Below are 144179 nucleotides of genomic sequence, written 5' to 3'. Positions count from 1 at the left end.
TCATATTGAAAATGTCTCATAACATGCTCATTCCAGAGCTGCAGAAAGTATATGCATTCTCTTTATATCAACAGCCAGTGTTTAACCCTGCTGGACTCTCTTTAAATTGCATGTGATTGATTTGTTGGTAAGCTTGGGGTTTACGCCACAAAATGGGCTTCAGAATACCTTTTAGTGGAATTTGACAGTCTCTTTTTCAAATTGGAGTGACTGAGGCTAAGAAGAACAAAGGCTTTTTATGCAGCTCATATATTAGGCCAACTTGGAGATCTAATTACAAAGCAAAGGAAACAGTTTTTGCTGTTCCCAGAGTACAAATGTCTTCTTTCCAATTGCCACATGTTCAAGCTGACATCAATTCCTGTAAAAATACAATGATGTGTAGTGAAAGGGGAGGTGTCTGCTGCTTAAATTCTGCATTGCTTCAGGGAAGCAGCAGGGTGAGGTTTTGCATGAGTCCAGGAGAACTGTGAGGGTCCCGAGCTGTTAACAGGACAGAGCTGCATCAAAGGCAGGGGTGGGTGCAGCCCACGGCTGCCAGCCCTGGTGGCCTGGCCCCATCTCCTTGGGGGGAGCTGAAAGAATGGGAAGAAATCGGGAGGGAGCTCTGAGAAGGGTGTGGAGAAAGAAACTGGGTTGGAAGTAGAAGAAAAGAAGGCAGCACTTTAATGGGGAGCTGCATGGATTAAATGGATGGGTTGTCTGACCAAGTGTTTGCCTGTTTATTCTTGGCCCATTCTTAGGTACCTAGTTGAAACAGACTTTATTTCAGTATTTCCAATTTCTTTCTGCAATTAAGACATTCCTTAATAAACTCATGTTACTGCAAATGAAATATTTTGTGTGCTTGGCTTTTGGGGTCTAAGTAAAGAAAAGCAGAAAGTTGTAAAGATGGTGTTACTGCCTTTTCTATTTAATTGGCTGGATGTCCTAGCCTATAGGGCTGTCCTGCATCCGAGAGGGTGCTCCTGTTATCTGTCCTTAGCTTATTTAAGGGGAAGAGCACAGTTTTTTCATGCTAGAAAGTGGAAGACTCCCAAGTGGCAGGTCTGTTGAGCATGCGAGTGTAGAGGAATTCCTGGCTGGTTATGGTGACCACCTTAACCACAGGGAGGTACGTGTTTGAAACCTGGGGAGAAGGGTGTTAAATCCTCATCTCTTACCTTGTGTGTTTGTTTTCTTCTGAACATGCTGCATACAATGTAAAAGGGAGCAAAACACTGCTATGTTTGTGGAGGTATGTGTTTTAAATGTCCTACAGGAAGCAAGGAAATCAGAGTAAAGTTCAGTTGTTACTATCAAAATATCTTACAGAATTTATCAGGGATGAAAACAATGGGATCTGAACAGTTGCAAAGCGTAAGCACAGAAAGGTGTGTGTAGTTTCTTGAACAAATTCCCAGCACGCTGTAGCAGGATTTTATTCATTTCTTTTAAATTCTACTTGGTGAAAACATCTTATAGAGCCCTTAGGCCTCTGTTATTTTTCAATTTCACTAAAATAGGATCTGAAAAATAAGGAATTGAACCAGGGTAGAAATAGAACTGTGTTTGGGGGAACTGAGCTCTTGAATGCTAGGAAAGATAACGTATTTTATCTTTGAGAAGGCTGACAGAGTGATTTCCCTGCATGCAGCCCTTCTCAGGACAGAGCTGGCCGCAGGTCAGAAAGCAGGCGAGCGGTTAGCTTCCTCCCTGCCAGCCTGAGATGGAGGGGCACCCAGGACAGTGGGTTATCCAGGCCCCTTCACAGCTACAACCACAACATAAACACTCAGCCCCTGAAAGAAAATGTTATCTTGCCTGGAATTTCACTCCTCCATTTTTTTCATCTTTCCAAGCCCTTAGAACAGACCTTATATCAACCCCCTGCTATACGCTTTTGCCACAGCAGCCTAGGGAAATCTGTTGCGTTGTTACTCCCTCTGTCTCGCTGCCCTCTAAATGCTTCTCCCATCTTCCCCTGCCCTCCGCCTCCCAGGCTGCTCGGGGCAGCCCTGGCAAGACCCGTTAGGGGAGGCTGGCAAAGCAACCACTACAAAGGGCGCTCTGTGCAACCCCCTCCAACGCCCCATCACAGAGCACAGCGCAGTGCCCGCAGGGCAGGAACTGCTGCAGCTGCTCTGCAGAGCCCTGACAAGGTCAGCTCCTAGCAGGGGCCATCTCTTCTTCAGTGGCACTCTTTTTTCCTTTCTCTGTTTCTAGCATTTCCTTCTGTTGCCATTATCTGACACCTTCGCTTCCACCTCTCATACCACACGCCAGAAAATGAATTTGTGTGCAGTCCTCATTCATTTGTCTTCTTCTGGGCAATACAATTCCCCCTTAGATTCTCTGAAAATCTGCATCAGGGTTTGGCTGCCTCTGAAACACCTTTCTATTCTTTCCTTCTTCCTCTCTATCCTCTGAGAGCCTGTTTAAAAGATACATACATGTCTTCCATCTTTTTGAATTAAGTGTAAGGCACAGTTTGGCTTGTACTTAATCCAGAATTTATTGAATCATTCACTGGACCCTTTGTTTTTGAAAATTGCTTTTGTATTGAAAACAGACAAAGAAAAAAGGAGGAGGGGATCTGAGGGGATTCCAGAAAAGCAAAATCTCTCTCTGGTAGCTGTAGGTCTCCATCAGGGTGTTAACAGCTCATTGCAGAGGTTTTGCAGGACACCCAAGGCCAGCAACCAGACTGGGGACTGTAGAGGTCATAACAGGAGGGGTGTGTGATGGGCAGAGGAGCAGGCAGAGAGAGGGTGGGCAGCAGTTAAGAGACCACCACTGACATAAGAATGTTATTTTGTCACTTATTCTGGTCAGGGGTTTGCATATTATCTTTGAAAATGCTGTAGCAAAGCTCTGCTCGCTATGCATACCACAGCCCATGGAGCATAACAAAAAGGTTAAAGGAAGAAGTGGGGTACTAGGCTACCCAGCTTTTTCCGCATCCCCACTAATAAAACTCCAGATTTCAGATTAGTAGGTGTTACCTGTTAGTATAAAGTATGATTATTCTAATATAAATATATGTTTGCACTTTCGTAGCTGAAATAAGGCTCAGAGGTTGGTGTGCTGTTGTAACTCGTTTTTTTTTTTTTTTTAGCTTAGTACAGCCAAAGATGCATAGATGCAAGGTCGAAATTGAAAATGTGTTGTGAAATGGAATTCAGTTGTTGGAAGGACTTGCAGCAAACAGCCTGGTTTAGTCTCATCTGCTATACAAAACCATCAGTTGAATAATATTCTTGCAAGTAAAATATCTACATAATGTTTGGGTGACCCTGAGAGAGGACAAGCCTTTTGAACAGTCAGATGGAAATTACAGAAAGTGTGGGGGGGTGAAAAAAAGTGTTTCAGACTGAAATTTTTCACATGCCCTTATTTAAACATTTAGAAAGAACATTTAAAACAATTGTACAGTTTTAGCTAGGCCCCCATAGTGGAGAAACACCTTTTGTTATAACGGCAGTCAAACAAGGTAGTGGGACTTAACCACTTGTCAGGAAGCAACCTTCATCATCAGAACGTGTTTTGAACATACCTATATTGTGTGTATGTGTTATTTCCAGGCTGTAAAGAAAAATCTAAATGAGTTTGTTGCTTAATCAATTATGAAGGGTGTAACTGAAGTGATGTTTTTGGGGCCAGCTAACAAACACCCACGTGGCAACTTCTATCTATACCCTGATCAGGCATGTTCTGCCTAGTATGGGGAGGAGCAACCTTGCTACAAGTTTTAAGGCTCTGTTTCGGGGCCAATATTTGTAACTTGATCCATCTTTTAACAGCTCCATACAATTCCAATGAAAAAAGTGGTGCAAAAATGGTTAACGCAGAGCCCACTGCCTCATCCTTAACTGGTGTTTACAACCAGGTGTACAAGTGAATGCTCTGCTTCCCCTAACAGTGCTGCCTTCCTCTAACCTGGCTCGACTGAGGGTGCGAAGCACAGAGCCAGGTTTTGCCTCTTCCAAAGCTATGGCAGCTGTGCCTCAGCGGCCTCCGCGGGGCCCAGCGGCTGTAGGAGGCCACCAGCTGTAGGAGGCCGTCGCGCCAGCTGTCTCTGTGTGGCTGATGGCATCCTGCAGCATTTGAGGTGCCCCCATGGAAAACCCTTCAGTGGGTGGGTTGGCAGAGATGCGTGTGTTACACGTGATCTGTCAAAGCCTAGCCTAGCATTTATTAATTATTTTTTTTAGAAGTTGTCAAAAAAAAAAAAAAAAAAAAAAAACACACACATTTTTCCACCACTTGTGCTACTTCCAATAGAATTAAATTTGACTGAGTTGACTTTGCTGGCTCTGTTTTGGGCTTTATCTACACGGTGACTTGTACCCTTTTGTTAAACCTTTAGACAACCTCTGCTAAACTCCCCTGTAGCTGTGCCCACTGTGCAGTAATGTGTTGGTGAGGAGTATGACCATGGATGGTTACAGTAGGGCTCTGTTGAGCTTTTTTGTTTTTTTTTTTCTGTGCATACTTTGGCTTAATTCACAGTGGATCTCTTAGAAATTTTAATTTCCACTGAATAGGAGGCATTCTTTCGAGGTCTTTCACTGTGTTAAAATTGTTTTTGCTTTTATATTTTGTTTAGCTTCTGCCATTGACACTAAACAATATTTTGACTTCAAAGAATCAGTTGTTCCCATCTAACCACTGGCTGCAAGCTGAGGGAAAATGTGCAAATGTTGATTTCAGCCATGTCTGATAAAATCATTTAGCCATAATCCCTAATGACAAAGCCGATAAATGATGGGTACACATTTTAGAATCTATTGTGAAGAGGGGGAACTGTTTTTTTTTCTTTTCACCTTCTATTTGCTTTTAACCTCAAAAACATTTATCATAGAAAAAGAATTCTCCAAAGACTCTGAAAATAGCAAACCCGCATCAGCAGAATATTTTGCAAGTTAGATGGCACAAGCACACACAGTATTCCAGAAGTTGTACTCAGAGAGGAAGAACATCTGCAGGCACTTCTTGGAAATGAGGGCATTAATCTCAGGAGCAGAAAAGGAGGAAACATTGGAGGAGACACCTAACCATGAGTCATTACACCATTTGTTTTAATTAACACAGTGAGACAATGGACTGATTATCTCAGTAACATTGGGTCACGTTATACCCAACAGCATGTGTGCAGGAGAAATTAGCCTCTCATGAACCGGTCTATACACCCTTCTTAAAGAGCAGCTGAGTCATCAGTCATGAAAGGAATAAATCTTGAAGAGGCAAAATGGTGAATTGATCAGAGCAACGGAGGAAGAACTCAGGGCTCTCTTGTCCAACCCCTGGCTTTAGAATGACTCACTGGGCAGCCCTGGGCAAGATGTTTAACCTTCATATGCCCCTATTTCCTCAAAATGAGACAAATTACACTATCTGTCTCACAAGAAGGGCTGTCTTTTGACTGTTTCATTATTGAACAGCCTCTCTCAGCCATTGTTGGATGTGGTTCTCAATGTTCCTTTGAGAATCCAAAATTTCCAACTTATAGCTGCAAAACTGAGAGAGGTTAGGTGACTGCCCTGAGGTGCAAAGACGGGCGATGGAAAGAAGGCACAAATGACGCATGAAAATGGGAGAGGGGAGGGAGTACTAAAAAGAGGGTGGTAATGAGAGTTTGACTGTTAGGTTTTGTTTTTTTTTTTTCCTATTTTTGCAGTGATAGATGTAAAGGATATTAAAAGTGTTCTGCATGAGAACAAATGTTTCTTTTAATTAATGAGCCATTGATGTTGCAATACAATAATTAATGTTGTTGACTTGTGATTCTTATAAATAACTTCTTTCTTTCCAATTCCTGTCCTCCGTTTTCTAGAAACTGTGTGAGAAGGGATTTATGAGTGTTACTGTTTTTCTATTTAGTGGAGATTGATTTTTCTTGACAGAGGAGATTGAAAAGGAGAATTGTCCTTACTTCTTGAGCTGAAAAGTGAGATGCTGCTTCTCTGGCTTGCTCAAATTCTGTACTGCTAGGAAAAAATAAGTAAATGCATTTCAGCTGAGGCCAACGTTGCTTTGGGAAAGGATTTTTTATGAAAAAGATTTACAGATGACAGAAAAAAAAATGTCTTTGTTTTAGTACTTAATAAAGGTGGGGCAGATGTTTGCAGTGTTGTTTCTCTGGTGTGGATTTTTGTTTGTTTTACAGATTCTGGTTTATCTTGTCCTTCTCTATCTTCCTTCCGACCACTTTGAACTGTTTACCTTCAGGGGCTGGCATAACCTTGCAGACTGGCTCAAGTTACATCAGATTGGAAGAAGTGTTTTAAATTACAAGTCGGTTACTGGTGTTGGTGTCAAAATGATTTATCCACAGAAGGTTTTATTTGCTTGCCAGATGTATGGTGCAGTTGGAGTTGCTGACAGGGAGTTACAACATGGTAGAAAGAAGCGGGTCAGCTCTCTTGAAGTCCAGCACTACCAACATGCCAGGAGAAAGGAAGATAAGCACAAATGGAAATGCTGGAAGGCTGATGCATCCTCACACTTTATATTGCACTGTTTTTTAAATCTTGTTTTATGTGCAGGTTACCAAGAACAGATTTAAGGGCAACGATTTGCTGTTGGCTTTCATGCTATCTTTGTGCTTCTTGGATCATTTTACTTCTCTGTCAGTGGGCAATGGTGACTGCCCCTCAGGCTCTGTTACACCCTCTTACTGTCTACTCATAATGCCTTGCCTCAGCTCTGACATGTGAATTTCTCCTCTTTCCCTGTATGGTCCAGAATGTCTCCTCTTCCTCAGGAGACTCTCCAGAAACCCTCTGTGTTTGCCTGAGTACGTGACCTTTGTCCCCACAAGATGACAGCATGTCCATTAAGATGCCACCATCTAGAATCTGGGACTATCTTTGCAGGGAGATGAAATTTCGGATGTATGCAAGTACAGACCAGTCAGAAACAGCCATCCAGTTACATTTTCAGACCACGTATCCTGTTATGGGATCTTACATCAGCCCCAGATCTTGGTCTGCTTGTGTATTTTATTTCCTAATAATGTTCATATCTCCTTTGTGTCTTCCCTGAGTTCACCCCCTTCCTCTGTATTGCTTTCCTTACACCTGAGGGCTTTTCCTTTACGTAGGAGTAATTGTTATTTAGGCTGTGGCAAGCTAAGAGTAAAGCATCTGATTTTCCACAAGCAGCTTGGAGTGAGGCATCAATGACACGTTTACAAGGATAGTCCAGGCAGACCTCACTTGCCCTTGTGCTTCAGGAAAGTCTGGCTCCTCAAATCCTCATCAGCAGAGAGGCAGGGCATGGTAACATGTGCTCTATGTCCTGTTAAAACGGCTCTTGAATGTCTGGCCTGCTCAGACTATGAGTAAGGGAACTGCCTCAACCCATTGGGATATGATCTAGTTCAAATATAAGGCAAGATTTTCAAGCAGGGTTTGCTACATGTGTGATGCAAGGTTGGTAATGAACTTGCATTTCCTATTTCTGTGGTATATCCACAAAATTCTGGTCAAATACATGAAAGGGAAAAAAAGTGGTCTGTCATTTTATTTATTACAGAAATGGTAAAGTTGGCATATGCTGACATTAATGATAAAATCCATTATGTTTTACACATACCAATGAATATCCAAAGGAAGGTTTTGGATCAATCTCACAAATTTAGACTGGTTTTTAGAGTATCTCCTACTTTGTCCTGTGTAAGGAACACAAATTATTTGGTTATAGATGGATACTATTAATGACATGGAGCTGCACCTTGCTCCAAAAAAACACTCCCTTGCCAAAAATAAACTTAGGTAAGGAGACAAAGTAAAACAGACAGTGTTAGTAAAGACTGGCTGCAAGGGAGTAAGTGAAACACACTGCTGCATCCCCATGTGGGCTTCCATATGTGCTCACACGCTTCCTTTGTGGCTTAGTTTGGTTAATCCTTGGATACCACAAACTTTCTTTTCCTCCTGGGAAGGGGGAGATTTAATTCCCTGCTGCACAAAACCAAGGCGGCTTTCCGAATGAAATAGAGATGTTAGCAGGTAATCCAAGGGAATGGATCACAAAATGCTCCAATTTCCTGGATGGTTGCCTGAAATGAAGGAGCCCTTTATTCGGTGCTATTTTTAAAAGAAACAAGGCAGTTCTAGGCTGTCTGCATTTTCCAGCCTATGTCGAAGGGGTTTCTCTGTGTGGTCAGTCCCTGAATAGGGTGCCTTGCCTACACAAATAGGTAATGAGCTTCCAAGCTTAGGCATAACCCTGAGTTTCACTTTTGATAGCAATGTGACCAAAAAGTATGAGGCAGGTAGTGTATGCATGGAAGGTAATGAATTCCTATGAGGCAGTAATGTCTTTAACAGGAAACTGTTTCAGGAGGGGGCAGGACTGCTGCAGATAGTTGATAGCTTTTGCAGGGATTAGTGTTGTTAAAGCAAACACCTCGTAGTGTGTGTTTCTTGGAAAAGCAACTTGAGACTTGAAGTTGTGCATTGTGTATGAATTAATTATTGGGAGGGGGAGGTTGCCCAACATCCAGATGTGGCAAAGGGTAGGAAAACCTGAGCGTATTTGCAGGGAATGCCATTGTAGCAAAAAGCCAGCATGGCAAGGCAAGGCTAAAGAATAGCCCTCTGGTTCCTGAAGCAACTACTCTGGAAAGCAGGTAGTAATGAAATGGTTGTCTCTCTGACTGCACTTGGTAGCTCTTCTTAGGTTATTTAAACCTAAGCACAGCAGGCAGGAAAAGGCAAATGGGGAGTTGCTTCTTGGTCTTAACTTTTTCACCAAACATAGTTGTGAACCAAACTGGAGACCAGACAACTAAACAGTTTCACCAATGGTTATGAGGAAGTAGTAGTATCTCTACAGTTAATTATCCCCTGAGCTTTCTAGGAAAAACAAACAGAAAACTTCCAGTTGAGCAACACTTAAGGATTTAGGGGGTTATCAGGAAATATGCCTGTCTGCTCAGAGAGCAAGTAAGGTACAGTCAAGGGCTGCTTCCCTCGATGGCTGCCCTTGCACACTGAGGTTGGTGGCTGTTTTCTGATTGCAAGTGATCAGCTAAAGAGATGACAGTGCCAAAGATCACACAAGTTACTGTCTTCCCTGCTCTCCAAGTTCATCCAAACCCAAACCCAGAGCTGCAGCCCGTTCTGCTGAAACCAATTGGTCCGTGCCACATTGCCCACTGCATGGCTTCTCCCCCTGAGTTAACAGTGCAGTGGGGAAATAGATTGCGTTTCCATCTTCTCCTCCCAAGTCTTCAAGAAGTACCTGTCATGGCCTTTTGAGAAAGGTAGCAGAGCCTCTAGAAAGATGCTAAGTTTGTGGCTCTCCCAGGTAAGGCTCTGTGAGTGTGCTTCACAGCTGGACAAAAAAAAAGAAATGCTTTTGATTGTCACTGCAGGCTTTTATTTAAAAGAAGTAGAAGAAAAACAGCAGCATTAGCAATGAGTGAGATGTGGGAAGAGATAATGCTCTACCATCTGTCAGGTTATTTTGCAACTTGGTATGCTACAGCAGTGAATCTTCTAGATAAGTCATCTGTTAGAGGCAGCTAGGTAGGGTTTAGCAGTTACTGTTGTGATAAGGATCAAAACCTACAACATGAAGCTTCTCCAGTAGCAGCTGTGCCTACAAGTGTTTGCTGCCAGAAGTATTAATGGTAGAGAGCTTTGCTTTGCTGAATTCTCCATGCTTGCTGTTTATCTGGTGAAGCCCAAAGGGTAAATAGGGATCTGTTTATGTTTTAAGTAGTTTGTTTTGCAGCTGATGATTCTGCAATGAAGCATCCGTTTCTCCTACTGAAGCGCAAGCAAGTACGGTCTAAATTTGTTTGTGTATAAATAAATGTTTGGATAGTGGACTTTCCTGGGGAGACACTCTAAGCCAAGGGAGTGATAAAATATTGTGCTTTCAAGTCGTCTTGATAATGGGGATAAGAAAATGAAACAAATCTGATTGTATCCTGTGTCAGAGCTTGTAGTTCTTTTAGACATTTAGATTGATTTTGCAGTTGAGTGCACAATGAGGCTCTTACTAGACATCTTTTCATACCTCCTATTGAAGAAAGGTGATGATTAGCATGAAATTGGACATTGAGTACTTGCCTCAGGGCAAGACACTGTAGAAATGTCTTTTGTTTGTTGTTAACTCTTTCATTTGGAGGGGGTGTAATAAAATCTATTTCAAAAATACTGTAATCCATTTTATATGCTTACTCCTTGACAAATAAAGCTTGGCTCTTTTAAAGATAATAAACGAAAATAAAACTGAAATTATAATAAAAAGTTTGACAGTCTTCAAATGTGAAGCTTACAACAATCGTTGGCCTCCTGTGCAGGCTGTGCAGTCTGATCTGCAGTGTTGGTGTTACCTCTGCCCTTTATGCAGACATGGAGTGAAGACCTGGGAGCTGTAATTAGCCCAGCTCCTCTGGGTGCTCTAAGCAGAGGACGGGGAAAATGCACAGTGTGTTAGCTGGCAACAGGAGGTATGCGAAATGGGTATAGCTTTGACCATAAGTGAGATTGATTTGGTTTAAATATTTTGCAGCAATGTTGCTCCATTTGGTTATTGAAATTTCCCATGTGTAACTTGCAGTTTGTAGATTTTGACTTTCTGTATGATGTACTCAGTGCTCATGTAGTTGATGCTAAAGGTGAGGACTTCTCAAAACCTGGGCTCATAAGTACGTGCACGGAAACTGAGAACTCACACGGCCATGACCGAGTGCTTGTCCCTTTATTATTTCTACCTGATTTCCTACTGAAGTATGTATTATGCAACTGTATGCTGCATGTGCCAATTTCCCCTTCCAACTCTAGCAAGTTCTGTGCTGGTTTAAGTCCTAGTAAAACTTGATTTCACACTCCTGTCTGCAGCTCCAGAGCATCATTGCTGCACCAGAGAAACAGTGGCTGGGTCATTTCTCAGGTTATGTGCAGCTCCTGGCCAGCCAGCTGACCAAACAAATGGCTTTGGGTTAGGCAGAGCTCGTGCAGTTTATTGTGCAGCTAGAGGAGCAGGCAAAAGGTATTAGCGAGAGCTGGCGATATTGAAATAGTAAGGAATAGGAGGAGATTTGGGGTGTGCTATTGGTGACCATGTATCTGAGAGAAGTAAATGGATTGACACTGTGGACCAAGGAGCAAGTTCACAAAGGTGTTTTAGTATAACTTGAAAACCAGTCAAGCATGAGGCTTGATTACTCCAGAAATCTCCAGATTCCAGTATCTGGTTCTTTATTCTTACAAAGCTCTTTTCAAAACAGAGCAAACAACACTGAAATCATAAGAACAACAATGCTTTTATTAGTCTTCCTATGTGAAAATGGCCACGGTTGTTCTTCATCCTTCTGAAAATGGATTTTCCAAGTGGTTTGCCTTGCTTGACAGTCCCTTCCTACAGGCAGCAACGTCTTCAAAAATTCCTCTTCAGTCACTACTGATGGTGTTTGTAGGAAGTGTCAGTGCTTGGTTTCTCAGTCAAGCTGTGAGGAGTTCTCCACTAATGAGCTGTGTGCACAGCTTCATGCAGACACTCATTTTACTAACAGAAAGTGGCTGAGTAGATGATTGGGAATTTTTGAAAATACCAGTGCCAGTAAATTTCCAAAGCTGTTTCCGGAAGTGGACTGGTTTTGATTAAATTTATCTGGAAGAGTTCTGTCTCTCTAACTGGAATCACTGGTTCAAGTCAGGGGAAGGGAACTGTCTCAGGCTGGCCAGCTGCTAGCAGGGGGTGAAGCTGAATTCAAATCATTTTCTTCTTGCAAGGAGCTTTGTAGCAAGTCATACAATCCAATTTAGGAGGGTAAGCAGGTCATCAAAATCTGTATTCAATTACTTACAGAAAAGTGGTGCAGTTCTGATAAGAAAGGCTTTTTCTACCGTGCTGATTAAGATGTTTTCCTGAGATGTGACACTCAGCAGTAACTTGAACCTAGTTTCATACAGTTCCTGAGAGTACACTGGGCACTTGTTCCTTAGATATTTCTTGGATTCTATATTTCATTTTTTTGAATAGAATAAAAATGTTTTGATTTTATCCTGCTGTTGCATGAGAACCCCCCCCCTTGAAATGTGTGGGGTTTTTTTTGTTTTGTTTTGTTTTGTTTTTGTTTTTGTTTTTAATAAAGTGATTTTTTTTTTTTTTTAATCTAGTTACTCATGTTACCTGCCGGATTGCAAGATCTTATACTTCATTTTCATCTGTATCAGCTTGAAAGTTGATGGCACCCAAGTTACCCTCACTGCAATGGTTATTCAGAAGGTTTAATTGTCAGAGAGATTTGTGTCCTAACTGCAATAAGCATCTCTCCTATGTAGATGCAGCACTGACTTGTTTTAGCCCTGATGCTGTCATGTGTTAAGCATCTTTGTGTTGGTCTGCCTTTAGGTTTCAGTAGAACTCTGAGAAATTTGCCGTGACGTATTTTGCCACTGCAAATCATACAAAAAGTATGCCTGATATGGAAAAATGGGCCAAAGCCATGCTCTTCATTGCTAGAAATGAGCAGAATGTTTCAAAGAATAACGTTGGACTGATTTGTGATTTTTTATGTATTTTGCAGGATGTTCTTGAATGTTGCAACAGTATTTTTGGATTTATCACCATTATTAAGAAATAAGAAACATTTAAGTATGTCACAGAAAGGAATTCAAAAATGAGAGAATTGATAGGAAATGGATGTATTTATTACAGCAAGTCCCTCAGAGCTGTCTGTATTTTCTGCTCAGAATTTTCTCAGAATTTTACTTTGAGAATAGAAGTGTAAAAAACAAAAAGCAAGTGATCGAGGAAGAAAAGAGCTGTAAGGAGTCAAAAGTCCAGAAGGAGGAGAATTCTTCTAAAAGTCCAAAAACATCAGGTCTGAAACACAACCTGGGGAGAAATATGCCTTATTTTGAGCTTAGTAGCACTTGGATCCTGTTAAAATTGAGGTGGGATGTGCTTACCTTACAGCAGAAAAGTTGTGTGTACCTAGCTGACAAACAGTAGAAGCGAGGGTGAACTTTTTTACTTTTGTAACAAAGAGCATTTTGTTTAGGAGAAGAGGGCACAGAGCATCCCTGCACTTTCATTTTTCTGTAAAAACAAATTTGGAGAAGGATTAGTAACCACATGGGACAACATGAGGAAAGAAATAGCAATGATTAAATTAAAAAAAAAAAAAAAAGTTTCAGAATTGTTCCTTTCCCACTAAAATTAGCTCATTATTTAGTCACCATAAATGTAAATGGACCATGGACTCTTGAACTGTAACAGCACTGAATAAGAAAAAGATGAGTTCTGCTTTTCTGACTTTAAATGGAGCCATTGTACAGGCATGAACTGACAGCAGACAGACATCAGGCACTTGAGAGGCTAGACTGCAAGTCAGGGTAGAAGCAGCTAGCAGCTTTTGCTTAGTGCTTACAAAAGTGACTTTGATAACTAGCCCTTATAAAGTAAAACTTTACTGGAAGTCATTTTTTTTCTGTTGGTTTTTATTTTTAATTTTTGTGAGAACAGCAATCTGGCTTAATGCGTGTACTGCTGAACCACTTGGGCTCAGAGATTAATTCATGAGTGATAAGGATCACTTTGCCGTTCTGTTTCCTGAAACGCATGTTTTCCTACACGGCTTCACTCCATTTCCTGCAGTGGTCTGTTCTGCCTAATTACACCGGGTGTCGCAGTATCAGCAGGTGGTACGTGCTGCAAAGAGCTGTGCTATCCATTTTTCCAACCAGAAGTTCCCTCTAAGCGTCACTAAGCTTTCCATAAGGCCTGTTTTGCAATTTGTTCTGTTTTTTTTTTTTTTTTTTTTTTTTTTTCCCAGAGCTATTTTTGCTCCAGAATACGCTTTTCTTTCTTTCAGCCTTTTACATCAACTGTTATCAAAGTTTGCAGGAAACTTAATTAGCTTTCCCCATCCCTCAAGAAGTGTGGTTGAGTTCTGTTATACAATTTGCACATTCTTCTTATTTACAACAAATTACTTGGTATAGTGCTGAAGGCAGTATTATATGCCTCAGTTAAATGTTTACAATACATCTTGCTTGCATCTTTGAGCAACCTTGCAGCTATGTGTGCCCCACTGGCAGCAGGGCCAGCACTGCTGCAGTAGGAACCATAGCAGGCTCTGAGTAAGGCAGAATTGCTACATGAAACGTAACGCTGCTTTCATTGAGCAACAAAGATTGGTGGCAGCACAAGGGAAAGTGCCCAATCTAGTTGTTACTCAATTTTTTTCTTCTAAATGAAAGCAAGCATAATCTGTGCATTTAAAAAAAAAAAAAAAAAAAAAAAAAAAAAAAAAAAGAATTAAATAGGATTTGTGGTTGGTGAATGCAGGGCTGGTTTGAGTAACGTAATCACTTCAAAACCAAGAATCACTCTTTGAATTTAGGACAATTACATCTTTTTTTTCTATGGGCGTTTTTTTTTTTTGTGTGTGTGTTCTTAGCATACTTCTTGTATGCTAGGGCAAAACAAAAGGAAGACAAAATCCATCAAACAATTTGCTTCTAAATTAAAAAAGATTCCTTTTTCCTGATAAGCAAGGTATTTAATTTTCTGCATTTGATGTTTGTATGGCATGTAAAAGGAAACTGCAGAACAGTGTTATTAATTTACAAATTAATTGACATGCTCAGAAATAAACCTCATAGAAAAATCCAGCTTGCATATTGATAGGCCAGGTTTTATTGTTCCTTTTCTTATTCCTGAGGAGGCACCCAGACTAAAAGCCTAAAAGAAATTCACTATTCTTTTGCAATTTGAGAAGCAACATAAAAGAAGATGCTTTTTGATAGGATAACTTTTCTGATCCTGTTTAACTTCTCTGAATGGTATCAAGGACACACTTTTCATGCTTACATTCTCATGTGAAATAAGAATTAAATATTCCTAATGGACAGATGTTTCATAGAATTTTGTTATTATTAAAAGTAGGGTTATTCCTCTACTCTTACAACACACCTTATTGTGCAGTCCTGAGAAAGCTGACTTTGTACATCCAAGATAAGTTGATCACAGAATCACAGAATCACAGAATTTTCTAGGTTGGAAGAGACCTCAAGGTCATCGAGTCCAACCTCCAACCTAACGCTAACAGCCCTCCACTAAACCATATCCCTAAGCTCTACATCTAAGCGTCTTTTGAAGACTTCCAGGGATGGTGACTCCACCACTTCCCTGGGCAGCCTGTTCCAATGCCTCACAACCCTTTCTGTAAAGAAGTTCTTCCTAACATCTAGCCTAAAACTCCCCTGGCTCAACTTAAGCCCATTCCCCCTCGTCCTGTCACCAGGCACGTGGGAGAACAGGCCAACCCCCACCTCTCTACAGCCTCCTTTAAGGTATCTGTAAAGAGCAATAAGGTCACCCCTGAGCCTCCTCTTCTCCAGGCTGAACAAGCCCAGCTCCCTCAGCCGCTCCTCGTAGGACTTGTTCTCCAGGCCCCTCACCAGCTTCGTCGCCCTTCTCTGCACCCGCTCAAGCACCTCGATGTCCTTCTTGTAGCGAGGGGCCCAAAACTGAACACAGTACTCGAGGTGCGGCCTCACCAGAGCTGAGTACAGGGGGACGATCACCTCCCTAGCCCTGCTGGTCACGCTGTTCCTAATACAAGCCAGGATGCCGTTGGCCTTCTTGGCCACCTGAGCACACTGCTGGCTCATATTCAGCCGACTGTCCACCATCACTCCCAGGTCCTTCTCTGCCTGGCAGCTTTCCAACCATTCCTCTCCCAGCCTGTAGCTCTGCTTGGGGTTATTGCGCCCCAGGTGCAGGACCCGGCACTTGGCCTTGTTAAACTTCATGCAGTTGACCTCAGCCCATCGGTGCAGCCTATCCAGATCCTCCTGCAGAGCTTTCCTACCCTCAAGCAGATCGACACACGCACCTAACTTGGTGTCATCTGCGAACTTACTGAGGGTGCACTCGATGCCCTCGTCCAGATCATCGATGAAGATATTAAAGAGGACCGGCCCCAGCACCGAGCCCTGGGGGACGCCACTAGTGACTGGCCTCCAACTGGACTTGGCTCCATTCACCACGACTCTTTGGGCCCGGCTATCCAGCCAGTTTCTAACCCAACGAAGCGTGCGCCAGTCCAAGCCAAGAGCAGCCAGTTTCTTGAGGAGAATCTTACACTTCCAGGTGTAGGGAAGGAGAGGGAGATGAGTCTTGGGTACAGCTAGGGGCCTCGAGTGCTCTGCTCTCCCTCCAAGCTATTTCATCTGCTTCACAGGCACTGCAGTTATCCCTCTGGCTCCCACCCACCCAACTGCTGACTTGCCCTGATTCACCCCAAACCTCTGAAACTGAAATTTGCTACTCAAGTTACCAGTGGCTAAACTGCTGCTATCTTGTTCATCCCTGACAACACTCTGAAGTTGGCAGCTCTTTCATGGTGAAGCTGCAGTAACTTCACGCTGTAGATGTTCCCTTCCCTAGCTCCTGGTCCGAATTCAGCAGCTGAACTTGGAGCCTGCCTCAGTCTGCTGGGGAATAAACTTCAGGTGAAAGTGTTCCTCTTCTACCCAGTAGCTCTATAGCAAATTCCCCTTCTGCCTGGCTCATGTGCTTCTCTAGCAGCTCTGGTGTGAATTGCTCTTCTATTCCAAATGCTCCACTTGACATGGAATCTGGTACAAATATGGGAACAGCTTCCTGTCCTTGCTCCAAGAAATATTTAGCTAGTGACACAAAGCAGAGCAAGTTCGTAATGAGAAGCTGAGAGATAGCCAACAAGTAATTAGTGACTTCTGTGGGAGCTCTGACTCAAGGGTTTCCATCCTTGCTCCATATCTGACAAAGATGTGTGTTGTCCATACGTTTCCTTTGGCTGACAACTTTGGGTTGAAAAGCATCACACTACCTGTTGTCTTCTGGGTTTTGTGTGAGATGGGATTCACCTGTGTTAGTACCTGTCTAGGAGACCATCCTGGATATGAGCATCTTCTTCCAGTTCAGAATTAAACACTGGATTGTCTTCAGGCTCCGTCTCTCTCCTCGTCAGTTTTAATATCTGACTCATGATCTGCTCTTCTGCATACGGGCTTCTTCCTGCAAAGCGTTGTGAGGCCTCTCTTGTGAGACACCTCATAAGGTTTTGTGACTGTGATAATTAATGAAGTGTTTACATTTCTCAATAATCCCAAATGGACTGGGCATAGGATCGAGAACCTGTCCTTATTTACCTTGTACTTTGAAGACCTTTATGTTTAATGTGAATGTTCTCACTTCAGTTGTATCTAGAGACATGAACAGATTAGGGGGTAAATGAAGTGTTGATATAAATGAAGCTGAAAAAGTATAAATGGGGTGGAAATTGAATTTAAAGTGATATTTTTCAGCTAGCTGAGAAGTTTGTCTGCTTTTTTTTCTTTTCTTTTTTTTTTTTTTCCTCTGAAATCAAAGTGTAGATCTCATTGTGTCTTATGCTCTCAAAGCAGTATCACCTAATGCTGAAAACATTTTACTTTGTGACACCCCTGTAAGGTAGGGTTGCTACAGCAGTTTTCCAGATGAGAAAGGGTGGCATGGAGTGCATCAGGTGAAATGGCAAAGGATTTCTGGTGGTGGTGGTGGAATGTTGAATATGCATCTCTGTACTTTAATCTCTGAACTATTCGTTATTTTAGGAGTGAAGCCTCTATGTAAGGGGGAAGAGCAATAAATGAAGGCAAAGCAAAGCTACATCTTATGCTCTTGATCATTCTCAACTAACATTTTCCACTGTTGGCATAGTCTTCTCCTTTAAGTATTTCATAGATTTTTTTGTGCTATAATATCATTATCAGTTGGGATATCACTCAACTAATGGCAAAGTGTGCTCAACAACAAAGATGTAATGGAAGCTGACATTTAGATTCCATCCACTTCTACACTTGTAAAAGGGTGGGGAAGGTTTTCCCTAGGTCTTCAGATGTGTTTCGTTACAATGAAGTGAGGTGTTCTTATCTGACCGTGATGGAGGACCTAGGTCATATGCATTTGGGTCAGAGCTAGCATATTTGCCCAGGCCAGATTACTCATAAAGCCTGCATGATTTATGGAGTCACCAGAGATTGCGCTATTCCGAAAACAATGTGCCATAAACTTATTACCGGATGCACAGTCACATGAAAACAATTGTTCAAATGCTAGACGAAATCTCGTAAGAAGGCCCAAAGCTCCCCATTTATGGTCTGACTGGAGCCCCAGCTGCATTTGTGAGCGATTTCCCTGACTTTGCAGCCCAGAGGGCTCCGCTCCAGCTGCACTTCTGGGAGCAAGGTGTCCCAGGCTGCCACCAGCACGCTGCACGGAGGTGGCGGAGGAGGGGGAAGCAACCCTGGGCTGGAGCACCGGGGACATGTGGAGGAAGTGACCGCATGCAGGGTTGAAGGGGTAATTTCACTGAGGAGGAGTTGGCGAGAGCCCCGTGAGCCTGACTTGGCCGAGGGCCATGCAGAAGCTAGGAATGACCTTAAATAGTAGTCTAACTCGTGTTAGCCTGCACTGCCTGCGCTGCAGCTGGGGACATCCCTGGCTGCTGACTCACCGCTGCTGGGCTGGGATCTGGCAGTGCCGCGGCTTGCTCAGCGTGGAAGACAAATGCCGCGTTACTCATCCCCGTTTGGGATGCGATGTTGTAAGGTGTCTGCAGACATGCAGGGACCTCCGTCTCCTAATTTCCTTTGCGTCAGAGCAGGGAGCCCATGTTCCTGTGGAATGGAGGCTGCAGGCTATAGGCTTCTGCAAAGCCAAATTCACCTCAAATCCAGATCAGACTCTGAATGTGCTGCTCATCTCTGATCTGCAGTCTGGGTGGCCTTTTACTATTTTAACTGGGGAGCTTTGTTGGCATTCCTGTTAATAGATAACAGACGTGTTTCAGGTCTTACAAATCATCTGTTAAAGGGGGGGAGGGAGGGGGAGGATGACAAAACCACCTCAATTTTGAATTAAATTTGTAAAAGTGTGTATTGGGTACAGGTGGCAAGGTTTGGTAGCAGGGGGCCACAGGGGCCTCCGTGAGGAGAGGCTGGGGCTGCCTGTGCCGGGCACAGCCCAGTCCCAGCAGCTCCCCACTGGCCCTATCACAGAAGCTTGTGAGGCTTCTGTGCAAATATATTAAAGAAATGCCAAAATGCCACACAGGCAGGGATCATGAGGGGAGAAAAAGTTTTAGAAACAGCCATAAGAACACTCAGGTCAGTGAGGAAGGCCGGAGGACAGGTATTTCCCTGCATCTCATGGAGGACCCTGTGCTGGAGGTTAAATGCCAGGAAACCTGGCTGTTTCCTGGCAGGAACTGTGAAGGACCCACACTGGAGAAGTCCAAAACTCACTGAAATCTGTTGCTGAATGCATATGCTTGTATGTTTTATTGAACAGGATGAAAGGCTTGAGTAGGATTGTGTATCAAATTAAATGGTACGTGGTGCCATGGCCTGTATGATCCTGATCTAGTGCAAGATCCCCACCTTTCATACCTGGACATGTTCATTTAGGATTAATCTACTGTCTTTTACTGATCCTCATTAGTGATTCTATCAAGATTCACTTTTTTCTTTTCTTAGTTTCCTACCATTTTAATAAACCTTCTGAGGAAGAAGCAATGCCCACAGCATCGGCAGCTCCATCAGAATGGCCAGCATTGCCCACAGCCTTGGCAGCTGCTGCGCCTCCCCCAGAGCCCAGGAGGTCTGTGAGAAACACGGGAGGTACCACACAGCTGGAAGCTTAGTAAGCACAGTTTAAGAACACTTACTAATTCTGGACAGGAATCTAACATTACCTTGGGCTAATCTTTTTAAAATAAATCGTCTGAATCAGACACCTGCCTAGGTAATCACCATAGCAATTGCAAAACAAACAATAGCAACCTTAAAATTATCAGAGAAACCTAAGGGAAATAAAAGACCTGGATTGGAGTTTTGGAAAGTGTTTAGGATTATGCATACATGGATTATTGCAGGTAAAGATGAGCTTGACTACCACATGCACTGAACTGACCAGAAGCCACACGACTGTAGGACACAGCCTGTACTAGTGCATAGGCATCTCTGCAGAGCTCCTTAACTTGGGCAAAAATCTGTTCTAGCAAAAGCTATGCCATACTAGGTTCAAAGGGGGCTTGTGTCTGTCAGGACCTGAATATAGGCAGAATAAACTGTCTGCAGGATAGCATGCTGACATACCCAAAGTGAATTAAGAGCTGAAGCTTATTGCCTGTCCGCAGATCTTGTGTACCTAAGCTGTCCAGGTGTCCATGTTCTTCAGTGGCTGTTCAGCCCTGAGGCTGGTCAAGGAACATCTCCTAACTGTTCATACATGTATCTTTCGTTGGAAAAGTCATGCTGCAGCTGACTGAGCTGCATGAAATCATTTGGATTAAAGACAAAAACAGTAAACATGATTAAATGGATATTAAAAGTAATCTGAGGGAAGGAAAAGGGTACAGGCACCCATATATCTCACTCTGGGATATCTGCATCAACAAAGCTAGAACAGCAGCTGTTGGGATTGTTAGCGGAGAGCTCTTAACTGATGTCTTTACATGCAAATGTGCAGTTAGGATCCTGCTGTGATAGCATCAACAACAGCATCTAGCTTCAGCCATTCTCTGGAATTTAGGCTCCATACAGAAACCAGCTGAACTCTGTCTGTCCACGTTGAGGGGGGGAATAGTCGACACTTAGATTGGTTTCACTGCTCTAATCTGGAAGAATCAACGAGTTCATGGTTCAGGAATGCTGCTAAGAAACCACAACAAGGGAATAGGAGCAACTGCAGACATGGAAAGCCTGTGCACCACAGACCCAGCTTCTCTGCAAAGGAGGGGGATATAAAAGGAGGGAGAGGTGGGGATGACCCAGAACAGAAAAGCTCCGGGATTTCTGACTCATCTCCCTCAAGGGCTGTAAAAGCAGCACGTTATATTGCTTCTTATGGAGAACATGGGATTTCCTGATAGCACCTATCATGGACTGGGGCAGCTCTGTCTCCTCCAGCCCACCCCTTGGTATTTGTGAGGTGTGGTGAGTGTGGTGGACTTGTGTGCTCTGCACCCAGTGCAGGAGGGGCATTGAATGAAGAAGTGGCTCCCAGATGACTGGTAAGCTCCAGTGATGCATGGCAAAAAGGATTGTATGCCACAGATGGACAATTTTTCAAAAATCAGGCCTCCAGTGTGTGGGGAGAAAAAATAAAAACAAACAAACCAAACTTCCAGTGTTTAAAGGGGATTAACAGGAAAGACAGGGAGGGACTCTTTGTTAGGGGGGTAGTGATAAGACAAGGAGTAATGGTTTTAAACTAAAGAGGGTAGCTTTGTTAGACATAGGGAAGAAATTCTTTACTCACACTGTAGTGAGGCACTGGAACAGGCTTCTCAGAGAAGCCATGGATGCCCCATCCCTCGAAGTGTTCAGAGCCAAGGTGGATGGGGCTGGGGGCAGCCTAGGCTGGGGGGAGGTGTCCCTGCCCATGGCAGGGGTTGAAACGAGATGAGCTTTAAGGTCCCTTCCAACCCAAACCATTCTATGATAAACAAAAAATGCTGCTGGAACTGCTAGATGCCAGTATGACCTGCTCTGTAATGATGTCTCCTTCATCCTGACAAAGCAGGTGGGTGTTACTTTGCACATGAGAAGATACAAGCTGTAAAAGACAATAGTAAAAGTATGTTTCTAAGATTTGCAAAACCAGAAACATGCCTTCTGTGCACACTGCTTACCATTTTTCAATTATTCCAGGCTTTTTCCAGAATGACCACTGACTTTACTCAAAGCTGGGATGGTTGGTACATATGTGTGGGTAAATAGACAGAAGGTATGCTGTGAGGGTGTTCAAAGTAAGAAAATGCAGATGTTTGTACATAATGGGAATGCTTTAAGTTCTCCAATATGTTAACAAATAAAGGACAGACCCAACAACATAAGGAACACCGTAAAAAGATTTTAATAAGAGGTATTTTCTAATACTAACCTCACTTTCTTTGTTGCTTTTTTTTTTTTTTTTTTGTGTGTGTGTCAGATGTTCCTAATGGAAAATTACAATGTAGTATCAAAAGACTCAGAGTTAATGAATGTGAGTAGTAATTCTGATGTGACAAACATGTGTTTGTAAAACATTATAATTATTAACAGTTGCAGAAACTGAGGTGGAAATGCTCTTTACCCTTTTCAGCATAGTGGTGTTGTAAGTACCTACAAAGGACAGAATCTTTTGTTACGCTACAGGGAAAAATCCTCACTGGGACTAAATACTGTCTGGGGTTATAAAATGTCATTTCAAGGACCATTTTGTTTACATCATAGCCTTTGACTAGGGCTGTCCCAGCATCGACAGTGTTCTTTTCGTACCCGCTCTTCACCCAGCATACCAAACAAGCCTGTGTGCTTGGCAGCAACAGCTCTGTATCTGCAAAACTTGTTTGAGACTGATAACCCTGCTGGCTTCCTGTCGGTTAAAGAAAACATGCAGGAGGTTGTTGCTCCTGCTAAAGAAGTCGTGTTGACTAGCTGTACAGTTTCACATGGCTGTATATCTAGACGCTAATGTCCTAAAAGTTTGATTCCTCTAAAGAAATGCATACTGCACATACTTGATTGTCTGACTCATAAGACTGGTGCCAGGACTTTGGCTTTTCATTTCTATTTATTCACCACGGGAAACCTGAAGTACAAATACACTGCATAAAAGCCTGGCTCCACTGAAGTCAAGGACAAAATTCTCATTGATTTCTGTAGGAAGAGAACTTCACTTCTGTGCTTTTGGTTGTACTTTACTGTCCCTGACTTTGGGTTAAAGTGACATTTGAAAAGACTCTGTTACCAATGGTGATGATGAATTCCAGTGGCATTTCTAGATACAGCCCATGTGTACCAGAAGCATCTGTTTCTGTCCTGAAGAGCTTGTAGCTTATGAAGTAAGGCATATTCACAGGAGAGCTCAGTAAAAATTTATTCACCACAACACATGCACAGACGTTGAGTCTGTTCGGAGCTTTCTTAAGCCAGGCCTTAGAGAAGGGAAAAAAAGAGAAACGTGGCTCACTTAGGTACTGGTTAGCTTTTAGCAGCACACAGAAGTTTGGTAATGAGGGGTCTTCATGTGATGAGGCTTGTGCCTTCCCATCCTACAAGGCGAGACTGTGTCCAAATATCCTGGACTTTGATGGCTCTTTCAGTGCTATAACAGCCTCTTGGTGGTGTGAGCTGCCCAGCATACACTGCAGCAGCACTAGTATTGCTTTGATTTATTTTAGGGATACACAGTTTTGTCACTTCTCTACAGAAGTGAGATTTTATTTCAGATTTATACTGGTGTTAGGGAGCAGGACTTGGCGGTAGCCTTATTAACACATTGCAGGGGCTCACTGTTTTTGTCTGCTAAGTACAAATTCTGGTCAAGTGTCATTAAAAATGCATGCACTTCAGTAATGTAACATTTCAAAAAAAAAAAACAAAACAATATTTTAAATGTTCAGTATCTGAGTTGAGAAAAGTCCATTGGTTTAATAAAAAAAATAATACCAACAGCTCCCCAGCGTCCAATTAATCATTCGCTTTTAACAACAAACTCACAGGCAGACACAAAAGTGGAACAGGAAAGAAATGCTCCTTTGTCTCGTGGCTGAACTTGTTGCCCTTTCTGGGACACAAACAGTTCATCTGGGCCGAGAAACCCACTGGCCCACTTGGCATCCTACAGCTCTTGGCATGCATTGAACAGGTCGGTAGGTGGTCTGGCACAGCCTTCTTGGACGTGCTTTCTCACAAGGTTTCTTGCTTTGCAGGGGGAAAACCAGTTCAACAGAAAGAATTTTCTGTAGGGTTCACAAGCAGTTTCATGGTATTTAGAGAGCTGTATTAAATATGTAGCTAAACTTTTAAAAGTAGATCAGTTCTGGAAGGCTATAGTTATTTTGTTGGTACCCTATGTCATTTGGAAAGAGGAAATTCATTTGTTTTGTGCCAGTGTTTTATACAACAGTTTTAGTAGAGAAAGCATAGATCAAAAAGAACTTGTGGATTTAGAAATCATTAAAATCATTGAATGAAATAATTCTGCTGAAACTTTTAGCTAGTCTAGGCATTGCGGTGCTTCTCTCTGCCTTAATATCTATTTTGGCTCTGAAGACTGACACGTTTCAGTTGTGTACTCCAAATCTATGAGGGAGCTGATTATGTTGGCAGTCTTTTATTATTATTTTTGTTGTTATTATATTATTACTGCAGGAATATATTAATCTTTATATAAAGTATGCGTTATTTCCACTAAACTCTTGGAAGAGCTTTCTGGTTTTAAGTAGGCATTCAGACGGAAAAAAGAGGAAGGATGTGGAAAATGCAGGACGTGCTGGCCAAACCTGAGTCAGGCCTGTTTTCTATCAGCCTAATGTTGTTTCTCACTGCTTCTTTCTTCACAGGTTGTTAGTATAATAACTGACTGTTACCTGAAAGGTAGATTTTTTCCTCTACAACCTTTTCCTTATGTGCAGTGATGGGGACATCAGGCCGTGACTTCTGAGGTTGAGGCTGTGAGAAGCTATTGCAGTTGATAGTTACAGCCTGAGCAGCATTATCAGGTGGATCAGGAATACTGACCCTAAGTGGAAGATGCAGAGTTCTGTGTCTTTCACTGGAGTTTAATCTGGCACAATTTTACTCATTTTCTTTCAGCAGCTTGAATTGTTACATTTTGCTGGTAATAAAGAGGGATTATTTATACTGATGACCTCATGAGTGGGTAACTCCCTCAGTAGATGCAATTCTATTTCATTTAACAGAATTTTTGTTTTTAAATATTTAAATTTCCTTCAATTACTGTTTAATATAAAGAGCATTAACTATGCACACCTACGCTTTTTCTTGTAAAAGGCCTTTATTACTGGGCTACAGAGTTGCTGCCTTTGCTCTCTTTATTCAGCAACTGCTCAGTTCTTTTTTATGAACTGGCTTTATGTGGATTGTGCCACAGTGTAGTGTAAAGTGTCCAATTCTCTGTGCACATGCTAAGAGAACTTCTTTTTTGGAGACAAAGGGATAGCTATCTTCCCTCTCTCTGCAAACTCTGAACTATTCTCCAGCATCATTTGTGCAGAACTCAGCTTGAGGAGGGAAGAGAACTTTCTGTGATCCTGAAGATGCCAGTTAGAGACCCAGAGAAGTACAGGGAAGCAGTGTATAGCATGGGGGTTTTAGGGAGAAAAGTTGTTCAGTCCTATCAAAATGGTTATAATTCTGGGCACATGAAGAAATAGGGCTTTAGGTATCAAGGGAGTTTTGCTGTGAAAAATGTCAAAAGTGGAGGTGGTATTTAAACTGTTTAAAAAAATGTAAAAAATGTTAAAAAAAACTCTATTTAAACTATTTAAACTGAGACGCCCGAGTCGTGACAACGTCCCACTTTCATTATCTTTAAAAATTTCGAGGCCATTTTTCTGTTTCATATCTTTAGTGAAGGCAATAAATTGCCTTCTTGCACAAGGAGACTTGAGTCTGCACACTCTCAAAAGCTCCTAGGCAAGTAGGTAGTGCAGGTAGTGATTCATAAAATATATGAACAGCAGGTTTTTATCCAAAGACTTCTCTGTCTTCCAGACAGAGAAATAGAATGTGCTACACAACAAGCTGAAAAAGTTTTTGAATTAGATTCTACTTTTTTTTAATAGAAGAGGGTGCAGAGATTCAGTCTGTGTCCCACCATCAAGCATAGTTATTTCCATGAAATCTGAATGCCCAGACATTGCTACAGCTATCTAATTACTGGAGATTTCATGAGTTCGACAAGCAAGAAGTCAAGTCAGCAGAATATTTTTGGAGGATGTTGCCACTTCCTTCCCAGCTATATATACCCATTTTGTTGGTCTGGATTGGCCTCCTGAACCATAAGATGTTCGCATCTGCTTCCCATTACTGTTCTCTTCATTGTGAATTCTGTAATGTCAACGATGTTTTTGCCTGACTGGTCTTTGTACAAGCAGATAACACACTTTCTTCTTTAATAATCTATTCCTAGGGAGAAAAAAGTCACTCTTTTCCAAACAATTGTCAAGAGTTCCTAAGCCTTCTGGAGCATCACACAAAAGCAACCTAATCCTGCTCTCTGCAAATGACATGTTGCCTTGATCTCTCTTAACAGGAATTTGTTAAGTTGTTGCTACATTTACAACAACCATGCCCTGTGTCGTTGCCGCGTGCCCCAAATCACATGCAGAGAGCTGTCGGGAGCAACAATAATATATCAAGGATGAAATGGCTTAAGTCTTGTGTGAGAGAGTGCCATAATTCCAGATTGTTCATTGGTTTTTCTCTGTGTGCTTCTACTGGATTTTTTGAGACTGAATTAGGTCATGGATCTGTAGGGGGGGTGGAATTTGCTGTGTAAAGCAAAAAAAAAAAAAAAGTTTAGTGTAGCTAGGGCTTGATGCCTTCATCAGACTTTGCTGAAAGTAGTTTTGCAGTGTGGCCTATTCTACAGCGGCAGGCCACAAGAGGGAAAAGGGAATTGTTGCTGTCTTGCTGCTGGGGCAGAATGGAGAACAAACTAGCTCAAGACTTGTCTGCAGGCATTAACTACTGCCACATTCATTCTCTTACTTTTTTGTTCAGTAAATCCTCCTAAGAACATTCTTCTGAGTGTGTTCATGTTGTTTCAGCTCATCTGCTTCCAAAGGTAAGCTTTGTTATGGCTACACAGACAGGAGTGAGCGATCCTGTACTTGTACAGCATGAGCTCTGAGCTGATCAGGTGGGCACCAGCTCTGTGTTAAAATGGCATTAACAACCCAGGTGGTGTTGAGAAGGATGTATCAGCTTGGGTTTAGCACTGGGCTTTCACAGATAGGGATTTGTTGGCTTGCTACCTGCCTACATGTGTTACAAGTGGAGGAAATATGCTGTTTGATTACATGTGCCCTAGCACATAAACTGTTAGTACAGAACAAGCATTTCCATGAGAGGGTAAAAGCAAATTAGCTAGTGTACAATAGCTTTGGTGGACTCTTTCCTCCTCAAGGTTAGTGGCTCTAATTCTTCCTTTGCTCAAAATGGGTAGCATCTTACTTCCAAATTCTCTGCAGCAAACCTCCCTTTCCCCCTCTGTGTACTGCCCTTTTAGAAAGAGAAGTAACTGAGAAACCCGCTCTATCCTTGCACATGTGTGTCAATGTGATGATAAACATGATATTTCATGCAGTTACCTTTTGGAGTGTAGATTTAGCTGACCAGCTTTGGTTGATTTGTAGGTTTATCTGAAGGCTCAGGTACTGTTCAGTAGAGTAATGATATTTTCCTGTAGTTGTACAACACTGCTTAGCTATTCACCTTCCCATGGAAGTTCTAGGCAATGTCTGTTTTCACACAAAGTTAGATCTCTTTATTAGGCAAAGAATAAAAATAGTAAGGCTTGATTTAACTCTGAAACAGATCAGCTGTTTAAATGAGAAAAAGATAGAGCATTCCAAAACTCCTCCTTTTTTCTTAAAAAAAAATAAAAAATAAAAAAATAATATGTTTTCATAAGGAAATAAGGCTTATACAACTTACATATTTGTCAGTTTGTCTGTCCAGCCTGCCTGGCATGTCTCCTCTCCCGGCACTCCACACATGCCTTTAAACTTGACATATCATCAGGTTCTGATCAGATGTTTGAGGACTAAAAGTCCTGATGTTAGTAAACCTGCAAGGTATTCACGAACCTACCAGCTATGCAGAGCAAAATAACCAAATTTGTATGCCCACTAATGAAAATGCAGGAAATTCAGCCATTACAGACATGAAAATTCAGTTGTTACACACACGGTCTGTCACGGTCAGCTACCCAGTAAATACACGTTTACTGGCTGGGCAGTCAGGCTCTGCAGGCCTTAAATAGAACAGAACATGATGTCTCACACTTGATAGAAATGTTGTGGCAGAGGAGGGCAGAGGGGAAATCTCAGACGCAAAGGACACAAATCAATAGGAATTCAGTCTGTTCCACTGCTTCTGGAACATCTTGTTATGTAAACAGTGCAGTTGTGAACTGGGTTTACATATCTGGAAGAATAAGGTACAAGAGGGGCTCAAGACTGAAGTCCTGGTTCTTGTTTGAAATAGAGCTTATTCATACCAAACTGGTAGCATAAGGAGACCTTAATAAAGTTATAAATTTCATTTTCTCTCCCTCCAGGACAGGTAATTCAATGTGTGCATTAGTGCAATTGAGACTCTTCAGTTTATACAGCTATGTTTTATTCCCTTCCTGTGCAAGGAAGGAAATTTGTTTGTATAATTTCAGTTTTTCTTAGTATGTAAAAATAGGATGAGAAGAACCAAATGTTTATCTTTTTAGGATGTTAAGGAATTCACAGGCACTAGGTGACAGTAAGAGAACTACTATCATCCAATGGAGATGACCTTCATCATTGGATTTTATGAAAACCTTTTATTAATGCATTTTTGGCACATTTATCTTTGTTGCCAATAATTTAAATGGTTTACAATCAGGTGTTATGCTTGCATCTGTACTCCTCCTAAAACTACATGATTATATAGTCTTATAACATAGGCACTGACTCACCAAAAGTTTTTAGATCCTGAACTTTAAACATTCATTTGGCATCCATGAATTTGAAGTTGGATTGGAGTGATTTTTTCAAATAAGGGTAAATTCAACATGAACTTACCTGTAGTTCAAAATGATGCCGTATGGCAAAGGCATGTCCACTCATAACTTGTCTGCTTTCCAAATCTCTTTGCACCACCCTTTTGGAGGAGAGCCACTTTCCTGTCTCTAGTGTGTGAGAACCTGCTGGCTCTCTTCATTGGTCAAACGTCTGTGCTGTATAATGGGAGGTGTTTTTTGATCTCAGAAAATACTACAAGTATTTTTTTTGACTGTTGAGGGTATTGTTTTTGTGTTCTTCCCTGGACGTACCTTATGTGGTTCCAGTTTGTCAGGGTTTATATCTGAGCTCTCTGGCAAACCCCTGGTAAAGGTGCAGGTACATTGTCAAGCAAAATGTATGTCTGAAGAGTCAGAGCACCTTACAGATGTTTTTTTTTTTTTTTCCTCTGTTTTCACACACAGACTGTACTCTGTCTATCAGGCCTCTGTGGTTTTTGTCTGCTATAAAACACTTTAATTTGGTGTCTTCTATCTGAAGAATATCTGTGAAGTCCCTACCCATTCCTGCCCTAAATGTTGCTTTCCCAATGGTCCCCACACAGAAAGCTGTTTCAATTAGAGAAGCAAATCCTCTGGAATTAATTTTCCAAAGTGATTTCACCTTCTTTGTAATTTCCAATAGTAAAATGAGATTTAATGGCCTTTGAGGGGTGGGGAGAAGCAGACACCTGAAACAGGGCCTCTGCTTAGCTTCTGAGAATCAAATTCCTTTATTGGATCTAACCTTAAAGCCTTGGCCAAAGGTAATGAAGTGAAATAAAAGGATAAACAGCTTACCCTGAAACACTACTGAATTTGTTTTGCAGCTCTATTCCCTGAGAGTGAGAGCCCTACTGAATATTTAAGCTTTCCCCCTACGTGTCTTTTATTTAGAAAGTTGTTTTCACATGTGGATCCTGTTCATTTCAGTGGTGACTTTGTGGCACTGGTTGAGTGACAATTCACATCCTTGGAAGGGGGGCAATTGATGATGACTGTAGAAGAAAGTGCTAAAGTTAGTCAGGCTTTGTACGTGCACAATTACAGATCATTAGTTGTAGCTCAGTTCGTTTTCCTTGTCTAGCTTCTCCAGTATAAGATGCACAATAGGTGCAAGAAGGGCCTTCAATTCCATGCCCTTCACTCTTGGAAGGGTAAATGGTAAAGGAAATACATGTTTATTTAATTACTGTTGCTGGGATGAAATGGGAGGAGATCCACTTCTAAAGAGGCTTTGCAAAAAAGTTGTCCAAATGATTGCTCCGACCATTGAGGACCCCTGGGACTTACAGGGAGCCTGAGCCTTCTCTCAGAACAGGCTGGACGTATGCAGAGGATTAATAACTGTACAGATTGCCAGATATACCTGCTGGATGCAGCATCCCTGCATCACTGTGGAAAAAAAAAAAAAAAAAAAAAAAAAAAAAAAAAAAAAAGTAGCAAGTAGCTTGGTTCTAGAGAAGATTAAAGGAAAGCAGTTTCTCCTTTCTCTTAGAAAGTAGCTGCTAATCAACACTTTTATGGCTTTGTAGAGAAGCAATTCCCCATCTGGAGGAAAGATGTGGTGTGTGGCTTCAGGTTTTCTGTTTTAACAACAAAACTGCATACTGTGCTAGCAGATTTTTGCAGCTGCATCTCTGAGCCAACTGTTTTCAACTTGAGCTGGAGAAGGGGAAAGCTGCTGAAGAATGGTGCATTAAATCCTTACAAATTTTTCTCAAGGGCTTGCAATTAAAGATTTTTGTGTCATCACAGAGAAAGGACAGCCTGGAGATTGTATCTGGCATGGGAAACTCCAGGCAGGTCTCCTGAAATAGCAAAGGCAAATGAAAATGACAAACTAATGAGAGAAGGCCAGCTTGTTACTCAGCATGACTTCTTCCAAATCAGCTGTGCTGTATCAGACAGAGATCTGGCCTGGAACACAAGCATACTCAGACTATATAACACTAGCCCAACATACTCAGGTTATAGGAAGTCATATCCTTTCAGTGTATAAATCCAAGACCAGTCTTGTCTTGTAGGCCTTCGTCATATAAGCACTTTATAAAGAATTAAGATGTCAATCTTATTCTCTTGAAGATTAAGATCTGTGCCACAATTTCTACGTCTCCATGCAAATCACAGTAGGGCTGTAAGACCTGAAAAGAGCAAGTCTGCGGGTGTGTTTGGAGGCTGGAGAGTGTGTCCCAGACAGCAGCAGACATTTCTGTGCAGATACTCACACAATGTGAGAGAATTGCACGTCCGCATCATTTGTCTCTGCTGTGCCCTATATCAAACTGTGGCATTAGTGATTCTCTCATTCCGCATGAAGCCAGAATATGCATAAAGTCAGCATCGCTAGATTAGCAGCATCTGGCATGCAGTGTATGTGTTGTTTCAAGAAAAGCAAGACAGAAGGGCACTCTAAAGCAAACAAAAGGTTGAAACAATCTGGCTCCAGACAGCCAGAAGGAGGACTTAGGCTCAGGGTATGGAAACGCAGCCAGCACATGCTCTAACCCCAGGCTGCGTGACGTTTCACAGCAGCTATGTAAAACAAGAACTCTTTCACACTCTGGTCCCCCCACAGCCATGGGGTGTTGCACTGGGCTGAGTGTTACCTGACTTTGATATTCTCCATACAGACCCCGTATTTGTGCATGTTTACACGTTTTGACAGGAAAGGAGTCGCTCTGCTTAGTATCCCCTGGGTTTCTTTGCAGCGGTTTTAAACACTGCAGTGCAAATAACAAACTCAGCAGGTCCTACAACAATTTGGATCCCACCAGGCAGAGCTTGTATCTGTCAGTGCAGTGAGCGAGAGTGCAAATTGCTGACGTAAATTTCAGACCTACAGCCTTTTCAGCGTGCAGATATGTGGAAAGCTCCCCTTCCCTCCAAATAGGGATAGGAAAGCGATGGAGATACTGTGATAGGCCATTCAGTTAGCTCCATCCTCCTCTCCTTTTTAATCCACCTCAGCATGCTTCATAAATACTTCTCACAGTAGCTGGACATCGAGGAGCTATTCATAAATACCATTTGCTGGGATATACTAGAGCTGTGTGTTCAGTTAGTGGTATCCTGCCTTTAATATCATAGGTGAATATCTCTCTAAACTCCAGGCTTGTGGAAATTTGCTTTTATGTAGTTGATGCTTTGCACTGAATTTCATTCTGATTTGAGCCTTTCAACATAATAACCAAGAAGGGGATAGTGTGATGAATGTTCTTGGTCAAATTTTGTCTGCAGTTTTATTGCTTTTATTCTGATTTTATCTTACTACAGGCCCTGCTTTAAACTGTTACTTTATGTGCAGAGGGCCCAGAAATTAAGGCAGTTCCTGCCCTGAAAAGAAAATAAAGGGCTTAAAAGTATCACTGGATTTCTGATGAGGAAACTCAGGCACAATGAACATTAAATGATTTATCTGTATCTTGGGGCTAATCAGGGCATTTACTGCCAGACTATCTTCATGCTTCTGAGCTCTGATCATGGTTAGTACCTTTTAAATGATTTTCCTTTTGAGTTAACAAGGTAAAACAACAAAGAAACCAAAAGCAGAGCCAAAAGGTATAGAGCCTATTGTATACTGAAGATACAGCATAATTCCCTCTGAAGGACCTTTCATCTAACTCCTAGGCAACTGTATTATCGCTACAGGGAATAACAAGGAGTTACTGTTATCTGAATGACATACTAACGCAGGAAGGAAGGCTGGGAGTACATATATTCAAAAAAATGAATGCCAGATATTGGAGTGAGGCTTTCACCTCTGCAAACAAGCAACAAATGACACTTGGTTCAGTGAATTCCAGCACTGGTCTCCTCTTGGTCTTTTCCAGATCTAAGATTCACATTTCAAACTGGAATCCAATGAGCTGAAATTTTACTTATATTCAGGATCGATGAAGTTAAGTGCAGCAAGCCAATACCTTCATTAAAAGGCAATTTCTTAGAAATGGAGGGGACCTTAAAGCCTTGTTCCAGCCCCTGACATGGTCAGGGACAACTCCCCAGCCCAGGCTGCCCAAATCCCATCCAGCCTGGCCTTGGACACTGCCAGGGATGGGGCACCCACAGCTCCTCTGGGCATTTAACAGTGTCCAATATGCAGGAAAGCAAAGAAACAGCAGCTAGAAATAATGAATGGACTCTACAGGTGTTGAAATGACAGAACTCTATTCATACCTACTAGTTGTATTCAAAAAAAAAAAAAAAAAAAAACAAACAAAAAAACACAACAAAACAAAAACAAACAAACAAACAAACAAAGACACAGTACATTCTTACCAGTAATTAGAAATGTGGGACAAAATCAAGAAGGGGAAAGCCACATACTGCTGCTGCAGTGGCCCTAAGGAGTGTTTTTGCTATGACAGATGAAATTAGAGTGGAGTTAGAGCCTTCATCTCACCCCAATGTTTATTTCAGTCTGTGAATAAACTCAGGGGGCAAAAAAGAGCCCTCAGCCAAAAAGCCAAATCCAGTGCTTGGGGTGCTCTGTACCTGAACTATGTGTTTAGAGAAAGCACTGATCTATTCAATTCACACAAACATAATGGGAAAAGAGCTGTCAGACAGCTGAAACTCATAACTATTCCTAACTGGGGGAGAATTGTATGTGTGCTAGACTGGGAAAGGATGGACCAAATAGCCTACCCCGTCCCTGTGTATGAGACAGGAGAATCGATATCAGTCCTTGATAAGACACTGGCAGTTCATTGAAGTTAAGGTCTTGGAGAAGCAGTGGGAGGGTGCATAAAGCTGTGTGTGTGTGAAGCTTTCAGAGCTCAGGAGGGACTTCTCAGTGCAAACATGGGGAACCATAACCACCAGAGCTGACAAAACAGGTAGTCTGGATATCTAATGCTATAGTGAGGAAACAGGTGGCATTATGAGGGCCTAAAAGTAAACTATATATAAAACAACATCTGCAACTGATGAAAATTGGCTGAACTCTGTGCAAAGTTGAACTCTCTTGCTTTAAATTTCATGAAGATCTCTGTATTTGGCAGTGTAACAGTTTAGGCGCCCTGACACACTGAAGTGTGGATGGAACAAAGTACAGTTTCATTCAGTCAGTTGCTGTAAATATTTATGAACATAGCCATCATTGGTAGGGAATGTGTTGTTACTCAGCATTAATATTACACAATGTAAAGGGCAAACATGGCAAAGGCTCATGAGGCCAGACCTGGAGCCCATGAAATTTATATAAGGATCTGTTCCTCCCCAGATCTTGGCTATCCTTCTGAAGCTCCAGACAGGTAGGTAAAAAGCTGTGAAGAGTTAGCGATGCCTGTTTCGAGATAGGAATTATTCCTGTATTGGTATTAACCTTAATGTTTAGAAGAAGTTCTTTGGTTTGTTGAAGGCAGAAGCTTGGAATCAGGGATGTTTTTTGTTGCCTGCTGGCTCTTCTAACCCCTATGCTTCATTATTCCTTGTACTTGGGGTCCTGGTGAGTCAGCATGACACTAATGAGCCAGATTTCATGATGTGGCTGCCCAGAGGGTAGTAGCCAGCTGACTGTGTGTCTGCAAGGTCAGGGTCTGACAGTTACTGTGAACCATTAGGAAAAGAATCCTTTAACTTAACTGTTGGGACAGGCAACATTTGTTGTCGTTGTTATTATTATTTGCTGGTTTATTTCCCGTTTAGAAAGCTAAAACATTTTTTCCCAGATATGTCCATTCCAAAGAAAAACCTTCTAGCTCTGCCTTGCCCAGAAACCACTCATTCTTTTTGCAGACTGGCAAAGTGATGAAGGATTCAGTTTGTCTGAAGCATCCTCTTGGGTGCAGTGAGATCTGGCTTATGGCTATGTCACAGACTCTGTATGTGAGATTATCTGTATTATTTGGCCTTTGTTTCATTTTCTGTAACTATACAAAATGCAGTATGAGTTGCATGTAGAAAACTTTTTGGAAAAGGGAAGAACTGCACTAAAGCACCATTCATTTTTTTCAGGTTCAACTTTCAAACTTAGCCCTATCTTTTTCCAGAATGGATTCTATAATACACTAATTATTTTACTGAAGAAAGAAAGTGCTACAGTAATCAGAAGTAGATAAAGCTCAAACCAAACATCTTTCTTCACTCGCACTACTAGCCTGATGCCTTAGGGACCTGTTTCATAGGCACAGATACATCTGTCAGACTCTTCTGGCTAACACCTCCACACAACCAGATGTGTTTAGCTCTTTGGCTTGCTGTCCTCTGACTTCCAGCCTTGATCCCTGGAGTGACATTTGGGAAAGAATGACTCCCCCAGCCACCTTTTCCCCAGTCTGCTTCTAGCTTCCAGTCTGCCTTGCAGCACCTTCCTTAGCAGCATGTGATTCCTGGAAGTCTGTACTCCTTGGTTATGTTTTAAGATGATGGAGTTGGACGGATCCTGGCCTGTGGAATTCAGTGGTAAACATTCTCACGAAAGGCTTACTGTCTGTCACAATAATTTGCTAATCTGTTTATAGCTGGGATTCTTACTAAATGAAATCAGTCCCCCACACAGCCTTTTCATCCAAATATCTCCAAGAAACAGAGTTGGTGCCTTTGATGACATCATTTTGGTTGCTCCAGCTTAACTCGACAACATTGAGCAATAAGCCTCTGGGATTTTTCCTACTTTGGAGTTCACAAGGTGTAAGAACAATTAAAAGGGTTCTTACATCCCCTCTTGATGCTACAAGGGAAGCCTGAATTGAAGATTGTTCAAGATTGTCTACTGGAAAGTTGTTTGTAGTACATGTTGGCAGACAGTGTGAATTGGAGCCAAAGCCATGTTTATTGAGTACATTTTCAACTTCAGCGAGTTATGTCATTAAAGGGATAGTGTTAGGTGCTTAAAATGATTGTGCTGTTTCTGTTGTCCTGTGTTACAAGTTTGTGAAGACTCTGTAGCTAGAGAGCTTATGGATTTCATTTATTCTATGGCTTTGTGTCTCTTCCAGCTGCTGTGAAAGGAGCCTGCATTGAACTTGTTCAGACCCCACCTGTCCTTTCCATCCTCATACATTGCCAGTATATGCGTATGTAGCAAGGCGAAACCTAAATATTCTCTAAATGGGCATAGAGTACATCAGTATGCATGAACAGTTGCCTTTCCAGAGAGATCGTATAGCTTCAAGGTCAAAGATCACAGTTGTTCAAGGGCTAACCTGGAAGTCTTTATAAAGAAGCTGATGTTAAAGATCTCAGAAGAATTTTGCAACTGTCAAAATGTTTTTTTTTCTAGTATTTGCTCTAGAAAAAATGAAAAGGTTCTTTGTAAATCAATGTTACTCTGTTAATTAGATTATTCTCTTAACTGATATAGGGGTATGAGTTTTTCAAATTTGCGCACAGCTTTTAAAAATACATATTTATATGTATTAGCAGTCCACAATTCAGCCATCACGTTCCTTTCTTTTGTGTACTTGAAAGTGCTTAGTAATTTGAGGGAGAGCACTACAGCCAGTCAAAAATGATCATGGAAATTAGAAACTCCCTCTCTGTCTTGCTACAGAAATGCAAACGAAGCTGCAAAGTCAGTGCAGAGCGGTTCTGCATGCACGAGGAAGGAAGCCACACAGCACTGTAATATCCGACTCAAATCCCTGGCACAAGGGGAAATAACAGGCCAAAAGACACTCCAGAAAATACTTCATTTTCTAGGAGTTTCTGGTATTCTGCGATTGTCTTTATCTTTTATTTTCTCTTTGTATTTGAAAGAGCCAACTGCCTACATGGAGTACGTGTACTGCAGGCCAGAGGTATGGTGGTAGTTTAATCTTGGCTCAACTCTACGTGCATATGAACACCCTCTTTCTGGCAGTAGGACTGCAGTGGGGCTCAAAGAGGGCTGTGTTGAGAGGGAACCTGTTACCAAACAGTTTGGACAGAAACTTTATTTCCTACACTTTCATTGAATCATAGAATCATTAAGGTTGGAAAATACCTTCAAGATCATCTGGTCCAGCCATCACCCTACCACCAATGTCACCCACTGATTCATGCCCCTAAGCACCAGGTCCTTGAACACCCCCAGGGATGGTGACTCCACCACTTCCCCGGGCAACCCATCCCAATGTCTGACTTCTCTTCCTGAGAAGAAATGTCTCCCAGTTTCCAACCTAAACCTGCCCTGGCACAACTTGAGGCCAATCCCTCTAGTCCTATCACTGGTTACCTGTGAGACGAGGCTGACTCCCAGCTACCCACACCTTCCTTTCAGGTAGTTGCAGAGCGCAATAACATCTCCCCTGAGCCTCCTCTTCTCCAGACCAAACTCCCCCAGTTCCCTCAGCCGCTCCTCACAGGACTTGTGTCCCAGGCCCTTCACGAGCTTCATAGCCCTGCTCTGGACACACTCTAGGGCATCAGTGTCCTTGTAGTGAGGGGCCCAGAACTGAACCCAGCACTCGAGGTGTGGCCTCACCAGAGCATAGTACAGGGGGATAATCACCTCCCTGCTCCTGCTGGCTATGCTATTCCTGATACAAGCCAGGATGTTGTTGGCCTTCTTGCCCACCTGGGTACACTGCTGGCTGGTGTTCAGGAGAGCATCGATCAGCATATATATATTATAAACATATATACATTTATAAAGTTTTCATGGTTTATTTCTATCCTTTATTTATTTATTTTTTCCTCCTTAAAGTCATTTAAAATAATCTTTGAAGATGAGAGGGTTCAGTATCTATGACTCTGAACTCATACTCAGTGGACTGATTTTTTTTTTTTTTTCTTTTCTTTTTTTGCTGTGAGCACTTGGTTCAGGAAGCAAACAGTTGATATTTGGAGATAAGAGGGATCTCATGTGAGGGCATATGCAGAGCTGCCTTTAGAGTGCAGATGCAGTGACTGAGGGTAAAGCATAATTACCAAAGAAACATTGGAAATAGCTCTTGGAACAGTGGGGGGGGAGTGGGGGGGGAGTGGGGGGGGAGGGAAAAAACCCAACCCCTTTGCAACAAACCACAGTTCATCTGTGTTGAAAATATGCATGAAATAAGCTGTTGCATGCTTTTTAAAGGAGATACTCAAGAGGTTGCAGCTGTCTGTAAGAGCTGTATGTGATGCAAGGATAGTTTATGAAGCAGGATGAAACATCTTTCCAAGCTGTTTGAGGCTTCCCAAATTCAGGCTGAATATGGTGACATGTGGCTTCATGGTGCCCAGCTGGCAGAACAGAAGGTACCGAGGGCCTGCTCCTCTACCTGTCATTTCCACTGACGGTGTGAGGAATGAAAGGATTTTAAACAGCAAGCAGCGTAAACTGACCAAGGTAGGATGTTTCTCTGTGGAAAGATTTTGGCAGCAGTCTAGTGTCTGCTGCACATGCTGGAAAGGCCTGTTCTCAACATATTGGTTCTCAGTGTACCGTGTGTCCTGAGGATGAGAGAACCATGATTTGGGTTGATTTCCAGGGCCACCTTCCCTCTTTCATCCTTCTTTTATTTTATTTATTTATTATTATTATTATTTTGAGTACAGGCCTTTGCTTGTAGCAAAGAGGGTGTCTGTAACTGCTGTTCTGGCCACCGCCCATCACGGTCTGCTCAGAGAGATGGCTGGTTATGGCATAGTGTGACACCTGATTATCCAGGCCTGGAAAGTCACACAAAGAGTCAAGTGTGTTTTTAACTTAGTAGTCAGTGTCCATGATCGCAGACTTGCATGTGGTATCATTTTGTGTTCTTTTTAACCCTTTTCCTGGAGAATGGAAACTTATCTTTTCCCAATTCTTTATAATTTACCTTAGGTTGTGCTGTGATCAGAAACTTTCATTGATTAACTTTATTAACTTTTTGGAATATTAAATATGTTATAATAATTTTTATAAGCTCCCCTGTGCTGCTTACATTTAGCAAGGAGAAGAAACCATTCAGATTATGCCCAGTGAGTCCCAGAGTTCTGCGGAAGGCTTGGTGTCATGCTGTGCTCTGCCTGGTTTCCAAGCTGAATTTTTGTGGGGGCATTTGGAGAGAGCTTTGTAGAAGTGTCCGGACTGCTGACATTTTCTCCAAGTAGACCTATTAATCTGTGAAGGAATTTGAGATTTGCAGTCCCTGAGTCGTGAGGCTCCCCGAGCCACACTTTCAGTGATCGCATTATTCATGTTCTCAGGAAAAAAAATATTCCATTGGCATAGTATGTCTCGGCTTGTGTTTCCTGATACTATATAGGAGGCTGCACCTATGCATTTCTGATGATGTCAAATTCAACCACATTTAGAAGCTGTCTTCCTGCAGTGGAATATAATCTATTGACACAGTTGGCTTTTTACAGTACGGTGAAACATTAACTGCTTCCTCTCCTCCATCCTAGAACACCGAACTCTTGACCTGTCATTTAGGAGGCAAGTTCACTTATACCAACCAAGATTTGGAGTAATGTCATTTGTTTCTAGGAAGCTATTTTGGATTTACAGCTCTTTAGGATCAGAACTTGCTCTTGAATGCTCTCCTTCCTCTCACTCTCTTCCTTCCTTAAGTTAAAACACCCTGAGGTTTTTGTAGGCTCTCACATTTGTATCCCGTATTAAATCCACGGTAGGCATTGTAACAATAGGTCAGGCATTCCCATGCTATTGTGGTGAATATGTCAGCTCTCTCTGAAGTAGATTTGCCTTTCATCAGATTCTCTAATGTGATAAGCAAAAAAAGAAAAAAAAAGAAAAAAAAAAAAAAAAGAAGAAAAAAAAAAGGTAAGCTACATGAACAACTCCATCAAACTTCGTAGGAAAATGAGAACTATCAGGTTGAAACAGCAGTCCAGGCAGTCTGGTAACTTCTCTCTGAAACGGCTAATTATGGAACGAACACCGCACTTACAGTGCTCTTCTGAAAGAAGTGCCAACTCTCAGATAGTCCAGAATCCATTCATACTTGAAAGAACATCGTATTAATGTCTAGTTGTTTTTGAAACGCTGCTTTTAGAAGACAAGTATCCTCGTCAGAGCACATCTCATACCTTCTCTCTTAAGTGCATACATCACACTTAAGCAGAATGTATGTATAAGGGCTAGAAACAAAAAGGGAAAGGGAAGAGCACATCTTTGTGCAAAATAAGTATCTGGTTTGAACCACCACCTTGCTGTGCCACAGGCCAGGGCAGGTCTGTGCTGGTGATGCGGGGAGAGAGCACAGTGCGGTGCAGCTCCTGCTGCATACCAGACTCTGAAGTGGGCACAGCCTGGGGGGCTGGATTTGGCCCTAGGAAATGCTGTGCACGGGGCCTCTCAGGACTTTACAAACAAATCCTATAACCATCTGAGTCTTTCATGCACAAGGCTGATTTTTTTAAATGCAAAAGAAAAATCTTAAATCCCTAATCCACTTTTAGAAAAGAAAACCTGAAAAGTGTCTGTGGTCTGTTGTTCCCTTCAATGTAGCTCTTACAAGAACTGTATCCTTTGCCATCAGCTTCTGGAAAGAACACGGGCTAAGTGAGAAAACTAAGAACATTTTGTATGTTCTTTGCCCTTTTTACTGGGCTGCTTGCTTTGTCTGCCAGTAGAGGTAAAAAAATAAATGTATTTTCCTATTTTGCTGAGGGTTAATTTATTCATCTTTACCACAGTATTGGAACAGGCACTGGTGCCAGGGGTCACTTCCAAGATTGTCTTAAAAACTTCCTCAAGTGTCAATTAGTCTAGAGATGTAAATTGCTTTCTATTTTCTTTGGCCTTTTTTTTCCCCTGAATCCAGGACCTCCTGAATCTCTGAAACTTTCTCTGATGTCTGAAGCAGTCACTGAAAGGGGTAAAATCTGTTGTACTCTCCTTCCTGAATTGCAACGGATCTTTAAATATATGCAGTTCGTAACAGAGGCCTCACAGAACACAAAGGGAGGGCATTTCTCCCTACTGTTCTTGCTGTTGTTGTCAGGTTGCCTGATGACTTGATATACCCTAGTAGATCTCATGAGCTTCTTAATTAACGTTTCTGAGTACTGTAGGATTGTGACACCTCCACTCAATTGCATGTAAGCTTACTTATAGCAGCCGATGCTCTTGACAGGTTACAAATAAAGTTAGGATGTGGTGCTTAGGGACATGGTTTAGTGGGTGACATTGGTAGTAGGGGGCTGGTTGAACCAGATGATCTTGAAGGTCTTTTCCAACCTTTATGATTATATGAAATGCCTATCAAGCCACCAAGATGTGAGTATTGAAATGAGTCATGTTGCATTCCCATTGGTAGCACAGGAGAGCCAATGCAGCAAGACCACTTCTGCCTTGCAGCCCTGTCTTGAGTGCCTGAGATTTGGGAGCATGGATGGAGGGGTGGCACAAACAGAAGATGCTTTCTGGCTCTATGAAGCCTTTCCTAAAGGCAGAGCAGTCTGTTTTGGCAGGGCCTCTGTCATTTCATGGCAGTCTCTCAGTGGGGCTGAGCATCCTCTGCCTGAAGAGGGCAGTTTATTTTTCTTGTGGCTGCTCACAAAGCGCTGAGATGTCCCAGCTCATTTTTTTTTTTTTTTAACAGCTACTTCATGGGATACTGAATGCAAAGGAAGTTATTTGGTGACTTGTTTCAGCAGACAAGATTGTTGTTATTGGCAGATGCTTTCCCTCTGCCTTGCCTTGGGATGGGCAGGGGGGGGATCACCCGTGGCTAATTAGAAACAGGTATTCGTCTGCAGGTAATGCTGCCAGACAGAAGCCCTTCCGTGTCTCGCAGAGTCCACGCAATCTGCAACGTCTGAACAAGCCCCATGGGGAAAGGGATGAATTTTTCACACCTGTTTCTCCAAATTTAATAATACAAAAATCCATGCAAGCTCAAGGAAGGCAACATTCCAGTAACATTTTGCTTTTACTGACCAAAATTTCCCGTAAGATGGGCCTCTGGCTATAGAATGGAAAATATGTCCTCACTCACTTCCCCCTCAGTGCTGGGCGGACATATGGAGTCTGGTTGCTTTTTTTATTCTTGCCAGGGCTGCTGCAGTAGCTCTGTGCTTGTTAGTCCCGGGTGCCATGAAGTCAGAGCCACGAGTCTCCCCTTTGCAGTAGACGGTGGGGGTTGGTAGTTTGTTCCAGGGACGTTCCTAAACCCTGTGTCACTTCATTACACAGCAAATTGGGAACAGACGCTGGTAACGTAGACAGAAGGAAGAAAAAAAGAAAAAGGGGAGTCATGATACTATCAGAGAAATATGTGTAAAGTCCGTAAGTGCTTCTGCGCTCTGGCCAAATGCCAAGTTGAAATCCAAGACGCTTGATGTGTTGGATTCTAAATTTCCCACAATAGTTTTTTTTTTTTTTTTAATCATTTAACAACAGGTAGTGAGACACAAAACTTTTCTGTGTGGCAGTTAATGTGTTGAGGTGTAGGAAAACTACAGCAGGAGGACGTGGGCAGAATTCAGCTATAATGGACTGGAATTCATGACATATGGAGTATCTTGTTGGCTTTACCAAATGGAATCACTTCCTAACTGTAATGAGCAATCTTGGACATGATCGTTTTGGGATACCAAAGCACTGGCTGTTACATGAGTACTTGTAATCCTCATTGCATAATGGTGTCTGTAAAAAGCTTTTAAAGGGAAATAAAATATTTGGAATTTGATAGCTGCATAGGTTCTGCATCCTCTCTCTGTTCTCCAGGCATCAATTTTAGAAATCAGCCTTGTGGGAGGCACTGCCTTTGCCAGAATAAATGTGATTTAAACCAGTAACAGTAGGAAAAAGCTCTCATAATACAAATGTTTGCCCTTAAACTTATTTTAGATGAGAGAAGACTAACTGCACTCTAGCAAAATCAGGCCTGTTCTGGAGACAACAGATAAAAACAGAGATCTACAGCAGGAACTCTTCTTGGTTAGATATTCATCCTAGTTGTGTGCATCTGTGCATTCCTTGTTATAGACAGCATCTGCCAATTGTAAGGTGTAACCAAAGAACTGAATTTACCCTGCACACAGCAACAAGACTTCACTGTTCAGTCTTGATTGTTTTGAAACATAGGTATTATTAAATTATTGATATTGTTAGTGCAGTAAAAGAAACATCCATTCTTTTGTGAATTAAACTTATGTATTCAATTAACTTCAATTTGGTAAATGAAGTTTTGGAGGAATATTTGCACAATACTGTCATACAACTTTCACTCCAAAAGCATGGGGATGAAAGAACTGTATACAGAATAAAAGCAGCACACATGATTCCTATTGTTGTGCTGTCACATAAATGGGTCACAAGCAACTTTATTTCAACATGGAACGATGTGAATTATTCTGTTGTAGAAGGTTTGCCTGGTTTGTTAGCTCTGAAAGGGTGATAATCTTAAATCTGAGCTAAGAAAGGCCATAATGAGGAAGAGAGAAAGTTTAAATTGAATTTGTTTTTCTATTGACATTAATAGAGCCTCAAGCTGAGAGAGAACAGGGTGCCCCTGACTTTTCAAGCATGAAGGAAAGGCACTTGATATAAGGAGCAGTAAGTTATGACCTTTCTTACTCTAGCATATATATTCTGCTTATTGCTGTGTTTTGTAAAGGGCTCCAGTCTCAGCCTATGGGAGACCTCACTGCCCTGTTAAAGATGTGAAAAAGTGGGAAACAAGACAGGACTGATGTTCAGGGCTCAATTACAGACTTGTAATTTTTGTTGTTCAATTCAGGACGTCAATGTTTCTGACAAATTCACTCTTTCATTTTTGGTTCAAATTATTGCTGAGCCTGGATTTCTAAAGATATAGAAGCTACGTAAGAGCTGAGCTAACGCATTTGAAGAAGTCTGGGATTACAGCTGTCTTTAATGAAACCTGAGTTAGCTATAGAAAACGTAAGTAAGCTAAATCCCATCTGCTATGAGGTTTCCCTTTGGTCCCAGAAGAAGCTCAGTGCAGGATATGAGGAGAGGTGTATGGGCTCCTTCCGGAAATGCTGGGAGAAAGGCAAGGAAAAAAGGCCTCCCTCTGCTCCTTTGGTCTGCTTTTATGATGTGACCTCACTGCTAACAACCTCACGTAATGACTCACTGCAGAGCAGTGAGCGATACCTGAAGGGAGAGCAGAAGGAGCTTGTCTTCCCCCTCAACACTACACAGTTGGGATCTGGCATCGTTCCCTTTTCCCATCTCTTCACTGTGTCCATGGAAAGGGAAATGTGTCCCATGTCGGGGAAAATGGGCAGTGCCAGGGTGGTAGGACCGTGCTCCTGCCTCTTCGTGGCTGGGTGCAAGCTAGAGAAGAACATCTAGATCAGGCAGGACATTCTTGAGGGCTCCTATGAGTGACTTGGGCTTAATTGTGCAGCTGGTCCTTGCTGGTCTTTGACAGCTCGGGTATGATATCCCAGCTGGCCAGGGGCTATTCTGAGAACAAACAACAGAGGAAAGGGAGATGCTAATTAGTTAGCACTTTTCACTAAAATTGGCAAGATGGGAGCAAGGGATGCAAATGCAGATTCTCCCAAGTCTGCCTTTCCTTGACCCTGTTTTTTGTGACGTTATCAAAAAGCGAGGCAATAATTAGGCAAACATAGCTGCAAAAACTACTTTTTTAGTACTTGAGGAAGACTGAATTATATTTCAAGGGTATGTGTCTGTCTTACCTACCAGACTGCTTTCCCTCTGCCCTAGGATATTGCCCTTGAACCTGTAGTTTGACATCCAGAGTTGATTCTTCCTTGAAAGCGAGCCCAGCAGTTCCAACCTGCACACTAAAAGACTTGGCTGCTCTGTGCAAAAGCCGTGCAGGTCAAATAGCTCTGTTGTCTGGCTGAGTCTCGACTATTTCAGTGAACCTTTCACCTCTTCAGCTGCCTGCAGAGGCCGGGTTACAAAGCAAATGATTGGTTCTCCATCGGTCAGATTCTTGACTTTCTGTAATGACTTTATCTGCTGCTCATCCCCAGAAGTGGGACAGAGGATCTAAATATTCTTGGTTGCTAATTTGTGACCATGATTTATTATTTTCAAACAATTTTAGGGTATCCTTTGAAGCCTAGAGGCATAAATGCCTAGGACTAGCACAAAGAGGGATGGCTTGGGACATTTCCTGTTCCAGCCACAGTTTTTCCTTTCCCTTTCCCTTTCCCTTTCCCTTTCCCTTTCCCTTTCCCTTTCCCTTTCCCTTTCCCTTTCCCTTTCCCTTTCCCTTTCCCTTTCCCTTTCCCTTTCCCTTTCCCTTTCCCTTTCCCTTTCCCTTTCCCTTTCCCTTTCCCTTTCCCTTTCCCTTTCCCTTTCCCGGACTAAGGGAATTAAGGATTCCTTTCACTTTCCCTTAAAGGATTAAGGGAATTAAAGATTCCCTTTCCCTTAAAGCATTGAATCAGCTGTGATGACCAGCTTTCTACTTTAAAGTTTGGATCCAAGTCCTTACAAAGTTTATTTCTCTTTCATTATTTATTTATTTATTTTTGCTTACATTCATATGGTTTACCTGTTAAATAGTTAACCAGGCAAGGTACAGCTCTGAGACTGACAGCATTCCCTGAAGCATGAGTGACTAGAATGAGTTGTAATTTTCCTTTTTCAGTTAGGAAAGATTTTTTTGCTCCTGTTTTCCTCAGAAAAGAGGCCTTCCTCCTACAGCAACAATTACGACAAGGCTGTTTTATTGTTGTTGTTGTTGTTTTTGTTTTGATCTTTTTCAGTATGAATAGCTGAAAACATTAAATTTGCCACACAGGCTTCTGGCTGGGTATTGGAGAATCCCACTCCTAGTCTTTGATCTTGTTCTCATGTTGGTGATGTTCAATTTTAGTATAGCTTCTCTCTCAAAAAGTGCTATGCTCATTGCCAAACTTGTTTTACTAAACTGTATTGGATTATGTATAGCTCACTGTGCCCTAGGGAAAATCTATATGACCTTTAAATTCCCATCTCATTTTTTAATGTGCAAATGCTTTGACATTTTTTAATGAAACATGCAGTTGGGATTAGATATTTGTCTTGAAGTCATGAAACTAACGATGCATTTAGCTACTAAAGTCACTTTTTGTTAAACCTTTATTTTCCTTTTTTTTTTTTTTTTAAATAAAAAAGTAGTAGATTTTTACATTTACTAGCAGCAAACTGAAATGTCTGTGGGACAGGTACACATTCCTGCAAGGAGTTGCCTCTTGCTTGTACTAGGTGAGCATTTCTAGTTGGTGTGTTTCTTAGTGACTGAATATGTTCCCTGTGAATCACATCTCACTCAGGGAAGTGTTTCTTTCAGGCACCACTTACTGCAGAGCCCTTCAAGGCCACCACTTAGTCCAGGAGGGCATCACGGGCTCCAGAACATCGACTTTTTTTTGCAGTGGTGTGGAGGTGGTGTGGTTGGGTGTAATTGTGGCATAACAAAGGCAGTTCTGATGAGCCCCATCAAGGTCCTACTCGAAATCAAGACAGGTTCTTGTTAAACAAACCCTACTAGATATACCAAGATACAGACCAAAGGAACATTGCTTCCACTCTCTGTGGAGAGCTACATTTTTCAGCTACCACACTCATTCAGTATCCTCATCTCTACCTAAGTGCTCACAGTCCCTGGGACCGTTCCTGGGGGTAATGTGAGCTACCTTCCTCCCAGGCCAAGTCCTTGTGATGACTGTTGGCTGAAATTGTATCCCATTTTCTAACAAAAGGGTACTTAAGTGTTCTCACATCTGTTTGTGCTGTGTATGTGTCAATTCTTCAGGCGTTATTAGTATTAGGAATCTGATCACTTTAGGACTGATAGCAGCTGTCATTACATTTGAAAATCCTTCATATGGAATGAGTAAGCACTACAGACTTTATTTTGTTGTTGTTGCTACTTAAGTGTGGGAGGAACTGTTCCTGCAAGTCACTTAAGGGTGTGTTTGACTTCATTAGCTGTAATTTTGACATCAATAAGCTCGAATACACGATTATAGTGAAGTGTACTTATTTTTTTAGTGATGGATAGAAGAATGTGCTTAAATGTTTTTATGAACACAAGCACTTAGAAGATACAATTTGGCATGGCATGATATAAAACCTTTACTGGCAAGCAGATCAAATACTTTCCCTCTGTCATCTGTGGCGTAACCACTTACGAGTAATGTTAACATGTTGATAAAATCTTTATGCCATCCCATATAACCTTCATTTTCTCCCTCAGACCTCTACAATTTTGGCATATTCCTTCTTGTCTCTCTTCCTACCTTGATACATAGCAAAAAACATATTTTGTTTTATAAACTCCTAATAAAGTCTACTGTAAATACAATAAATGACAGATATTTGTGAAGATTAGAATCTACTCTGTGTCACAGAGGCTGACACCATCAGTTGGGATGGAAAATACTTATGCACTGGTTGTTCTCAATGTACTTGTTATTTCTTGCAGTGAAGCTTTGACTTTTTTTTTTTTTTTTGAGTGAATTTTGCATAGCGCTATCTAGATTTTATTTGTAAATGTTTTGGATACCACTAACAACAAACTGTTGTTTAGCATATATTATCAGTGTATTTCTGCCTACCTTGCAAAGAACATATATTTTATATATTAGGGAAAGGGATGACAGACATGATTAGATCATCTTTCAGAGCACAGCAGACCTTGTATTAGTCATCTGGCTCCACTCTTGTGTATCCTTTAACAGGCACAGTTTCTTTTCACTGATGTGATAAGAGAGTTTGAAATAATTTTATTAAACACCAACATTTTCTCAATTACCTTTTATTTGTGATTCAGCTTGTGTTCTTTCCAGGTCATACAAATACTGCCAAGACATAATCAGCTCTTTAAAAAAAAATGTTTAAAGAAAGGCTAAATGGGTATCAGTTGCTACTGGCTTCCTGTATACAAGCAGTGCACAAACCCAGTGGGTCTGCTCTCAGACAGCTGCATCCTATTTCTTCACTTAGGGAATGAATGCTACCCTTGGGAAACATCCTGACAATAATAATATTAAATCCAAATAATAGAGGAAATTTCATTATCTTCTTTGGAAATCATCTCTCAAAAAATCCAAAATTTTCATTTTTATTTTTTTTTTAATTTAGTGACTGACATGATATTTACTATTTTATTGGTTTTACTGGACATTATGGGGCCAAACGTTACTGTATTCTGTATTTAAACATCCAGTTGATTCCACTGAAACTCTCAGTACTGCTGATCTAAGCATTAGTTGCAAACTTGCACCTTCAGATTTGTGTTCATCTGCTTCTGTCAGATGTTCCCTGGGTTAGGAATAAGCTACTGTATTTTCTCATAATAAAACAGTGGCCACCTTTTTCCAGTTTTCAACGTGGGTTGTAATTACCATAATCAATCTAGCCTCAGAGCAATGTCATCTTCAACATGGTTGAACATGGTCATGCCAGTGTTCATAACATTGGGAAAGGATGGGCTGTGAATGACTATATGAAATAGTGTTCTCACCTAAATATAAGCACTGGACAAATAGCCAGAAGTTTGTAATGCTTTTGAAAGCCCATAATCTATTTGGGAGTAATTGCATGAATGGGAAAATATTAGTATGGGGGCAACATGAATTGCTGCAAATAGCAGATATTTAAAGCAGTGTTTTAGATATCTAGATTCCTTTAAACTGTCTCATATATTAGCACAGTGATTCTAAACAGTAAGTGCACTTGTAGAAATCAAAGTCTGTTTGCAAATGATTGTCAAGTAAGAAGCAGTGAATGTACTGGGATCATGGTTTGTTGCAAATTAATGGGAAATCAACTGAAAAGCAGCAGGTAAGATGGTAGCCCAGGAGCCAAAGGTACAGTGAGGTTGCCAGAATGCCACTCAGTGTGAACTAGAATGACCTGTATTTGGCTACGGTCACAAAGGAATCATGGCAGTGCTGATGTTGAGACAAAAGCAGTGTGGACTTTATTCTGTACCAGTGAAACCTAGTGAATATTGGCTTGAGGGACAGAAAATACAAGGGAAGTCTATTCAGTGAAAAAGGATCAAAATGTCTCTGGAAATTACTTGTACTATAAGAATTGGTGCATAGAAAGGAGCCTAGAAAGTTTTTTTTTATTTTTTTAAGGTGATATCACCTTAAGGATAGATCCTGTAATATTATAATCTGTCTCTAAAACTTGTTTTATTTTTTCTATCTTAGCATTAAATACGATAAACTGTGTTGAGTGGGATTTGCTGCACCATGACCCAATTGGTTTCTGTTTCTCAGGCTGCCAGTTCTGAATCAGCCCTGGCCGTCTCCACCGAGCTCTTGGATGCTGCTTTTGAGCTCTGTCCTACTCCAACATCAGGTTGCTGTGAGAAATGTACTTCCTTCCAGCCACAGGCACTGAACACTTCTCCTGGCTCCTAAAATTGCTCGAACCAAGAACCTATTTCCCTGCCCCAAGGCACGATGATCTGGCCTTTTATTTCATAACTTTTATTCCAGTGGCTCAGTGCGTTCCCATCTGCATGCTATTGAACTCGGCTGCACCATGTGCGTGGCAATACACATCTCAGGCTGTGCTAACAGGATGTTAATTCCTGCTGTGCTCACTTCTTTGCCTTCAGGGCAGCTTTCACACTGTCAGATATGCTGCTACAAAGTAAATTACTCCTGGGATGGAGTAAACCAATCCAGGTATTAAAGTTGAACCAAGTCTAATTACTTGGGTTGCAACAATTTTGTCCCAAGGTGAGGATGAGTATATAGTGTGAAATTCACTGTTTTTCTCTCATACTTCCATGCTGTCCTAGATTTCATGCTGTCATCTAACTATTCCTAGATTTGTCTGTTCTGATTGTCCTTACGTGATTGAATTTCATCTGCAGTATGAGCTTGTGTGTAACAACACAGCAACAAACCCAGCTGTTTGTACAAATATTAATGTTCAATTACTTACTCCCTTCTCAATTCATTAAAAAAAAAAAAATTAAAAAATCAATTGCTATCGACAGTTATCTAATGAAAGAGAATACCACAGGGCACATCATTCTGCTTTAGTCCCATGCATTAAAGATCGCAACCTAAAGCTATCTTTCTGATTAAAATATGTTTCCCTCTTTCATGCTACCATTTGCTCCTGACTCAGTGTGTCGCTCAGTATTTGCCACAGAGTGTGGTTTAGGATGGGTGAGCCGGAAAAGATAAACCAAGAACAGGCCTGAACTCTTACCTGAAACTCATAAGGCATATTGTTTGAAGTCAGGTAACTGGGTGGGGAATGATAGGAGAAAAAAATAGTTTAAATTTTAATTCAATAGCTCTTGGCAAAAAAGCTGTTATTAGCAAACACTGCAAAAACAAACCCTGCATAATGCTTCCCGTAGTTTACTCACAAGCTTCCTGTCTTGTTTCAACTTGTGGATGTGGACAGAGGAATAATGTGTTTTTTTTCACATCTATGTGAAAGGACTACTGAAGTAACAGACAGCAAGTGGCTTAGTGTATGGGGAACCATCTTTTTCTCAGTCTCCATCAGATTTTATTGGAAAATCTGTGTTATATCTCCAGATTTTGTCCTTGAGTGCAAATTTTAACTGAATTTCATAGAACTGTGTAATGGGGGGAGAGCTAATGTAGGCCCGCACCAGGATCATTTGGACAATATTCTGAGAACTGCATGCAAAAAGTGAAGATTTATCGGGGTGTACAGTAACCCCATTGCCTTTGGGATCAAGGAAGATGACCAGAACAAGTTTTACCTTTAAGAATCAGCAGAGAGGATCCAATGCCTTTACTGGGGAGTTGTCAATGGCTCTGAGTCTGTCTGATAGGCTCTCCTCTCTGCTCTTAGGGCATGACTGCTCTCAAACACAGCATGTCAAAAAATTAAAGCAGAAATTGAAAATAGTAGTGCTGTGCCTGTGAAACAGCAGAGGAAAAAATCCTAAAAGTGATGTGAGTCCATGGAGCCAGAGAAAGGGCAGCTGGGAGAAGGTGCACTCAGAAAAGGAAAATGATCAGAAGGGCCTGGGCAAGTAATTTTAGTTCTTGTGAGCATCCTTGTTCCTGAGTAGGATCCCATTGTTTCTTACTGGAAAGCTCCTAGTCTCTTGAAATTGCTATGTAAAGTTGTCTTCAGAAGTATTTGGATAAATCTTGCTTCTGAAATCATGAAGCAGCAGAGGAACCCGGGGGGGTTGGAGTTAGATGATCTTCAAAGTCCCTTCCAACCTGAGTCGTTATATGAATTTCATACTTTATCCTAGAAGGTAGACCTGGAAGTTAAGGATGAAACCCAATCTTTCCCTCTCCACCACCTTCAACCTTCAAAAGAAGCAAACCAACATCAAACCAAAACAACAGCATTACAGCAGCAGTGAGCTTGGTGTGATGGCAGGTAAGAGGCAGGTCAGTGCTAATGAGAATCCTTTAACTGTGATCTTAACTCTGCCACGAGCCTGAGTGAAGTTCAGAGGTAATCAGAGACAGCAAGGCCCCTGCAGCTGTCCCGGGTGAGCACCATGTGTGCTCCTGATAGCTCCGGGATGGGACACAGAGAGAATGCAGTGACCAGAAAAGCATGAGCCTCGAACAAGTGGTTGCGTTATCTTTACACACACACAACCACTTAATGTCTTTTCATCAGATCTGAGAAGAAAGGGAAGCCCTCCCATGTTCTTCCCTGGGCTTTTATCTCTATCTCCCTTTCTCTCTCTCTCTCTCTTTTTTTTTTTTTTTTTTTTTTAACAAAGAATCTTTCTAGGACTCTGCTTGTGAGACTTTTCTCTTGATTTCTGCCCTTTTCTCCCTCCAGCTGTTGAGAGAGCAGAGGCAGTACACTGAGATGCAAACATCACAAGCTTAAAAATGCTGGTGTGTGCCAGATCGTCAGCTTGTGTAAATCTGAATTTTTTAGTTGATTCCAGTGAAGTGGGGTTGATTTGCACTAACTGCTCGTTAGTCCTAGCATGTTCTGTAGGAGTTTCTGGAACTGAAAGCCTGCTTGTGATTCCCCTGGTTTTATTTAAGTTTGCTACTCTTTCGCAACGTTGAAATAATGGGGATGAGGGGTTTAAAACTCCTGATAATGTACTTTGCTGATGCTGTAAGGAAAATATTCTGCTTTCTGAGTCATTTGCCCTGAGCTGACTTTTTTTTTTTTTAATGGTTCAGGGGTTTCCTTCTTTAGCCATAAATTGCATGCAAATTCTTTTTTTGTGTGTGTGTCTGTGTATGACAGTGTGTGTATGTGAGTGCGTGTGTGTTTCTTCAGAAGCTAAGCCAAAGAGAGAGGCTGTTCCTTTAAAGCAAAACTGAAAAAAATGCCTTCAGGCATCCTATTACAGCAGAATGAGCCAAGGATCAGGATTTGCAGCTCAGCTATATAAACCCAGCAGAATCTGGCTGATCTGACCAGTTTGCCTTACTGTCAAACGTTTCTTTCACACACACACACACACACACTCACACAGAATTAGGCATCACAACTTCTCAGAGTTTTGACAGGACGGCAACAAAGTCAGAAGCTGATAGCTGACTTTAACATCTTTATTTCATGGAGGCTGCTCGCAGCAGGATCTAATCTCTGTCAGAGTCTGTAAGGTAAGTCTGCTTCCTTCCTGAATTAAAAGACCCAGGAGCTCTTCTCCCACCCAAGTTTGCAATAACACAGCCTTCAGCTTCTCACGGCTAAGACGTTATTCAGTCTGAGTAGTCAGGGAGCTTAGGAGGGAAGATTTTTGAACTGGAGCATGCCTGCCTTTGGTTTGTCTGTGTGATCCGATGCAATGATAATGTAAGAAACCTCTCAATGATGTTAATCTGATCCAATGAATGAATGAAGGATGGATAAGTTAAAGCTGGACATCTACAGGAATATAGGCAGAAACCTGACTGACAGGCTGGGTAGAAAATCAGATTTGGGATTCCCTCTTGACTAGCCAGGTAATATAAATGTGTCCAGATCCTCACACCGTGTACCAGGTGCAATCCACTTGCAGTTCTTAAACCTCCCAGGTAACTCCTCTTCGTTTGCTATTGTGTGTAACTTGGGAAAGAATCGGGCCCTTTTCCTTTGCTGTCTGCACACTGCTTTGCTCTGAACCTTTGTCACCTTCCTCCCTGCCCCCTCTGGCTCTAGTTTTTTTTAGAAGTCCCATAACATCTGAGCCTGCTGTGGGGAGCAAAAGACAAAGGAAGATTCAACTGGTATCTTATTGCCAAGTAAATGGGTGGGTTCTGGACAGCAGGAGAGTGAAATCTTCCAGCATCATGGAAAAACCCGGCACTTGCTTTAACTGCTTGCTGCCGGCTGCACTGAGGTTTCTGCGTCACTGCCTCTGCACTCCCCAGTTAGCCTCAAATTGACTTAAAACAGAGAACTGACTGGGAGAAAACCATTGCACCTAGCTTCATTTAAGACTTAAGCCTTCTTACTCAAAACTCTGTGTTACATCACCTTTGCAGTGTTTTCCCTACCTAATTCACTCTCTGGCTACTGGGAGGTTGAGTGTTTGGTAATTGCTCTAAACTTCTGAAAAGTCTGTGTTGTGTCATGCTGGAGGAGATACGATCAGATTGACAGGACCGGGGCATGTCCCCTTGCATAGTGGAGACATGGAATTAAAAAGCATAGCAAGGTATTTATCAGGTTTTCCTTATGAAAAAGAATAGAAATCAATGAGGTGCATGGACTGGGCAAAAACCTTCATGTCAAGCTGTTATGTGTTTTTTCACCATTAAAAAAAAAAAAAAATAATAGTAAAAATTCATTTTACACAGTTTATCATTAATGTTATACTTTTTTTCTTTTTCTTTCCTTTTTATTATGGTGAGGTTCTGTGTTTGCCTTTTTAGATCTGTGAAACCTTACGGTTGCTCTAAGTCAGTGAATGAGCTGGACAGCGGGGGGTAGCAACTGTGCTTTGAATTCCAGGAGGACTTGCAGAAAAGGGTTATGGGGTCTTTTGGTCTTTTTTTTTTTTTTTTTTTTTTTCTTTTCTTACTGCTAATAGAAACCCAGGAGCAAATGAAAGTATTTAGCCAAAGTAAGAGACACAATCTGTCTGCAGTTGACCTTCCCTGGCAGTGAATTTTGAAAGCACTTGAAGAGTTATCAGGGAGTTCAGGGCGAGCCTCTTTGCAGCTGCTACCTCTGCACCATCACCCAGGGAAGGATGTGCATCTGAATTGAGCAGGGGGATTAGCAGCTGAGAAGAGGCAGAGGGAAGAGGGATGCCGTACAGGACACTGCTTATCCCGAGTGTCACTGACTCTATCACCATCACTATCCTCAGCAAATTGCTATTTGTTTGCCACGGTCTTTTGCTCATTAATTTTATCTTCTGGTTCCTTCCAGCCCAGAGAAAATTCTTTGCAAGTTCCAGTCCTTAATCCTTTAACTACCGTTACATTATCAGTGTTTTCAAAGCCACAGGAGAGCCAAAGGATCTGCTGAAAAGCATACAGACTGCAGATTAGTGTGTCATGTCTCATTTGGAGGGAATCTGATATTCTGTAGCAGAAGTCTCATCCAGGTATACTGTGGAAATAGACATATGATAAGAGAACAAGCCAAATCCAATCCTCCCATTGAATTATAAGTGCTTAATTATGCTAGAGCTTAGCTGAAATATTCCTATACTCAGACTAAAAAGTGCTCTGCAAAGCTACAGGTAATTTGTTAGCTGGAGGTCTTTGTTAATGCAAATCTATTCCTTCTTTGATCCCACCTCTTCTTTAAGGGTGGAACATGTCTCCCCTGTACTCACTTAAACTTAACTATCCTGTTGCTAGAATAGCATTTCTATAGGTGTTCAAACTTCAGCCAGGAGTAGCTTATTTTTAACATTACTGCTTTTTATAATGTGTCTAAAAAAAGCTGAAGACTATTTGCATGTGAAGATGTTCTGACTTGCTGTAAAGAGACTGTCAAAGTTTTTACTTGAGTATTGTTTCACTTTTGATAAAATGATGAGATTAGGCGGGAAGGCCTGTGCTTCTCGGGACTTTTTCATCCTTTCCTTCCCAAAAGCAAAGCAGAACTAAGGAGCAAGTGCATGTGTGAAACAGTGATGTTGCTTTGGAGCCAGAGCTTTAACCCTGTCATCCCTCTGGCAAAACCATTCAAAATAGTAGACCTGTTTGTGCTGCTGTCTGCCTTTTTCCTATGACAGTTCATCTGTTCCTATAGCTTTGTAGGGTGTGCTCCAAGAGGTTTGAGTGGTGCTAAGCAGTAATGAAGTATACTGGCTTGTGTAAAATAGTATAGCTTGTATAAAATAGTAGTCGGGTGTAAATGGATGTCCCACACTGGCAAATCTGTAAGGGAGAAAGTTTTCATTCAGTGGCTGTTTCCATTACTGAACCCTGCTGTCTATCTAAGTTGGACATTACATTTGGAAGGAAGTATAAATGCAGAGTGGTTTCTGCATCGTTATCAGCTATACATTTACCTGTCCTACATGTATGGCACACAGTGAAACATGAGAAATTCAGACTAGCAAAAGTTACTCTAATTTGAAGTCTGTGACTTGATGTGTTCGACTTTGGAAACATAGCATCACAGTACTGCTGAGCTGAAGGGAAAGGGACATTTTAAAGGTCTGGTGTCTCATGAAGTTCCAGGCTTATAAATGTATGATTTGTATCACTGGAAAGTTAGAAATCCCAGCTTCTCAATAATAAAAAGGTGTTTGTGTTGAACTGTGGCAGGTTGAGATACTGGGCTTTCAAATTGTGCCCTGGTTTACCAACATTAAGTCAGTTTCTCTGACTTAATTTCTGGTGTGAACTTAGTGTACCCTTCTTAAGGACTGATCATTGCCATCAAAACCAGTGGCTACAAACAGTAAATGTGTGGAAATACTGTTAAGTGTAGTAGCTACTCCTAGTAGTTTTAAGGAAGTGGCTGATTTATTATTTCAGAATAATCAGTGTTAGCAAATAAATTAGGAAACTAGGGAAAATAACTGTTACAGCTTATAAAATTAATGGGCAAATATTTTATCATCATCCAAGCTCAGAAGTTTGCAAAGCTGGCACAAGGAATTGTAGGATGTGTAACTTTTAGCTCTGGACAGAAAATATCAAAACTTGAACTCAGGAGATAGAAGTGATCTGCACACACTCCTTATTTTTGAGTTTATAAGATGTGATTTAATTGACTAAACTGCTTGGTATCGAAGTGGATTTGCTGTCTATGGCTTGATGGTTTTGTGTGGGAGTTTATTAGATGCTGATGATGTTATTACTATTGCTACAACATTTTAGCATCTCATTGTATTACAAAGAGTGAACAGACACGGTAGGTGATGCTGTTTGCCATAAAGAACTTACAATTGCTATCATTAGCAGTCCAAAAAATTGTTTGTGTTGTGAAGAGAAAAGAAGAAGGAATTGGAGTACTGGAAGGCAGATCAAATGAACAGCCCTGACAGACAATGTTGAGCTGTCTCAGTTTCCACTGAGCTCTGGGTTTTATACAAGTGTGAAACTCCCCCTAGCTCAGCGCTCACTGTCCATTCGTGCGTTCGATCCTCTGTCCAATCTGAACTGAAGTTAAATGCCTTCCACATGTGGGAAAAGTTAAAAATTGGGCATTCTTCCAGCTAGTGAAATCTTTCAATGTATGATGTAACTGCACTGTGTGGAGTGGGCAGGCTGAGGAGAGGGAGGCAGAAAGGGATTCTGCCTGACAAGAGATGTCTCTCAGTCCTGCAGAAAGTAATTGGGCATTAAAAGAAGGAATATAATAGACATCCTTCTGCTGAAAGTACAAAGTTTCAATTACTTAGTATCTCTTTTAACATTCACTATTAGGAGAAAGCTCTTTACAGTTTGCTGGGATGATATACATGAAATTATAACTAGACATGGCCTTAATGTAATATTTTACTGGATTTCTGTATGCATCATTTCTCTCTCTTCTACATACTGCATATCCTGCTACTGACATAACAAAATAACCTCTACAGCTTCAGTTAGTCTATGTGTATGTAGTTAAAGTGTCTTTAAAGAATACCAGTTAATACACAAGGCCTGACATATCCCATGAAGCACTCATCAAAAGCTAATGTGAGATTTTGCTGCTCAGGCTGTGGAGTCAACAAGAATAACCTTCCATGTATGTTTTTGTTTCACTTATGCATGAGTCAGCCTCCAAAGATAAATTCATCCTGTTGGAAGCAATTTCTCCAAATTCACATCCTTAATTGTCTTGCCACTGTAGTTTCAATTAAACTAAGGTGGGACGTTGCCAAGTTTTCAGAACTTCCAACCAGCGAGTCCCTGTGTACGAATAGCCTGTGGCATTTTGTATTCTTTGGGGAGCGGAGAACAACGTTGCCAAGTTTGCATTCAGTCATCCATCACATATTAGCCTACTGGAGGTCCATTCTTCCCTAGCAATAGGGGAGCTCTGCTTCCTACTTAGAAAGATTACTCACACAGAAAGCTCTTTCCCTGTAACCAGAACTGCACAGGGAAGAGAAAGGAAGCTTTCTTCAATTCATATAAGTGCTCAATTTCCAGACCCTTGACAAAAATGATATTGTTTCATGCTTAGAAAACATATTCCTTTTAGTAATTGAGTAGAAAGAACAGGGTGGTGGAACAGAAATCTTTTTTAAACAAATTTCAAAACCAGTTGGTTGAATCATAGGCATGACAAAGGTGTATTGTAGTAGTCTGCCTCTTACCCATGCCAGGCTGTACCATTGACTATATGTGTATAGATATTGGCCAAGATATTCAAAGGGTCTGAAATTCGGTGCCCAGAGAAATTCCACTGTAATGGGTTTGTTTTAACGAAGTACTTGAGCATTTGTGCTTTTTCCCAGGATGCACTGGAACATCATAACCTTGTAAACCTAAAGTTCCAAATAATAACTTTTTATGGGATTAGGATATTAACCAAAATATCAACCCAAACTGTCTTGATTCTTCTTTAAACTAACGTTCTTTTACATCTTTCTGGCAGCACAAAACTAAAAGGGGATGTAAACATCTTCTGACTATAAACAGAAATTAAACTGTGAGATCGTTTCCCTCTGTGTTCATCAGAACTGGCTAAGTTGTTATTTCCACCATTAAGGATTGCCTGCTGAAAAGGGATTTAAAAAAAAAAAAAAAAAAAAAGGTTTAATTCCAGGAAAGAAGTTTGCTTCTTGTTCCCAAGAAATTGTAAGATCTGTGAATAGACAGATTTTGTCAATTGGTTTTGGACTTGCCTTAAAGGCAGGGTGTGGGGATAGCAGGTGGGACAGCCAACTGCGAGCTGAGCACTTGTGACTGGGGTTCAGTCTCTTTGGTCTGATGAAAAGCCTTTATTTGGACAGGCTAGCAGCTTTACTTGCAGTATGTGTTGTACAGCACAGTACAAGACCTTAGTGGCTGTCTTCCTTCTTGGCCTGGCATGATCCCATTTTGTCAGAAGTCAGTTTGTCAGGCTTTCAAAGGGAGCTCAGTGTCCACTTTGCACTGGTTCTTTGTTTCTACTGGTTCTTTTGGAAAACCAGCCTCTTCTGGATATGCTGAATCCTCCTAAATAGTTTCTCTGTGCTGTGTGACAAAGGTCTATGCCAAGAAAGATATAAAGGTAGCTTGTGATGTATAGGCAATCCATTCCTCTTAGTGCAACACAGTGTAACACATATTTTTCCTTTACTTGTGGCTTGTACTTCCCTTCTGCATTGCTTGTACTGCAGTAATTCAAGTCTGACTGAGAATGAATGCTGCACACTGTAGACTACAAGTCAAATGAGAACAGGATGCATATTAAGGGAAAGGTCTCAGATCATTTTTCTTATTGAAGTATCTTGGCAGTGTAAATAGCTTCCAGGAAAAAATGCTGGCATTTCCCATAGTGAGCACTCCTTATGAATGTCCTATCTATTTTTCCAGATAGGTGTCCAAGAGAAGTGTTTATAGGAGGATATACCATCTGCAAGCCAGGGAATTTTTATTTCCACTGCCAAGTGTTAATTAAGATGTAGACTTACACGCTTTACAGGTTAGCAAGTCAATCACAGTGATCCAGAACCAAAAGTCCTGTGGTTACAGATTTGATGGAAAGAATGAAGGACCTGGAGAGGTAGAGCCCTGCTCAGATGCATTAGATGCTATTTACACTTTTCTTGTCATTCTCAGGCTATTATTTCATATACTGTTAATTATATGTAACAGTACACTGGGATTTGAGAGGGTCACTGGCAGAAAGAGGGAAATATGTCTTGCTCTGCCAGCCAAGCCTGTGTGCCTGCCCATGCTTTCCCCATCAGTGGACATGGTGCTTAGCCTCTTGTGTCTGCAGGATCCCAGTGTCACTGTCCCATCTGTGTTCAGTAGAAGCCCCGTGCTTACCAATGACATGGTAGTGCCATGTCAGTGCTGAGGAAGGTCATTTTGAATGAGTTTATATGCTTTGATTTGGGTAGAATCCCTCCAGATTTGGCTGTGAAAACATTTCCACATTACTAATGGTTTCAAAGGCACTATTCATGTGGGTGAAGGCTCATCTGTAAGAAAAGGGAAATGATCTGGAATTACACCGTGCTTTCTAGGTTGTGGCTTGATTCTCGTTTCTGCAAGTTATGTTATTCAGAACAGATATGGGAGTCTCCAGATTTATATTTACATCACACTTGAAGTAAGAAATGTGCCATTCTGATAAATATAAATATGCCCTACATATGCCATAATTCTATATCCTAATATCCTATAACTATGCCCTACCAGACTGATAAAAAGGGGGCCTTAATGCAAATAAAAGTCTACTGTATCTAACTTTAGCTGTTTCACCTGGAGAGATAGCTTGTTTTGCTGACATGAGCAGTTTTACGGGGTGCTGAATATACTTACAGTATACCTGCTTGTCATTGTCTTAATCATACGGTGGAGAAATTTCTCTTTGGAGAAGATGCCTTGCCTTGATCTGATTTGGTCCGTGCTCATTTAGGTCAGGAGTACTGCTTCTGGAGTTACATGGGGAAGGACCAGTCTAACGGAGAGGAAATTAGAACCCACCGAGCATTTTTCATGCATAAAGCAGCACTTCATTGCATTATTCCTTGTCTGCTTCATTTCAGCATGCATTTCTGAGGGATGGTTTTCTCTTTTGCAGACCTCCGAGGCTGCCAGCCAAATTCTCATGTGACACAATTGCATTGATTTCACTGGAGATCTGTTGCTGGATAATTGAGCTCCACATCCCTTCTTTTATTCCATGGCTCAAATTGCTGTCAGCTAAGACATTAACACAGACAGGTTTCAAGTCACTGCGGGTTAAGAAAAGGAGGTCAGAGCGCTGGTGGTGGAGGTCTCTCAAGTCTCCCATTAGTGTAATAGTGCCCAGTTTGTTGACATTTGAAACAGCAGGGCAGAGTTTTGTCCGAGTTCAGTCACCGTTGCAACTAATCACTTGCTCAGAGCTGTGTATATGGCTGTATTTTCCATTACATTATATAAGTGCTTCTGCTTTAAATCAGAGCACTGAGAAAAATCCTCCAACTGGACTGTTTAGAAATGGCCCCTTCTCTGTTTTCAAGTGCCTCACATGCGATTTGCTTCGTATTTTGTGAATCTAAATTTGTATTTTATTTTGTGTTGCCACACTATGGTTGATTTCACTTCATCGTCACTCTTTGTTATATATTTTGTTCTGCTAAAATTTGCTACCATACCCTGGTTTGCCAAACATGGAGATTCTTGATGCTACGGCAGCTGACAGAACTAGGCCAAGCAGCCAGCTAGCCTGGGGGCTGTTACTGGAAGTCAGATTTCAAGGAACTCCTTCTGTGGTTTTGTGAGTTAGAAAAAAAGCGCACATTCCTGCACATTTCAGATGCTAGTACCAAGGACAGAGGAGCTCTGGTGGGGAGGAAAAGCCGCCCAGACAAACTAATAATTGCTTGAAAAACAAAGACTTTTCTGGGGACGGGTTACCTATATGCTTCCCCAGCTTCTGTTAAGAAGACCAAAGTCTGCTTAATGACAGGAGGCAAGTAATAATAATTCTGATCGCCAAAAATAACGCAGGCTTTTGTGGCTGACTTCTGAGACAGTTCAGAGGTGTCATTTGCAGTGCTAGAATAAGCATATGGTCAAACTGAAGTAAAATTACAAACTGCATGTGAATATCCACAATGAATTCTGAACGTATCCTGCTGCCTGCTGACCAGCATCATCTCTAGCAACTCATATTTCTTAAACACTTCTTGTTATTTCAGACCAATGCACATGTAAATTATTTGTGCACTTGGTTAGAGCAAAGCCATTAAAACAGAATTCCACTTCACTTGCCTATATACGTGACATTCCTTCAGCTCAACTCACTTAAAATATGGAAAAAATGTGATGTTGGGTATATGGAGTGGATTTTTGGCTTACCTCTTCTTTTAGAAGCACAAGCAATTTAAAAAACAGCTTCATCAGAGACACTGAAAAAGCAATGTCGTCTCAGTGTGCTTAAGCTATTCACCTGCATACTATGTGTGTATTTGTTTAATGTGTCATTAGCTCATGGTTCTTATGAATGCGAAGATCCTATTTTCTACAGCGTAGTTTTCACTAGCATCTTTGGTAAGATGAGGAATTTGGCACCTGCTTATAGCCGCACCTCTTCACCTATTTATTAACGTATTCATACTGTACTTGGCAGTAGTATTGGTGATTCATTTCCTCTCTGTTGTTGTCAGTAGAGAAAAAAAAAAAAAAAAAAAAAAAGATGCTTCACACCTCACTTGTGAATTCAAATTCAAGGGCCAAATGAAACTGTCCACATTTCTATCCCCAGAATTGGTTTCTGCTTTGCTCTCGGAAACTGTTGCTTAGCCTGACGTTGAACTAGCATTCTGAGACCTTTGTACTCTGTAGTGAACATTGCTTTTTACTTTCTCTCTCTAGTTTTCATTATGGAACTTAGGAGGTCTTAAGTTTTCTGGGCTCAGCCTTGCAAAGTCCATCTCTGTTCTTTCTGCTGATGGAGATAGCATCAGTCCTACACAGTCCAGCTTGCTGGGCCACATGCAGTCTCACTGTCAATCCAGGATGGCTCCTCTAAAGTGCAGATGAAGACAGAATTGTATGAATTCATTCAATCAAACCTTGGTCTTGATTCAAATGTGGAATGGAGAGAGGACCAGCATCATATAGCCAGGGAGCGAAAGGAGTGGAGAAAAAAAATCAGAAGTCTTGAAGTTCTCCCCTTCCTATCTTATCACAAAAACACTCTGTAAAATGGGCTGTGGAAAACCTAGGGATGGTTTTGGGAGAAACACTATGGAGAAGGGTCTGGAAATTAAACAGATCTTTGTATGTGGAATGAACATAAGTTGCTGTGATTCATGCAAAAAAGCATACAAATCACAGAGTTTGAAACGACATCAGCACAGCCCTCAAAATAATTCAAAGTGAAGTCTCTAGTGTCTACCCAGAAAATAATGAGCTCCTGACAAAGTGTAACTTGGCAAAGAAACTTTCCAAAGACAAGTTTAGAAAACTGTAGATCTTTTCCAGTTCTACATACGTCTTTGCTATGGGGAGGAAAAAGCCAAGAGAGAAAGCAAATGCTTTTGCTATTAGAAAGGCTTCATTAAAAGGTACAGTATGTATTCAGGGGCAAGAGTGATTTCTGCTTGAGACTGTGTACAAAAATTGCTTTTGTTATGAAAAGTGGTATTTTTTGTTGTTGTTTTTAAATATTGGAAAAGGAAATACTGTTTTTGTCTAGGCTGTGTCAGTCAAAGGCTCTTTTCTTCCAGCTCTGAAAGCTACAGAAAGAGCAGAGATTGCTTTGCAGATGGAAGAAAAAAAAAAAAAAGTGTTTAACAGATGCACAGTTCTTTCTTTTTTCTTTTCTTTTCTTTTTTCTTTTCTTTTCTTTTCTTTTCTTTTCTTTTCTTTTCTTTTCTTTTCTTTTCTTTTCTTTTCTTTTCTTTTCTTTTCTTTTCTTTTCTTTTCTTTTCTTTTCTTTTCTTTTCTTTTCTTTTCTTTTTCTCTTCTTTTTCTCTTCTTTTTCTCTTCTTTTTCTCTTCTTTTTCTTTTTCTTTTTCTTTTTCTTTTTCTTTTTCTTTTTCTTTTTCTTTTTCTTTTTCTTTTTCTTTTTCTTTTTCTTTTTCTTTTTCTTTTTCTTTTTCTTTTTCTTTTTCTTTTTCTTTTTCTTTTTCTTTTTCTTTTTCTTTTCTTCTTTTTTAATCTCAAAAGTTTGTAGCAAATCGTTGTACTGGGCTGATTGCTGTGCACCCTGCCATGAGTCTGAATGCAGCTCAAAAGCACCCCACTGACCTGCTTGTTTTGTTTCTCTTTTCTGAGTTCCCATTTCCGAAAATTGATGCTCAGGTATCTGAGCTCTTAACAAAAAAACGAGCCCCAAGTGCACACTGGGTTTCCTGTTAACTCGTGTCTCGTCTCAGTCATTGAGAGCTAGGCTGGATGGAGTTGGTGCTGGTTCTCCTATAGTTACCTCTTCTGAGTTTCTCTCTTTCAGTTTATATATGACACATTTGAGTATTCTACCCCTTAAAATAACTAGCTAGTTTCTTGTGGCTTGGATAAAATTCCTTGTGTGGTTTGAGCTGGATGTAGAATTCTTCTTTGCTTCCTGCCCGAAAGCATGAATCACGGCAGTTGTGTAACAGCAGCAGGCGTTGCTACACAACGGTGGACACATCTCATTGTGGAGGAAGGTTGGGTGTACGTGTGTGCATGAATGTCTCCTCTGCTGATTTCATAAAATGTCTGGAGACTGTTATAGATGAAAGGGCATTCTGTAGATATAGCTTAGTTGGTTGGGCCCTTCTATTTTGTCTCAGTTACAGATTTTTCTCAAATTCTGGTGTGTTTCTCTGTGGGTTTTGTTAACCTTATCATTTATTTCCATGGGTTCATCTTTTTATTCTGGTAATTGGCTTGGCACATCCTATGGTTTGGCTTCAGATTAAGTATTCAGTTTCTTATTGTTACCCTAGAATTTCCAGCAGTCATGTAGTTATCTGCATATTTGCTGCACATCTCTGGTCAGACTTTCTTCTCCAGTGCCAGGGATATTTCTCTGAGATTCTTTTTCATCCTTATATTGTAGTGGGTAACTCTCCAGTTCTTTGTTCCGTATATATTTTCTGGCAATTTTATAGAAGTCTTCAGGAAAGTGTCTAAGTATTGAAATAAGAATTTGACAGTACCTTCCCGTGAGGTCCTTGGAATCCTTTATTCACCAAGCAGTATGCTCCCCCTGTGGGGTTTTACCAATGGATAAACTGAGACATACCAGACAATTTGTAAAATAATTTCATTTCAGGAAACTTGAGTTTCAGTCCTGGGTTCTAACCAGGAGGCCACACCACTATTAATCCCAAGGTTGTGAGCACTTTCAGGAGTCTCTGCCGGGGGCACACGGTTCTGTGGGAACCCCACGCGTCCAGCCCTAACAAGTTGGCTCTAATTAGCTTCATTTCTCCTCTTATGGTTCCAAAGACTTAGACTGCAGACCCTTGGTTGGGAAGCTTTTGTCTCAACTTCTGTTGAGAGGTAGTTTTTCCAGGCCTGGGGAATCCATTCAGTGGGAGACCTATTCATTTTTCACTTTGCAATGACACTACCAGGCTGCAGCGTACGCCTCACCGTGCCATTGAACTGTCACACCCATATGGATGTTTTCTTTGGCTGCCCTAGACATCAGTTCATCTCAATTATTTTTTTTCCATCTTAATTTTCCCATCAGTCAGCAGTTGACTCCCCAGTAGGTCCATCTGGCAGTTTGTGTTCCCCAGTTTCATAAAGGAGTGTCTCCAAGATGTCCATCCTCACAGCACCACAAACCACAGCTTTGTGGTAGAGCAGCAGGGAGTTGTGCGCTCCTTTGCCTGCAGTCACCTCCCACATGTCCCAGCAGGACAAATCCAGAGGATATTTACTCCTTTTTTTTTGTGTTGCCTGCATGGCAGGACCCAAATCACACCAACATACAAACCACTGTTGCAAATGGCTAGAATATAACTTTGAAAAAAAAAAAAAAAAAAAAAAAAGAATCTTGATCTGAATGAACGTTAGCTTGGCTTTTTCAACTCAATATTCACAGTTTCATCTCTCTATATCATAAAGAGAATACACTTAACCTGTTTAAAAAAAAAAAAAAAAGTATTTTGTAGATGGAACATTTTCATTTCCTGGGCTTCGCAGCCCTGAGGTAGAAAGGAGCTGCAGCATAAGCCATGCGAGACATTGCTTCAGTCAACCCACTGTAGTTTGCATTATTCACATGAATTCATTGAGAGGCATTATTTTTACATGATCTTATCCTCATTTTGCCTCAAAAAAACCCTGCATTTTTTACAGAAAGTAACGCTGAGACATATTTTTAGCTATTGAGAGTCACTGGAGTGCCACAGGTCATATTCACCAGCTGGTCTAACATGCTTTGTAGGGAAAGAGACAGTGGGGTTGGCTGGTACACCAAAACAGCACAATCCCATTAGAAAACAGAGACATCTGAGTATTTGCCCCCTCTGCTTCCCCACCTACCCCTCCTCAACAATTCTTTCTTCTCCTTTCACAGGCTTTCAAGCTGTTTGTTTCACATCTTCAGCCAAGCCTGGTTCCTGCCAAGTGTGCTGCGGGTGTGGGAGGGCATATTAGTTACCAGCAGCTATGATAGTTGTGGTGGGCTTTGTAGAATTAGCAGGCCTTGCCTTGCAAATATAAGAATCTGTGCCCCCAAGATGATCAGAAATAGGAAAGTAATGACACAATCAGTAACCAACAGAAAAAAGTTTGTCAGCATTTGTACCGCTGTTCTTGAAGTGTTTTGGTACCTGAAAATTCCGTCTGGTGTCTAATGGTATTTTGCAATGCACTGACATGCCTTTACTTCCCTGTGGATGCCCTTTACTTTTAGAGGTTTAAGTGAATGCAAATTCACTTTCTTTCTCCTGTCCTGGGATGGAGGAGCACATGAGCACTGTAGTTTCACTTTGGTATTACTTTTCATTTAGTAACTGAAGGCAATGTGTTGTGTTTTATTGGAAGAAGAAGGCTGAAGACATGATTGAGGCAGTTATTCTTTAAAAAATGCCACTTTGTTCAAAGCAAACCCACAGAACAGAAATTACTGGTTTCAAAGATGACTTCCTCAGAATGGTTTCTCAGGTGTAGGGTAGAATTTCTTGTTGAGAGAGGAAACTCCTGAAATGCTGCTGATACTTTGGTTTTCTTCTTGCTGAGTGTTCAGAATTGAATGAAAAATGGTATCTTTCAATGGCAAAGTAAGGGTTGTGAAAATTTTTTCAACCAGCTGTATCTGTGTCGTGGTTTAACCCGGCCGGCAGCTAAACACCACGCAGCCGTTCACTCACCCTCCCCCCTCCCTCTTTGGGACGGGGGAGAGAAGCCCGTGAGTTGAGATAAAGACAGTTTAATAAGACATGAAAATAATAATAACAAAATAATAATAACAATAATAATAATAATAATAATAATAATAATAATACAATGGTGATAATAGGAAAGTAATAATAATATGTACAAACAAGTGATGCACAATGCAATTGCTCACCACCCGCTGACCGATGCCCAGCCTAACCCCGAGCAGTCCGGCCCCCTCCCCCCGGCTAGCCACCCCTATATATTGTTTAGCATGACATCAGATGGTATGGAATACCCCTTTGGCTAGTTTGGGTCACCTGTCCTGGGTCTGTCCCCTCCCAGCTCTTACTGCACCCCCAGCCTGCCTGTTGGCAGGACAGAGCGAAAGGCTGAGGTGTCCTTGGCTTGGTATAAGCACTGCTCTGCAACAATTAAAACATCGGGGTGTTATCAGCACTCTTCTCATCCTAAGCCAAAACACAGCATTCCACCAGCTACTAGGAAGAGAATTAATTCTGTTCTAACTGAAACCAGGACAATCTGTTACTTTGTCATCAGTCGGTCACAGCTGTTTTCTACTGCTCTTTTATTAATAGACCTACGTTTATACAGCTGTTTGTTTGCCAAGAGAACCAATGGAGAGGGCAGGGAAGTACTAAATGAAACAATCCACAAGGAGAGGAGCTGAGGTTTTTTTGTTTGTTTTCTAATATAATGGTCCACTGAGGTAACCAAATAACTAATGTGAATTAATACAATTCTAATAAGCACAGGTATTTAAAAACATGTATCTTACAGCTTACTAACATCTTGAGCTTTGCTGTTCTTAGACTTCACAATCTAAGGTGATCTTGGATTTGTGTCCTGTAAGGGAAATTAATGATGATTTAGCTAAATTCATTCTTTCCCTGCTGTCAGAGCTGAGCTGCTATTCCTGGCACATGGTGTAGGGGACTACAAAACACTAGAAAAGGTGTCTGAGCTGCAGGGCAAAACATTCTCGTACAAAGGGCTGAGTCTTTCTCCAGGTCAAATAACAATGTGAGGTATGTTTTAATTTACCTCCAGTGTTTTGGTAAGGATTTCACTACTGCAGAAAGTAGGTTCTGTGTCACTCCAGCAGTGAGTGGTATAGGATGGCTTCTGGAAGGCTTTCCCTATTAGAATGGTGCACTGTGATCCTTCAAGGTGAAACGTGCCATATGGATGCATATAACTATTACCTGCCACAGAGTTGGGTGCTGTAGAAAATTTAAAAATAGATTAAGAGCTTTGTTCTGTCATTTGAGAACGACTCCCTCTCTGGTGCCCCTTCCCCATCTTACTCCTCTCTGTTTTTCCTGTTGGATAAAATGGAAGAAAAAAAAAAAAAAAAAAAAAAAAAAAGGAAGAAAAAACCACAACAATTTATTTATTCACTTCTCGAGACTGTTTTTTAAAGACCCTTCCTTTGTGAGTTTAATCAGATGCTTGATAACAGAAAAGCGTTGCTAACTAACCCAGGGTACAAAGAAGCCCCTTCAGAGGAACACATGACCTCATCGACAGAATTACTCTATCACATGAATTCAGACTCCATCGCACACCCAAAATAAATGTTAGGCTCCGTTTGCAGCGAGGTGCTTTATTCGCCTGCCTTCAGCAGGGCATAAGCTTTGCCAACGTCTTCCTCAGTCACTGGGATTAAAAGTGTATGGAAATTCAGCACAAGAGGCAGATTTTCCTGGTCACAAATAACCTGCTGTGCACTCAAAAGCTGCTGGCTGGACCAAGCCTTTGGGCCATTGCCCTCCTGGAACCAGGGAGCTCTGGCACAGGTTTGCAGTCGCGGAGCAAGTCTGGTTTTCACTCACAGCTTCCATTGTCTGTCTTGGTTTTGTTGGGTGCTTGGAGCTTCGACAGCCAAGGGCTGGCTCTGGGAATGTTTCTGGCATCAGATACAGCACTCCCAAGACTAACCCTTTGCCAGAAGGCGGCACACATCTCTCCCTAATGTATAAGAAGCAGCACTATTGTATTGTCTCGGTGCTCTCAGGGTTTCTAGCACTACCAACTGACAGCATCAATATTCTTAGAATATCCTTTTTACAGCCACTCTCAGGAAGTACGTGGATATTTTCTAGCCAGGTGCTTTGAAATGTCAGAGCAAAGACATAGTTTGTATTTCCCTTGTGAATGCAGAGGAGGACGTGTAGAGCCATGCAGCCTCCCACCCAGACACACTTGTGCTGGATATAATGTATAGCAGCAGAGACCTTACGGTCTCCAAGAAAAGGCAGGAAAAGTCTCTGCCGTTGATGAAGTAAAATTAACTGACATGACAACATCCTGCCAAGTCACGAGTTGGAGGTATGTTTGGTACAAGTCACGTTATCCATAGTCAGGAGCCCAGGAGCATGCTTTAAGGCAAGACATACTCAACATGGATTGAGATGTGCCATTTATTTATTTCTAATTCTGTACAATTACCAATACAGTACATGAGAAATTGATCACCAAATTATGGGCACGGACTGAATATTTCTACATTACACATCTAAGTCAGCAATTATCTTCATTCAGTTTGAACTCGGATAAATTTACCAATTCCAGTGACACCAAAAGTGAGTTATTATGAGCTATTGATTTCTGTGTTTAATATGGGTCTCTTCCCGCATCTGGTTGGCTATATATAACTATTACATAATGCCACGTTGGAGTCTCCTTATGTAAACATGGGATATAAAACAACTGTGTTTAAAAAGTCATAAGGCTCAAACACAAGCCAAGAGAAGCTGGGATATTATAGGATTAAGCAGATGTCGTTCCCTTAGGGTCTGATCATGAAAATGTGAGTTCTGCATAACACTTGTGATACCTGTTGGTAGGACAATAGATGTTGCAAACCCTTGTTCTTGAGATTTCCTAGTTGATATTTGTTATCATTTTGATTAAGACAATATGCTCAAGATAGTATGAGTGTGTCATGTTACAATACAAGTCATGCCTTTACATTTCTTTAAGGGACAGCAGGCTTTTTTTTTTTTTTTTTAAGTGTGGCAGGATGGATTTATGTCTTTGAAGTTATCTGCAGGAGGTGACACTCAGGGTAGTGCAGGTTCTGCTGCATCTTTTTCTGCTCTGCAGTGCTGGCTGTGCAAACAAGGTCTGGGGCTATTGCTGCAACCACCCACCCCTTCAGCTACCTGGAGAAGGAGCACATCTGCAGGTTACTTCTAATATTTGGCCCATGACTATGCCTAGGAGCTGTTTCTCCTTGCACACAAGTTTGATTTGCCCCAAACGAGGCCCCAGAAAGATCAAACCAGGTTGTTGTTAGTCTGACATCCTGCCATAAAGTGGTTTGATCCCTACTCCAGGTGCTATAAGCACGCCTCAACCCACCCCAGGTAGGTGGCTGTTCTCATCCTGCTGAAGCCATTTTCCAGCAGCTGGCTGTGAGCAGCCAGGGGATGGATGCTGGGGGTGTTCTGCAGGAGGTGAGATCTGTAGCAGTCCCTGGGGGCTCATGCCGCACAGATCTGCCCAGGCAAAGCTGCTGCAAGGGGAAGCACCACTCTTCAGCTCCTGTTCCTTGTGGGAGGTGGAGGGGATTTATTCTTCTAGGTATTGTCCTGGGATGTGTAGAATGCACTTGAAATGTAAATCCTCTTCAGTAACACAGAGCATTGCTATGAGGCTAATCTTCTTTTAATAATGTTAAACACAGGTTTGTTATTTAATTTCCTCCAATGGTGGCTGGCCTCTGGAATGGCTCCAAAGGAAGCATTGAGTTTAATCTATAAATAATTACGTAGGCATGGCCTTAACAAGAGTATCTTATATCCAGCAGCCCTAAACAACATGGTAGTTGTTTCAGAGCAGCTCTGCTCCAGCCAGAATGTAAAATATCCAAAGACATCTCACTCGCCCTTTTCACCGCTAATCCTATCTACTGTCCATCTGTGGTCCATTCAGAAGGTGACTGCGATCAAACCTCCTGTTAAGAACTGTAGCCACTTGGCTGCTATTCCTTAACATGTTTGGCTTGCTCTAATATAGGTAGATACTCTGTACCAGAGGTTCTCTTACTTCATTTAGATAAAGATCATAGAATTTAGGCAGAAAAACTGAGAGGAGGGAAAGTTTTCTACAGAGCAGACTGAAGAATCTCTCAAAGAAATTGGAAGTATCAAAGGAATTAAGTCATTTAGATTCAGTTATTTATAACTTGTTTAGGATGCAAATCTCCTATAGACTTATTAGAAATCAAAATGTTAATTGACTTGGCTAAACTCATTCCAGAAATTAGGAACATCCTCAGATCTCACAAGTCCCAACACAGTGCCATTTCCGTACACCTGGCTGTCCTCTGAATTCCTGCTCCTTTGCTCTCGATGATACAGCAGCAGCAGCAGTATATTCAGGCTGAGTTTCTTTGCTTTTCTCATCATCAGCCAGGTAATTTGTAAGAAACATAAATCAAAAAAGTCTTTAGGACTGTGAAACTGGAAGGCACCTCTTGGTCGTAGAGTTCAATATCCTGTTATTGCAGGCACCTCATCATATAATGTGTTTTTCACTTCTGTTTAATTATTGCATGTTTTCAGCAGTCCTTTTCTCCCAGCTGCATCTCTGCCAGTTGACTTCATTTTTCATTTAATTCATGAGATTTGCTCACTAACACTTAACTGATCAAAGATGTTACTGATACTGGAAGAAGACCACCTCTGATCTCTGAACTTCTGCTCTGCTTTGAAAAACAGCCAAGCTCATTGTTTAGTTTAGAAATGTCTGTTTTCTCTCTGAGATCCTGAACAAGGATAGACCTAGGGAGATTTTCCATGGCTAAGAATACTAAACTCTTGAAACAAAGTAGTTTATAATGGAATAATCATGCTAATTTAACTCAAAATAGTCACTGTACGACAGAAGGTTTAGTCTCTCAAGGGGCTGCTTTTATGCTTATCATTCAGAATTTACCATAGCTCTTTCACATTTTTATGGATGTTGGCTTCAGTGGGTTATTTTTCCTCCCTCTTTGTGGCACTGTCATGCTGATGCCTTTGAAATATGAGCCTTTGCTAAATTCTAAATTGTACACAAAGCAATTAATTAAAATTCCTTCTCAAAGAGCCTTGGCAAAGTCCTGTCTATATGCTGCTTTTCAGCCAAGGTAGAATGGGCGGAGGCTAAAAGGAATCCAAATGGTTTTATTTAAAGATGACGTACAGTAGGATCTGTGAACCAGAAACTACACAGCTTCCCAAAAGCAGAAATGTTACCTAAGAGCTGAAGCCAAAGATGAAAAATTAACTGGAGTGAGGAGTTCAGGCTTAGCTGAGTGGTGTTTAATGTAGGACCTCAGGGGCTGGATGGGGCAAAAAGTGTGTGTGAATCTTTTTTATTGCTGCTCTTTGAACCAGTCTGAGGTACAAGTCTGACTGTAATTCAAATGATCACCAGGACCTACTGCAGGGCTCATTTATGGTAGTCTAAAATCTTTTATTTATAAGAGTACGTACATTGGCATGATGAGGCCCGCAGAACATATAATGCATGCATTCTGCACATGACAACTCTAATCTAGGAGAGCTCAGAAATCGATCAAGAATTAATTGCGAAAATCAGTTCCCATCTCAGCGTGCAAAGTGCCGGTCTGTGTGAGTGTTCTCAGCCCCAGGAACCAAGGTTCCTTGCAAACATCCAGTGCCAGCACTGGATGAAACGCAGATGGCTTCAGGATGTATCCAGAGCTCTGAGCTGTGGGAGCTTAACCACATCAAAGAGAAAATGCCAGTTTGTTCTTAAATAGTAAGAATTGAAGTCATAAAGGCAGAATAAGTTAAAAGAAAGTGTGGTTCTAGGGTCTGGTGCTGTGAGGTGCCTGTGCTTGAACTGCTGTGATGAGACTTAGCAAAACTGGGCCCTTTTTCAGCTTTGAGACATGCCTATTCCTAAAACAGAGGCTTCTAGGAGCTCAGGTGTCTCAGTGTCTCTTTGTGCCTCAGTTTCCCATATTTAAAATGGAGGAATGAGGCTTTGTCTCTCCATTTTAACTGCTAAAACTTTTGGAAAAAAGGTTTTCTGCCTCCTTTCCCCCCTTCCTCCCCCTCTCTTTCCCCCCAAAACACATGTGGATGCCAAGGGACCCTCATTCTGGACTTAGGGATATTGCTGAATCATTTCTGTATCAGAAAGAGGATTTTATTACCCATATCACCCCATGTCTTTAGATTTTGTGCTTCTCTAGTTGAGCGTATTTAAAAACTTCCTTTCCAGTTGTTTCCTTTCTGCCTCTGTCTCTGTACCATTGTTCCATGGAGTGCTTTCTTCCTCTTGGTGTTGTTGGGCATCCACTGGCAGAAAGGTCTTTTTGGCTAATCCTTTCTCTCCTTTTGATTTTCAGGAATAGGTTCAGTCTGCAAATCTGGAGCTGGGTAGGAGAAAGGCATTGAAATCCATGCCTTTGTATGTTGTCATTTATAAACAGGCGGGATCACTGGGTCTGGATCCATTGTTTGCTTGGGGGCTTACCAGGTTTGGGATTTCTTTTCAATTAAAAAATAAATAAACAAACAAAACCCAGCTCCCTACAGAAATGTAGGGATGTCATAGGAATCCCTAGAACACACACAAGACTGAATTTCTTCATGAACTGGCCAGAGATAGACGTGAAGTTGTTTGGACATGAATTAGAGGTAAATCCTCACTGTGCAACTGGGAACCTGGATGGATTACAGTTTATCACACTGCATTTCAGCTGATAGAACTTTTGGGAATAAGGGAGTTGGCTTCTTTCTTTCTTCCCTGATACTTGTGAAAACAGGTTTTCCTCTGCTTCTACAGTTGACTTAAGACTTCAAAGAAAATTTCTGAATTATGAATATTGCCCCTTGGAGTTTCACCTCCTAAAGTCTTGTTTGTATCTGTGGTCTCTGATTGTTCTTGAAACAACTGCAAATTCTCTTTGCACGTACAGAGAAAACAGTGGATTTTCTGAGTTATATTTCCAGTTTTCTGAGTCAGATTTGGCTGCCTTAAAAATCTTCTCCTTAAAATGATTACAATGTAAATAAAGGAGAAAAGCACAGCAACAATTTGGCTTTGGATGTGTCTGCTGGAAACATTTGTCACTGATATTTCAGGACTATTATGCATTTCAGCTCTAAATTGTGACATAGTATAGTTTGACCTACACTGAGACTCCCTGCTGATTCCGTTGCCCAGTTGCAATTGGGAATGGAAAGAAAATGATTTTCTGTAGTTACAAATTTATGGAAACAGCGGTGAAAGATGATGAAATCAGAACTATTCATGTTTTGGCCTGCTGTGTCAAAACTTGCAGTCTCCCTCAGTCTCTTTCTTTGTGAACATTTCAATTTACTTCAGACTTAATCCATCTGTTTGAGAAGATGCCTGGAGCCTCTAGAGTCACATGCTCTTGGCAAAGTTATATTGTTAGCAATTTTTCTTCAAAAGGTTGCATCTTTTGAAAATCTTCCTTGTAAAAATGCACACTGGCAGACTGCTTCAATTTATTAATCCTCTGCAACAGTACTGCTTTTATTCCTTGTAGAAAATGCACAAATTCCCTGTGTCTGCAATGAGGGAGTCTCCCAGGTCCCATCAAATTCCCAGCGAGACTCTTGTCTGTGTGTCAATAGATAAGGAGAAGAGCACTGTGATATCATGAGGCCAGTGAGACACAGGCACTGCTGTATACCCCAGTCTTGAAGGAACAGATGGCTAGATCACACCTTGCTGGAAATTATTGAAATATAGAATTTCTTCTGTTAAAAAATCACAGAAAGCTATTTTGACATGAGCAATTACTAAGCCCTAAAATGCACCATTCTGCTTTCTGCAGAGGGCTGTGGCTCTCCTTCAACTGAGTCTTCCCCTCTGTCAGAATCCCTCCCATTGATACTTCCATCCATGTTTAACAAGGTGTGCTTGAATACAATATATGCTGAGATCATGTGATCCCTTCCCGCTGTGATGTTGGAAGTATCTGTTTGGAGAGGATTTGTAGTCTTTTTTCTCCCTCTTTTTTCATCATGCCTTCTTTGAGTCTAATTTCCAAGCCGTGACATGTAGAGGGTGCCTGAGCAAATCTAATCAACCTTCTGCCTCCTTTAAGAAGGACAGCTGAGATATTTTTTTAACACCTCCATTTCTTCATTGCTGCAATCTGTTTTGATTAAACTCACACAGGGATCTCATTTGCATATTTATCGCTCCATGTGCTGGCAAATAATCTTACAGCTCTGCCACTCCTGAATTTGCAAGAGAGACCAAAGCGGTAAACTAGAACTGTAAACTATGCAAACATATTAATTTAATTTCTCACACCTGCTGGTTTCCAGCAAATACATCTGTGGGGAAGGAAAATATTCATATGTTACCTTTGCTGAGTGTTTCCTAGGACTCAGGAGTTCCTCAGCTTTTTCCAAGATGGATTGACCATTTCCTATTAAGAAACAAATTTTAATTAAATATAAATGTGCTGGAAAAGTTATGATGTCAATGAGGGGAAAGGAGTCATCTAAAACAAAAAATAACCTTAATATTTTCTCATTTTTGACAATCAGACAAACAGATGTTGCGCTTTGAGATCCTCAGATGAAAGGGCGTGTAGTGGAAATGAAAACTGTTTCTTTTCTTTGTGCTATTGACAGTCCATCTCACTTCCACCACATATTATTAGGGGCATTACCATGTAGTGATCATGTTTTTAAGGAGTGTTTTTCTAGGAATGGTCTTTTTTTTTCCCTCTTTGGATAACATCTAATATTTACACTTACTATTCATACAGGACATTTCCTTTTCCTAATACGTTCTGGGTCAGCTAGTACTGCATAAATGCCATGATTAGCTTCTTAATTTTTAGCCACAACACTTTAAATGACATGACTGCAAAATTCAGGCCTGCAGGAAGTCACATCTCATCCAGTAAAATTAGGACAGGTGTAAGAAGCCACAGTGCCTTTTGTTATTATTTATTTTGTGGTTGCAGGCTCTCTGGCATGGGATGATCTACAAGGAGAGAACTAAAAGATAAGATTTGCCCCAGTGAGGGTGATGGCCACAGAAAGATGCCAGTAATTAGGTGGGATGAGAGGAGCTGTTAGAATGTAGTGTTCTTCATGACAAGCAGAAGATTTTGCAGAACCACATAGTCATTGCCAAGATTTTTGAAGCAGTCATGTTGTAGTCAGGATGGTAGTAAGACATTAGGGGGCACAGTTCGTAAGAAACAAGTAGGATTTCTTATTAGACTAATTGCTTGTAAAATAGAACACATTTTGAGGCAGACAAGTCACTCAGCATATCTGACAAACATGCCACAAACATCACCGAACACCTTTTATATGCATTGCAGCACGTCCAAGCTCATGATGAGAAAAGTCACCTTCATTTGCAGACTCTTGCTGCCAGACTTCTAGGTCCCTGTAAATAATCCAGCAGCTGATGTTTGCAAAGAAAAGTTTGTCTCCAAGAGGTAGTGTGTCTGCAACTTTTAAGCAAAATCTACTTGGGCCATTCTGAAAGGAAGAAGATTGGAAAATAAATGAAGGAACAGCTGAGCCTGGCAATTGCTGTCTTCCATTTTTCTCTAGAAGTGCCTTCCTGGGTGGTCCATCATGGCCTGAGCTGTTATGTAGATATGTTTGAAGGATATTAGATGGGAGGACAGCATCTTTTTTCTTCCAGCCAAAAATAAGGCTAATGTACAAATAATTGTATGAAGGTGTCTTGTTCTGTAGATCTCAGATCTAGCAGTGGAGCTCAGCTTATCGTGCTGGGCCCTTGGCAGATCAGAGGAGAAACACCTGATCCAAATTAGCTCAGACATCACATTCACTTTCAAAACACAGAGGTCACAGATCAGACACTGGAATGCTTCTTCCAGACCACCCTTCATAAACTTCAAAAGGAAGTCAGCCAAGATACATTATGTCTTGAGTATTGTCTGTAGGCTGAGAGGTTTGGCTGACTCTAATGTGATGAATATCCAGTAAAACTAATAGTATTAGTGTGGCTTTCATCTGTAGTGAAGGCAACAGTGAATAGCTTTTGTCAGAAGCAGGGCTTTTATTTTCCAGTCATATACAAAAATTGCAGTTTGTATCCCCATAAAATGGTATGGAAGCTCACAGCTGTTAGCAGAAAGACTTCCATCAGCTTTCTAGGTCTGGACAAGGCCAATATTCTTGTAGGCTGGGAATTACAGAAGCCATAAATAAACTGAGACTCAAACTGAAATTCAGTGAGAATTAGGTGCATAGTTTGTTCTGTTCTTTCAAGCAGTGTGTACCTTAAACAACTACTTGAGGACTAAGCATCAATTTCAGCTCTATAACCTTGTCTCAGGGCAAAACGTATTTAGCACATGGGATTCCACTGCATGGAATTTGCAGTTTGCAAACATATAGGGGTGCTTGAAAGTTAAATCCCACTTCAGATATTGTCCTGAATATGTTTCATGAACTGCAGCCCTATTTAGGGATTGGCTTGAGTCACAAATGAGGCCTGGACCATGTCTGTCTCTGTTACTCTTTATTAGCTACCTAATCTAATCTAATTGTGATCTCCTCTGGTGCAGATAGGGGTTGCAGACATATTTGAACAAACAGGGTAAGTGTTAGAAATGGCTTCAAGCTGAATGCTTTTCCACAAGACAAAAGCCTCCACCACTGCATGTTTACTTCTGATTTATTTGCCAATAAAAAGGGGTGAAGTTCACTCCTTGTGAGCTCAACATTGTCTACACAAAGTTACTTCAGTAAAGTGTGTGATGTATGATTGTTATTTTTCACAAAAGCAGCTGGAATAATATGGGAAAAATGATCCTATATACTTTGTGGGAAGCAGAAGAGTGGAAGAAGCTTACAATTAGTGAAAGCGCAGTCACTGACCTAACTATTTAAACGAGCAGAAAGAAAAACAAATATTAAGATGACATTTAAGAGGTACACTTGTTTAGTCTGTCCATTAACTGCTTTTAGTTCTCACTGTGCATGCTAAAGGGCTGATTCTGCATGGAAGTCAACAGATGTCTTTCAGCTCCCCTGACTCATATAATTTGAAAGGAATGGGTTCAGACTGAGGAGGAAGAGGTAATATTGAAGCTATTTGAAAAGAGTGAGTTTCAGGAAGAGCTAGTAAATCCCAGCCAGGTGCTTGCAACCCTATGCAAGGTATTGAGTGAAATACTTGCTGGTGAAAGATAAGACACTGAGAAATGTTGTGTAATGAAAAGGCTTATTGGTTGCTAAAAAGACTTTTTACACCTCTACTCATAAAAAGCTTTCTGTTTCTTTGGGAGAACTGAGATGATCAAAGGATTTCTTTTCCTTCTCTTCCCTCCCCTCCAGCCCCAGTTTGGTGTATCTGTGTGCATTTTCTTTTACCCTGGTTTTCCCTCCTACCCACCTGCTTGCTCTCCTGTCCTTTGAAGTTTTCTATTGTACTCAATGGTTTGATAGATTTCCTATATTTCTGCTGATATTTCTTACACGGTGTCTCCCTTGTTGGAGCCTCATCTGGGATAATCTCTTGCATCTCATTACTTTTATGCTAAAATATTGCTAGAATGATGATGCAAAGACTGACACTAGCACCCTTAACCTGCAGTGTTCTTCAGAGAGCTCTGTTTATCTTCATGCTGTAGGCAGATCGTCAGTGTAGTAAAACCTATTATTGGGCTTCAAGCCCTAGAGTTCAGATTCCCTAGAAATTGAAACAAATTAAAGCATGTGGAAAAGGGCTGCTATGGGCTTATTAGTGTTAATAGGCCTTTTGACAGTGTCTCAAGTTTTTCACATGGTCCAGCCTGCAGTATCCTTCAAGCAGTGCCCTAGCGGGTGAAGGAAATGCAGACTTCTACCATGAGTTGAACAGTAGCAGAACATGGATTTATTGTACATACCTCTATCTGCACTGTAATTTAAGAGCAAGTTCAGCAATTTTGATCAAGTGAGATCGTACACTGAGCAGCACCACAGCCATGTTCTTTAAGGGACACCAGCACACATCCAGTGCCACTGGCCTTTTGTTGGGTGGAATAGCTGCAGATCATCTCTTACACTGCTTCTTCTTGTTTTAGGAAACAAGTGTGACAGAAAAGGAAAGGAAATCCAACTTGGCTTGAACTGGCTGTCCAATTTCCCCTCCAGACTACAAAGGCCAAAGAAACATAGGATTCCATCAGCTTTGAAAAGGAACTGAACGCCACAATGGGACTCCCCATGCAGGTTTTGGCCTGTGCAATCTTAGGTTTGCTGTACCAGCATGTCAGTGGTGGACTCATCAAGCGAATTATCAGGCAGAAGCGGGAAACTGGGCTAAATGTGACCTTACCAGAGGACAGCCAGCCCCTCGTTTTTAACCATGTCTACAACATTAAGTTGCCTGTTGGCTCCCTTTGCTCTGTGGACCTGGATACAGCAAGTGGTGATGCAGACCTAAAGGCAGAAATTGAGCCTGTCAAGAATTACGAGGAGCACACGGTGAAAGATGAGAACCAGATTGTCTTCACTCACCGTATCAACATCCCCCGCCGGGCTTGTGGCTGTGCAGCTGCCCCAGATATTAAGGATCTGCTGAGCAGACTAGAGGAGCTGGAGGGGCTGGTATCCTCCCTCCGGGAGCAGTGTGCCAGTGGGGCTGGATGCTGTCCTAATTCGCAGACAGCAGAAGGTAAGGCAGACTGGGGAGCCACTCTCAGGGAAACTCTTACGCTGGCAGCAGATCTTGTTTAGAGTAGATACTCAAATCTGTTTCAAGAATGAGCAAAAGTCAACCTGTTAATTTTGAAATGTAATCAAAAGTGGGAATGTGTTTGCCAGCTTGGTTCATTCACAGTTTTGCAGTTTTGTGGATCTGGGGGTCAGGAGTCTGTCTGGGCTGCCTTGTAGTGGTGGCATTGAGCATGTATGGCACTTGGACAAGGTAACAGTCAGTGTCGAATTTAGATTAAAACTCACACAGTCTAAGCTTTTGGCTCCATGTTTTGTCCCCTTAAGCAGGCTGCCAATGTAACTGTTTTCATGTCCAAGTTTTCCTTAACAGAGACCAATAAAAATATAGCAGGATATAAGCAATAGATGAGTACTAGTGAGCACAAATGATTTGAGAGGTAAAAAGAAAGTATACTTCCTGCTGTTTTTTAAACTGAGGTAAGTCGCTGGTCATAAGATAGAGAAAACATAGGTACAGCTGTAATCTGTCTCTCTGAACTCAGATCTGGTCTCACTGTGGATGACACAGTGTGCTGCCTGGCTTTCTATGTTCTGGTGAACATAGAACACATTCTGGTGAATACGGGTGTGTGCCATAATGAAGCAGTCAGGAAAGCTGCTTAGTCAGTGGAAGAGAGATTTTGAGAAGAGCAGAGGAATCTAAGATGCTCATTTAGCTATTAGTTGGCAGCAGCTTTTCCCTGGCAGCAGTGTGAATTAAAGCATTCCTGGTAAACTAAATCTTACGAGAGAGTGGGAGCGTGTCTTTCAAAACCTTTGGTGATTCTGTAAATCAGACCTGTAGGGAACAGGGAAAATCAGACCCTTTTAGGTTGTGTGTCACACTGGCCTAACACATCCTAGAGGTAAGGGGGTAACGGGTTTCCTGACTCTTGATACAGGCCGCCTGGACACGACACCCTATTGCAGTGGACATGGCAACTACAGCACCGAGATCTGCGGCTGTGTCTGCGAGCCTGGATGGAAAGGCCCCAACTGCTCTGAACCAACCTGCCCGCACCACTGCTTCAACCGGGGAGTGTGTTTACAGGGCAAATGCATCTGCGACGAGGGCTTCACCGGCGAGGACTGCAGCCAGGCCTCCTGCCCTTCCGACTGTAACGACCAAGGCAAGTGCGTGGATGGGGTTTGCGTGTGCTTTGAGGGGTACACAGGCACAGACTGCAGTGAGGAGCTCTGCCCCCATGGGTGCAGCGTGCACGGGAGGTGCGTGGGTGGGCGGTGCGTGTGTCATGAGGGCTTCACTGGCGAGGACTGCAGCGAGCCCCTGTGCCCCAACAACTGCCACAACCGCGGGCGCTGTGTGGACAACGAGTGTGTCTGCGATGAGGGCTACACCGGTGAGGACTGCAGCGAGCTCATCTGCCCCAACGACTGCTTTGACCGTGGGCGCTGCGTCAACGGGACCTGCTTCTGTGAGGAGGGCTACACCGGAGAGGACTGTGGGGATCTGACCTGCCCCAACAACTGCAATGGCAATGGGCGCTGCGAGAACGGGCTGTGTGTCTGCCACGAGGGCTTCGTTGGGGATGACTGCAGTGAGAAGAGGTGCCCAAAGGACTGCCACAACCGTGGGCGCTGTGTGGATGGGCGCTGCGTATGCCATGAGGGGTACCTCGGCGAGGACTGCGGGGAGCTGCGGTGCCCCAACGACTGTCACAACCGCGGGCGCTGCGTCAACGGGCAGTGTGTGTGTGACGAGGGATTCATCGGGGAGGACTGTGGGGAGCTGCGGTGCCCCAATGACTGCCACAACCGCGGGCGCTGCATCAACGGGCAGTGCGAGTGCCACGAAGGATTCACGGGGGAGGACTGTGGTGAGCTGCGGTGCCCCAACGACTGCAACAACCACGGGCGCTGCATCAATGGGCAGTGTGTGTGTGACGAGGAGTACACGGGAGAGGACTGTGGTGAGCTGAGGTGCCCCAACGACTGCCACAACCGTGGGCGCTGCGTGGAGGGGCACTGCGTGTGTGACAATGGCTTCACAGGGGAGGACTGTGGTGAGCTGTCCTGCCCCAACGACTGCCACCAGCGTGGGCGCTGTGTCAACGGGCGCTGTGTGTGCCACGAGGGCTTCACTGGGGAAGACTGCCGTGAACGGTCCTGCCCCAATGACTGCAACAATGTGGGCCGCTGCATCGATGGACGGTGTGTCTGCGAGGATGGTTACATGGGAATCGACTGCTCTGATGGTAGGTTGCAATGACCCTTTCCATCTGCTTCCCCTGGGTAATCCTCTGTGTCCATCTATCAGCCTTGGAGGGTCCATGAATGTCTTCCATGTAGCTATTTCTGCTCTTCTTCATCATAGTCTGAACAGTTGAATTGATGGAGTTGCAGCACTGAGAGAAAGCACTTCACCTCCCTTACTTTTTCAGGGTTATATAGTGTAGTGGTTTCTGTTGAATTGTGGTGGTCAGCAATCTAAAAGGCTAATAATGGTAATAGTCGATTTATTGTCTCCAAATTTGCTCCTGATACAATGCCATTGGAGCTGTAGCTATCACCGGATGGGTGTTTGTCACTATTACCTTTTGGTTTCTCATGATGCTAAAAAGATGCATCTTAAAGAAACTGTACTAGCTGTGGAGAAAGAGGGAGGTGAATTCAGAAACTTCTTACTTAGATACTAAGCAGAATTAGTCGAGAGAATATGGACAGAATTTTGCCTAAAAAATAATGCTGTCAGGAATGAGGCGGTGTGGGTAAGAACTTCAGGGAATAAAGAGCTTAGGTATCAAGTACTTCTTGCAGTTTCTAGTTCACAGTCCCACACTGGACCAGTACAAAGGGAACTTGCATTTGCAATGCTATCACTATTGTGGGAGCTGAAACCAAAATGCATAGCACTGACAGTGTATGCTGTCAGACCCTAAGGGCTCAGACCCCAAGGACCTTACTTTGAAGATGGACCTTTGAGCTGGATCCCTGGTGGAGGCAAGGCATGAGCAGAAAATAAGATTGTCCTATCTGAGTATGAGACACCCATCATGATGGAATTGCCAGATGTCACAAATACTGTCATGCAAGCTTTCAGGATTATTGCAGGGGCCTTGGTTCTCACTCAAGTGACCAAATTGATTTTTCTAACTAAAATAAAATATATATGTGTGTGTGTATTATATATATACATGGAACATATATACTGTTAGATTTGACAAAGCTTAGAGTAAAATAATGGAATCAACTGGAGTGGAAACTTAGCTATAAAACCAGGTTAGTTTCCCATTACCACTGACTCTATGGAAATCGATAGAAAATGTTGGCAGCTAGATAATGACAGGTGTTACGCTATAAAGGAGGCAGGTTTTTTTTAAGAGATCCCAAGGGAGGTATTTTAGAACTAAGATCTTTGTAGAGTAATCAAAGAGTACTTTGGGGTTGGGAACATTGTAAAAGACAATGAATACGATTTGAAAGAAATTCCCATTTTTCATCTCTTCCTCCTGGAAGGCTCCCAAGCCACATTCTGTGTCCTTGTGCATGCAAATGGGGAGTAATCTATTGAAAGTATTTACAAAAATAATCATGTTTTATTTTACTGTGGAAAATCTGTGCAATTCTGTATATCCAAACCCCAGCACTTCCAACTATAAAATCGTGTGTTGCTGGCAGTTGAGTTAATCATCTGAATCCCTAACGACCCAGCTATAGTAGTCTTGTGTAGTAGCCATGAGAGGAGGATCTGGAACACAGTCAGCCATAGGTTATATGCAAGTATGAAAGTAGAAATTGGCCCATGACTTTTGGAAACATCTGTAGTCTTCATCAACTGAACATTCCTTTCTACAAGTGGCTAATTTGTGTGGCATGGCTTCCCCATTCCCTATTTGTTAGATGATTCTTATAAACTGCTTCTGGGAAAATGTGAAACTGGGTAGGTCATTATTTTCTGAGCCTTGAAAAGTTTTGTTTTGCTTTTCCCCTCCCTAGTGTCTCCTCCAACAGAGCTGACTGTAACAAATGTAACAGATAAAACTGTAAATCTGGAATGGAAGCATGAGAATCTCGTCAATGAGTACCTTGTCACCTATGTCCCTACCAGCAGTGGTGGCTTAGATCTGCAGTTCACTGTACCAGGAAACCAGACATCTGCCACCATTCATGAACTGGAGCCGGGTGTGGAATATTTTATCCGTGTCTTTGCAATCCTTAAAAACAAGAAGAGTATTCCAGTCAGTGCCAGAGTAGCAACATGTGAGTTTAATATTCTCTTTATTCACTCATTTGTCTGTTCTGCAGCAAGCATTTATTTTTGTTAGGGTTTTCTTCCTTTTGTATTTTCTATTTCCTGCTCACCTTCTGTTCTGGACAAGGACAGCCTTCATACTTTCATTTTCTATTCTTTTTCAATACCAATGTCTGTGTTAAAAGTAATGTTTGTTAGCTCTTCTGCTCTCTGAGGCCATCTCAAGACAATGAATATTGTGGGGTCTTTGTAAATTAAAACCCTCAGTTTCTTCATAAACTCTGGTAATGCTTCCTGAAAATAAATAAGTAAATATATATATATATATAAATAAATACAGAAAGTACAATAAGAGTAATGTGAAATCACTTGGATTCAAAATCTTTTGACTAAAATGGAGATTATATTGGTTTTACATCTTCCATGTGTTTTACCACAACTTGCTTTTCTATCTGCTTATCTGATAATTTGTTGTCCGTTTCCCTTTTTGTGTTGTGCCCATCACAATCATATCTCAACATGCCAGTCTCAAAAGATGCTCTTTGACTTCTGTCATTGTTCTCATTCTGAGAGACTTGGGGCAGGATTTATCTCACCTAACTTCAAATGGCCACAGGAGGTTCTTTCAAGAGGGCAAAAACAGGCATTTCGAGGGCATTTATTTTATTCTAAGGTGAAATCTAGAACAGGTCAGAGGAATGTCTGTCCAAAGGCAGAATACCTAGCTGTGAAGTGAGTTAAAACATCTCAGATACAGCTCCCTACATGGCAGATAGATATAGCTGTGAAAAACTATGGAAAGCTGTGGAAAGTTATAGCTGTGGATAGATGTAGCTGTCCCACCCCAGTGCCCTCACTTATTACTTGTTGCACATGTAATTATCCCCTTTATTTATTTATTTATTTACTTGTTTATTTATTTATTTATTTCTGTCACAGATCTGCCTGCTCCAGAAGGTCTGAAATTCAAATCTGTTAGAGAAACATCTGTCCAGGTAGAGTGGGATCCTCTGAGCATTTCATTTGATGGCTGGGAGCTGGTCTTCCGTAATATGGTAAGGAAGCAATGTTCTTTGTACAGAAGCTTTGGTTCTTGTCCAAGTGAAAGATCCTGAATTTTTTGTTTTTATAATAAATGCTTGTTTCATGTATTACAGAAAAAGGACGATAATGGAGATATAACCAGCAGCTTGAAAAGGCCAGAGACATCATATATGCAGCCAGGCTTGGCACCAGGGCAACAATATAATGTATCCCTTCATATAGTGAAAAACAATACCAGGGGACCAGGACTATCCAAAGTGATAACCACAAGTAAGCATAACCTGTATTGGTATAGTGCAACCAATTAAACAGTTGCTTTTTGATGTAGTCTTGGTAGTGTTAAAATTTTTTTGGAAAGCTAAGCTTTATATAGGGAAAAGAAAAAAAAAGGGGGTGGGAAGCATTGGAGCTGTTAAGGAAGACATGAAGATAAATTAATTCCTTCCTAAATTACCTTTTTGAAGAGGAAAGTAAATTTAATTTTATTTAGAAGGTAGCTAGCAGTTATCTATTTTTATCCTTTTTTAAAAGGTGCATCAATAGTAACTAGAACTTCTTTCTTCCTGGTCGTATTGGTGTAAAGAAATTACTTAGGGGAGAGCTTCCATTATGCAGGACTCTTAGGGTTTCTGTTTGTCTTTGTTTTGGCAACTTCAGATGTTAATGAATTTTTATGAATTTGTTTCTTACGAATTGGCTCCATCTGGCACTTTCTTCTACAGCTGTAAAAAGTAAAGGATGAAAAATATGAAGATAAGCTTCAGTTTGTAGGAGCCATTCATTTTAATTTTGTTCTGAAGCAATTAAAAGCCTAAGTGCTATAGTTTTCTGGTAAGCTTTATTGAAAATAAAAAAAAAAAAAGACATTTTCTTCTTTTGTTACAGAGCTTGATGCCCCTAGCCAAATTGAGGCAAAAGATGTCACAGACACCACAGCTCTGATCACATGGTCCAAACCCTTGGCTGAAATTGAAGGCATAGAGCTCACCTATGGCCCCAAGGATGTTCCAGGGGACAGAACTACCATTGACCTTTCTGAGGATGAAAACCAATATTCTATTGGAAACCTGAGACCACACACAGAATATGAAGTGACGCTTATTTCTCGGCGAGGGGACATGGAAAGTGACCCCATGAAAGAAGTCTTTGTCACAGGTAGGAAGCTTGGGTACCAATCCAGATTTCTGGGAGTTTAATGTAATCACCATCAATCTTCCTGTGCTGTTTGCATTGTCTTGCTTGAGTTAATAGTTACAAGATCAACACAGAAACAATGGTATTATAGAGGTACATGAAAATGGAGGGTTTTCTGTGTCTTGTATACTTTACTGGCTCATCAAAATATTTAGGCCCCTCCAGTCTCTAAATGTGTTTTGAAAATGGGAATTATATTATTAAGTCACTTAGAAGCTTTTGCTTATCATACCATAAATCTTTACTCCATAAAACAAATTCCTCCGGATTACTTCTCTGTTTGCTGAGCTAAATATCTTCCATGGTTCTTATTCCATCAAAGACCTTATTTCTGTTTGTCTAAACCCATAGCAGATTAGCAGAGAACATTGCTCTTTTTCCTTCTCCAGGTCTGCAAATGTTTTCTCTCATGTATTTTTTTTAAGTTTTCTTTGCTCCTTTGTTATCCTGTGAATGCTTTATGAAAATGTGGGTCCTTCAGCATATTGTCAATGTTTGGATATATTAAGGGACCTGAGTAGATGGTACATGGCGAATTACCTCCCATTTCATCCCAAAATGTGGCAGTTTATTCAGAGCACGATTTGAGCCTACCATAGGTATAAACAGGGAAAGCCTATTGCATTTCTATAAAATATTCACCTTGCATTTTGAGATTTAAAGTTCCCTTCAGCCATGTGCCCAAGATATTAACTGAACAGACATTCTAGAGTTGGTCTTTTACTTTTTCTTAGCAACTTTTTTTCATTTGGAAAGCTAAGGTATTTGTAAAGTATTATTTCATCCAAATATGTTTTCCCACAACTATGTATTTTGTAATAAAAATTAATTACTGAAGTTGAAATGGTTTTCTTTTGCTTGTTTCAGGAGATAAATGGTGAATTTCTTCCACTGATTTGTTTCCCAAAGCTAGCAAACTCTACACTTCATGCTAAAAGACATCTAATTAATGTAGTTGAGAATATAGTGGCATCATATAAGAGGAAATCTGTCAGCTTCATGAATCATATTGAGTTTCTAAAAATGGCTGTCATAAGAGTGTGTTGTCATAAGAGCATTACTCCATTTATTTATGTGTTTATTTATTTATGTATTTATTACAGACTTGGATGCTCCACGAAACCTGAAGCGAGTTTCACAGACAGACAATAGCATTACTTTGGAGTGGAAGAATAGCCATGCAAACATTGATAATTACCGAATTAAGTTTGCTCCCATTTCTGGTGGAGACCATGCTGAGATCACAGTGCCAAAGGGCAGCCAAGCAACAACCAGAGCTACACTCACAGGTAAGGGAATTGGGAGATTGTTATTAATGTCATGCTGCTGCCATCACCCTTGAGCACAGGACCAAAAAACCTTTTGGTAACTATACATAAGAGCTACAAGCAGAGGTTACACATTTTGAGTAGAAATGATTAAATTAAAGTCCATGTGATGTGTATTTATGTACTTCAGATGGATAACTAGCCAACAGCAGACGTGTAGCCATTTTGCTTCCATGTGCGTCTCTGAACCCCACTAGTCACTCGCCTGGGTTCTAGGTTGCTACATATCTTCGCAGAGATGGCTTGACATCTTTAAGTTCAAGAGGCTTTTGTATGTGCTAGGAATGGTATTTACTGATGCCAGCCTGCAGGTTTTCCGAGTGTGTGCAAGTTGCCACACTGGCCTACAATGGTAGATTTCTTCATTTAATGTGGATCTCTTTCTCGGGGCAGGAGTACCTACACTGCAATCTCTTGAAAGTAGAAGTTATCTCTGACTATGCATTTGCACAATGATCAGCATGTAATCTCAGCCAGCCATAGTCTGTATCCTCTGGCAAGTCTGTGGAAAAGGATTTATTCACTTCAGGTCAGCTGGAGGGCAACTGAAACCTCAACTCTTTGCATATGCACAAAAGCATGTATCTAATCTTGCATATATTCAGACTCGTTTATTTAAACAGATGCCAATAAGCAAATTCCATGGACAGGGACTCATGCTTCTATCCCTTATCTCTTAGGTTTGAGGCCTGGAACTGAATATGGCATTGGAGTGACAGCAGTGAAACAGGACAGGGAAAGTGCTCCTGCTACCATTAATGCTGGCACTGGTGAGTAGCTTGATCCTCTCTTGTACTCTGCAGGAAGCAGCAGATAGCTGGAGCCACTCTGGTGCTTCTTCCCTTTTTAAGTAATGCTGTAAGAAATATTTTAGAAAATTCTTGATTTCTTTTTGGTACAAATGGGACATTTCCCTACAAATGAAAGAAAAAGTATTTTCCCAGAGATCTTGATCTTTGACTCTGGCTTTCTTTTCCTGTACCAGGATCTCTTAACACTCTTGGTTATTCACCATAGTAATAATTGATTGCTTTATAATAATTGTTCTCTAGCTGTGAGGGTTTCTGGCAGGAATGGTGGTTATGGCTGAAACGTCATCTGGACAAAGAGTATAGCCTCAGGGGTTTCAACAGTCCTGACTATCCTTCAAATACAGCACTTTTCTTACAACACTCCCTTTTTTTTTCTCCCTGGGTGAATGCTGTAGGGGATTAAATTCTTTCTCTTCTTCATGTAGTGATTGCTGAAGTGAATTTAAGTGGTGGAAATTTAGATTTAGTGTGGTGTGTCTGTAAAACAGAACTTCATCTTCCTCCACCTCAAGCAGCAGGGCTTCAAAAGCTCAGATGGCAGATCTGACTCTGAGCTGTCACTAGGCACCCAGTACAGTTGCTGCTGTGTCTACAGATGCCTGAAAAACTGTCCCAGAGCAGTACCAAGACAGCTTAACTTTGCTTTTTTGACCCATAGATCTTGATAACCCCAAGGACTTGGAAGTCGGTGACCGCACAGAAACCACCCTGTCACTTCGCTGGAGAAGACCAGTGGCCAAGTTTGATCGTTACCGCCTCACTTACGTCAGTCCTTCTGGAAGGAAGAATGAAGTGGAGATCCCTGTGGATAGCACCTCTTTTATCCTTCGAGGGTTAGAGGCAGGGACAGAATACACCATCAGTCTGGTGGCAGAGAAGGGCAGACACAAAAGCAAACCCACAACTGTCAAGGGATCAACTGGTGAGTAAAAGCTTTTGATGAGTGCCGTGTGCAAGGTCATTGACTAGCCCAAGTAAAACTTCACCTGATTTTGTAAGCCGTCTCTGGGGAACTGCATGAAAACATCCACTGCCTGCAGAGCAGACTTAGCTCTCTCTAGCATGACAGGTTCACTGAGGGATAGCTGTGTATTTGCCTTACTACTGTGTTTAGCTCCATATTCTCAAGGATTTCTTGCTTTCCTTTTGAGAAGACTCACAAAGAACAAAGCTATTTGTCCTGGAGAAAATACAGACCTTGTCCTTTGTTTTAAATGAGGCTGTGCTTTTGTACATTGTGTCTTATAACTTGTTTTATTTTCTACAGCCAAAAACCAAGAGGAAGAGCAACCAGAATGTGTTTAACATTGCTTGTTCTTGCCTAATGAATTCTCTTCACAGCATGCCTCCACCCATCATGCTTCAGCAGGGTCAGCAGGGCTCTGTTGTTGCCCTTTTTCACTTTTCTCATCCAAAAGCAGAAACAAGCTATTGTCACAAATCTGGTCACAGTCACTGTTTTCATTGGATACCATGACTGTTTTACTTGTCTGCAAAGAAAGGGTCCATTTCTGCCATCTCCATTTGTACAAACAACTCTATTTAACTAGAATCAACGCACCACTTCTTGAATAAGGTTTTATTGTTTTTGAAACTTTTTGACCCAAAGTTGGTTGCATACAGATCATATCTCAGTATAGAATACAAATGAGTCCTGAATCTTTAAGTGCCTTCAGCCTAAATCTTCTGAGGCATAGCCTCAATTGCTATAAGGCAGCAGAGGCAGTAAAATCAGAATCAGTTGGGCTAGAATTAGTCTCCTTAGCACATAGGCTTTTAGCCTTTTCTCCACAAAAGACCACCTATGAGGTAACCACGTGCCAGAAGTTGTGGATTTTACAAACTAATAACTGTATACAACTGACCCGAGGGGAAAAAAAACAAACAAACAAACACACACACAACAACAACAACAAAAACCAACAGTGCCATATTCCCTAGCAGTGTTCATGCCAGCAGCACCTATGAATTTACAGAGTCAGTAATCCAGTACAGGAGAGAGTTATAAGATATGGTGTAAACTACAGAAAAGATTTAGTCCTGAATTACTTATTTGATGCATAAGTCTGGTTTGTGTCCCATGTAGGGAAAAATTAGGAAGTCTTGGAGCACATCCATGCAAAAAGAAGCTGAAGGTTATGTGTCTTGAGTGAGTAGGCTTCAATTTTTCCAAAGTTATCTGTTTCCCCATCAGTCTGAAGACTGAACAGTCTCAAAAGAAGTACGTGTAGAGGGTGAAAAGGCAGAAACAACATGCTGTGGAATTTCACAGTTTGGTCTTTCCAGCACCAGCTTCCAAAGTCCCAAAAGATGCCTTCTTTTTTCTTTGGATTATTATTTTTCTTGTAACAAGTTTGTCTGACCAGCGCATTTGTTTTATGTCTTTACTCAGATCAGCCAGTAAACAACGAGTTCTCTGCAGTGTGCTGTGTAGAAGCAACAGCAGTAGTTGACATAACCTGCCTCAGTGACCTTCCTCCTGTATAGGAATGGGCAAATCCAAACACAAGAGCATGGGGAGGCAGAAGTGCTCTGTAAGCCTGGGGGTTATAAGACAAGAGATCACTTCTTTGGTTTACTTTTTCCTCCAGCCTCTAGCCAGGCCTCCTCTTCCGTGTTCCCAGTACTTGGGGGGTCCTCTAGTCCTCAGGCTAAGCAAAACAAACTTGTTATTTTGCCCTCTCTTGCAGAGCTCTGGGGGAACTCAGGTCCATTGCACTGCTGAGGAGAGTGCTTTGGAGAAACCATGCAGAGAGAGCAATGATTGATGTGGAAAGTGCCAGTAGCACAGCTAAGCCTGGACTAGCTCTTCTTGGTGGGTGGAGGAGACAGTCCTGCTGTTCAGAGGGGCATGTGCTGTCCTCACTGAGCATGGGAGTCAGGGACTGTGGGAGGCTTGAGAACATTTTCTTTCAGTTCCCTTTGCTTCTTCAGATTTCCAGTTTTTCATCTTATAGTCTCCCCAGCCTCTTGATAGTTTGGTTAGGTTTCTCTGCCTGCAGGTATCCAGAAGCTTCAGTGCTTTCGTTTCCTGCAGATTATTTTTGTTTCTTTGCACAGTGAATCATCTGTCACTGAGAGTAAGGTTTATTTCAGCCCCAGAACTGAAGATGTTCTGTTGGTGCTCTCTCCTCTCTCACATTCTCCTGGTTATCTTTCCACAGTTTAGCGCACACAGGTGGCCAAAACCTTGAGAGCTCACAGACCTTTAGCAAAGCACATCATGAAATCTTTCACACCGCAGGATGGCAGCCCTATGTTGCTTCTGTTTCTTTATATGGATGAAGTGTTGCTCAATAGAAAGCTTTTTTATACTGATGTCCATGATTCTGCATTCAAGGGATGCTAAAAATTATAAAGTGACCAGTTAGCTAAATGTTATTTTATTCTACTGAAATGGAAAGACTGAATATTTCACACTGTCATTTGCTTGTTTGTTTCTTTGTAGCTTCACGTAGTCTAACCCTAATGCAGGCAATGACTCCTGACCCAGAGGAGCTTTCTGGCTCTGGGAGCTTTGTTGCCCCAGAGATCTCAGGGATGGAGAACAATGCACTGAGGGACCTTGTGGTCTCAGGGGTTACAGACCACAGCCTTAGTGTCTCATGGTATGTGAACACAGGAGCCTACACTAGTTTTGTGGTGGAGTACAAGGAAGTGTCATTGGCAGCTGGGTCCCCTGCAGAAACCTTCCTTCCTAGAGATTCCCTAGGTGCTGTGATTGAAGGCCTCCAAGCTAACACTTCCTATAAAATCAAGGTGTATGGATTGGCTGGAGAACAGCGCTCCCCTCCTCTGGAAGCTGTGGCTACAACAGGTACCTCCTTTCTGTTACTAACTAAGGTACCACAAAGCAGGGTCTCTCTTGTTAAAGGTCCTTCCCAGCATTGTGCTCAGGTTTTGGTTTAGAACTACTTCAGAAGTCACAGAAAATGAGCCATTTTACTAGTTGGAGGGACCTTCCTGGCAGCATGTCTGGAGAATGTTGTGCAAGATTGACAACTAATCTGCAGAGCGAGCACGTAACCCAGCTCTGAGAAAGCTGAGCACTCAGACTGCAGCTTTGTTCCTTCTTGTTCTGGTTCTGGAGCCCTGCCTGCGTAGCACAATGTGGGTCCTGGAGGAGGAGGGATGGCAATACATCAGGCATGAGAAGGCTGTGGAAATAAATGAGTGAACATAAGAGAAACCAAGTGCCAACCTCACATTCCTCTGCTGAAGGACCCAGATTGTGCAGCAACTGCTGATGAATCATGGATAAGATACTGTCTTGCCTCTGGAAATGAGTTGCACATAGGAGCATGGCTTGCAGAAGCAAGTTTTCCATTCTGTTGAATGTTTTTAAGAAAATTTATGTTTTTTACCAAAGACCCTTGTCTGTGTCATGCGTCAGTTGCTCTTCCTCTCCTGGCTTCTACTAGTCTCAGATTGCACCACCCTTCTTTATACAAACTCAAAGGAACATTAGGACGAGTGATTAGGTGACCTAGTTCAATGGGAAACTGCAGTGCCAACTGCTGGGAAAATGGATTGACCACTAAAGGTTGTCCGTTTCTTCACCTGTTTCCTCTGCTGAGAGTACCTGGGATCTCAGACTTCAATATGAAGATTTTTAGCTCTAGTTTCTGTATTATTTCTGGCCTGTGATATTATTGAAATGCTTTATTATTGGAACTCAAGGGTGCAAAGGCACTGTAAGACCACTTAATCAGCTGGTTGAGAGAGGGGAAAGCCATTTAGCCAAAGGGTTTTTAAAAGAACACAAATATCTTGGTAGGCTGTGGTTCTGCAACCCTCTTTCAGGAAACTGCAGCCATATCCTACAGTGAGGTCGATGTGATGAGAACTTCTGCAGAGAAACTGGCTGATAGCCCTTCTTGGAAAATAATGTAAAATCCAAGAGACGGAAGCAAGAAATAATACAGAATACTCTTTGCTCCATCCTGAGTAACCGGGGAAATGTCCTGGCAGGACATTAACATTCTTCTCAGTAAAAACTCCAGTGAAGCATTACAGTGGAATTCCTCAAAAGGCCAGCAGCAGCAGTGTGGACATATTTAGGCCATATTCAGCCTGAAGATTCTACTAAGAGAATGATATTAAGAAATATTCCAGTCTGAGAAAGAGCGTGTTTATTGTCCATCCAGTTCCCTTCCTCTTTACTTTCAGCTCTTTGGCATTTACTATTTATTCATCTCACCATCATGCATCAGCCTGTCTGGCTGTCAGCCACCCACCTAGAGCTCCTATAGCTCTGTTTTCTTCCCATATATTGCCCTGCTTGCTTTGTCAAGTGTTTGATCTCCATTGGTCTTGATATCCTACAGTTTGTTTTCCAAATTTTCTGTTATCCACTCTGTAGCTAATATTCTGTATGCTAAACATTGAATGCTGATACTATCTATGGTATCCAAGTGTTTTCTGCATGTTCATATCACTTGCATTTTTCTACCCATTGCATGTTTGTACACAAAGCCACATATTCCTCTATTACACAATGTACTAATAGGTGTGTGCCTGTGCATTTATATGTGCGTGTAGACAGTAGACCACCCTTTCTCGACCACAAATTCATTTGTGGAGTCAGTCATTAAACACAAGATAATACTCCGAATTAGGTTTGAAAAAAGTTTCAGAGATAATGTAACTACATAAATTGTACGTGCTTTGTAGGACAGCCTGTACATGGTAACCACCCATGTAGTTGTCAAAGATGTCACAAAAAATTAACCCACTTGTGACAGCAAAATGCTGAATTAAAATGCCAGTTACAGGAATTGGTCCCTCCTTTTTTAGATAATGCAGTTGAACTGTTGCTATGTTTCCCATTTGTGTGTTTATACTATAATTGGTGGGAATTTGGGATAAGTATCAATAGGGGTGCTCAAGGAAAATGAGGGGAAATGAGAAGCCAATTTTGACTAATATTTCTTGGGGTTTCCGAAGGATTCTTAGTATGCCAGCTTAAGGACAGCCTCATGTTTTCATTTTCCCTTCTATTTTTGGACACTTAGTCCTGGTTTTTGAATTCAAGGTGCGTGGCTGTTCCCCAGTGGGACCTTCCATGGCATGGAGCTTACCTGTATAATGTACTGCTCTCTTCCTCTGTGCTGGTCTGTTCACTCCCTCTATTTATGCATGTCTCCTGCAGAAATAATCCACAGTAAAGCCCAGCTGCCACTATGCATGTTAAGTATTTTTAAGCCTCTTTAAGTCTGAACAAGTACCAGTGCACTTGCTTGATGCCATAGGTTTTTGCGTGTTCCCAGCACTATGATTGTGCAAAAGCAGCTGAGAGTCAGAGAAGGCTACTGGTTCAGTGCTGCATGTCTTCCTGCTTTGTTCCATAGGGATGTTACAGAAGTTCAGTCACCCTTGTGTGGTCAGGGAATAGTTCTGACAGCACATTTTCCAAGAAAGAATGAACTATGCTAGCAGTTACCATTGCACATATGCTGGTGTGATGACAACTTTGCTGTCTTCGGGTTGCACGATATGTAGGGCCTGGTTCAGATCACATGCTGGTGTAATTTAGGAGGACCCTTACCTAAGTCAACTGTCACTGATATGATATATGTAATATATAATATATGTAAATATAAGTCACTGCCTCACAGGCTTTGCTCTTTTCTGGAGGTGAGCAGAAAGCAACGTTTCTAGGTCTATACTTCTCCTGAGAGTATATTTTCAAGATAAAATTTCTGCATTTATTTGAAAACAGTTTAAGTTGATCTTTCTCATCTAAAACCTTTTTTTTTTTTTTTTTTTTTCTGATACATGTGTGAATTTGGAGACAGATACTGAATCCTGAGTACGTATTTGTGCTGAACTGATGGTGGTAGATGACTCACTCTCTCTTAATTGAATGCCATGGAGCATGAAAGCAAGGCAGTCATCGAGGTGTGAAATGATGTGGTTTTCCACTAATGAGGAGATAATTCTGCATGGCTAATTGAAGTGTCAGAAAAATCACTTGCCTGTTGCCTTGCAGCAGTGATCAGAAACCATTTGTTGTGATTTCCACAGCTCTCAGATTTTCAGAACCTGACTGTGCTACAAGATACTGTCACAGATCTTCAGCATGTTGAAGGCCAAGCCTTTTTCCCTTCCATCCCTCTGGATCTCTTTAAAGAAAAATCCCACAAGTTCATTCTGTCTTGGTTTTTAGTTAAGGGTCCCTTCCCCTTTCTTAAATTTCTGCATGTATCGGAGTGGATAACTCCTCCAAGCATGTTTTTATTTGGGTAGGAAGAGATTTAGCATGTTTCTCTGTGTCTTGTTTCTTTGTTTGGATTTGGATATTGTTGTGATGTTTGGCATGCATTCCACTTCTGGTTTGTATCAGTAGCAACAACGTGCTGTAGTAAAGATAAAAGGCATGTTTGAGAGACTGAGGGTTCAAATCCTCACTGATGTAAATCAGTGAAGTTCTTTGGAGCTTGTCCTGATTCACATCAAGTGAGAATGTACCTATCCATTTCTCCACTGAAAGCATGTCAGCTTATCTGTGTTTAAAGGTTGTTGCTCTGGGTCTCCTGGTTAGTGTGGCTCTGTGCGAGAACCAGGTTGTGCTTGGTGATGCTACTTCTGCTTGTGGCTTGGATTCAGTCTCCAAAATAGAAGTACCTACCTTTTTTTTCTCTGTTCTTAGAGCTTGTTAATGAAAACACAGAAACTGTTTTGTAGTAGGTGTTAGCTGTCACTGGGTATATTTGGGAGGTTATTTTCAGAAAATTTTAACTTGTAATTTACCTTTGTTTAGCACATCTAGTCACATCACCTGGAGAATCAAACAGTGAAACATCATTTAATCCTACCAGTCCTGCACCTACAGAGCTAAGTTATTTAACAAACCCGAGTCCTGGTTCTCATGCTCTGCCTGTGGTGCCCACTGACCTTCCCATCTCAGAAGTCACTGATGCTCTTCGTGACCTAAATATAACGCACAGGACTTCCAGTAGTTTCACCCTGTCTTGGGCAGCACAGGATGAGGTATTTGATCAGTTCCTTATCACTCTGAAAGACCTGTCCAGCTCAAACAGAACGCAGGAAATCTTTTTGCTGGGAAAGCAACGAGAAACAGAAATTACCAATCTCACAGCTGGCACACAATACCAGATTAACCTCCAAGGAAGCACTCAAGGTCAGCTCTCTTGGTCCCTGGAAGCTCTAGCTGCTACAGGTATTTTCTATGGATTCATTAGCCACGTGTTCCTTTTCTGCTTTGAAATACAGAACTCCATTTTCGTACTGCTGTTCCACTGCAGAAATGCTAGGCTTTGTGAGTGATTCCTTTTTTCTTATTTTTTTTACTTCTTTTTGCACGGGATAAAACTCTTATTGCTATGGAATGAGAACTTTGGGTTATGTAGCATGGACAATGCCCCATACAGCTTTTAAAGTGATGTAGCATCAATTCTCTCTTTTCAAATTGCATGCAAAGAGGAGCATTGATGCATCTGCTATTTACAAGGGACATGAAAATAGCAAGATATTACAGGGATTGTGGTCCAAAGCATCCAAGAAAAATCACAAGGAGGTTGCAGTTTGCAGCATTGGCATGGAAGTGGTGATGTTAGAGGAAAAAAAAGATTGAAACACATTGGGAGTATACCTTTCTGAAAACTTCTACCTCTTGTCCCTCTTAAATGAATTTCATGAGGAAACAGGCTTGTAGCCACAGAGTTCAGTTCAATAATGTTTCAAGTAACAATGTCAAAGTTAATTCCTAAAGAACATAGCCAGAGACTAATGACTATAGCAAACCATCAGCCAAGAATTAAATTCATGATGTGCGATAATATATTCACATAGAAACACAAAGATCATTGTGAACCTAGTACATGGCTAGAGCAGTCTTATCTCTCAATGGTTTGTTCTCTCTTTTTTTTTTTTTAAAAGCTAAGAAACATCATCCCTTGATATCATTTGCCATGACATTATCATTGTTTTGTCACATATGTTGAATGCTTTGCGGATGAGGCTTTCAGAGATCTCCAGCTGTCCAACCTGGTGCATGATTTTATATGAGAATCTCTCTGTCCCTAGAAAGCATGATGGGGTTGAGTGCGCTTCCGTTTCAGGCATGCATGAGAAATAAACAGGAGAAAAAGGGACTCTGCATCCCGGAGGTGAATGAAACTGAGTACTCTTTGGAGAAATTTGAGTTGCTTCTAAGCTGTGATGGTTACTGCATTACTTATTATAATCATGCTTTTATGTGAAATATTTTGCCTTGCTTTAACTTTTGGTTTAGTTTCATTTTCATTTTAAGCAATGTGTTTATTTTATTTATTTCTGTTGCCACCAAAAGATCATTATTTCTGATTCAACCCGTTCCTTTTCTGTTCTGCTTTCTTTTTCAGCTAAATGGTGCTATCTTGACATGATTTATATTTTGCCTCTGAGTATTTCATTACTGTTACTGAGGAAGCTAAACAGCTCTAGGATTCATGCATTTTTTTTGTTGAACATGGTGTTATTTCATAAACAATCTCTTCCTTTCTAGCAGGATAGAAAAAGCTTGTCAAGACTTTGATGTTCCTGGATAGTAGTATTTGCTATACTTTAGTGAATCTCACTGATGGTAATTGACTGTTACCCATGAGTGTTACCTCTCAAAATGCAGCCCTACCTACCTATACAAGGCTATGCAGCAGTCACACAAGAGATTTTCTGTTTTTTACAGGAAGAAAATTTATATGAATAATGTTGCTAAGCCTAGTTCTCATTTATTTCAGAGCCTTACTGACTCAAAATTTACATAGAGTCTGAAGTTGAAGTTTAGAACTGAAAAATTCAGATCCATTTCCCTCTGTGTGTCATATCTCTTACAAATGCTCAGGCAGGCAGATTGGGATTGTTTAGTTAGACTCAGTTCTTACTGTAATGCCGATGTGTTAACAATGCAAGGAAGTGAGAAAAGTGCTAGAAACTTATCCCAGCCCACTGGCCAATGATAGATCATGTAGCAGGATTTTCCATGTAGAAAAAATAAGGTATTACTGGGTCATTTTCTCATGTGACTGCTAACTTTTAAGAAAATCCTCGGTACTGGAGGATTTTCTATTCCTGCTGAGAAAACAACCTAAACTTTCAGATAAAACAGCATCAGAGAGTTAGTTCTGATGGTTCCTGACTTCCTAGGCCACCCTTGTGATGGCATACAAAAATGTTGATTTCTGTGAATGTAGATTTCAATTTTAGATTAATATCAATAACTCTGAAAATCCAAGCTTCTCTGCCTCCAGAAAGGTTTTCAGGGCAGAATAATGTAATGTAATGTAATGAAGATAACTCCATTAAACTGGAGACATGTAGACTTGAAGGAAATGTTCCCTTCTTAACTGTTTTTGATTAGAAATAGTTTGGAAGAATAAATATCATCCTTCAATTAAAAGCATAAACATCAGAATCCCGAGTAGTAGATGCTCAGCATCCTTCTAGCCTTACGATAGGCTTACTGCAGTATTCACAGTCACTTTAAAATGACAAACACCAAGTCATTACTAGCTGGAATAAAGTGGTTATAGTAATACTTACTTGTCTCATAGGGAGTTGTAATTAATATTGGCAAAACACTCGCAGCTGTAAGACAGTCTTTAAACCACTTTCTGTAAGCAGTCTTTTAGCATTACTGTGAATATTATTTATTATTATGGATCTTTTCTTTCTGTTCTGTCTTGCCAAGTCTCTGAAGAGACTTTATGAGTTATCCGGGGCAGCTGAGAATGTCAATGTGTGTGGGGGTGCATCTCCGTGTCACTTGCTTACAAATGAAGTTCATTAGCTCTGAAAGTCATTAAGTAATACCTCACCACCACCAGTCTGTAATCTGAGTAACTGACTGACTCTCTGTCCTTATTCAGAGGAAGAACCTGAGCTTGGAAAATTATCAGTATCAGAGACTGGCTGGGATGGTTTCCAGCTCACCTGGACAGCAGCTGACGGGGCCTATGAGAACTTTGTCATTCAGGTGCAGGAGGCTGACAACCCAGAAGAAACCCGGAATATCACAGTCCCAGGCAGACTGCGCTTTATGAATGTTACAGGCCTCAAGGCCAACACACCTTATAACATCACACTTTATGGTGTGATTAACGGCTACAGAACCAAACCCCTTTCTGTTGAAACTGCAACAGGTATCTTTTCGTCCAGTCTCATGGCTCCCTTCCTTTGCAGACAGGGACATGAGCCAGAGCAATTGCAACTGCTCGACAAAGCTTGCTCACTCGGTCTGCTTTGCATGGGGCGCGCTGAACTCGTTAAAGCTTGGCTGAACATCTCTGGCATGGAAATGTCTCATGATCAGACTTTCCAATATGAGTCTCAGCGCCCCCATGGAGCCATTTGCTTTCAGGAATGCTCTTTTTACCCCCCTCAGAATGGCTTGTTTTGTTCCTTTTATTTGCTTCTCTGCTGGTTGACACTAACTACAAAACCCAACTGGCTGTTGTACATGCTCAGGAAAGCCCAGGTTGCCTTGTAAAAATTATAAAATCTGCTCTTTGTAACCCAGATAATCAAAGCCCAGGAGCATGTTTGTGTTTTACCCTTCAGAAGCTATTTCCAAAATTCTGCGCCAGCTTCCTAATAAATCCAGTCTCAAGTGTATAGCGTGTGTGTCTGACCCAAGGACAGACACCTTCTGTATGTTCTCATATAGAAAAGAACACAAGTGAGTTTCCTCCAAGCATGGTATCATATATTGAGCCACATAAGGTTGTTAAACAGTTGGACTGTTCTGAAAAAATTACAACGCAAGACCAAATTCAACCAAAGTACTCTGGATAAAACTGACCTGAAAGAAGGAGGGTAAGCCCCACATTATCAAAAGCTTGCATGAAACTAAGCAAGAGCTACAGAAATAATTTTCTGGCTGATCTTGTGAAACACTGCATTTTGGATAAAGGATTGCTCATCACAAGTTTCTACTGTGAGAAGCAAATATAAACATATGTCTGTTCTGTATGGCTCACTGACTCTTCCAAGTGTTACGATCATTATAACAAACAGGGTATGAATTGACAATAGAGGGGCACCAGTGATGGAACTATTTCTTGTAGACAATATCTGTTGCCTCTGGGCTTCCTTACAGACCTTTGCAACCTCCCAGCCTCCCAAAATTGTGGGACAGCCAAAAGTTTGCTGCTCTATTTACTTTTCCCAAGCACATATTACTCAGCACGGAAGGAGATAAAAGTACATGTAAGAACTAAACAAAACAAAAACATTATACACGGTAAAGCTTGCTTGTTTCAATAGTGTTTTAAGCAGCTTGGCTTAAGTAGAAATGTGTGTGGCACAAGGCACTTGCCTTGGGCTGTGTCCTGCTGCAGTCTGGAAGTCCTTTGCTTTGAGAGTCTTGAGTATGAGCTGGTAGCAGATTGCCCATTGAAAATAGACAAATGTGGCTAGACAAGGGAAGCAGTAGAAGCACAAACAAGAAAACAGACATCATGGGTGTCCTGCCTAAATATGCAATGTTCTCTCCTTTTATTAACTTAATGAAAACACCAGAAGATGCCCTGCTGAGGTTTTCCCTTCCCTTTCTGGGTCATACTCAGCATCCGGCTTTTCAAAATTTTCCTTTCTGGGGACTTGCAATTGTCAGAATTTTCTGAGCCTTCCTGTAGCATGTCAGGGATGCCTACGGAGAGGAAGAAACCCCAAGGCAGCTATCACTGCTTTGCATTTTGGCTCCAGCTCCCAAATTACATGCCAGTTTTCATAGGCATAAGCTGAAAGGGAAAGTAGAAGAACTAAAACAAAACACAATCTTTTCCTCTGGATACAGTAATGGCTCTAGTTTTAGCTTCTCCTAAAACTGGAAGCTGACTTGTCCAAATGCCCTGGGGCTTTTGGAAATGTTCTTTTGCAACTGCTTTCATGCTCAGACCTCAAAGACACATGGCTGCAAAGGGAAGTAGCCATAGCTTTAAACCTTCCTTTCCTTTTTTTTTTTTTTTTTTTTTTTTTTTCTTTTTTAGCATTTTGAGATGCTTTCATTTGATTTCTTCCCCTTAAAACCTGTTTGCCTGCTGTAGCAAGCTTCCATTTAAACCCTTTTCTCCAAGGGCAGCATGGAGTGCTGTCAGCATGTGCAGAGCGAAGCACAGCATTTCTAGTAGGAGAAGACACTGGGCTGTTCCCTTCTGACCAATGTTGTTTCCCTCCTCAGGAGTGCACCCAGAAGTTGGTGAGCTAACCGTTTCCGACATTACTCCTGAAAGCTTCAACCTTTCTTGGACAACCACCAATGGGGACTTCGACGTCTTTACTATTGAAATTATTGATTCTAACAGGTTGCTGGAGCCCATGGAGTTCAACATCTCAGGCAATTCAAGAACAGCTCATATCTCAGGGCTTTCCCCCAGCACTGATTTTATTGTCTACCTCTATGGGATCTCTAATGGTTTCCGCACACAGGCAATAAGCTCTGCAGCTACAACAGGTACATAAAACCTACCTCAATGCTAATTCTGCTTTCTTCTAACTCTTTGTTGCAGGTTGTGCCCATTTCCTAGCCCTCAGCTACCCTACCAATCTACCCACTGCCAAATTCTCTACCTCACTGTCTGACACCTTCTAAGGACGACCTGCTGCAGACATTTTGAACTGTGAATGTTATTCCACTATCCCATCCAGCAAAGGCAGTCAATCACAGTATGGTGTGATTTCATTCACATAATAATATGTTTGCTCTTGTTCAAACGTTAGGGTAGGGACAACTTCTGCTGTTGATGAGAATCAAAATAAATTTCCCAGGAAGCAAGTGGGAGATGATTCATTATGTTATTTTTGCAGTATGCGTTTGTCAGACAGCATAGAGGACACACTCCTTCTCTCAGATAAACCAATTTCTAGACACAGTTTTTATCCTGATTCTCTAAATGGGTTTCAGGCACATTTCAGTCTGTGTCAGCAGACTCCTACAAGGCTGATACATTTATTAATTCAGTTTATGTTAGATGAGATAGTGAAAGAGAGCATTTACTTGATGTTGGTAAATTAAATAGGTAGGCATTTAGCTGTTGGCATATTGCACATCCTGAGGTTTTACAGTTGACAGTTTTTCCAGAAAACACTCAAAGAAAAGGAAGTTAAGTGTCAAATGTGCTGTAGACAGTTACAGTGTGAAAGTGGAAGGAGAGGACTAGGTTACAAAAGCAGAAGGTGTATTCTGATAGCAGGCAGATAATAGCTCATGTTTTGAACATTTAATATTACTGTGTTTTTTTTTCTGCTGACATGATCTTAGGAAAAGTCACAGCAATTTGTCATAGCAATAGATTAAGGTAGTCAGTGATGTTGAGCTTAATATCAAACATGAGTGATCAAGATAATCTAGAACTGCATTTTCTAGCATCAGCAGATTGTAAATATCCTCACTGAGTCATAGGTAGTGTGGGCAGGGTGACCACAGGGGCTGTGATGTGGAAAACATCAAGAAATATAGGGCTAGTTGGTCTTTGTGACCTGTGGGTGAATTCAAACTTTTATTTAATTTTACTTTGTTGCTTTGGGTTTTAATAATTGCAACGTATTTCCATTTGTTTTTCTTCCTATAGTAGAGGAACCTCTCCTTAGCAAACTCACTGTATCAAATGCTACCTCAGACACCATGTTGCTCACGTGGGAGGCGCAGGACAATGCCTTTGACCATTTTATTCTAGAAGTCAGAAATTCTGACTTCCCTTTGGACTCCCTGGTGCAAACAGTGCCAGGGGCCTCACGGCACTATGTAGTCACCAGCCTCAAAGCTGCCACTAATTACACTATCCAACTCCATGGTGTAATTGATGGGCAAGGTGGTCAGACCTTGACAGCACTGGCAACCACAGGTATTTCTTTGTTTCACCTTCTAGGTTTGCTTTTTTCTCTTCTTTCTTTTTGTGTCCACCGAACTGCTCTAAAACGTGGCTCCAACTCATCATCGTTCCTTTGGTAAATTATAGGAAGATCACCATGAGGGGAGGCTGAAGTAAAATGAGCTTGTGAGCACTTGGAAAAAGAGATATCTGAGACGATGGAAAAGGCTGAAAAAGTGCCCCCAGCATTAAGGGAGCCAGTAGTAAACCATGATTGGTTTCATTATATATACACTTATCTGCAAGTACTGTGTATATATAACTGACATGCTCCAGATGGCTGATGTTTTTCACAGAATATCTTTGCACTTGATCTGAATGTTTCCATTTGTCCCATCCTCTCTTGCTTTGTTGTGGGTGGGAGGCCTTCATATCTTTGTCAGACCAGAGAGGCACCTGCATGTTGTTTTGATTTTTTCATCTTAAAACCAAATGTCTTCCAAGACATTTGCATCTCTTATGTGATTTTCATACAGCATGCTAAATGACCAGCCAAGATTGCATGGAGTGGTCTGGTCACCTTGTGCTGGTTCTGGTGTTCCTCCTCTGCTGGGCATTTTTACGTGTTCCCAGCAGAGAGCTGGGCTCAAACAAGAAGCACACCCTTTCTTGATGGTCAGCCCACCACTCTCACTTGCCTTGCTATCTCTGAGTCTTTAAAACTTGTCTGTTTTCACTGGATATCAGAGCTTTTCCTTTGGTGATGGCAGGACTCACTGAAAAAGAAAATTTCCACTCGTTTTGCATGTAGTGTTCTTCGGAGTTTGGTTGTGGTGATGTGAGCCTGCCTGACTGGATGCAAATGGCATGCAAAGGAATGTGGCCATTTCAGAATCAGACTGGAAAGGATTGGTTTGTCAGCTCTGAGCTGCATGCAGGGCTGACGGCTCCATGCTCGGTTTCACTGGGTTCTCCTCCCAAGCCTGTTTGCACTGTGGATATTTTCTCATCTCCTCCCCTGTCTTCAGAAGTATTGTGCTTACATGGTGAATTCATCACTGTTAGCCATGAGGGCGTTGATGGCCACGGGCTGGCAGCATGACAGCAGCATGTGTCCTTAATCGGGGCCACTTGGATTCACCTCTTCCAAGATTTTTCCAGAGAAGGAGGTGGACTGTTATCTAAAAGTCTTGCCACTGGGGACGGCAGCTAAAAGTTGGAACATCTTGCAGCAGTTCATGTTTTAGTTTAAAAAAGGAATTCATTCTTGCACTGTTCTCTTGGTCAGTGTGACAAGTCCTTCTTGCTTTTCTCTCAACATTTATCACTTACACAGTTATTCTCCTGTATCTCACAGGCTGCATTTCCCAAGGTGTTCTTGGTTTATACTCAATTGGCAAGAGAAAAAAATAGAAATTCAGCCCTGAGAGCAGACACAGGATTCTTTGACCACCTGACTGCAGGGTCACGTTTGTGGTCTTTCTGTGCTCTTGTGAATCCTTGATGATTTTATGCTAAACGGAACAGCTTAAAACAGGAATGGTGGGAAGCTCTCCCCCTTCTATAGCCTAAAAGCTGAGATTCTCCCTTAGCAGGGGAGAGAGGTGATTTTAAATTTCATTTTGCAGAAAAGGAAAGTCTTCGCTTTCTCAAGAAAAGCCCTTACCATTGAATGGTTGGAAAGAGGGAGAGCTACGGCAGTGTTTTCTTGGTTTTGTGTTTTTTGTTCATTTGCTTGTTTGCTTTGTCCAGTCCATTAGATATTCCCTGATTATGCCTAATCAGGGGATGAGGAACACCTTAGCTGTGGAATCCAGGGAGGTTTTGGCCTGAGATTAGTGCTTGAGATGATCACTACCAGGATGAAAACCCTGGTGAACTTCAGGGTTCTGTATCTATGTTGCCAGGCAACAGGAACACTAAGAAGAAGCTGAAATGGGATTTCAAGGATGTCTGGTTTGGACCCACCTAACTCCTGCCCAAATCCTATTTCATCTATTTTGGAATTGCTTTGGGTCTGGATATCTCCATTACATTTCTAGTGCTGAGTTACTGCAGTTCCCATGGTTTTACCATGGGGCTGTATGCTGTTGGCATTTCTGTAAATCAGGCCACATTTCAACAGGAAAATTGAGTGTATTTAAAAATACTGAATGAAAACAACAACAACAACAACAAAAAGTCAGCACTAATTTCATTGGCTTCTTTCCAAAACCTTACAAAATAGCTGTTATGGTGCTCCTCTTTACTTTAACCACTGCAAAACAAGGCTAAAAGCTTCAGCTTTGGCTTCAAGAATCGATAACCTCCCGTGGCTAATTCCCCCACCCTATTAAGTAATGCTCTCTCTTCACCTGTGTTCCTTTCTCCCTCAGAGGCTGAGCCACAGCTGGGCACGCTCACACTCACAAATGTTACCCCCGACAGCTTCAACCTCTCCTGGACCACAAGAGATGGGCCTTTTGCCAAGTTTGTTATACACATTAGAGATTCCTATGCAGCACACGAACCCCAGGAGCTTACGGTGTCAGGAGGTGCTCGCAGCGCTCACATCTCAGGCCTGCTAGATTACACTGGCTATGACATTAACATTAAGGGCACTACCGATGCAGGTGTTCACACAGAGCCCCTCACTGCTTTTGTCATGACAGGTACCTGCTTAAAGGTTTGGGGTATATTTATCAGTTTATAAAAATATATATTCCAGCATGGATAAAAGAGCAGACTCTCTGTAGCACTGAATATCTGGTCCAGCAACAATGCTTTCATTTGCAAGCTTCATGCAGGAATGGGTCACAGCAGGCATGTTGGCCTTAAAAAATTGTCCAGGAGGAGTAATAGTTTAAAGTGAGTCAAGAGCCCTCTAGGGTCTTTCTCCCATGTGTAATAATCTTCTTCGAATCCTGAAGTTTAAGGGAGAAATTTGTCAGTAGCTCCATCTGAGGGAGAGGACTGGATATTAAAACACCTCTTGTTCTGTGATGTTCCCTCTACATATCCCTTACATCTGAATAATTTGGCTAGATTTTAACTGGGATTAATTGAACATCACAAGCCTAACTCATCAAATAAATACCACGGAGTTCACATTCTATGTACAATGTGGCCAGTATGCACTGCTAGGGATTGTCACATAGACATATGACAGCCTAAATAGGATTAAGCAGAAATTGAATCCTTTTCTTTTTCCCCCCTCACTTCATTAATGCACAGTGGGAGAACTAGTCACAGTAGCAGCATCCCTCAGCATCTGGGCCAGCACTTTCTGTGAAAGGCAATGACCATGATCATTTCCCTGAGGGAAAATGGTTGCATTTTGCACCAACATTGATCTGCCCCCTGATGACGTGTAGATAGAAGTGAGCAAGTGTTTGCTTTCAAAATTCCTGATCTTTTGCTACACCAGAGCACAAATGCTTCCTTCTTGAAAACAAACCGTAGACATTGGTATTTTCTGAGGAAATTTCCCACAGCTAGATAAATATGTGGCACTCTACAGAGCACTAGGATGTGCCAACAGTTCTCATAAACCTTCTGGGTTTAGCACGTTGGTGTCACTCAACACCTATCCCAAGAAAATAATTTCAGCATTTGGGGCTCATTATTTGTTTACCAAACTGAAATGGGGATCTTTGGGAACTGGTACTTTCTTAAGTGAGTGGAATTTGAGCGATGGAAGATCTGATGAGTTAGCTCCTGGGCCAACAAAACAAGGTTTGTCAAATAGTTTAGAAGAATTTTAGCAATGCCCGGGAACCTGGATGAAGGCCAGGGCTTAACAGAGCCAGTTGATCTTCCTATTTGACTTGTCAGATTTTGAGCAAGCAAAAAACTGTTGAGAAACAATCTTGTGAAAATTTGGCCTTTTTTTCAGAGACATGGTGGGAAAGTTTTGAGAAGTTGGTCTGCGTGCTCTAAACATTGGCAAGTGTCATGCTGATGTGAAAAAGAAAGCCCCCTCACTGGAATTTCTTTAAGTTGTCAACATGCCACCCTAGCAGCTGCCTGTGAAGCTCTTTGGTCAGGCTATTGCTCTGTTTTGCAGTCATTTAGCCCCTGCCCTCTGCCAGTGCAAACTCTTGATTCTCTCCTATCCCCCCCAAAAAGCCATCTTGCAAGTATTTAGTACTTGCAAGAGCTATGACCCTGGCTGATTCATGCCCTGCTTCTGGCAGTCCTTCTGGCACTGCTGACCCCTCCACTGTTTAAAGAAAAAAAAAAAAAAAAAAAAAAAAAAAAAAAGCTGGAGATATTCGTGTGAATTAGAGAGAAAAGAATGCAAAATATAGGAACTGTGAATGTCAAGGTTGAAAATTGTCCCTAAAGCACCCGTGATGGAGACAAGTGAAAGGAAATGAAAGCCTTATGTGTAGAATTTCTCAAACAGTTTTTGTTATAACTGCTTTCTAGTGCATGTGTAACAAAAGAAATGTGCTTGCACATTGAGCTTTGAAGGAATTTCAAAGGAGCTTGTGAGATGAGGTGTTAAGACACCCTTGAGGAAAATGAACAATTGAGCATCTAACTTTTAGAGGCTCCATTGAAAATCCTAGTCCTGTGGTCCGGACTATACACTTCAATTAAATCCATATTTGGGGGAAAAAAAAATGTGATTTATGTGTGTTGGAATCTGTGACACGTTCTAATTTGCAATGTTTTTTTGCTTCTTTTTTTTTTTTTGTGTGTGTGTGTTTTTTGCACCTTCCCTTCTTTTAGAGGCCATGCCCCCACTGGGAAACCTAACTGTCTCTGATATTAACCCTTACGGGTTCACAGTGTCGTGGATGGCATCGGAGAATGCCTTTGACAGCTTTCTTGTAGTCGTGGTGGATTCTGGCAAGCTGCTGGACCCACAGGAGTTCCTCCTTACGGGAGCCCAGCGGCAACTGAAGCTTAAAGGCCTTATTACTGGCATTGGCTATGAGGTTATGCTTTATGGTTTTGCCAAGGGGCACCAAACAAAGCCCCTAAGCACTGTGGCCATTACAGGTATTTTAATGCGAATGAATTGTTCTCTCCCACCCTATCTTTCTTGCTTTTCTTCTCACATGGAAGATGTTTTATGCGGTCCATTTGCAAAACAAACCTTGGCTTTTGCATCCTTTTTTGCATCGTGGTTACACATAACTCCTTGTGATTGATAGGGTCACCAATGAAATTCCATTCCTTTTAACTTGACGTTTCCTTTTTGTCTTTGTGAGGGATCCTGTAGAGACGCATGACGTGGGTTGAGGGGTGAAAATTTCTGCTATGTTCATGCAGGTACTTCTAACTGGAGTCTTTTGAGACAGCTAGCTGCATGTGGGAGCTCATCTTGTTAACAGCTGCTGGGCACGTCAGCATTCCCCAACTTGCCAACTGTCAGGATCTTCAGGAGGAAAGTCATATTGGTTTTCCTGCCTATGGCCTCATTTCTTTCACTCTGTCTGTGGGTTTCACACACAGACAATCGAGTGTGATCACTGCCAACTGTAAAGATGGCATTTTGCTCTCCACAAAACCTTAGCTCATGTTCTCAGCCTCATCATAGCTGCTGTTTTCCAGCAGCATTTGAATTTTCTTGAAAAGGCATTGCAGACCGATTCTCTAGCCCTATTACCATCAAGTCTCATCTGCATGTTACTGATTATGCAGCAGTAAAGCTGGGGATTACCTGATTGGAGCTTCACAAAAAAATAAATAGGAACATCTTCTTGTGGAAGATAGAATTGCATTAGAGATGCTGTAAGACAGTAACCACTCCGGCAGCATTTCTGTAGGTGGTGATGCTTGACCATACTGAGCTGAAGATGTGCTGTAGTTATTTAATGTCTTACAGCTCGTGGGATCCTCTTGAGTGGGTTTGTTTGCTAAAGACAGTAGGTCTTGCACTTGGGATTTAAGTGTGCTAAGGAATATGAATTTTCATGATTCCCCATTGCTGCTTCAGCCTGTTTTTATTATCAAAGTGAAGGATTCATCTGTTCAGAGGTATCACAGAGGCCAGAAATGCATGGAATAAGGGTTTTGCATGAAGGAAAAGACTCTTTCAAGCAGCTTTTGTGTTGTCCTCCTAACAGACAGAGACCTGACAGTATTACAGGCATGCCTATAGATCTATAACAAAAGCCTGATTTTATCCTACATGAAGTTTTCACATATGATGGGTAATGCAATGAAAAGCAAGGGACAAATGCACTTTGAACTTACTATTAGCATGTGTAATTTTGCATGGCAGAGGCAAATGGTGTATTTCCATGTAGTGGATTTGCTGTTGAAGACTGAACTGTTTGAATGCACCCAAACACACTCACATACATCTTCAGTATTTGTAAAATGCTAATGTTCTTTTCTTTTTTCTTTTTTTTTTTTTTTTTTTTTTTTTCACTAGCCAGCAGATTGTTTCCCTTTATTTGAACTGTGGTTGGATTCTTGCAGTATGCTATATCCAGACCTCATGCAGGTCACTAATGAACTGATTAAAACAATCACTTACTTTTCCCCTACTGCTATCTTCTCCTTTTTTAGAAGCAGAACCCGAGGTCGACAACCTTCTGGTTTCAGATGCTACTCCAGACGGCTTCCGTCTGTCCTGGACTGCGGATGATGGGGTTTTTGACAGTTTTGTTCTAAGAATCAGGGATACCAAAAGGAAATCTGATCCACTGGAACTAATAGTACCAGGCCATGAGCGCACCCACGATATAACAGGGCTGAAAGAGGGTACTGAGTATGAAATTGAGCTCTATGGAGTTAGCAGTGGACGGCGTTCCCAACCCATAAATTCAGTAGCAACCACAGGTATTGTCTTTGCAGTAGGAAAAGTATAATCTGTTTGTGCCTGTTTGTTTTAACATTTCTCCTTTTCCTAGCCAATTTGAGCTGTTACCGAGGTCTTCGAACTGTCTCCTGCATGTCATTTATGAGTTTCTTTTTTCATGATGTAGTTATTTATAGTGAATCATGTAGTGTATTGATGTAGTTATTTATAGTGAATCGTCTCAGATTCCTTAGCTTCATCAGTGCCTATTTAATATGGTTCACTTAATTACTTCCATGATCTGGAATTAGACAGCAGTCTAGCATTCAAAGTGCTGGCTTTAAGAGCTGGGAAATAATGACTATCAGCCTTTTTCAGTGATTTCATCAGATTAATTGTGTATCTCCTCGATAATTTACCTCCCTATAAAAGAGAGATGACAAAATGAATTTAACAGAGGTATTGAGAAGTTTATTTATGGCTTTATCAGCAAAGGACTAAGCACCATTAACTTAGACTGGTTTTAACAGGAGCAACATGTGTTCAATGATTCAAAATAAACTAGACATTCTTGCAAAATCAAAACTTTGAACTCCCCCAGCAGAAGCTGCTATATGTTGTCATTCTTGTGTGTCAAAAATCCTGGTGTAAATTAGCCTAGATAAAATCATCATGAGGAAAAGATGCAGGGATGACTGCCAATTCATGCTATTTTGTTTAAAAATTCCAAGGCCCTGATTTTCAATTGCAGTATGCCAATTCCACAAAGTCAGAGTTCTTGCCTTTCATAGTCTCACAATGATGAAGAAGCATTGTAAATATAACTGTAAATGTCTAGTATCCTGAAGCTAGCCTAAACTTCTGTTTATGAAAAATCTCTACCAGAACACAGCCTTGTTTTCTCAGTGTCAGGGAGAGGAAGAAATTTTTTTGCTATTTATAACTGGAATATTTTTTCTTATATTGTTTTTGTATGAAAATTTGCAGATACTAGTCATGTAAAAAATTCTTGAGGCTTAGGTTGAATTCCTCAGATTAACTTAAACAAAAAATGGGTTCTTAATTTGAAGTATTTCATTTTGGCACTTTTGAAGGAAACTTTTCAAATTCTTTTCCATCGATATCATGATTCCATTTTGAAACATAGTTAAATCTTAAAAAAATATATAAAAAATGAGGCAATGCTCTTTGACACAAATCCTCTCTTTGAAAACTTTTGGGCTTGCTGATCTGAAAAAATAATTACTTCAGATCGACCTAATTCAGGGAGGAGGGGGTCAAGAAGAGGACAACTAAGTTCAGCGTGTGAGGAAGCCACCAAAAAAGTGTAAAAGAAGCATGTGCCCAGCTGTAGTAGTGTACTGCAGACAGCCCACAGAAAGGACCAACAATAACTCAATATGAAACAACTTGTCCTCAAATAGCATGGCCTCACGACTCACCTCAATGTCTGTGGTGCCAGTTGTTAGAAATGCACATTTCTGACCAGCTCCACTGACTGCCATCACATCCTCTGAATAAGCAGCATGAGCATATACACACTCACCCAGGCCTTTACATGAGGGAGAACATACATCCATCACAAGCTGCCTTTCTCCAGGCTCGTGTGGGTTGTCTCCTAATGGAGAAGGATGTTTAAATTCAATTGCACTTGTTAGCAGCGTGTTCCCATTTTCACTGACTTCCAGGATATTTATGGTAAACCACTAACAGCTATCATTTTCCTTGTGACTACATTCTTATTCAGTTTTTAAGAGAGATTTAGCACATGTCACCTAGTGGCACCAATAGCCCCAAAGATGTTTTTCAGCTATAAATAGTCCATGGATAATTGATAGTAAAGTCGGAGCCACAAAAATCCAGCTAAATAACTCAGACTGCATGTTACCACATTGGGCAGCCAGGGCCACCAAGGCATCTAACTAGTTTCTTATTTAGGAGTTGGTTATTTAGATAAACACGTGTATATTTATAGCATTTCCAGTTTGCTGGCAAAGAAACATTTGCTGCCTCTGAGTGGGTAGCTCAGACAGACTCGTAAGCAGCCTTGCTTTATTCTAGCCTGCGTACAATATATGAGCGAGCAAGGAATAAATTAGAAAGTCTTGAGTTTTAGTAGAGGAAACAGTAAAATCACAGTAGGAACAAAGACGGCTAGCAAACAGACCAGCAAACCTAAACCAAACATTACCATAGAAATGAAGTCAGGAAAATAATCTGTATTGAAACTCCTTCTCTGTATTTATCGCTCACAGTTCTCCCTTCTTCCCTACATGGGCACACAGCCTTCTATACACAAACACAGCCGCCAGAGACAGATCTGCAGTTGGTATAAATGAGTGCAGTTGAAGCTGTCTGGTTTGAGCATCACTGAGCTATCCTTTCTGAGGGTCCAACCTCTTATCCTCGTGTGTTAAACCATCCAGCTGCTGCAAGCAGGGAGAAGGAGGAAAAACCTCACAGTGTTCACCGTTAGGTGCCTTGTCCTCCTCTAGGGTTTCGTTCCTTTTCTCTTTTAAGAATTCAGCCAGGGGGGCGATGCAGTGACAGCCACGGGCTTTCAGTGAGGAGGGAGCCGGGCAGGACTGGGATTTGTCAGGCTCTCCGTTTAGCTGTGTTGGTTCTGCAGCTGGTGGCTCAGCGCCTGGCTGATCTCCCTGGCTCCCATCACACCAGGGGCATGGTGTGAAACTGCTGTGCATGGGAGCTGACGATGAAGTCCTGTTTTCCTCCAGCCAACACCAACAGTTCTTCCTCCATAACAGGTGACATTTACTTGTACGTACAAGTGAAGAGCAGTAATTCCCCCCTCCCCAACTGCTGCTGATAACATTGTTAAAAGTTATCCTGTTTGGGGTGATGATGGTACCCACTCTCTGCATTTGTCTGTCATTTTACTTTCATCAATTCTAGTGTGATAGAAAACATACATCACAAAATCAGAGCAGTGTGAGGCAGCATTGTACAGACCAGCAGTGCCTAATCGAGTTGGCACCAGAAAGTTTGCCCACTGCTGCTCTCAGAGGAGGTCTGTGTCTCTTGGAAATTCATCTATATAATGTCTGTTGAAATGCAATTCAGCCGTCAGCAGGGGACCACGATATGGCCATGTGCCACTTAATATCCTTGGTAGGAAGTGTGGGTCTCATGCTGCTACTTTCCCCTTCTTCTAATGATGTTTTGCCACGCTGTGATGGCATTTTTCATCTGAGAGGCTCCCCAAACACTTCACATGATCTATTTACATGATAAATGTAGTCTGATGCTTCCTGTTGCTTGAAGAAAGACAGTGGTCTGTTAATGAGGAAAGAACTTTTTTAGAAGAAAAAAAAAAATAGGGCAAGAACTCAGGTTTGATGGATTTTCCAACAACCTCACAGAAAGTCCTCAGTCTCTCATAGAGGGATGAGGGATGGTGCTGGAGGATAATGCTAATCATTTGTATCTGTCCAACAGCTGTGCTGAGCTTTTCGTGAGTGACAAGACAGAAGCTTTATTATGCCTGCTTAATTTTGGCTTTCAGGTAGCCTAAGAAGATTGATTCATTTGCTGCTTCTTCATTTCCCTGTGCTCAAAGGAACTGCTCCGTTACCTGCCTGGGACTCATTCCAGGACCAATGCTTACTCGGATTGTCCTATATGCTTTGTCTGTCACATTTGCTCCCAGAAAAGTAGTTGGAGTAGTGGGGATGTTGGACTCTCACATAGCCAAGGCTCTTTGTATATTGTTCTTTGTTACATGGCAGTTTACCTGGTGCAGAAAACATGCATGAAGCTTGTGCCTACAGAAGTATGCACAGCAGAGTTCAGGTGGGATGGATTAGGTACTTGATTTTCTGGGCAAGGCTGAAGTCTGTGAGTGTGTTAAAACCCCAAATGCTGGTCCAAAGAGAGCTGTGCTCTCCAGAGTCATCACTAGCAATTTTCATCAGTAACTAAGGGCACCTACACCATAGAGTATGATCAGTGTGATTTTAGCTTCTTTCTTTTTCACAGGTTTTCTTTATTTATGGTTGTTTCTTTCACACTGTAGCTAAACCAGTAGCAACTTTGGGTGCCATGCAGCTTTACTAACCCCACCTTGCTTTCTTCATTATCTTTAGTTCTTTATCTTTATTTCTTTGGCTTTTCCACATGAGCAAAGCCCTCTAAGCCCAAAATGTCTTGTGAACTCCGGAGAAATAATTTACATTTCTCTTGAGAGCTTTGAGAGCTCTGTTGTTTTTCTTTCCTTGACTTTCACTTGATTTACTGCATTGCTGCTAGATCTTTGGGGACACATGGAACAAACAGCCCTCTCTGACTTCTTTCCTGCAGACACGTTCTTTCCAAGCTATTTCAAGCGCAGTCACTTGTGGACTTCATTTGTCCCCCTTCCCCTGCCCACAGCCTGTTTCCACCACTCTTAATGTGGTTCATGTTTGGTATCTGTCCCCTTTCTGCTAATGCCCTACTATGTGTGGCTGTTTGTTCCTTTTAACAAATGTCAGGGTTGTTTTGGTTACAGTCAAAAAAGCAAACTGGAAGTGAGATGCTCAATGTAAACTTTGAAGGGTTAGGTCTCGACCATGTCCTTCCAGAAGCCCTTTCAATTTGTGTTTTCAGTAGCTTAATTAAGCCTTAAAGTAGAATGTTTCAGATTGTGATATGTTGGCTTGCATCTTAAAATTGGGCCATTTTGGCAAAAATTGTTAGGCTTTGTTTGCAAAGCAAAACAACCAGGTCATCCTAATGAATCTGTCCCAGCTTGCTGATCTTATTTATGTAGGCAAACCTAGTGCTCAGGTTTATACTGGGTGAGGCTGGGCTGTATGACAAAGAGCTGCAGTGAACTACAAGTGCCTTTCTGGTGATGGGTGTACCTAGGAAACATCATGGTCTCAAACAGAGATTCCAAGAAGCAAATCCAATGTTCTGGTGTTAAGCAAACAGAAGTTACAGGCAGTCAGTGCTTGAGAGGATGAACCCTTGATGCACTCAGACAACTGAGTCCAGGTCTCTTTTAGGCATCCTGTGGTAGAAACCTTATGCTGAAGAAGAGGCATCTCCCCATTGCTAAGCATTGCTGTTGCCATGTGTCACAGCTAGGGCTCTGAGACTCTGTGGAAACTGGGGTAGAAAAAATGATAAGTACAATGACTCTGGGTAATAGCATAATATTCCTGTAAGTATTGCTCCATAATTTTCTGTAACACTGAAAAATCTCTGTTACTTTTGTGAACATGATTTGTCGATAGATGTCTAGGGTATTTTGAAGCTATGCACTGCTGTATTGTTACCGAAAAAGGCAAATTTAGACCAAGTAGGCTACATGATAAAACCATTAACTGTTTGCTACTCCCTGGATTCATGTTGTTTTGTGCAGAGAGTATTGGTAGCATCAGCTCTTGGGATACAGGAACAAATCACTGTTGCAGCACTAATAACTGATAAACAAATTATTTACCTTTTCTTTCTATGTGGTGTGTCTGTCCTCTCTTCTCCACTGACAGTTGTTGGATCTCCCAAGGGAATCTCATTCTCTGATATCACAGAAAACTCTGCTACAGTCAGCTGGATAGCCCCGCGCACCCGCGTGGACAGCTACAGGATCTCCTACGTCCCTGTCACAGGAGGTAAGTGTGGGAATGGACATGGCAAAGGAGAGAGAAGAAAGGTTTTGTTGCACTGATATCCAACTCTCAGTGCATAGGAATCTTGTCCCATGGACAAGACTTGTAAGGGAGCTCACAGCTAGATGCTGGAATTGTTGTGCCCCTCATCAGGCAACATTCACAAAACACTCTGCCTCCTAAATAAGGATATATTCCAAAACTGCCTTGTTATTTTGTAGGCACTTTATGAGCAAAAGATGGCCCTCAGAAATAATAATCATAATCCATGGTTGTAATACTTTTCAAAGGTAGTGATTTTTCTTAGTGCTCCCCAGTGTTATTTCACTGCATCTATTATATCCCTGTTTTAGTGTTCAGTTTAAAAAACTTCCTATACTTAAGCAAATTTTTAGCATAACTTAGGGACATCTCTGAAAGGAAGCAACTAAAAAGCAAACACTACAGACATCAGGACCATAAAGAAATGCTGTTGAATAAGACAGGTAAATATATAGGCCTCTGGATAATGTTGTATGTAAGCACATGTGCAGCATTAAATACATAATGATACCACAAAAAAAATCTTCAGAGAAATCTACAGTCATAAAATTAGGCACTTGCCTAAGTGTTTTGCTGGAATAAACCCAGAATTTGAAATAGGCATCTGTCCTAAGTCTTCACAACTTGAAATGATATAAGATACATCTTTATTAGAAAGGAGATGGGTGAAAGAAAAAGTTTGTCTCTGTTCATCTCCCACAAGAAACGAAGCAGATCTAAACTAGCAAGTCCTGTCCTCACAGGTTTATGAACTGGTATGTAGACAGTACTGTGTTTTCAAAATAAATTATGTTACTTTTCTGAACAGAATTACTGTTTTTTTTTTCTTACTGTTGACATTCCACTAGTTAAAAACAGAAAACAGTGTCTTAGATTCAGATGTCATGGCCACAATATGTTTTCCCAAGGCTGCTCCTTGACATCAGTGATTGCAGTTTACTGGCAAAAAATTCATCTCGTTCTGTACATACAAGTACATCCATGTTGGTCACAATGTTTTTAACTTGAAACACATGTTTCAAACATTTACTGGAGAACTGCAATTAATCCCTTGCACTTGTATTCATCATAGGTACTCCCAATGTTGTTACAGTCGATGGAAGTAAGACAAGGACCAAGTTGGTGAAGTTAGTCCCAGGTGTAGACTATAATGTTAATATCATCTCTGTGAAAGGCTTTGAAGAAAGTGAACCCATCTCTGGAATTCTGAAAACAGGTAATATATGAAGAAGAAATAGCAGGTTTTCAAATACATTCTCTGTGCCATAGGATAGACTTAAGAAATGGAGCTGAAGACCCACTGAGATCCCACTTTTGCCATCTACACAAACTGTAGGACTTTTTTCTTATCCACTCTCCCTTTGTGTCTGTATTAAAAATGAGTGGAGACATTGTAAGTTTCATCAGGCTTCCATTCTGCTAAAGCTGAACTGACTTTCCTTGTGACAGGGACACTTCATGGGTTCACAGTCCTAATACATCAGAAAACAACAGAAGTTTAATTAATCCTATTTTGCAGATGTGGGAAAACAGAACAGCTGAGCAGTTCAGCCCAGCTTCTGTTGTGTGTTCTCCATATCTCTCAAGTTCCAGACAGTGTCCTAAATGCAAAAACTCTAACTTCTTCAATCTATCTTTAAATATCCCTATGGAAAATAAGGTTCCACTATGGTCCTGTTTTTGCCACCTTGAAGTCTTGTTCATTCATTCTTTTTTGGAGTCTGACAAGTGTTCAGAGAACTGTGGCAAGGACAAGATGATGCATATTGGACAATAAAGTGAAATTTATAGCAAATTTATAGCCAATTTATAGCCTATTCCAGCTGTACCGAGGGCAGGTATCTCTCCCAGTGCAGGAGCATAAAACTAGGTACAAAACAAAGTCCCATGATGAAGCAAGGTAGGATGTTTGGGGAATTTGGATGGTTAGCTGGCTGTTTGGTTTATTTTTAAACATGGAGGGCAAACTGGTGGAAGGTCATGGTGGCTATCAATTGCCGTCACGATGGTTATTTTTCCCAAGCTCTGTGTCATGATTTTGCTCCAAAAAGCAGTCCAGACCTGAGGGTGCCTAGAGAAATATGTCAGCTCTGTCAAAGCTAATAAGATTGATATCAAGACTGATCTGAGAATGTAGTTAGTTATATCTGTTCCCAGCATTTAATCTTTTCATGCATTGACCTCGCTTTCCAGTAGACACATTTGGTGTCTGTTAATAGGCACTGACGTCTCTGCTACAGAGCTGCACTGTTCCAAAGGGAATCATAAAAGCTTCTGCATCAAGCAGAAATGTTTGCACGTTTTACATCATATAGTTCCAAGACAGAATTGCACAGAGCTGAGAGTATTTGTCAAACCCTTTCAGCCTGCTATCCTCTTTCTTTCAGCGCTGGACAGCCCATCAGGACTAGTGGTGGTGAACATTACAGACTCGGAGGCTCTGGCAACCTGGCAGCCAGCAATTGCTGCTGTGGATAACTACGTTATCTCCTATGCTTCTGAGGATGGTAAGAAGAGTTAATGATGGGTCAGGGAGCTGACAGTGTTACAGCTCTCAAGAGATGCTCAGAAATGGGTGCAGCAATGTGGTTCCAGGAAGATAGGCTCAAGGGGGAAGGGGAGCAGGGCTGTTACTTGATGGAGAAGCCTTGCTTGAAGCATTTCAAATAACATAATTTTAGTTATGCATTCCTAATTCAGCCATGAACAAAGGTAACCAATATTCTTGAAAAGAAAACATGGTGTTATAATTCATATGAACACTAGAGAGTGCTAATACTTTTAGAGAAAGGTTTCTTCTGTTAATTCAGATTCAGCAAAGGTGTGAGCAGGGAGACAAGCTCTGAGTTTTCACTGTTTTGCACTTGGTTCCCAGCTGGTAACAAAACGATCACTGAGTGGAGCGTGGAGTTGAGCACATAATGACGTGTCTGAATAATACCGGGTTCTCTTCTGTGTTTTTGGTTTTTTTTTCCTAGAGCCAGAAGTTACTCAGATGGTATCAGGAAACACTGTGGAGTATGACCTGAATGGCCTTCGACCTGCAACTGAGTATACACTGAGCGTCCATGCAGTGAAGGACACACAAAAAAGCGAGACCCTCTCCACCCAGTTCACTACAGGTGCTGTCTCCCACCTCACTGCAGGGAGAGGGGGAGGGCTGTATCTCCCCCAGTCCTACCAGGCCTACTTTTCTCTACTACCATAAAGTCAGCCAGCACGTCGATAATTTTTTACTAGACACCTGAATTTTGATAGCATTTTCAGGAGATTTTTCCTACTACAAAGCTGGTGTGGCTGGCCCAGGAGGTGGTTTTCTGTCACCAGTTCTACAGATTCTCACAATAGCAGTAGCTGCATCTTTGAGGGGTAATATTGGGGTACCAGTGCTGAATGTATCCAGTTGGTTACATCCTTATGACTCATGCACATCAAGGAAATCATGCACTTTCTCATTTTCCTGAGCATAGAAAGTTATTTGACTTGTCCCAGGGAGTTTACTAGAAAGCCAAGAGCAAATTCAGTTATAATTATGGTGGAGAAGGGAGTCTGTAGCAAGACCGACTGTGAAAGGTTTGCCTGTTCAAAAGAGGCATCATAGGAACCAAAGTTTTTTTCCTGGGAATATGGAAATACTGATCTGTCTTCTTGTGTGAAATACTGAAAGGCATGGTTTTGTTTCAAAAGACATTTCAATGCAGCTGCTTATAAACCAACATACCTGAGACAAGCCAATTTTTTAACTTAAATTAAGTAAATACCTGTATTTTAAAACTTCCAGAGGGGAAAGTATTTTTAAATCACAAAATTAAAAGTTGTTTTTTTTTTTTTTTTTATGTAAAATTTCTTCAGAGGGAAACCTTGTTTTCCTGGCCTGTTTTAATACCCCGCTCATAAGACAGCCTCTCTACTAAGCTCTGAATCAATGTGATTGTAATTGGTCTACTGTCTCCTTCAGGAATGGATGCTCCAAGAGATTTAAGTGCTACCGAGGTTCAGTCAGAAACAGCTGTGATAACTTGGAGGCCTCCACGTGCTCCTGTCACTGGTTATCTCCTGATCTATGAGTCCATTGATGGCAAAGTCAAGGTATAGCATTTACATCCACACCAGAAGGTCTGTGCCTCAGTACTAGGCAGTAGAGATGCTCAGAAGTGCCCAGCACTGGTTACCTAAGCACATGCCTTAAGAGAAACGTGGTAAAATACTATGTACTTTTTACAGTGCTAGCTTGAACATGAATGGATTTAAAACGTGTTAAAGTACTTTCTTAAATTATATCCTGAAACAGAAGCTTATTTGCAGCCTGAATTTTGATGGTCATCTCTCAGCAATAAGGATAAAGGCACATGCAGCTATTTTCTCTTATTCCAAACCTGTGTCATGGAGCAAACTCACAACCCCATAGAATGGGATTGCCTTTTTCTAACACAAGAGAACCCAGCCTTGTGTGCGTGAGGTGCCTAAAGCCTTTGGAAATGCCTCTTGCTATCTAATAATTTTATTTAGTTCCTACATGACTAGTTTAAACTAGATGCTTAAACTTTTATGAAGTAATTCCTAGCAAAAATGACAGATGACTTTGAATGGCCAGCCTGGGATGTTAGAAAGGGATTTTCAGGAAAACAGATTACTTGAGCACACTGAAAATCAGTCCTTTATGGTTGCAAAGAAAAAACTTTTGAGGACTAGAGGCTGATATTTCCAGGCTTGTCCTAAAGGGTGTTCCTACCTAATTTTTTATGAGTTTCACAGAGACGTGTATATAATATGAACATTCAAGGTATGTAAACATTTATGTTGACCTGTTTTTAAACCACACAACTTACACACTATGACATTTAACATTCATTTCCAGACAGCTTTTCTAAATAATGTTATCATGACAAAAATCTTTGAGAAATACGCATTTTGTATTAAATAATTTAAATGGTTAAAATATCATAATTACCACAAATAATCTGACAAACTAAAATATGTTGCAAGTCCACTTATAATTTTCTTACTGAGGTTTCCCTGTATTATTTATCCCATAGGAAGTCATCCTAGACCCTGAGACAACTTCCTACACCCTGGCAGAGCTGAGTCCATCTACCCAGTACACGGTAAAACTCCAGGCACTGAACAGATCCCTGAAGAGCAGAACAATCCAGACTATTTTCACCACAAGTAAGGACGTTAGAGTGTGTAAGCAGCCAAAAGTGCAAAAGTCCCTGTTCTCCCTAAGTCTTTGTGCCATCTGCTTCCCCCAAACTGGCAGGTTGAAATTTACATCCATATCATCTCTACAGTCCTCTTTCTGATGAAACATCCTGCTTTTCCCATGTAAAATGCTAAAAGGGACATTACTTTTTAAAATCCAGACAGACACCCTGATTTATCTCTGTATTGATGTGCAGCAATCTGTTAAAACAAATCCACATTTTAGGTTGAAATGAGGCAAAACACATGCACAGACATAAAAATCAGTTCAGCAGTCCTCAGAGCAGAATTTCTGGACAGGTTTTTTCTCCTCGCTCTGAGATCAGTTTTCACATGGTGATGCTGGCATGTCTGTTCCAACTCTAAAGGGACAGCTCTCCAGCAAGCTGAGTGCCAGAATAGATTGGGTTCTCTGAAGGTCACTTCATAGTTGACATATCTGTCCGTCACTGGTCTCATGGACACATCTTTTGATGGCAAGGAAAATAAAATGTTGCTCAGTATTAACTGTGAAAGCCTTGCCTGTCGTTTGTCTCTCTTTTCACGGCTTTTAGCCTTTCAGACCTAGCAGGCCCTTAGGCTGGTTCCATTGCTCCTTCTACCCTTACACAAACTTTAGCCCAAGGACTCACAAAAGTGTTCATAAAAGTCACATTGCCCCGAGTCTGCTCACAGTCAGCCCTTGTGTAAAACAGGGTGAATACCACCAACAGGCTGGGATCTGCAACCAAAAATAGAATTAAATCTGCGTGTATTTAAGTGACATTTGGCAAATTGACCATAAACAGGGACTGAATGAGGTTTCTTGCCCCAGGCAAATGCAGCATCAGCCTTGTCCAGACAGATGCTCGAGTCTGGGCTTTACATTAAATGTATGGTTAGTTTAAGTGAGAGGGAAACACTGAAGGAGGGAGGGAAACACTCCCTGCAGAGAGCTGCTTCTCCCCACATCCCAAAGCTGTTGCTAATTCTTGGTAGCCAAGGCACAGACAGTGAAGTGCTGCACACTGGAAGGGGAGCAGCCACCCTATGAGCAGCAACTGCTAAAACCTCTCTGATGGACATACCAAGAACATCACTTAATTAATTAGACCATTGGCTACAAAAGTTAATGGACAAAATGGATTTAAAAAGAAAAAAAGTTTTTTGGAGTTAGAAATTGCCCTGGCTGTGACAATACTATTAATTATCAGGAAAAAGTGCTTGGTGACATTTCCTTGTAGTTTCAAGCTTTATTGTTGCTTTTGTTAATTAAAACGTTGGTCTTATAGTATTTAATACTGTATTTGCTAGCAAAACAAAGCCCAATTTATTTATTTTTAGTTGTAGTTCTGCTTTTCCATTTCCACCTTCCTTCTCTGTCACATAAGCAAAGATTGGTAGGTTTGATTTTACCCAAAAGGTGCTGTAAACATAGGGCATGCCATTCAAGTATTTAGCTGGCAGATATACTCCCATCATAGCAGGGAGTACTTATTTGGCTTTCACAATTCTTTCAAAAGCATAGACAGATGTGTAAAAGCTTACTCCAAAGAAAAATATACATCATCTGGTGTTTAACTGAAAGTTTTTTGTGTGGGGGCTAGTAATTACAAGCCAGTTCCTGAGCTCTGTACCTGGCCATGCCATTGACCCACCACAGATTTTCATGAGTCATTTAAGTTCAGCAGGTTTGTTGTAATTGCTGATTTCTTAAGGACTGTTTTGTCTTTTCTTTTTCATGCAGCTGGTCTTCTCTATCCTTACCCTAAAGACTGCTCCCAGGCTCTCCTGAATGGAGAAGTCGCCTCTGGGCTCTACACAATTTATCTGAATGGCGACAGGACCCAGCCTCTGCAAGTCTTCTGTGACATGGCCGAAGATGGGGGCGGATGGATTGTGAGTAAGGGGGAGGGAGCCCATGCCACCTTTGCATTCGTCTGCCTGTGCCAAGAGCAGGGGTAGCAGATCCCATCCCTGTGTTCCTACAGTGTCACTCACAGAGCAATGTTATCAGAATAGAGCTGACTTGTCTATAAATTTGGCAAATTTTATCACAGATAGGACACCTAGGTGCCTAGAAGTGAGGTTGTTAGCTCTCTGTAGCTGGAGGAGGGACGGATGTCTCCAGGGAATGGGTCATCTCAGTGTTCTCAGCACTTAGAAAGGCATGAATTGCTGCCCCCAAACCCTGATGTCTCTTCACTGGATGGACAGGGAGCTGAAATGACCATCTTTAATAACTTTTAAATAGTTAATAGGTGAGACAAGGGTGGACTCACTCAATTTAGATGGGAGAGTAAATGACATTAAAGCAGAGGCGCCCTCTTTACAACAGGGGGAACCAGGTCAGAGAAAGCATTTGTTCAGCAGCCACACGACATGGTGGCTGGCCAGGATTCCCAGGCTGTTACAGAAGCTGTGTCCCACCCAGACAACAAATGAATGGCAACAAAAATGCCAGCTGTCTGTGCTGGCATCCTCAAATATGAACGTGACAGAGGGACCCAGGGCAGGGAAAAGAAGAAGGAGCTGGAGAAATGCATGGGTAGAAGGCGAGGATGTAGAAAGTCTTGGCTGAAAAATACAGAGCTGTGTGGGGCCATTAAAAAAGGAGAGAATAGAAACTAAAAGACCACATCACATGGGGTATCCTGGGAACGCGGTAGAGAAGACTTACCTAAAAAATACAAAGAATGTTAACCTGACTTGGAACAATTGCAGTGAGACTGCTGGTTTGAGTGATAGGGGTGCCAAGCTCTGCATTTGTAGAAGCTATGTTGCTGGTGTCCCTTCCGTCAAAGGCAGTTTGGCAACAACATTTGCATGCTGTGGTTGTAGGTATTCCTGAGGCGCCAAAATGGAAAGGAAGATTTCTACAAGAACTGGAAGAGTTATGCGGCTGGCTTTGGCGATCCTAAGGATGAATTCTGGATAGGTAAGTGGCAAGAATTTATCTTATTCTAAAAATAAAACACAGAGCCCAAAAGTCTAGGAGACACTTGGAAGCCTCCATTCAGTTGGCAAGAGTATTTGTAAAGGAGAACATAGTCCAGGCAAAGGAGACTCGGCACAGCATGCTGCAGGGCAGACAGATTGCCGGGTCCAGCCCTTCAGTTGCAGTTCATGAATGTCACACTTGGGTCACTGAATGTACCAAACCAATGCCCAGTGGTACTCTGTAAGAAGTCAGAAAGTAACCTGAGAAGCAACTGCAAACTTGCTGTACTCCCAGGGTGTTCCCAACAAGAGCACATGACCCGACAAAGTAAAGTGGGGTAAATAGAAGTAAAAAGCAAATGTTCAAAGATTGCACTACATTTTATTTGCTCACAGATGAAAGATAATCACACAGCACCAGCTTTGATTACATCTCTCTAAGGGCTTCATGCTGCTGTGATTTGAAGGGCTGAGAAGGTCTCTAAATCTGCCTGTTTCTCTTTGGTTTTGCACCAACATTACCATAAAACTGAAATAGCTCACCCTCCCAACCAGTATTGATGTCCTGGTGTATCTACACAGGCCAGTTAAACGCCCTTTATAAGACAAACGTATTGTTCATGTATTCCCACAGGTCTTGAGAACCTCCACAAAATCACTTCTCAGGGCCAGTATGAGCTGCGTGTGGATCTGCGAGACAGAGGCGAGACAGCTTACGCTGTGTACGACAAGTTCAGCGTCGGGGACTCGAAGACCCGGTACCGGCTAAGAGTGGATGGGTACAGCGGCACAGCAGGTAAGCTGAAATATTTTTTGCTTCTGTTCTTCAATTTCCTCCCAGTTGGCTCAAGTTACCATTGTGTCAATGTTGCAGATGAGCAGCACAGCAGGTACCTCTTTCTTGTATGTCAGGTATTTGAAAATACGAAAATAACAATATCTTTTATATTTCCATTCTAAATCCTCCAGTCATTTAGGTGCCACTTTTTATGGCATACTTATGACAGAATATAAACAAGTATATTAAACAGCCACATATCTCGTTTGGTCAGTGCTTGACTGTCATTTGTACAGCTAATAATAACTTGGCAAAGTCTCATCTTGCCAGTGGAATGTGCAGCCAAGTACTGCTATAACATGGTTTCTAATTTGCTGAACAAATTATCTGCCTTTTGTCATACTGGGGCAATGCTTGCAGCCCTTACTGGATCCTCTTCAGTGCTTCAGAGGACTGAGAGAAATCCAGCTCCAGACAGTGTCTTAAAGGGAAATACTACTGTAAGGTACAAAAACCAGACCACAAAGATGCGTGTGGACTCTGCTCTGTGACCTTGACATGAACTTTCTGCACAGCTAATAAGGAAGCAGACAAACGTTGATAAGCAGCAGTAGAATTAATGTCTGCTTAGGGCAAACACACTGATGCAGAGCAGTAGTAGCTGCTACAGAGATTAGGATTCAGTCCTACTGCTTCCCATTTTTCAGTGTTCAGGGCTAAGGTTAATGTTACAGTAACACAGATCCTATGGCACATATGCACTGAAGGCTGCTCCCACTGCACCCATCTATAAACCAGTACCCAGGCCTTGGGAATGGGAAGTCAGCTGCAGGCAGACATTTCTCCTTCTGTGCTTCAGGCTAATGAAGATGGGTGTCTTAATTGCAGGGACCAGCTAAGTGTGGTGACTCCTTTGGTTTTTGCCCATGCTTTATGGGGGTCCATTTGGGATCAGTCTGTTCACACTGCCTTCTGCTCAGGGCTGAAGTCCAGCTTCCAACCAGATGTGCAGGAACAGCTCTGTGAATAACCACTGAATGACTTGGGGGTTACAGACCAACTGGAAAAATGTTTGAGCTGCCTTCAACAACAAAAACTGTGTACATCCTTCTGAAGCAAAACAAGTCAATTTTGAAATGACTTAGACACACAGTCCAAATTTTTGTGCAGAATGGTCACTCCCATGTAATCTAAACCACACAAGCCACTGACCTGGTTCTTTCTTTTGTCATCCCCACCTAGGTGACTCCATGACCTACCATAACGGCAGGTCCTTCTCCACCTTTGACAAGGACAATGATTCTGCTATCACCAACTGTGCTTTGTCATACAAGGGTGCATTCTGGTACAAGAACTGTCACCGAGTCAATCTGATGGGCAGATACGGTGACAACAACCACAGTCAGGTGAGTTTGGTGTTCGAAGGCTTCCCTACTGCATGAGAAGAAGGGGAATTGCAATTATGGATCTGTCCAGTGGTTCAGCTAGCCAGAAGCCCACCAACCAAGCCCACACCCCAGACAACAGACAGTTGCTCACAAAACAAAAATTTCTTGTCAGCTGGGGAAATACTGATGGTTTTGTGTCATTTTCCATGGGCATCTCTAAAGTCTGCAGTCTAATAATCATAGTTTACAATATGTGAAACAAAATGTTCTTCGTGCCATGAAGGCCAGGCAAAGAGTGACAGCTCTGGGGGACAGCTTGTGACTTGACTTGTACAGGCCATGTGTGCTAGTGGCCCCTGTACTTCCCAAAGTCCCTTTACTTTGTTTTGTCTGTTCCCAAGTTAGAAAACAAGATCTGAAACGCAAGCAGCAAAGGCTGACAGCAGGGTAAGAAATGGATGTGTGACTTCTCATGCTTCATCTTTGTCTTTGCAGGGTGTTAACTGGTTCCACTGGAAGGGCCATGAGTACTCCATCCAGTTCGCAGAGATGAAGCTGAGACCCTCAAGCTTCCGAAATCTGGAAGGAAGACGAAAGCGAGCGTAAAGCCTTGGGGTGGTGAAAGGGCTACAGGCAGGGCAATGGGGGGGAGGGACAGAGAACAGGGGGTGTGGGGGAATCCTCTGGCATCACTGGGGTGGAGGGGTGTGAGGAGCTGGTAGTTGTACCAAAGCATTGATGACCCTTGGCGCAACAGAGGCTTCTGCAGCAGTCCAACCAACAAGCCTTACATGCCCCAGCGTTTCCAGCAGAGCAGCTCCTGCTGCCCACCAGTAATGTCCTTCACGCCAAAGACAGCGATCTCAAGGGTTGTATGTTGTTTTGTTAATTTTTCTTTTCTCAGCCTCTGGGATGAAGTTCTTCCACAGTCTGACTATCTCTTGGGTGGCCCAGGGTAGGGGAGGGAGAACAGCTTTGTATATTGGTAGTTTGTTTTAGAACCAGCCATATTTTTACACACAGAAATGTGTACGATTAATTATCATTATTATTATTATTAGATATAATTGAAATCCTTTGGTTGTTGGAAAGCCTTTTTTATATATATATCAAGTACCACAGATAAGGAAGGGGTGGGGAAGGGAAAGCAGTGCATTTTTAAACTTAAGCATAAAATTAATATTATTAATATAATGACAAAGTAATAATAATAATGATAATAATAAGCTAAGTTTTTGTCATTTTTATGAGAACCATGCTTTCAGAAACACAGCAGGACAGTGTCTGATTGTAAATTTTTTTAAAAAAAATAAAAGCACAATTACTTTTAAATAAATTTCTACCTTTTTTCATACATGTTGAGTTTGTGCATGTCCAGGGTATATTTACTTACATGGGGAAGTAAAAGGAAGGCTGAAAATGATCAGGCTGCTGAGTCCATACTGAAAACTGTTCCTTTTGTTAGTGGTTGGCTGTAAGTATTCTGCTGGTTTTGTTACAGTGAAAGGCCTCTAAGGATTTGATTTCTTTTAGAACATGCTTCTTTTTTTTCCTGCCCAAAAGCTTTTACATGTTTTTTCTCAGTGTTACTGACCAACGCTCGCTCCATCTAGGTGGGAAGAACTAACAAAAGAAAGCAAGGAAAGTACAGAGTTGTTAGGTACCACCGGTGACTTTGAACACTTGTGTAAATAAAGGGCTCTCTTTTTGTATGAATGAAACCTCTGTGTAGTTCCTCTGTATCATGCTCTTCAGTTGGAGACAATAAAAGATCTTTTGTTTTAACCCAGTCTCTCTGCCCTGCTTCAAGGTTGCCCTTTTCAAACAGAACAAGTGTTTCAGCCCCTTCCTCAGCCGACACTGGGAGGCGGCCGGGAAGGAAGATGCTCTCAGTCTTCTGATCTGATCAGCTCTGAGAATAAGACTTAATGGTACGTGCTACAAAGTAAGGTCACATATTGCTGATTTGACACAGGGTATAAAAAGTGTGCGCGCATGAAAAATAGCACTACAAAGCTCCAAAATCAGGAGGGAGGGAGGGAAGGAAGGAAGGAATCACTTCCCTTCGCCATTGGGTGTCTCCTTCCTAATTTCTGATGTCTCTTCTTACTATATGTATATATTATTGCAGTCCTTCAATTCTCACGTTTCAGAGCTTTAGCTGAGTGTTTATTAGCCCTTGGGAATGATTATGTGCCTGGGCCATCTTCTTCACAGTCTTGACTCAAACTTTGGCATCACCCCAGAGGGGAGAGCCTGGTGGGGACCTCCCACACTCGGGTGTGCAGAGACCAGCGTCACTGTGAGGGAACCAAAGGACAGCAGGAACTGCTGTGCGGAGACACATGGTGCTGCAGACAGAAGCATCAAAGCACGTGTGCTGTGTGTTATTAATAATCAGTCTCAGCAACTGTATTTCAGCAATGTTTAGTGTAGGTGTAATGTTTGTAGGTATTTACAGTGCACCTCCTAGGAACGATAGCGCACAGCTATTCATTGCTGAGCACACATTAGGGCCACAGGCTAAGATGCTGCACGGGACAGACGATTTTTTGTCTGAGAAAGGATAATGCTTAGCTAGGGATGCAGGAGAAGGACCTAATTAGTGAAACTTTGAGGGTCTTCTGTTGACATGGTTTCTATTCCGTGTCTTTATTGTCAGTCTGGCTTCCTCTCCTCATCCACCTGAAGCGTACTGCTGTGGCCTGGCCACCGGCAGGTGGCACACGGAGCCTGTCTTGGTCTGTGCCCGGTCTGTTTGGCAGCTCTTAGAAATAAATCCTGCAGGTATCCAGGTCCAGACATTGCCATCTTTGGCTGTTGCCTTCTTGTACAGTGGCATGCACTACGCAGAGCCTCCCAGCTGCTTGTGTTGTCTCTGCAGCCGAGGTCTTTGTTAGAAAAAATAATTACATGTAGTAAAGCATTGCCCTGTGGCCACGCAGCAGAAACTTTGCAAGGAGACCTGTGAGAAAAGGTGTTTTTTTGTTTCTTTGTTGTTTTTTGGGGGGCTTCCAGGAGTAGGAGCTAGGTCACAGCAAAAGCACGACAAAGAGGAACTCCTGTTTACTTTCTTCATTAATATTATTCCACATACTTTGAACACATTCCCCTCTCCCCCCCTCCAAGTGTGAATTTGTACTAGTGCATGTTGTTTGTTTCGCACAGGGAGCACAATCTCCTTCAACCTTCCAGAATGCTGCCAAGGGGCTGACCTGCAGCACCATATTAAATCCATTCTCTATAATTAACAGCCCCTCTTTGCTGTTTGTTGGAGCAAGTGATTGGCACTATAAAAGAAAGCAAACCCAGTAATGAAGAAACATGCTCCCTTTTAAAGATGTTCTTTCTGTTACTGGAAAATTGCACTAAATCTGTATAACTGGGGATTTGAGAGCTCTTGCAGTGTGTTTACAGACATTCAAGGGAAGAATAGACATCTATAAAACTATTTCCTTGCTTCTGGTAACATCACAAAGCTGCCTGTATCTGACTGTGATGTCTTGCAGCTTGGCAGAGCCAAGCAGGACTGCTGGAGATGGGCTGAGATTTGTACCTTGCTCCAGCAGTGACATGCACACGCTGCACAGAAGAAAGATGATATTTCCTGTAATTACTCACTGTCAGATGCCCTGCTTGATATTTTTCTTGATTACTACTGTGAGAGAGAAACTGGCAAACCCTTGAAGTAGCACATGCCAAAACACCCTTCAGAGCTGACACAAGCTTGGTTTGGTACCAAGCAGCTCAGCCATGGCTATTTTAACATTTATTTGCTTTCAGGTTTTTCTCTCTGCTCCTTTCCTGATTTTAAATTGCAAGAATAGCTTAAAAACACACACAATCTTGAAATTAATTTATAAACCTGCCAAGGGCACACCAAATGCCTGTCTGGTTAGTTTGTCAGATTAAAGAAAACATCACTTACATGACAAAGCAGTGTGGGAGCCTCAGGGGGGCAGGAGCGGAAGGGTTTCAAAAATGTTTGGGCAGCTAGTCTTAAGGTCTCAGAGGTACGGAAGGAGATATTTTGGGAAGTGAATGGAATTCATGGGGTTAGGCCAGTATCCATAAGGGGTATTTTTGAGACACGTAGGTGGCAAAGCATCTTTTTCAGCTCCACTGGACTTAACCTCCCTCCTTCAGTCATGCCCAGCCCTGCAGAAACCCTTTCTCATACTGAAGCCCCAATCTCAGACTTGGATTTCTTACTCAAGCTTGGGTGAGGTGGGGCCCTCGGGCCAGCTGCTGAAGCTTTGGGCAGAAGACAGCTGGATAGGGCATTCTGGGGAACTGAGGCTGGAGGTGATGGCAGCTTTTAGGTTACTAAAGCCTCTGGCTTGCAGTGGGACTCAGACTACTAAATGCTGCTTTTTTTTCATGAGGGTGCAGCCACACTGACCGAGTGGCTAGAGCCCTCCTTTGTGATGTGGGAGATGATGAAACTTTTAATTCTTCTGTTTGCCTGAACCAGAGCAGGACCTTAAGGCCAGCTCAGTTTGACCCCAGGAGATCACCCTCTTCAGCTACACCATCTCTAGGTGGAGCTCTTTAGCTCTCTTCCTGACTCTATTTCATCTTCTTTGTTAATCAAGGGCATTAATTGCATCTATTGCTGGGCTAAATGTAACCACAAAACCTGGGCATCTTCTCTGAGCCTGCATTAGTGAACAAGTAGCTCAAACTGTTGGAGTGACCTGTAACAGAAGGCATCTTCTGCTTCCCATGTTTCCTGTACAAGGTCACTTCATTCGAAATTACATTTTTGACTTGCTTTACTTTAAGAGCACTTGGGTATAACTAGGGCTTGAAGAGCACATAAAACTATCAGTTGAGTATAGAGCGGTCCAGTGGCTGCCCCAGCTACCCCTTTGGCCTCAATTTTCACTACCCGAATCCGAAACTTCAGCTGTCAAAAACCTTCTTGCGGCGGCCGCATTAACTCTGAGGGCTGTTAAACTCTGCAGGAGCAGTACTTTTTTGATTTCTTTTCATTTATTTTCTTTCTTCTTCTTTTTTATTTATTTATTTTTTTTTAACATTCTGTGTGCTTAACGTAATGATACTTTTCAGTCAGACCCCGATGAGTAGAAATGTGAGCTGAATATAAATGTTTAGGTGTCACCTGCAGCTTGGTCTTCCACCCAGAAATGGCAAGGAGCTGCACTGTCTGCTTAGGGCAGAGCACTGGAGGAGGAAGGGCCTGCTCTGAGCTCCTGGGTATGAAATATCTGCTCTTGTGGCATCAGCCTCATAGGTACCTTGCTATACTTCTGCCTCCCAGGTGACACAGGCCTCTGGAGCACAGCTGGGAGTGCTGAGACAGTGCTTGGCTGCTTGCTGCTGCTTCTCTGCACTTGGTCAGGAGCTACAGACAGACGGGAAACAGTAAGCAGACAGCAGACACCACCATATAACATCACAGATCTAAGATCTTCTATGAGTTATCTATCAGACAAAATAATTAAATGTATTTTATGGGAAGTGGGGGAAACAATGGTTCGTGTAAAAGAAAGGAAAGAAGACACAAACCCCTCAGCAGCACTAGTGTTCCAGGTGGGGATACCCCTTGTTCAGGATTTCCTTACCATTTTCTTTGAAAAAAGTCTGCTTAGAAACCCTCTTGTCTTTAGTCTTTGTTCGTATGCCTCCTTCTTGGGTATTTCCCCAGCAGCCTCAACAGGTAAAGAAATCTCAGCCCGCAGTGCCATAGCAGCTTTATGTGGGCACAACATATGTTTGTCCTGATAAACAAGGAGTGGTTGTAACCAAGAGACTGCAAGCAAATATCAGCAAAAGCTGCACATATGATGATTGTTCTTGGAAGGCTGACAGCCTCACTGTAAAAAAACACATCTTAATCAGACCTTCAATCTAGACAATAACATGACCTCTCTGTGGTAAAGAAGAAGCTGGTTTAGGTGAGAGAGAAAGACAATTCTCAGGAAAAAAAAAAAAATAGACAATGTAAGAACAGCTCTGGCTTATCCTCAGATGCTCACAAACTCTCCCTGGCTCCAGCCCAAGCAGCTTAGGAGCAGTAACACAACCTTGATGATTGTACATTGAAGAGGTTTTCACTTGACTAGCAACCTTGGTGAGGAATTTCCACGGGGTTGAGAATGAGTCTCCATCCGGACTTGTATCAATCATGTTCCTTCTGCAAGATGAATCAGGCCTATTTCATTCCGCAGTAGAAATGACATCCTAAGCGGAGAACAGGACAGGAAAATAAAACCACCTGCAAGCATTTCAACACCTCCATAATTTGAAGGATGGTTTTATGGAGCTAGTAGGAGATGGAAAAGAAAGATAGAGGAAGATGTTGCACTGTAGTTAAGCAGAGGAACTGATCTACCCAAGTCTATAATCTCTATCTTTCATCCCTTCTACTCCTACATTTCGATACATGCACACTAAAATACCCACTTCATTGTAGTCACTTTTAAAGTATGGGGAACTTGAGACCTCACTGAGATGGTATCTGAAAAGTTACTCATTTGTGCCCTTTTGGGTGACATTGAGGCTATTTTTTTTTTTAGGGTAAAGTCCCTCTTCAGGATCTCTGCAATTGCAACATTTCAAGCTTAGCTTTTCAATGGGGTCATGTGATGTAGGGGGTTCAAGTCACAGCTGCTTCCCAAGCTTGACTTCCAGAAGATTGCAGAGGGGAACAGAGGGGACAGACCTGAAATGGCAGCTATGGTGATGCTGCGCAGCGAGGAGCTCGCAACCTGCCTCCTCCTGCCCCATATTCCTGCTGCAGCTTTCAGGAGCCAGCCTGGCAGCCTCGCTTTGCAGCCTCTGGATATGAAGATGAGCTTCCAAAGCACCATTTGCAGAATGAGCAGTAGTGACAGAGGCAGTAATGGTTCAGAGGTTTGCTGGTATACAACAGGCAGTGCCACTAATAGCTGCTGGCATTCCCAAATTGAAAGCAAGCTCTGCTTGGCTTGCTGCGGGGAAAGGCTGATGCCTGGTGTGCCTCCAGGCCGGCCTGCTTGGGCAAAATCACTTGAAAGGCCTGCGCTATGAGGTAGCATCTGCAAACCCTCGAGGATACACGGGTACTGATGAAGTCAAAACGCACGCTGATTTTACTCGTTCACCTCTTTGTCAGGTACTTTCCTCAGAGGAAATCATTCAGTTTCCTGTGTTTTTACTGTAAATTATATGCTGTGAAGAGGAAAGAGAGAGCAAGACAGACAGACAGACAGATTGGGGAAAAAACAAAACAAAACAAAACCCCAACAACCAACACAAGGGTGGTTTCAGTACAGACAATCCCTTTCACTGCCACTTTTGCGGCTCCCTTTGCCGAAGGCGTCCCCCTGCTTTCTGGTTGTGCAGAAGGGGTTAAAAACAACAGCGAACCTGAAAATTTGTCCACTGCTTAAACTGAAACTACTTTCAGGACTGAAAGTGCTCGTTTCCTCCCCGCCCTTCCTCTGCCTCTACTTTTACTTTACTTACTGCTTTGCCCTTCTATTTCTGTAACTGGCAAAGAGAGAGGAGAAGCAACATGAAATAGGCTCTTTAGTCCACGTGGAAGAAAAAATTCCCAGCTATGTCACTAGAGAGCAGAACTACCCAGATTTATCCTTGCAGATAATTTCCACTTTTTCAGCAATCCGGGTGTAAAGGACTTGAGCTTTGGGAAGAGCTGGGACTTTTTTATTAATAAGATGTTGCAGGTTTCCTGCAAACAGGGCACTGCTTGCAAGGAAGGCACTTTGCCAAAAAAAAAATAAAATAAAATAAAATAAAAATAATAATAAAAAAAAACATGCTATCTTCCCTAATTTCTAGCCCATTATGACAGATCCATGAAGTGTAACTGGCTGAGATAAAGTGAAAAAAAAAAAAAATCCATTGTATTCTGAGTATGTCTATACCCTGAACCATTTGAATTTTCCATAGCAAATGAATGGTAAAAATGAGCTTCAACCCCAGATATGTCATTTTTAATGTTCTAAATACAAGCTGTGTGCATCCTATGCCTTATAGTTTCCAGGACAGACTGCCTGGAAAAAAAAAAAAGGCACCACACTGCAGTGCTGGTACATCAGTCAGATTAATTGCAGGTGCGTTTTTACTAAGAAGCTCATCAGAACAAGTAACACAGGAGGCACCTCACTGTTTTGGCAGCCACCCAGTAGCCAAGAGGCCAGGAGACACCTCTGAAGCTCTGAGTGAATAGCTTCCAGCTGTGGCTGTACCTGGATACATGGATCCTTGGGAGGGAATTCCCCAGGTTCATGTGTGTGAGTGCATCCGACCAGCCTGACTTTCCTTTCCAAAAGTGTTTCCAAGCGATCGTAGTGCCAGCCACAGCTCTGAACTCTTCTCATTGAAACAAGCTAGTATCTCAGCTGCCAGAATTTCAGGGCCTCTGAGCAAAGCCTCATTTCTAAGCCCTCTTTCTACCCCTGTCCCAGACCCTTGACCAGGATCTCTTCCATGAAGTGCTGCTCTCAGAGCAGCTCTCAGCTGCAAGGGGACCGGGATTGCTCCTCGTACAGATTGCAATGCTCACGTATGCGAGTGCAGACGGAAGTGTGCGCGCCTGTTAGCTGTGCTGCCGTACATATGACTGCCATCATGCCATCAGACCAGTGCAAGAATTCAGGCAGGAAACTCCCCTGGTAAAACCCCAAGTGCTGGAGGATGTAATAAGTCACTTTAGGTGACACATCCCTGGTCACTTCTGCACCACCCCGCAATGCAGTGCTACGGGTACTGTCCCATTTGCGTTTTCTTTCCTGTTTGCCTTGCACAGGCTGGTGTGGGCTGTTGTGGCTTTGTCAAGGCCTTTGGGCTGTGCTTCTGCCTGGGCAAATGCTTTCCCCAGCAGCTGCCCAGACTGGGTTAGCATCCTGCACCCAGGCAACCTTCCTCCCTCCACAGCTTGGATGAAGCCCCAAGTGCAGAGGAACTCTGCCGTGAGCTGCCAAACAGTTTCAGCCTCGAGGCAGCTGTATTTCAACAGCCAGTGTGTACGTGTATATGTATTGTATGCATGCACGTGTGTTTATCTATGCATATTCAGAAATTATCTGTCTGGATATGCACTTGCCCACAAATGCAGCTCCACTAGTGTGTCATTGTTCACTGGAGTGTGTGTACATACACACGGACAACACGCACCTATATGTAAAAATGTGTGCACACACATATATTTACTTATGTAATCATTGCAAGGTTGGTACGTGCTCAGTGTCATGGGTATAAAGACCAGAAAGTGCTACCAGCTCAGCATAAATTTCAGCACTTCTTGCAATGTATAAAAGGAGCAGAAACCCTTTTGTTCCTGCTGCCTTCTGATACAGGAGCTCAGCATTGGCCCTCAGCTAGCAGCTGCTTGTGGCTCCAACATCCCTGCAGCCCCACACTTACAGCAAACAGAAATCACCAATACTCTAAAGCAGTCACGTTTGGATACTTTACTTCACTCTACTGTTACTGTGTGATAAAATCACATTTCTTTTATTATTATAGATTTTATTATTGTTATAGTGTGTTTATGAGTGGGAATTTTATGACTTCTGTAGCAATCACTTAGCTTAGTGATATGGTTTAGTGGAGGACTTGTCAGTGTTAGGTCAGAGGTTGGACTAGGTGATCTTGGAGGTCTCTTCCAACCTAGATGATTCTGTGATTCACTTCATTCACTTATGTATATGCTTATATTTAATTCACTTGTTTATATGTATAAGTACATTACAGAAGAAGAAAGGAAAGGATGAACCAGAAAGGTGTCTCTGTCCTGGGAAGGATCTGTCGGATCTGTCCCAGACCAAAGCTTGCTTCATGAGCCTAAGGCCCAAGCAGGTGGGGAACATAATCAAAGTAAGCACAGTAATTGTGTAATTGTAGCTTTGTTTAATGCTCCTTAGGTTTTGCTTCTCTCAGGGAAGGATTTAACATTCGGTAACTTCAGAGCTTCTCTCCTTGCTACAGTTTGGCAATTCTCATCAGTTCTCATCTCAATAAAGCAAGGATTTGGGAGGCTTTGTAGCACACTCAGTTCTGGAGAAGTCTGTTTTCTTCATCATAGCTGAACTCTGAGCAAACACCACCAGATCACGTTACCTATGTGGCTACCCAGGGAACCCTACAGTACAGCAGAAATGGAGACACATGGCATCTCTGAGACAAGAAACCAGCTTTACATTTAAATGGGAGGCAGTAAAAAAGAGAATATCCCATCGGTTCTATCACAAAGGCAAGAAAACCAAAGGCAGCTGCAGCTAATGGGCAGTCTGGAGCTAGCAAGCAGACAGAAAGCAAAACATGGGCATGCTCAGCTGTCGGAACAGTCAGTGCCCACATTAAATTGGATATGTTGTGCGCACACTTGATTTGATGATGGGTCTGGGGAAGAAAGCAGGAAGGATAAAGCTTGGCTGACAAGTGACTTTGATTCCAACTGAAAAATCAAACTGAACACGCGATCAAGCCTAGGGCTTCTGTAGCAAAGAGAACTGAGCTCTGCATACATTACTGGCCAAAGAAACCTCAGTTGCTTTAGTTTCAAGTGGAAGGCTGCGAGATAAGCTGCAGGAGGAGAACCCATTGTTGGGACCTTGCTCCCTCCCAGGTGATCACATTTCCACAGTGTTGAATGTACAGCAGATTTCGGCAGGGGCTGTTGTGCACCTGGCTTTTCTGGAAATAGGCACACTTTACTAAGTGAGCATCCAGAGACGTAAAAATGTGCTCTGAGTCTTGTTTTGTGACACTTCAGTGTTGAGATAAGTACACATGTGCATACAGATTAGGAATCAGTTTAAGAATATATGTATGTACCTTGAATCTTTCTAATAGTTTGTGTCATTCCTGCTAGGAAATCACTTTATTTTAGACAAGTAGGTGTATAATGATAGTTTTTAAGTTTTCTATCGGTGATGTGCATGTGTGAATATGAGTGGGTACATGTATTATCTATATATGTGTATCCCACAGAAAGATGTCATCTCCTGTAAATAACTTGGCAAGAAATAACCCATCAGCTCAAATGTATGGCGACTGATCCTTCGGAGTTAACAACAGTGTCTAAAAGCAAGAATATTCCATGGCATTTTATGTTTCAGTGCAAACATTTCGCAGAAGGCTTTTATTATTATTATCTTTATTTGCAATGCACTATTTCCTAGAAGCCCTGATGGAAGAGATAGCTTTTAAGGGGAGCATCGTACAAGCACCCAGCACCCCACCTGGCATTCAGCCCAGCTGCCCTCTTCTCAGTACAGTGCCTTCAGAAAACAAAGGTTGGGCATCCTGAGTGTGCCACCCCTTAGCCCCTGCAGGCAACTGCGTTTAGATATTTTTCCACTGACAAATCAACTGAATATGGCACTGCCACATTTCTTTGAAAAACACCATCCCCTTCCTGGGATGACATCTGATATCAGGGGCTAACAAACACGGGCAAGGTTTTTGCAGGGCAGCAGGGAGTGCGGCGCCCATCACAGCTTGCCCCAGCAGGAATCAATAGGGAAGCTGGAGGGTGCTGGCTTCTGTATGGCAAGGCGAGAAAATAATAAAGGAAGGCAGGCTGTCAAAGAGGATTTTTAGCAACCAGTACTCACGTTAATCCTCTGACCTAGTTTCTGTAAGGCCTATATAAGGAAGAATATTCTTCACTGCACAAACAACTAATAAGCAGTGCCAGCATTTAAGACTTTGGAGCACATCAGTTCTGAGATTCAGCTATCTCTTCCTGGAAAAAAAAATAAAGCACAGAAAGCAAACCCTCTTCAAAGAAAATGCCACCCCACTCAGCTATCTCTAACAAAGCTTTGCATCTTAGCAGTGTTGTGAGTTGGCACCACAGCCCCAAAGACAGTGCTGTGTTTGCCCACTTGCGTGTAAGCTGCCGGATGGACTTCATCAGCAAGGAAAATTTATCCCCGAATTACCACAGCTTGTTTCAGTGGAGTTACTGCAGTGATGCATCACTTTGAACCACCTGTAGATAGCTCCAAGCAGCCATGAGTGCAGTCTGAGCATCACTCCAACATGTTTCTCTGGTAGACTCTCTTTCTTTATGGTTTAAAGCTGTTGACAGCCTGAAGCCTACAGCCTGTGGACGTCCAAGCCAGGCAGAAAGAGCTCTCACTTCAGGCAGGCTGACCACTCTTTGGAAGTCACCTGTGATGCTGGGGGCACTCCATTCCCATGTGGCCAGGTTTGGAGGCTTCTTTCTTCAGCTGCAGGACCTTCCCTTTGACTGCCAATGGGTCTGAAGATACTCAGCAAATCAGTAAAAAGTTCACCAAGGAGGACATCAAAAAGCTTGATATGTGGAGCTATTCTCCAAATCTGATCACTGGCTAAAAAGCCAGTTTTCACATCAGAAGCATATTTCCCTGCTTACGTTGGTTCTAGCTGAGTGTACAGCAATAAATGGTCCTGGTGCTTTTTCTGTTTTAAGCCAAAGGATACATAGTTAGCCCTTGTAAGAGCCACAAGATTTTCATGTCATTGTCCTTTCAAGAGCTGGTTTGTATGTTCTAGAGTAAGAGACAGGATAGTGGTTTAATTCTTCTTACCCACCAACCAAGAAAGAGGTATATCAGCAATTACACAGGAGTGCCTTCCCTAGTGAGAGCCGCAGCCTGTTTTCATAGCTTGAGGTACAGAAACGTTAGCCGAAACAGTCGGCTCCTAGGGCTGAGGATGTTCAGGGCCATTGGGAGAAAGTGAAAACCCATTGTGTGGTGCTGTGGTTGGGGAGAGAAAGATGGTTTGGTTCATAGATCACCCATTGTCATTGATACTATAACTTTCTTGCTTTCTTCTTATATGAACGCTTATAGGAGAAGGCTACCCTTATGTCATTGCTTGTATAATTGCAAAAAAGCACGGCCACCAATGTGTGCACTCCAGGGGCACGTGGGCATGGGCAAGAGTACAAAATAAGAGTTACTTACTGCCACTCTCTATTTTAAATATTTTCCTAATCTTTCTTCTTCTTAAATTTTTCTTCTCAAAGAGAAATTTGATGGAAAGCACTTCCTACTGGAACCGCTCGGACGTGCCAAGTGATAGTAGCCCCACTGCTCCAAACAGGGATTTCCATTTTATCTGTGTCAAAACCCAAGCACTGAGGCAGTAAATGCTGGGTTTGATCCATACAAATGCCAGAGCCAGAAGCATCACCCTCCTCCCTTGACTGCCATCCCCTTGCTTTAACCATGCAAGCATTTTCTCTCCTCCTTGGCGCTCTCCTCCTGTAGGCACAGGGATCAGGATGAGCTCAGCACACAGACAGAGGGTGCAAGGCTCTCTCCTACAGTGCCATTGTAATAGTTTCCACTGAATGTCCCCTGTGAATAGAAAGAAAATAAGAAAAAACAAAGAAATCTAAAGCTTTTTTTTTTTTCAGAAATAAAATAGCGAGCCCGAGGGGAACATATGACACCATCACCTCCCTCCTCCTGCTCTGTCTGCGTTGGCATGTGCAGCTCGTACTCTGCCTTGTGGGAGGACCTCTGAGAGGAATTTGCCACAGGTGCTAGTAAAATCTAACCGCATTTTTCTTGCAGCTCCACAACCCTCTGCCTCATCGGTACAGCGAAATCCCTCAGCGTGGCGTGCTCACTGCTGCTGCCGGCAACCTCAGCGCGGCTCTGCTGACAGCAACGAGGGGCCAGGCGATGCGCTGGCCGTGGCAGTGCTGCAGTTTTTTTGCCCCTCTTTAACCTCTCACAACACCTGCCTGTTTATTAGGTCTTCGTAGCACTTAGGCATACTTGTGGGTTTCTGAAAAATTGCAAAACAACAAATGGCCCCTGATTCGCAGGAAACCATACAAAACCACACCAGAAATCTGTCAGCTAGTCTAAAGTGTGTTCACACTGTGCCTCGCAAGGCATGGGGGGACTACTATAGATCAAAAGAAAAACTGACCTGGCCTCAGCTGAAACAAAAACAAACGTAAAAAACTGCTTCAGATACTTTACAGTGTAAATATTGTTTGTTTTTTTCAATTTTTCTTTGCAAATGTAGGGTTTTCTGCTCTTGGATGAATCTGGTGGTAAAGGAGCTCCCGAGCTGCAGCAGGGCAGCTCAGCTTGTCCCTGCCTGGTACACGGGGGCAGCCTGGGGGGGATATGTGGGGGTCCTGGGCTTCTTCCCAAGGACCCATGCCAATGCAGTCCCCTGCCATTTTTATACCTTTTGCACCTCCTCCTCCAAGTGCAGACACAGGCACAGACTCCTGGCCCTCATTGTCCCCTGGGTATCACCAGCAACTGCTGCTGGGGGATGCTCCTCTTCTGGTCTCGCTGCCCTGTAGGATTCATGCTGGGGAACACACCTTGCTTTTGGGCAGTCCTTATTCTTTCCCATGGGCTGCGACTTCAGGTGGCTGCACCTCCACACGGCCGGGCTCTCTGTCCCAGTGTGCCAGGGATGGAGCCCCCTCATAGCACAAACGACAGCAGCTGAGTCACGGACGAGAGCCAGCAGCTTCTAGGGCACAAAGCACCCCAAAACAGGTACATAGCATGAGCTAGGCAAAAGCTTCTGAAAAGTGCCTATTCCGCGCTCTTGATTACAAAGTGGAGTGCAATATGCAGAGAAGTCCTGTCACAGATGTCTGCTGATGCTGTCGCTGCTGTCTCAGCCCTGATGGAGTGGGATGGGTGGGAGGGGAGCGGGCAGAGGGGACAGCACAAAGCATTAGAGGATGCAACAGATTCTGGGCTTTGCCATCACCCCTAAGAACCGAAGTACCAAAGGGTTATGGTAAATGGGGCTGTGTCAGGCTGGCAGGCGGTCACCAGTGGGGTCCCTCAAGGCTCCATTTTAGGGCCGGTACTTTTCAATATTTTTATAAACGATCTGGATGTAGGAATAGAGGGTATTTTGAGCAAGTTTGCTGATGACACAAAACTTGGAGGAGTTGTGGACTCAAATGAGGGCGTAAAGGCCTTGCAGAGGGATCTGGACAGGTTGGAGAGCTGGGCGATCACCAACCGCATGAAGTTCAATAAGAGCAAGTGCCAGGTCCTGCACCTGGGACGGGGAAACCCTGGCTGCACGTACAGACTGGGTGATGAGACGCTGGAGAGCAGCCTAGAAGAGAGGGATCTGGGGGTCGTGGTAGACAGCAAGTTGAATATGAGCCAGCAGCGTGCCCTGGCAGCCAGGAGGGCCAACCGTGTCCTGGGGTGCATCAAGCATGGCATTGCTAGTCAGTCGAGGGAGGTGATTGTCCCGCTCTACTCTGCGCTGGTGCAGCCTCACCTCGAGTACTGTGTGCAGTTCTGGGCACCACAGTATAAAAAGGACATGAAACTGTTGGAAAGTGTCCAGAGGAGGGCTACGAAGATGGTGAAAGGCCTTGAGGGGAAGACGTACGAAGAACGGCTGAGGTCACTGGGCCTGTTCAGCCTGGAGAAGAGGAGGCTGAGGGGAGACCTCATCACAGTCTACAACTTCCTCGTAAGGGGGTGTCGAGAGACAGAAGACCTTTTCTCCATTAACACTAGTGACAGGACCCGCGGGAACGGGGTTAAGCTGAGGCAGGGGAAATTTAGGCTGGACGTCAGGAGGGGGTTCTTCACAGAGAGGGTGGTTGCACACTGGAACAGGCTCCCCAGGGAAGTGGTCACTGCACCGAGCCTGTCTGAATTTAAGAAGAGATTGGACTGTGCACTTAGGCGCATGGTCTGAACTTTTGGGTAGACCTGTGTGGTGTCAAGAGTTGGACTTGATGATCCTTAAGGGTCCCTTCCAAGTCAGGATATTCTATGATTCTATGATTCTATGAAGTATGGAGGAGCACTGGAAAATATCAAACGTCATGGATGCAGTGAGCCAGGGGTGAATCCCCCCTTGTCACGGAATCATTGAAGAGCCCAGTTTGGAAGGGCCCTTGAAAGATCATCAGGTCTTGCCCTTTGTGGGAAAGGGAGAGTAGGTGAGCTTATCTAGCACCCTGCCCAACCACATCTTGAAAACCTCCAGTGACGGGAGTCCTGCCACATCCCTGTGGAGGTTGTTCCTGTTGGTCTCACTATAGAAAATTTCTTATATCAAGACAAGATCTGTTCCAGTGCAACTTGTATTCGTTGCCCCTTGTCTTCTCCATGTGGGTCCTTGTGAAGGGAGAGCTTGTATCTTCTTTGTAGCCACCCTTTAAGTGCTAGAATATTATGGTGAGGCCCCCACCCTGAGCCTTCTCTTCTCCAGAGTGGAATGACCCAACTCCTTCAGCCTTTTTCTAACAGCCCTTTCATCATCTTCATGGCCCTCCTTTGAACCCCCTGCAGTCATGTCAAAGAAGTATTCCAGGAAAGCAAGCCCTTCAAAACATAAAAATAAATGAAAGGAAAATTTGTTTTTTACATAGCACAATTCAGTTATGGATCTCATTGTCACAGTGTGTATCTGAACTAAAATAGAAATTAAATTACTCAGGTGAATGACTGCTATATTTTGTCTATTGCTTATACTTTCTCCCAAAGCATCTGATGACTGTGCTTGCAGATGGTGTATTCAGCTAAATGAATATTTGGTCTGACTCAGAACAGTGCTCTGACTCACTCCAGTGGCCAATGACTGTGGGTGGTGACCTCTTTTAATGCTTTGTTAAGTGTCCCTTGACAATCTGCATCTGCTTGCTCCACAATGGTTTTATGTACATATGGGTCACACCTTTCCAGTGCCTATTGCTGCTATTTCTGGGGTAAAGATAAAATTACAGCTCTCTCTCTATCCAACTAATGCTGAAAACTAATACTGTTGATCTCCTGCAAGGTCATGAATGGCTGAATTCACACTTATTTAATACTTACTCATCCTATTAAAGTGAGTCCCAGGGAGGGGATTTTAACATGCAGTTTTCAGGAAATTATTAGCAGATATTTTCCTACTCTTTCATTCTGCTTATGGTATTCTGATTTGTGAATATTATTTAATAATAATTTTGTGAGGATGGGAGAGCATTGCTCAAATCTGTGCTCTGAATTAGTCAGAGAAGGAGATCATATCTACGGTTATTACAGTGTGCATTAGTATCTTCATCAGCGAGTTAATGAAAGAGGAACAATGTTTCTATCGCTTACCTCAAGTTTTGGCAAGAAACAAACCTGCCAGAAGTATCAAAACAATTCAGCTTGGATCTGCCTAGAACACTGTTTAATCTTGCTTAATTCCAGTATTTCAGTACTTCCAGAACTTTTCAGCAATATGTGGTTTTGCCACAACCATTCAGCAAAATTCAACTCACATTCATGAACTGGCTTGACCAGCCCGAAAGTGCCTTTTCCAATGAACTGATGATTCATTGAGCCATTTTCTCCCAGCTTTCGAGCTGCAGCGTTTGATGGAAGCTGGCTTTTTGCTCGGAGAGATGACTATCACAACCAATTCCACCGTAGGAGTGCTGAAAGCGCAACCCATCTAGCGCAGCCATCTAGGAGTATCTTCTGTGGTAACCTGAACACTTGTGGTACCTCCTCCTCTTCTTTCAATTAACCTAACAGGTTTATTACCATCCAGCTACTCAGCTCACTATTTGCCAGGGTTAAACTTATCAGCCTTCGCAGTCTCCTTATGATTGAGATGAGCTTTGATTTGCAGGCCCATCCCATGAGCTGTCATTTTGCTTTCTGCCTGGCTGGTTTCCTTTCCATTATGCCACGCAGTCAGCTGTAGGTCAGGCTAAATATTTAGATTTTGACATCATATAGAAAGGGAAGAAAAAATTCTCCTCTGTGCCCTACAGAAATTTCCCCTTTGTGTGGAGGAGATGTCACAGCCGCTGGTTTTATTCGGAAGAAATGATTCCCAAGCCAATAATTCCCCACACACATAAAGTGTGGTCACCAGTGGCCGTCTGCTGCCCCGCAGGAGCAGTTGCCCCCATCCCTGTGGTCACCCATGAGGACAGGCACCTGCTCCTCCAGCAAAGCCCAGTTGTGCTGTGCCCTCCCCTTGGCCATCTCCATCCCTTCCCCAGTTTGGAGGTGTGTGGAGCAGAGCAGAGCCTCACAATCTCTCCACCCTTGTCTTGCCCCCACCTTGAGGCTCACCCCAGGCACCCCCTCACCCCAGCTCCCTCCTCCAGCTCTCTGCCACTCTCAAGTGCTGCAGCAAGCAGGGAAGAAGATGTGCTCTTGTTTAGAAGGTAGCCCCATTTCATCTTGCTTTAATAGAGTCACCAACAGCACCACAGTTCTTCTGTGGGGTGTATGGCTATGCTGTGAATAGACACCCCCTTTTGGTAGCCCTACACCTACTTCCCAGTGAGGCCCAGTGCATTACAATGCTCCCAAATGAGATTGAGTGGTGGCAGAGGTAGGGAGCCCTATTCCTGTGGACCCAGGGATTTAATCTTTCAGTCTCACAACCGCTCTCCAATTGTTATTGCTCCTTACTTCTCCTGCAGCTCTTCCCATGTCCCACCTGCCTTGCCTGTCTGCTGGTCCCTGACCCCTCGCCCCATGTCTTTGTGCAACGTCATCTGGTCCTTATTACACTGAGGTGTAGAAATGTGTCACAAAGCAAAAGTCCCTTTCTCCACCACAAAAGTGTAGCAACTGGAGATCAAAGGGCTTGATTGTTTCCCAGAGTTTCGAGCTGAATAAATACATCGAATAAATAAAATAGTATCAAGCGAAGTGTTCCAAAACAAAACATTATTTTTTTAGAAAAATGAAATCATTCAGTTCTCAAAATGCTGAAATGGTTTCTTTCAAATTTGTTAATTTATTATTTTCTTAAATTTTCCAACCTGTGTTATCAGAACGGCCATCTTTCTGATAAGGGGTTTAGCTTTCAATAAAACAGCATTGTTTAGTGATGGGGAATCTACTGAATCCTTCCCAGCTGGTTGCACCCGTTTTGGACCAGGACTCAGAAGACCTGTCCTGGTGTGGGAGCTGGCACAGACCAGCTGACTGTCCCAGGTCACATCTTTCAGGACAGAGCCACACTGGTGATCAGGGCTGCCCTGAAGGCCACTCTAAAGCCTGTACTGGCCTGATAGATCCACAACAGCCACATATGGAGCATGGCACCCAGGACTCTCCCATGGGATGGAGTTTCCTGTTGTGTTTGGTGAACCTACTGGCACGTACCTACCAGCTATCTATCACTTGCTGGGACTCCCCACCCTGCCTGGAGCCCACACGCCTGTGGGTGCCCCAGAAGTTCCATCCCCAGAATCCCCACCCAGGTCATCCCTACCTTTCTCTCTCCCCGAGGCCAGACCAGTGCCTCACGGGACAGTCCTTCGTCCCCAGCCCCGATGGGCTTTGCTGCCCATCACTGGGGTTGCTCCAAGTAAGCAAGGGCAGTTCATGCACTTCAGGCTGGAAGATGGCACCATAATGGCCTGATATAATGTGATAACCCAAGCTCAGTGCTTGTCTTCCTATCAGACCTTATATCGCCTGTTTAGACTGCAGATTCACAAAAGCATCTTGTAATATGTTTGTACAGCAACCAATACCGCACGTTTCCACTGCTCGCTGTTACCACGACACAAGCAGGGCTTTGTTGAGGCTAAAAAGTTTTCTTAAACAAGCGCACTGATAGCTCTGTTCAGCTGCTTATTGATGGTTTTATGTCTCATTGTTAGTTTAAGCCCTTGA

The 144179-nt window shown here is 42.1% G+C and overlaps 1 protein-coding gene across 4 annotated transcripts; it reads left to right on the top strand.

The window, feature by feature from the left end:
* Positions 1-51661: 51661 nt before the first annotated feature.
* Positions 51662-125220, top strand: TNC (tenascin C). Of its 4 annotated transcripts, none has more exons than XM_082775732.1 (24): positions 51662-52008; positions 77855-78447; positions 79391-80704; positions 82446-82709; positions 83641-83756; positions 83859-84015; positions 84631-84900; positions 86043-86228; positions 86948-87037; positions 87738-88001; positions 97948-98220; positions 100260-100532; positions 108397-108669; positions 114121-114243; positions 115355-115498; positions 116670-116789; positions 117261-117404; positions 118241-118371; positions 119319-119451; positions 121211-121362; positions 122305-122401; positions 123038-123199; positions 124424-124587; positions 125065-125220. In XM_082775732.1, exons 2-24 carry the CDS (start codon positions 77985-77987, stop codon positions 125173-125175), a joined length of 5424 nt encoding a protein of 1807 aa, XP_082631858.1. In that variant the 5' UTR covers positions 51662-52008; positions 77855-77984; the 3' UTR covers positions 125176-125220. The 4 variants fall into 4 exon arrangements, with proteins under 4 accessions (XP_082631858.1, XP_082631861.1, XP_082631859.1 ...); XM_082775735.1 differs by having other exon boundaries at positions 51665-52008; positions 79391-79618; XM_082775733.1 differs by lacking the exons at positions 97948-98220; positions 100260-100532 and having other exon boundaries at positions 51665-52008.
* Positions 125221-144179: the final 18959 nt, after the last annotated feature.

The sequence above is a fragment of the Aythya marila genome (genome assembly GCF_965140915.1).
Source record: "Aythya marila genome assembly, chromosome: 19".
NCBI lineage: Eukaryota > Metazoa > Chordata > Aves > Anseriformes > Anatidae > Aythya > Aythya marila.
Note: the sequence above shows the minus strand (reverse complement) of the source record. Positions and strands in the feature narration are given on the sequence as shown.

Bases quoted from the DNA above. Each gene is read 5' to 3' on its own strand.
- TNC (XM_082775732.1), top strand. From the start codon at position 77,985: ATGGGACTCCCCATGCAGGTTTTGGCCTGTGCAATCTTAGGTTTGCTG. The intron at 114,244-115,354 runs GTAAGTGTGGGA...TATTCATCATAG, and splicing joins CTACGTCCCTGTCACAGGAG to GTACTCCCAATGTTGTTACA. The intron at 115,499-116,669 runs GTAATATATGAA...TCTTTCTTTCAG, and splicing joins CTCTGGAATTCTGAAAACAG to CGCTGGACAGCCCATCAGGA.